The 144,179-nt window shown below is 33.7% G+C and overlaps 8 protein-coding genes across 9 annotated transcripts; 4 read left to right on the top strand and 4 right to left on the bottom strand.

Moving 5' to 3' along the window:
* The first annotated feature begins 24,841 nt into the window (after positions 1-24,841).
* LOC128190609 (forkhead box protein C1-like) lies at positions 24,842-28,381 on the top strand. Its single transcript, XM_052862726.1, has one exon. The coding sequence runs from the start codon at positions 25,079-25,081 to the stop codon at positions 26,234-26,236; it is 1,158 nt and encodes a 385-aa protein (XP_052718686.1). The 5' UTR covers positions 24,842-25,078; the 3' UTR covers positions 26,237-28,381.
* Positions 28,382-43,315: 14,934 nt separating this feature from the next.
* On the bottom strand, positions 43,316-68,938 carry LOC128190922 (GDP-mannose 4,6 dehydratase-like). Its single transcript, XM_052863169.1, has 12 exons — positions 68,830-68,938; positions 67,763-67,807; positions 65,354-65,441; positions 56,877-56,986; positions 52,691-52,883; positions 52,239-52,343; positions 49,823-49,950; positions 48,569-48,687; positions 46,246-46,342; positions 44,239-44,307; positions 43,732-43,804; positions 43,316-43,519 (listed from the first exon to the last, which is right to left on the bottom strand). The coding sequence occupies exons 1-11, from the start codon at positions 68,881-68,883 to the stop codon at positions 43,742-43,744; spliced, it is 1,071 nt and encodes a 356-aa protein (XP_052719129.1). The 5' UTR covers positions 68,884-68,938; the 3' UTR covers positions 43,316-43,519; positions 43,732-43,741.
* A 144-nt stretch (positions 68,939-69,082) lies between these two features.
* Positions 69,083-73,675, top strand: LOC128190921 (uncharacterized). 2 transcript variants are annotated; one of them, XM_052863168.1, is made up of 6 exons: positions 69,274-69,412; positions 69,529-69,604; positions 70,240-70,437; positions 72,451-72,615; positions 72,742-72,911; positions 73,041-73,675. In XM_052863168.1, exons 2-6 carry the CDS (start codon positions 69,529-69,531, stop codon positions 73,416-73,418), a joined length of 987 nt encoding a protein of 328 aa, XP_052719128.1. In that variant the 5' UTR covers positions 69,274-69,412; the 3' UTR covers positions 73,419-73,675. The 2 variants fall into 2 exon arrangements, with proteins under 2 accessions (XP_052719127.1, XP_052719128.1); XM_052863167.1 differs by lacking the exon at positions 69,529-69,604 and having other exon boundaries at positions 69,083-69,412.
* Positions 73,676-76,005: 2,330 nt separating this feature from the next.
* On the bottom strand, positions 76,006-82,504 carry LOC128190920 (probable aminopeptidase NPEPL1). The gene is made up of 13 exons (XM_052863165.1): positions 82,412-82,504; positions 81,336-81,524; positions 80,899-81,081; positions 80,402-80,656; positions 79,988-80,069; positions 79,489-79,631; positions 79,323-79,400; positions 79,060-79,160; positions 78,819-78,873; positions 78,374-78,455; positions 78,064-78,227; positions 76,695-76,805; positions 76,006-76,561 (listed from the first exon to the last, which is right to left on the bottom strand). The coding sequence occupies exons 2-13, from the start codon at positions 81,480-81,482 to the stop codon at positions 76,403-76,405; spliced, it is 1,560 nt and encodes a 519-aa protein (XP_052719125.1). The 5' UTR covers positions 81,483-81,524; positions 82,412-82,504; the 3' UTR covers positions 76,006-76,402.
* Positions 82,505-82,525: 21 nt separating this feature from the next.
* LOC128190919 (gigaxonin-like) lies at positions 82,526-87,596 on the top strand. The gene is made up of 5 exons (XM_052863164.1): positions 82,526-82,828; positions 84,123-84,476; positions 84,737-85,099; positions 85,587-85,726; positions 86,009-87,596. The coding sequence occupies exons 1-5, from the start codon at positions 82,626-82,628 to the stop codon at positions 86,818-86,820; spliced, it is 1,872 nt and encodes a 623-aa protein (XP_052719124.1). The 5' UTR covers positions 82,526-82,625; the 3' UTR covers positions 86,821-87,596.
* A 312-nt stretch (positions 87,597-87,908) lies between these two features.
* On the bottom strand, positions 87,909-89,955 carry LOC128189271 (transcription factor AP-2-alpha-like). Its single transcript, XM_052860823.1, has one exon. It carries the CDS (start codon positions 89,634-89,636, stop codon positions 88,344-88,346), a length of 1,293 nt encoding a protein of 430 aa, XP_052716783.1. The 5' UTR covers positions 89,637-89,955; the 3' UTR covers positions 87,909-88,343.
* Positions 89,956-90,126: 171 nt separating this feature from the next.
* Positions 90,127-96,613, bottom strand: LOC128189270 (MTOR-associated protein MEAK7-like). Its single transcript, XM_052860822.1, has 8 exons — positions 96,158-96,613; positions 95,403-95,624; positions 94,970-95,102; positions 94,437-94,552; positions 94,042-94,348; positions 93,400-93,518; positions 92,997-93,203; positions 90,127-92,573 (listed from the first exon to the last, which is right to left on the bottom strand). The coding sequence occupies exons 1-8, from the start codon at positions 96,269-96,271 to the stop codon at positions 92,415-92,417; spliced, it is 1,377 nt and encodes a 458-aa protein (XP_052716782.1). The 5' UTR covers positions 96,272-96,613; the 3' UTR covers positions 90,127-92,414.
* Positions 96,614-107,237: 10,624 nt separating this feature from the next.
* Positions 107,238-141,487, top strand: LOC128186748 (uncharacterized). The gene is made up of 7 exons (XM_052856626.1): positions 107,238-108,748; positions 116,602-116,892; positions 123,323-123,467; positions 124,120-124,239; positions 129,161-129,334; positions 133,273-133,331; positions 140,807-141,487. Exons 1-7 carry the CDS (start codon positions 108,167-108,169, stop codon positions 140,984-140,986), a joined length of 1,551 nt encoding a protein of 516 aa, XP_052712586.1. The 5' UTR covers positions 107,238-108,166; the 3' UTR covers positions 140,987-141,487.
* The last annotated feature ends 2,692 nt before the right edge of the window (positions 141,488-144,179 follow it).

Here is a 144,179-nt window from a genome sequence, read left to right as displayed (position 1 = left end):
GCTTGTTTTAGGATAGAATTTACTCCATAGTATTACACGATAGGGAGAATGTAAGCGCCTGTGAAGTGTAGGACTCTGACACCTTCTAGTTTGGTGTAGGCGACGGAATCAGCCGAGGTTTGCCGAATGGTTTGGACTGTCTCTGAAATAGCCTCGGTTTCGTGTCTGACACTTGACATGTTACCAATGACATCCATGCGATGTTGGTTCAGACAAAATAAGCCATTCTTAGGCATCTATTCATAGAAAGGATTTTGCGAACCAGTGATGATATTCTGGCTACATACACAGATTGCAGACAGGAAGCGACGAGTTTGCAGCTAATTTGTCGATTTAACGTGCTCAATTTGACAAAATGTCAGGTTTCTTCCTCACTGATAAAGCCCATCTGATTTTTCTCCAAACTATCAACTGTCATAAATATATCTATACATTTTTATTGAAAAATCATAACCATAACTCAAATTAGCTTCAAACGAGAGAGCGCTTGGCTTCCGGGGCGCTTTCGGAGGCTGGAAACAGACAGGGGTCCCTTATTAGCGGATTAAGTAACCCCCCTTATCAGTTTTTCAATCTTAAAATACATGTGAACGATTGTGGTTTTCTTCTGATCAAGACCTGCTACCGCTTCTGAAGAGATGACGAGTAAATTGGATTCCTCAAACGATTGGTACACGCACGTGCATAAATGTAGGTTGTTGAAGACATCCTTAATTTTTTGATAAACAAGCAGTAGATGTGATAAGTATAAGAGCAGTGACACCGGGACCACGGCGCGCTACTAATCAACAGCGATAAGGACCAAAACGCGTTCGTCTATGTTCAACTGTCTCAAGCGAGATAACTTTGAATTGAAGTTGCTAAATAGTTAAATTTTTTGAAAGACAATTTATCATTTTAAAAGAAGAGGGCAATTAAAGAAAGATAAAAGATACAGAGGAGATTAAGAACAAGGTACGCGCCACCCAAACTGTGAACACCTCTGGAAGGCGTCCACGAGCTGGTGCCGAGAGAACAGTCACGGACCCCCGGCAGGTGCCCGTTCGATCTTTTTGTGTGGGCCCCCAGTGATCCGAGTTTGACTGTCTGATAGAGTTTAAATAAACATCTTCAGTATCCGTTTGCGACCGCACTGTGATAGAACTGGTCTCCAAAACAATGCAGACCTCAGAATGACTATCAACCTTCTAATATACACGTCTTATCGACCAGGCTCTCAACAGATGATTCTCTTCTACAGATGACGGCTTCTTTTCCTTCACGGTAATTCTGCAGTTTCTGATGGAGTCCCGCTGATTTTGCTTGATTCGCACGTCATCACACACAGAAATGGTCCGTCACTAAACCCCGGCCCTAACGTATCCCCCCATCTCCCCTCCCCCACTATGCCTAGCTTGTATTACACCCTCCTTCACAGAATATCATTGACATCACAACGGTTTCTCCCTCTAAGACGTGTTAATTACAGCAAAAATCTCGGGCCCCATCTCCTCAAAGCTTGGAATCTTAATAAGAACCGACGGAGAGGCGATTAGGTTTCTATTAATTTGAAGTTTTTCGGTGGTAAACACTTTCAGGATAATCCTGTATAGAATGCTGCCATCTTCGCGGCCGTTTCTGCCCTCTCTCTCTCTTTCTCTCTCTCCGCGGAGTTCGCGGTGGCTGGGTTGTTTGACATCTGTCGCGACGTCACGTCCTCTAGAGGGACTCAAACATCGCTCGACATATTTCATAACACCCTGCCAATATATGCAGTATTGATATCAGATACCCTCAAATCCGCATCTGCAATTTGAATCAGCAACAATATGAAACAGCAAAGCGACATGTTTGAATGGACGGGATTTATTTTTCATCAAAATATTCATTCTGACACAGTGTTGTTTTTTTTCTTATGTACATACTGTTTGTATACTGCATTAACCCTTACAGAAAGATTTGATGCCATTACACTTTGCTCTATATACAGAAAACAAGAAGCTTCCGGTTTGAATACAAAAGATATTTATTCAAAAATTGTCATTTTTTGACAAATGGAAATAAAATGAAAAATTAATATTTAAAATCGCTTGATTATTTTCTTTCGTTCTATATTGCAATTATAAGGGGAAAAAAGAGCAACCACTAAATAGCTAGAATTATACTATCAAAAGATGAAGAAATGAATTTTTTTTTTTAAATAAATAAGTAAATGCATGATTTAGCTTTTTTTTTTTTATTTCAGAATGAAAAAACCTTACATTTATTTCACGGTGATTTCAATTCAGATTAACTAAATTTTCGCCGAACTGAATTTACATCTTAAACTTTTCTATACCCTTTGAAAATTTGTATTTTACACCCACGCAGTTTTTCAAAATTAACAGCTCAAATTTAATCTTTCCTCACGATTATAAAGAATTGAAACTTTTAAAACCAAAATGTATCCATAAATAACAGCAGAGTATTTTTTTTTAAACTTAACATTTAACAAATGATGTTTGATTTTTTATGTATAGGTGCACGTATAAATTTTTATTTTATCAATATAATTTAAAAGATATTAATACAGTAAATAATTATTTATAACTTAATTTCTTTTTTGAAAATTAAAAATGAAATATTACACTTACTGTCTTTGACGAATTATATTATCAACTGAGAGCAAATTTAAGGTTATAAGATATGTTAATTCATTCAAAACAAATGATTCAAATCAGAGAAAGGTATGGTAAATCTTGAAATACTGTGTATATGTTTTTTAAGACAGATACTTATTTAAGAATTTAAAAATGAAAAATAGTTTTGTGGGGTCACCTGAAAATAACATTACAAGATGTTATAATTTGATTTACAAAAATACATTGTACATGGCATTCCTTTCGCTAAATGGACATCCGAGTTCTTTAACTTTTAGATATCATATTTTTAAAAAATACAGGAATGATCTTTGAGGACAAAGTGCCATTATGTAATTTCTATTTTCAGTAGCAATTCTGCTGAAAGGAAGATTTGGTAAAAAAAAAAAAAATAAACATTTAACTGCTATTGTTGGTAATTATTAATTTTTTAAAATTATTAATTTCATTATTTCTAGACTCCAACCATATGTAAATTTATTTAAACATAGAATCCAGAATCATAACGAAATAAATTGCATTTACTAAAATATATTATTTTAACACTGAAACTAAATGTAGCCTACATAATAATATGTTCTTGTTTACTTTTCTAAATATTCCGGAATTATGAAGAATTCATTTTCTTAATAAGAACAAAATATCCGAACTAAACAGATTTAAATGGAATGAAACATATTTTACTAATAATCATCAATATAGCAGTGTAGAATAATTAGGTATAGCAGATCTCAAACGATAGACAAATCAATCAGCGTCAACAGAGGATTGTAAATGGAACTAAAACCTCGATTTTGTTTTTGTAGGATTTTGTATTGTGAACTAAAATAAATAAACATAAAGCTAATAAGTAAGTAAGTAAATAATTTATTATAGTGACATGTGTTAAATAACAATTACAAAATGTTATACAAAATAGATAATGAAACGCCCGGCCCATTGGGCCTATATGTCACTGCAAATACAATTATAACATATATACACATATTACGCGTTGCGTTTTTTATACAATAATGATTGTCTGTAAAGGTAAGATTCAAGTAAATATTTAGAGGTTTGTCTCGGAAAATTTGACAGTAGAAAAATAATACAGTCTAAATTTGACATTACCAGTGTTGGATTATATCCTATATTATTAAATAATTCCCTTCTAAAATCAGAATAGATTGTACAATTCAACAGAAAACGACTCTCGTCTTCTATTTCATTTAATACACAAAAATTACATAATCTTTCATCGAGAGGTTCCCCCTTATATCGCCCCGTTTCAATTCTAATTGGGAGTATCCCACATCTGAATTGTGCCAAAATAGATCTTTGAGATTTTGAGATGTTCATTTCAAGGTAATTTTCAGTTTTAAAATTTGTTTTAATGCTTTTATACAATCGCAATTTTGGTAGTTGATTTATCTTTCCTAACCATTCATTTTCATAAGTAAGAAACAGCTTGTTTTCAAATTCATTAACATCACAGATTGATATGTAACAGGTTCATGGATTCAAATAGTGATTTAATACGTGATGTCCATCTAGATAAACCAGTTTGATTAAAGTCCTAAGCTAATAAATAAGCTCTGGTAAATTGGTGATCAGCAGCTTCATAACAATCTTCATTTATTGTCTGTGTCTCAAAACAAACCTGTCCTGCGAAAACTTAGTAGACATTTCATAACATGTGTTTACATCTCCTAAGAAAAATCTTATGATAGAAGATGAATTTCTGGCTGTGAAAAATTGATATTGTCATGTATACCAGTATACACTATTTCTCATATACTTGTACTAGATATCATATTATATCTCGTTTTTATGCAATTGCATAAATAGCGTTTTAATACAAATGTATATAATTCAACTTAAAATGCAAGCCAGTACCTACAGGAGTTACTTCTCTTTCTTCATTTCGGATGTTCTCAATGGACATTGAAAGATATTTTGTGAACAGTTTAAAACTTACATATTTAATCATACTTGTATTATCATTTGAATGCTACAATTACAAAATATCATTAGTTTTTCATGAACGCCATTTATGCCGTAAATTTTATATAAGTTAGCTGAGGTATAAATAAATACTAAGCCCTCTCATTATGCTACTTGTAGATTTCTTGGTCGAGTTGTCTTTCTTTTCGGGTCTATGCAATGAAAAAAGCTGATCTAACAAAATTTGCTTCGTTTCAATTTGTATTGCTTAATTAGTCACAGATTCAATTTCGATTAAATTCAGTTTATTTTTTCTTTAAGAAAACCCATAAAGTATAACAGTTTTGTAATATGTACACATTAAAAAAACATAATTACAATTTACATTAATGTTTCGTGTGGTTCTCATTTGATTAAACATTGATGATTAACATAATCATGTTATAAGGAAAATATCACACACTGTTTATAAAATACTATATTTCATTATCAAAGAATAAAATAAAAAATATATACCATTTATAACAACAATGTATGGTGTTAAGAGAATATATAACATGTTAAATATAAGGAGGCGGTACTTAAAAGTACTTGAAAATACAAATAAAATTTTTCTACAAGAAAAAGTCTATAATGACCATATATTTTTTTTAAGATTATGAATACAATCTGGCCAATTCTTCTAAATGCCATTCATATGAGATGAGAAGAGAGACCCGATAAAGTTATAAAATTAGATAATTCAATAGATTAATTTCCTGTCACACTACTGACAACGAATATTGAGAGTACTTTCAGTATAGTAAATGTCTGTATTAAAAATGCATTGGCGGATCCAGAGGGGGGGGGGGGGGGGTTCCGGGGGTCGGAACCCCCCTTTCTCTGGGACATATGAATTTTTTTGAAAACTTCTAATGCATATTTAAAGGCAATTTTTCCCATTTGTAATATAAATACTGCAATTATATCAAATGAATGCTTTAAGAATTGCTTATCTAAAGATTTTCTCACAATGTACCGTAATTTTCATGCATTTCTGATATGAAAAACCCTAACTATTTTTTAATCGAAAAAAGTACTCCCCTTCAGCATCCGGTGTTCACTTCCATGAGTAAACATACAGTTTGAACTGACAAGCCATCGAGTAAAACGGCGTTCAAGTACAAGTACACACATTCGTTTTACTTTTAAAAGCTGCTTTCAAATGTATTGTTTAGTTAACTTAAGTAATTATAATAAAAAAGTTTTACTTCGTTTCATACTAAAAAAAAAAAAAGAAAGAAAAATACAGAGAAAATTAAACCCGCTTATGCGTGTTATGTTATTTTTCTGGAATGCTAGATACCTTCATACCCACATGAAACACAAAAGAAAGCCTTTTTTGTTTTGTTTCCGAGAATCGGATATTATGTTCAAAAATACCGTGTAAGGGGTTTATATGTAAACCATTATGAAAATGCACAACTTTTCAAAACTTTCCTGAATTTGATCGCATCTGTACTAGTGCCGAATGATGTGGCGCACCCATTACAGAGGTCACATCAATTATGTTCCCTGGGACGACTATATTGCTTGTACAATTGTATAACACATGTTCCATCTACATGTATTCAGCAAATAAACTATTCCAATTTAAATTTTTTGTCATATCCTATCATTTAGACCTTTCTTTAAGAAGACAATCGATAGAAATCAAAATCGATAAATAGTTCAGAATGTACACATCAAAAAACATAAAAAAAATTACCCAAAAATTCCTTTTTATAATTATAGCTTGTCGTAATTAGTCTGAATTATGTTTTGTTGCTTAGTGTTTCTTTCTATTTAGCACAGATGCACGTTCTCATGGCTGTAGACTTGTTTTTTTTTAAGGCTAGAAATTATACAAATTTTCCTTACCTAAACCAAAAACGCTTAATAAATACAGTGCACTCTGATATTAAAATAGATATGAAATAGATATTGACGAAATAACTGTTTTTAAATTTAGGCATGGAGAACGTTCAAAAAGCCTTGTTTATTGACAAATAATGATTTTTGTACGCAATGATGTTCATCAATTGGAACCCCCCCCCCCCCCTTTTCCAAATTGCTGGATCCGCCTCTGAAATGTATAGAGATGCTTTATTATTACAGGCAGATGCCATTTCTGTGGTCATAATAACTTATTCTCTTTTGAGAAGTGGACAGGCATAGCCTACATCCACTTCTCTTCGCAAGCCCTCATGTTTTGATTCTGGAAAACGTGTAAATGTCGGAACCAAAGACGGTTTACACTTCGAGCCATGTTTTGACTCCAGTTTCACTGAATTTACATAACAGACCTATTATTTCTACATTTTAAACATAAATGCATCCATATATCACAAAAAAATCACCACTAACGGTCTGTCAAATCATTTTCGCAACTTCTACATCCCGGGTTTAAATTTTGTGTATCACATTGTTTATCTAGGTCAGCGCAGATTAAATGTTTATGTTTCGGATAAAATTGGAAACCTATTTAAGACAATAATGTCAAAAACGTAACTGAATCAACTTAATCTTACAACATACAAACAAATATTGAGTCAAATAATTACAAAGTGGTATATCTTCCCTTTTTAACCATCTTCTATGGTGACAAAATTTGGTCTACATCTATTATTAACAATAAAACGAACATTGATTAATATAGCATACAAGAAAGATTAAAATAAAGAGTTTTCATTGTTTTATGTGACAAAGTTACGTATTTTATCGTATGCATTTTGTTAACTTGTCTTAAATTGCAAAACCGTTCTATATGGCTCTGTAAATTTTAAGAAAAATACCTTTAATCTAAAGTGTACAATCTGAACACTATTTTCCGTTTTTTCCGACTCTAAAATTTCTACTTTTTAAACCACCTATAGCGAGTGATCTCATAATTTAAACCCGGAATGTAGAGGTTGAGAAAATGATTTGAAAGCGGGTTAGTGGTGATTTGTTTGTGATATATGGATGCATTTATGTTTAAAATATAGAAATAATAGGTGGATGTAGGCTATGCCTGTCCACTTCTCAAAAGAGAATAATAATAACTGACATCCTATTGCTTTTTCGGAGTTGATTTTAATCACCTCATCTATGGAGTTACTCTGGCAAACCAGAAGTAAAACAGTGTTTGGACATAAGCACAAATCAACACCGCTGACAACTTTTAGTTCTTGAAAATAATCCATAAATTCGATGTAATGTATTCTGAAACATTGTTTTTCAAGGAAACTTATCTTTTAATACCTTGAAAATAGTCAGGTTTTAAATGGTACGATTAATTTAATTAGATATTTTTTGTAATCGTATGTATTCCTACACTAGAGTTCAATAGATATAGTCTCGTTTAACCAGACGCTCGGCTGTCTCCGTAAATCTCCGACAAATAGAGACTCTCTCTGACTGACTCTCTCTCCCCCCCCCCCCCCCCCCCCCCTCTCTCTCTCTCTCTCTCTTTTTGCTTGTCGGAGATTAACGGACACAGCCAAGTGTCTGGTTCAACATTGCTTAGATCCTTACAATTTTTCAGAAATATTTCGATTACTGATACGAAGTTTGATGGAATTAATTATATCCTTAAGGTGGTATGCGACACCTCCATATTGTGACGTACTATTTATCGAAATAAAAAATAAATTCAAGTGTAATTTCATAAATAATTTCTTTCCCCAAATTGTTAACAGCGTAGCGCAATGGGTCAGAGCGTTCACTACGATTCTGTAAGTCAGTCTGTGAGTTGGAATCCCGCTGGGTTTTTTTTATAATTCTTACCGTTCCTAAAATTTTAACAATGTATTTTTGGCCAAATATTGTAAAAATTAAAAAATTTAAACCGGTGAAAGAATTCTAATTAAAATGTACTTTTATCCACATTAGTATCGACAGGAGTCCCATACCACCTTGAATATTACACAACGTGATTTTATCAATAATTCATATAGGGTTTTCTCAAAATTCTTGTCGGAAAAGTCCGATAATTCATATTATAAAAATTGTGCGTAATTTAAATACATATAAGAAAGCACTTGCCATGCAAAATAACATTGTTGATTTTGAAATAAATAATAATTGATAAAATCAACTCTCGTCAGTACTTCAGTACTTTGATTAAAAATCTCTGTTTCTCTCTCTCTCTCTCTCTCTCCTTCTCTCTCTCTCTCTCTCTCTCCTTCTCTCTCTCTCTCTCTCTCTCTCTCTCTCTCTCTCTCTCTCTCTCTCTCTCTCTCTCTCTCAAATGTATGACATATACAGTTTTATAAACACTGAATTATGACATTATGACAAAAAGATTCTTGTACACTTTCAGAATATGTGTGATATTAAAAGCAGAGATTACATATATATAAATAGCATTTTTCGACCGAATTCTAACGCCACAAAAGTACGTATTAATTTTAAGTGGCCTCCTTGTTACTTATTATAATAAATCGGCAGTTTATCATAGGTTTCGCATCTTTTCTGGTCCTTTGTTTAGCCTTATTTTGGATTAAAAGTCGACAACCTTAGACCTCTGGCGCGTCTAATAATATGTTGGGCTCGTATAAATCACATGTCTTATAGAAATATGAAGATACTGTGAATGATTTTGTGGGCCCCTTTTGAAATATTTGATTTTTTCTTAATAATCTGACTGAGAAAAAACCGTTTGATTTCTTATTTTTATAGACTATATATTAAATTAATGCTTTTTATTCTCTTTAATTTTGGGCTGGCAGTACTGAGTATACCTTTGGAAATGATTGAGTAATGCCATTTTAATGAACAAGTTATTCACAATAATTTTCAGCAACTTAAAAAATTGGGAAGAAAAAAGAACAAATAAGGAGTGGATGTTTGAAAAAACTGTCCCAACATTTTAGAGACGGGAAAACAGGTTTAGAATTTTTCTTACCATCCAAATGAAAGGTCTATAAAGACACACAGTTGGAATCATTTTTCTTGGAGACATGATTCCGAAGACATTAGTGAAGACGTCGGGGATATTTTGATGACACGGTGTCAGATAGTTAACAAATGGAAGCCTGGGCTGATGTATGAGATGGTTGACACAACACTTTACAGTAAAACGTTTTAGTGACCCTGTGAGGAAAACAAGTCAGAAGTCCAAAAAAATCTCAACTGACTCAACTGTAAGAGTATTTCATCCAAGACATCCCTACCGGCCTGGAAATCCTGGTATTAGGAAAAAAACGTATGGAGTTCTACATTCCGATTTATTTAGCAAACATATTGACATGCTTCACACATCGTATACATGTTCTGCAAATTAGCTGACTAGATGAGACTTGATTTCTAATACATTTACACATACATTTACTGCCCAAACAAATCAAAAGAATACTTATATTTCTTCATCTTGAACTATGCACCAAGATGAGTAAGCAAACTGTTTTAAATTCAAACCCCGCCACTGACTCTCTGATCATTGATAACGTATAAGCTATTTCACTTTTTGCTAGTAGGCTGAAATGTTTAATTTTCTCGCAATTAAGTCGATAATTGGACATTGACTATTCTATAATCCGGATTGGTCTGTCTGTCTGTATATGTCAGATATTATAGGTACTAAAACGACATGGAACAGTAAGCACCAAGTGCTCCCAAGGCTTAGTCCAAACATTGAGAAATTCTGACGGGTTTTTGGAGACAGTATTTCGAAGAACTACAATTGCACAACTCAGAAATTCTCTTGTCTCAGTGTTAAATGGCTAATTTATTAATATATGGCAGAAAACAAGAAAATCTCATGTTAATTGGTAAGGTTAGTCATAATTTTTTTCTGCAGTACTGGTCGAATTTTATGTTCAGACGCCATGCCTCTTAACCGATTTCATTCTCTCAAATAAAGCATTATACGTGATTCCTGATTTATCATCGTACATATCTCTACGGTACATGTGCCTGTAGATTAATTTATTACCTAGAGTAAATTTCATCGAAACCTCAAAATTCAAAACGGAGAGTGAATTGTTTGGTTTACTCAGTAAGGGTTTTATTTGGATTATTAATGGAGATTAGCAATAGAAGACGATGCATATCAAAATATTTGGCGGTGTTTTTGTGGGGAGGTTTAGTGGCGATGGAGCCAACTGTTTATACACTATTACAAACAGATGCAGTTTGTTTATATTTATATTGAGAGCGGTCTTTAATAATTATTTAAAATAAACAAGGAACACACAGGGAATACATAAACACATTACCGAGGAGCGAATTTAGAAATTGGAGGGGGGGGGGGGCGCAAATGAAGGAATTCATCCATTGCAATAGCAACAATTAAAGAACAACTCCGAAACTAGATTCACAGAGTAATATTAAAACTTACAAAAGAACAGTGAGCAAAACCGGTACACGTATTAACAAATTAATCTTTAACAAGCAACAAATTATTTTGTAAGTGATACATGGCGTATTACAGAATATCTTCCTTTTACAACCCCGAACTCTCTGTACTTTCCTAACCCTCACATTTGGATAATCTATGACAACTTTAAACCCATTCAGTGTTTGTAGAGGTATAGAATCGTGTTTTGTGTGTAGTGGTCAGGATTTTTTTTTACATAAAGATTATTAAAGATATTTTTTATCTGTCCGTTTGGCAATACACTTTATGCTTCTTAAAATAAACATCAGCATGATTAGTCAGAGTATGTTCATTAATAGTTGATTGGTCCGATTTTATACCAATTTAAATGTACATGTATGTTGTAGAGTAATGTTTATTTTATGTTTATAGGTATAAAAATGGACAATGCAGCAATTTTGCCAATCATTGATGCGATATTTCTAATGCAAGTTTTGTATTTTTTCTGCAATGTTACCACCTTCTCATCCCGCATTCTTTACCTTACCTGTCACGATTTTGAGTTACGATAGTGTACGAATTCAAAAATTGTACCTATTCGCGGTTTATCATAGAAATAGTCGTAGGGTCTTTCCTTCATCTCAGCAAATCGCCAAACGCGGCGATTGTTTTGATCATGTTCAAAACAATCGTGCCCCACAGTACGATTTTTTTAAGTATTCGTAGACTTTCACACGACACTCGCACTACACTCGTGCACGTAGTCGCAATAAATCTTGGACATTCGTAGGAAACTCGCGAAACTTCGTAGTACTTACGATGCTACGAATAACCTACTTTCTACCCCGAACATTCTACAATTGTTTCTCGAGTCTTCTCCAAGTGTCCTCCGAGTGAATGGGAATATAGTTCGATTTGATGCAAATACAATACGAAAACAGGCGATTAGCTATGGGCGAGTGCAAAACGAGAACCTTGCGACTGAACTACGAGTTAGTACAAAATACGAGGCTAGTTAGTGGTGTGCAATAGTATTCTTTTTTTATTACTAAATACATCGTTTAGTAATTATGTAAGTTTATTACAGAACCTTGTCTTTCGAAATTTTACATATACTTGCAATTTCCTCAGTCTAAAAAATGAGTTTTGTTCTTTATTGATATATATTCAAGGAATAAAGTAAGTATTACTGCTGCCATTTTCATGATTATTTAAACAGTTCATGAATTAAAACAAAATCACGATCTTCTTGTTCGTTTACAGATACAGTAATTAACGTCCGTCAGCAAATAATGATAATAATTTTACTCACAATTGCAAACATTGTCACAATGTGTATTTTGTTGGTAATCTCACAAATTTAACTATATCTAGGTGAAGGTGTTTTCATACATCTTTTATAATCTATATGAATATTACTCTGATTGGATTATTCATCTTATGTTTGAAATTAAAAAAAGATATTTCCAGGCAAGTATTTTATGCAAAAATGCAATCATTAATTTGTTAAATAATAACTTTATAAATTAACTCACCGGATATATAATCGTAAAAACTCGTATTTATTCGTGGTAATATCGTGTATCAATCGTACAATTTCGTACACATTCCTACGAGTATCGTATAAAGTCTTATTCCATCTTACCTGCTCGTAGAAAGATCTCAAAGCGTTCGTTAATCGACAAAATTCGTACATGAATCGCCAAAACTCGTCCTTTTATTGTACAAACATCTCACAATTTTGAGAAGACGTTGTAGTTTAGGCGTATTACATAGAGATTCGTCAGTAGAATTATCGCAACACTGACCCGGCGAATAATGACGAATAATGGCGATTTTTAACTTTTAGTAATTCTTTCGCAATCGTAGTATAAATCATGACAGTGTGACAGGGGCTTAAGAACGCACTTTATTGTTTAAATAACTCGCCATAACCTCTTGTGGCTGGTTGCTATTGTAAACTAGTTCTGGCTCCGTCGTCACCAACTTGAACTTTCCTCAAGTCAATACTCAGCCTCAAATCTGAGGTTTGGCCTCAATTTTATGCACCTTTCTTTTAAGGATTTGAGTTGAGGAATGAGTTGAGGGATTTGAAAATTTTGGTGACGGTGGAGCCTGGACTAGTAATTAATATACATGATTTTATTCAAATATACTAGTTTATTTTTGGACTATTTTTAGATTAAAAGAAGTGTTTCGAATAGGTGTGAATCAGTTCAAACAACCAAGACACCTTTTTGCAGGAAATCAGTCAGTTTACGGTGATTCTCAAGAAATAACGAAATATACCCCATTACTCTTATATAGTGAAAAATAAGTAGAGGTATAATACATGCAATACATTTTATTTTTTATGTGGGTCCAAGTTTCATACTTTTGCCAGAGTCTTATTAAATTATGGTGGAAAAAACTTAATGCATTTGAAGTTATGAATTTGAATTTTGTGTGATAATCCTCTTAGTCTATTCATTACAAAAATCATTCAATAATGCATTACATGTACATGTTTTTGAACGTTTCAGAAAAATGGTACAAGTCTATTTACAAAATGTATTTGTGGCCAAAATTGTTATGTCTCAGCTCTTAAATCCCGAAATTCTCTCCGAACACGTTCTTCCACAACGAACCAACAACGTTATCTCGTCAACATCTTGTGTGCGTTCTAAAATTAGCTTGTCACATCACGTGCTAATGAATATTTCAAAGTAGGGCGTTTACTGACAACCCAGTCAGTAAATAAACTATTTATATTTAATACTTTTAAATACGTTTGATTCAAACTGTTTAATTTGCAGGAAGTTTATATCTTTTGTAATTGAAAAACGCAAACTTTTCTTTCTTTTAAAATTTTCAGTTCAAACAGCATATATACCTTTAAATTGACTGTTGTAAATTGTGCTTATTTCAACAATTTATAAAGCAGAAAATGAAATCATTACGCTTTATGAATGTATGAGATTTTCGCGGACTATTTCATCTATCAGTGGTCGGCAGTTGCAGAGTTCGGGAACTGATACCGTGTAAAATGGCGGCTGTTTTCAGATTCACGGAAGTATTTATAACATTGTTTAGTGTATCTCGAACCGTCAGGATCCACGGTCAGGTGTATATTGATAATTTACATGAATGGGAACACATGTAAATGAAGGATATTAACACTTAACGCTTCTTCTCGACTTCTCTGGTGATCCCTACAACAACATTAGTCAAGTAGCCATAATCGGGGTCTGTTCTGTGTTTTTGCCGTGATCCAGGTCTGCTCAGTGTTTGTCGACAAAGCTCATGTGTTTGAGAGCTGAAACATCCTAAGCGGCCTCCTAAACAAATACCCGCACTGAAAGTGTTAATATCTTGTTCTCGCATTCACGAGCGATATGTTTACAGGGTTAGCATTTGGATTTACAGTACATGTAGTAAATTGTAAAATCGGGGAAGGAAGAGGGGGTCAACAGAGTATATTATGCAAGCTTTGATAAAGCAAAACAGTAATTTAACTTGTAAAGATATTGTTGGTTTCTTTTTAGTTTAACGGTATTTTAGGGAGTTGGTAAAGAGTACTTTATTTAGGAAGAGGGTCAGTTTTTTTCTATTCAACTTAACATTGATTGATTACATTTTTTACTACACATGAATATCCTTATCACACATATTTTTACTGCCAAAGTATGACGTTGAGCACCATCTGTAATGAAGAAGTGAGCATCATTTTTTCCAGTTTAGTAATGCGCTACATTACTTTCTCCATTTTCGAATATGCTAAAATAATTCATAGTTTACCATACATATTTTAAGAAAATAATTTTTTTAAATTTTCCTTAAGGGCAGACAACTCTTTGAAAAAGTTTTAAGTGCAAAAAGTTCATTTAATTGACTACAAACATACACCCAAGTTTGGTTTATGTCAGCCTCATAATAGTTTCAAAATGTGTATTTAATGTAGTATAGATCATTCAAAATCGTCCAATTCACCTTAGTTGTGGATGGACTACCTTAATTGACAATTGTACCCATGCAAAAGGTAAATAACAGTACAATTTGTTGAATTCAAATAATTACATTAAGATGGATTAGAATATCTCAAGCCGCGTGCATCATTCGCTTTGAATGCTAGTTTTAATACAACAGAAAAAGGATTATTTGACCACATAGACAACATTCTTCACAATAAAACATATCTGTCCATGTGCTGAAACCTCAGTATTGACACAAATTAATGAGGACCCGCTCTAGCAGCTAGTTAGTTTAAACATTTAATCATCCCTATAAGGCGATTCACAAGTTAAGTTTGCCCAGTGGACAAAAGTAGTAGCCGGGATTTCTTCTTTCAGAGAAATGAGATTAGGCTTCTCTGACATAGTTTCGATGACCACTAAATGATTTCCAAACAGAAATACGCATTAGACACTGTTGTAGAATTGTCCGGTACGGGACGGATTTGCTCTTGATCAAATACTAGCACCTGTGTACGGACAAAGCGATCACAAGACGCTGATGTAACATGGTTGCTGATCAAACACGCTCTCTAGTTAATCCTGTTTGTGGGACTAGAAACATATTGGATTGCATTGCTGTCATTGTGTGCAAATAAAACATTGTCATCGCCCCGTCACAGCGCGTGCGCCAGCCATTCTCCGGAAATCTGGCAGGACAAACTTTGTCGTGTCATAGTCCACGGTCTGACACTGACCACAACCTCCACCCATCCGTCTTTACATCTATAATGGCAGCTTCTTAAACACGTTCGGTATATTAGCATGCATAATATAAAGATAATCAAACTCTTCACAAGTAGAGAAACGCGCTTGCGTCGGAATGAATTTAGACAAATAGTTCAATTTGATTTTAATATAATATACAGCAACTGTTTACTCATGGTGTATACATGTACATATATAAAGTTAATTCAATTTATATGAGATCCAACATTCACTGCATCAGTCTCATTTTATATCCTTTAGGCCCAGTTTTATCTCTAAATTAATTCGAAATTACTCCGCTGATTACAATATTGCCAAAGGAATCACATACAAAATAGTAGTTTACTATTTATTAACTAACGGCAATGGAAACATATGGCCCACACATGTAGATACGCAATGTATTTATTAAAGCATGCATCAATTTTACACGATAAACAAATAAATACCTTATGAATTTATCGTGCAAAACTGAATTTCGTGGAATCATTAACAGTAAGGTTAATAAAATAATGTGCATGTCGTTAAAATCATGGACACTGGAACACCGACCCTTTCTCATGATCACATTACAGAAACAATCTAGTATTGTCAAAAACCTTATGTACTTACTAAGGTTTCAGATCCTGTAACAACTGTTATATTGTGTTTTGTTGTGTTGTGTTTGTTTGTGTTGTGTTTTGTTGTGTTGCGTTTTAAAATTTTGTTTTAAAACTGGTGTTTGACTTTCGACGTATAATTCATTACAAATTTCAGTAATAAATCCTTAAAATGTTCAGTTGCCGGGTGCCTATGGGTAACATTTGGTTACTTAACGCAGAGTATTTGAAAAGAGCTGTCTGGTAGATTTGTTTAATATAGTTTATGTACATGTTTCTTATTTTCGTATATATCACTGATAATATATTTTCATTTATCGTAAAAACAACTCTATATCATGTAATAACAGTTGTAAGTTTTGGATAATTTTTCTACTTCATGGTAAAGACCTAGTAAGTTGTCAGAACTTGTGTCCGAACCATTTGTGTATGTATCTTATATATATGTATACAATAAATATGTTCAAATCGAAAGCTGTCTTGCAACGATTCAGCAACAAAGAAGACAACACAAATGTGATCTATCAGTTCTCACAGTGGGAGCCACCACGTATAACACAACATGCGGGGTGTATGCTATGTTGTACACGGGGTGTAGGCTTCCGAAGCGAGAAAACGGTGTCGAAGGTACGATATTTGTCCAATTAATTAACTAAAGGACTTATTTTGCCAAAAAGAGTATATGCTTACGGAAGAAAGCATGAATTAAGGAATACATAGACACGTTTTATTCCACTGTACATGTTCTAGTTTTCTCAAACACCTCAACACAATTCCGACAGTCAGGGTGAGTTTGACCCTGACGTACGTTAATGATCAAATATCTGGACAAAGGTTCCGTTTATCATCACTGTTTTAATACTAACAATTACATACCATCTGTGTTTGATTATACATAAATTTTCTGTGAATAAAATCAATCGAATACAGAAATATTTGCGAAAAAGTGATGTTGTACACGGGGTGTATACAACGTGTTGTACAAGGGGTGTATACAATCGGTTTTTCTTGCAGAGACTAGTGCATAATATCAATGGAAAATGTTTAATGCTTATTTATTTTGATATTGTAGCTCTTTATATTGTCTTGGATCTTTCTAGATTATTATGTATAGAGCTTGGTTAGATCAACACACGGTAGGTACATACTTTCAACAGTGTATATTGATAAATCTTTTGATCAAATGTTTTAAATTCGTCCAAAACTGTTTTGCAGATGGAGATAGTAATTGATCATACAGAGGAAGTTCATGATAAAGAAGAATCCTTAATATGCGAATTTTGCTCAAAGTCATTTAAACACAGATCGTCCTTGTATAGACACCTGAATGCTCACAAAAATGAACTGTTTAAATGCAATCAATGCCCAAAAATATTTGCCACGCGACATTACTTGAATCTTCATATTAGAAATGTCCATACAGAGCCAAAAAACCTCCTCTGTCCCCATCGTGGTCGAGCATACCACACTTCATGTGCATTGTACCATATCAAGGTAAGCATAAGGGTGGGGGTAATGAATGTAGCATATGTGAAAGTAAATTCAAAGACAATTACGGTTTAAAACGGCATTTGTCGTCTCATGAAGAAAAGGCACAGCACCGCTCCATTTGCAATAAAAACTTTAAAAAATTAAAAGAACATTCGAAACATTGCACAAAGGAGAAATCAGTACAGAGGTATTCTTGCCATTGTTGCGACAAAAAATATGCATTGAGAAGATGCCTGAAAGTGTACAAGAAAAAAACCCATGAAACCACTCCTGCATATCCTTGCTGTTGTGGGAAATTGTTTAAATACAGGTCCTCTCTCAACAGACATAAGAAGGCGTGTTCAAAGCCTGGTATTTGAGTATTTTGACTAAATTAATCCTCATATCAGAACCTGTAATTTTTGTTGTGTTCTACAACAGAATAAGAACTCGAAATTATTAAATGGGAATTTGACAATTTTGTTAAGCAGTTAGCTTGATAATTTCGTTTACAGATATTTTCTAATATACTTGTCAAGACTCTAGAATGTCGTTAACTCGTTATAAAAACCGATTGTATACACCCCTTGTACAACACGTTGTATACACCCCGTGTACAACATCACTTTTTCGAAAATATTTCTGTATTCGATTGATTTTATTCACAGAAAATTTATGAATAATCAAACACTGATGGTATATAATTGTTAGTATTAAAACAGCGATGATAAACGGAACCTTTGTCCAGATATTTGATCATTAACGTACGTCAGGGTCAAACTCACCCTGACTGTCGGAATTGTGTTGAGGTGTTTGAGAAAACTAGAACATGTACAGTGGAATAAAACGTGTCTATGTATTCCGTAGTTCATGCTTTCTTCCGTAAGCATACTCTTTTTGGCAAAATAAGTCCTTTAGTTAATTAATTGGACAAATACCGTACCTTCGACACCGTTTTCTCGCTTCGGAAGCCTACACCCCGTGTACAACAGAGCATACACCCCGCATGTTGTGTTATACGTGGTGGGAGCTGTACACTACAGCGTCTCAAATTTCAGCCTTGAGGTGTGAAGGACAAACACGGTAGCCCGGATTTCCTCGCCTCTATGTTCAGACAGAAGCCTGTTTTGATTGCGGCTTTCCGAACACCCCTAGACGCAGGGCTGACCTTTTTAATCGCTTCTACCATCTTCCAATATTTGTTTGAGTGGCCTGTCTGTGATTGATCACTATTTTGTTTATTTATACTAATGCTGTATTATTTTTTCTAATGCTTCTTGATGTTGTTTAAACATTAGCTTTTGCTCATCATATTTGGTATCTTAAACACTCTTAATCGCACCCTGAAGTCATACGTTTCTGTACATCAGAAAGAATTCTTCTTTGACTCTACACAATTATAATGAATATTGCTTTCGATGATCAATGATTTAATTCACGAAACAATCGGTAATTTACAATTCTGGGGCTGCGTTTTACAAAAGAACTTACGACAAAGTCGTAAATATCTTTAGTCTTATGGATTGATCTTTAATGAACAAAATTTATATAACATCGTTCATTCACAAATATTTTGATTTCTATAATTATATTTCAATGGAACTAAATTGAAACACTGATTGATTTGTTATCAATTACCATCCGTTAATAAGGTCGTAAGTCGTAAGTTCCTTTGTAAAACGCAGCCCAGAATATACTAAAACGTTTGACTTGCAAAACAACCAAAAAAATCCCCAAAATCATTTTAAGTTAGAACACATACATGTATACATTATGAATATTTCAATTTTTTTTATTTTGAATTCATATTTGATTTCTAAAACGATTTGGATTCTATAGACAAATTTTGAAAAGTTATACTTCAATTGTGTTAACGTGTTAAAAGTCATTCGAAATGTGTTGAACGAGTAGGTTAAATTTTAATGGCGAAAGTTTCCTAGAATAAAATAATCAGTTTTCCCTTTTGACATTTGTAAACTTTACTGTGTAATTTTTAATGCAGATATCGGGAATAATACCATGTGCATTTAATTTTTGTTGGTCACGATTTTCAGTTTAATCAACTGTGTATGTACATTGTGAAATCTATTGATATATTTTGGCACAGAATTAAAAAAAAAAGTTCATGTTAATAAAATTGCAATAATTCTCGTCCAAAATTAATATACATAAATATGATTTTAATATACTCATTTTATTTGAAGTAGTTTACCTCACCAACCCATGTTTTAATTTTTCTCTTGAATTGTATGTAAGAAAACCGAAAGTTTTTTTTTAAGAGTGCATAGTAAATTTGACACTTTAACTCTATCACTGTTTTAATGTATTTATGTTACATGCATTAGATACGTATTTGGTGCCATGATTCACTCAGGTAAGAATTATAATACCTAAAAATGGTTGAAATTAAAGTTGAAGGAGAAGTCCTTAGCTCTTAGAGATGCATAGTTGACCTCTTTTTGTCTTGAATTTGAGTAAAAACATCTGTGTACTAGTATTACAAAATATTTTCCAAAAATAAACATTGACAATTTTGTCTGCGAGATCCATTCACAATAAATGTATTTATATATTAAATTCCAATCATCTAATCAATATTTATTCAAATTTAATCCATAATTTGATGAGTTCTATATGTATTGTTGTTATATCTCCCCTATAAATGATTTTATTATCAGGAAAAATTGAGGTAATGAAATATGAATTAGTGTATCTTAATCAGCTCAAAACTAATGAGGTTATTGGATTTTTATAATAAGATTAATTTTATCAGAAACAAATGAATGGCCCTTCCCTCAAGTTTATGATACCGGTATCCGGGATAAGAGATTCACTGTGAAGTAATGTACAGACATATAATTATTGCTTGCTAATCCGTTTTAATCCGCATACACCTTTTTCATAGTTTTGCGATGAAGAATTTCCTGGAGATATTTTCTTTGACACATCTACTCACACCCGTTTCCGGCTGGGACTTACCTGGATCAAAGTCGGCATACGGTAAAGGTGGGATGTGAAACGGGTGCGTTTGATTACAGAGCAAACAGATTTACTAAAGCTCTAACACGGAGAGCCGAGGAGTTCCGCGCTGATCCCGAGACCCTCCGGTTGACTACAATGCGGAGGTGGTGGTGAATTACGATTTGGTGTTGATAAAATACTTACCAGCAATTAGGCCACTGAGCCGGTGTGTTCCCGTTTTGCACACATTTGATAATTGGGTATAGAACAATATGTGTGATTTGTGTTGTGATAGCAATTATAGTCTGCTTTCAGTCAAAGATTTTACCTGGATTTTTACCTGTGTTTTATCAGCGCCTTTACGATGAAACAAAGGAATATAGATATTTTGTTGTGTTTCAGGTATATTTAACAAATAACTATTACCATTTTTTCATTTGAGAAAATAAAGATATTGATATGTTTAGTCTTAAATTTCTACTCACTGATCATCTTCACAAAGTCAAGACGTTGTGAAGATGATGTGGTACACCGTGTCTCTTTTTACATCTTGGTTGCAAAATATGTAAAACGCATATTTATAATTAGTTGATTGGTATCAACAAAAAAATATTATGAAAGGAAACAGATCTTTCTCACAAAATATTTCAATCTTTGAAGTAGCGGCTTTGACAGTAGTTTTTATGACATCACCACTTTAGTATATATTGCGGATCACTTTCTGATGCTGAATACATGAAGGACAAAAATTTCCGGCAAAAATAATAATTTTGATATTGATTCGATAAGTTCTTATGACGTCACCGCTTTAGTTTATATTGTGGGTCACTTTTATGGTTTTTTCCAAATCGGAGCACAAAAATTCCGACAAAAATAATAATCTTAATATTGATTCGATATTCTTCAATCTGAGGAAGGTTGAACATGCATGAATAAGGTCTACATTTGATAGGTTTTCTGAAAACATCTTTACAGTTTTTGAAGCATATAAAATTGCCTATTTATTATCATATCATTATACAGTTTGTCTATTGTCTTCGAATATTCAAGCCACAGCATAAATGAAAAATATTTAGCAGCGTTTTCACTAGACACATTTCCTCAATTTATGTCAGCAATAATTGAATATTAAAATATATTTTCTCTTCAAACTTGTAACATGTACATGTAACATGTAACATGTACATGTACTTCCTATACACAGAGTGAAATTGTTCATGACAAGATTGATGTTTGAAATTAAATTCAAGAACATGCGCTTTTTTGCAATTCATATTGTAACATAAAATAGATGTAAATATCAATTGGGAGTACATATGTTTTACTTATTTCATTGTCAATAGCCCTCACAGGAACTGTGATATAGACTATAGCAATTAAGCAATTATCTTACCTGGTCACATTCCCGTTTTGCACACATTTTTTCGATACCTATTTTTCAAATGTGTGCAAAACGGGAACAAACCACTGAGCCGCCGATAAAGTGCCCTCACACCAACCACTATCTCCCCTCAGAGACTGGGTGTGCAATACCTTTCTGATTATCAAGTCAATCACACCGTCCATCATTAGAAAACAACGCGAAAACTACCGCATGTACAGTGTTTCAATAAAACATTATACAATGAATGAATATTAACTTTTTTTCTATTCATTTGTCTTTTTTTTTTAGAAAGACACATGGTATATCAAAGATAAGATAACATTTTATACTTTTATTACTGAAGTCATACATCTTTTTAGACCAAAATTTGTGTCGGTCTAAATGAGACTTCGTCATCTCTTCAGAAGCAGCCACGCAGTATAAGTCAGCCTCCTTTATACGTGTATACAGTTAAATCAAACAACACGAGGGTCTTATCACGAAACAAGTCATTCGCACTAATTGTTTCTTTATTGCGCAGATATAATACTAAAAAATGAAATATATATATAATATTTGCCGACAGCCAAGGATTTTGTTTATCAACATCTTGTAATAATCATCTGTTATAAACGGGGGTTAGCGGTTCATCAGAAATAAAGAGGTGATGTAGAGAGACACGGAAACTCCATCTCCCCATCGGCCGCCGATGGCTGAAGATGGACCTACTGACTCTAGAGGTCTGACACAAGGTCCGCAAACAAATGGAGAGAAACAAACGACCGTTTTTGTAAGGTGAGGAGGGCATCCCAGTCGCTACTTAATGGTGGGCCGGATCCGAAGCGTGACTAGACCGTTTGTTTACACCTACAAAACTTACATGGTCTTAAGGATTAAAAATTGTATATAGAATTGATAAATAAAATTCAAAATACAGAAAAGGAACGCGTTAAAAAATTCTTTGTGGTTATATTTTCAAAAATATCTTGGATTATAGAACGAGTATTGATTTCTATTTCACTCTCGTAGAAAAATATGCTTTTGTGATTTATAAATATTATTCGCCGTGTAATTATTTCAAATGTTAATTTAATTTTCAAATTAGTCAAACAAAAATAAAACGACAGCGTTGATCATTTTGAATAGAGGGGAGTAAATGTAGATATTTTTGCTAATAGATTGGGATGTTTTAATTGACATTTTTATGATTATACAAAGAAACGTTAGAATTCGATAGCGGACTGACGCAAGAGTTAATGGAGAAGGGGATAATGGTCAATTAACCGGTGCCCGGTGTTAGGGACAATATTATGATTCCACAGAGGGTATAATGGAGTATTGCTTATTGGTGTCCCATTGAAGAGCTCGGGAGGTGTTAAAACGATTAACACGCGTTTAAAGAAAACTAATTGATGGACAAAAAAGTTTGAACAAGACCTGTCTGCCGGCCTTTGTTACCGGCTTTACCAACGACCCGTAAAACGACTGTTATTTCAGCCACAAATTGAAACAGCCAAAACCGTTTATTTAACCTTTAAAGCTTTCGATGGTGTTTTTCTTGTTAACAAAATTTTGAATATTTTGTTCGGTTTTCTCCGATGTTTTTGGAACAACTGATAATATTGTGGGTGTCCCTGGCCTCGTTTACAATACTGACCATTTCTTCTGCTCAATTTTCCTCCGAGAAATGCTTCGAAATTGGTTTACCTTTTATTTTTTTAATTCTTTAATAAATCTACCCCGAAAGTGGTTTGAAGTAAATACACGTACATAAAATTTGTTTGATAACATTAGCTTGAAATTTCTAAAGCTTATTTCAATTTACATATTGTTTATTCCATTTTTTTAAAAATCATATTTGATTTATTTATTTTCATTTTTAGCTTGATTTTCTTTTGTTCAAATCCCAAACTTTTATTTTTATATTTCTATATAATATAATGGAAAGTATTCTATAACTTATATGTTTCAAAAAGATTCTTTTTAAATTTCTTTTTAAAATATGATTTCCGGTTATGGAATATCAACTACTGACATTTTTTCTCGTCGTGTGGTGAGTATGAACGCATCAATCTATCAAGTCAACAGGGGGAAATTACATATTGCAAAAAACCAAAAACGAATCTTATTCTCCAATTTTTTTTACTATATTTCTTTTCTTTCACGCTTATTTCAAATAGACATATTTCTTAATACGCTAATTTAAAAAAAAGATAAATATAAATCAGGCGAAAAACATTTGCACGAAAGAAATTTCTTTATCATCTACAGAAAAATTTATTGAAATATATATTCTTTTTATCGAGCAAACATGACCTCCAAAAAATGTAACATTTATGTAACAGACAAATAAATAATTAAGTTATCGCTAAAATCTAATGCAGGTGACGGCAAAATTCAAAACAAATAAATGCCACAAAAGCAGATTTATACAACCTTTAATGATATCAAATACTACTAAAAATTTCGCCAAATTCCATAAAACAAAATGATATGTAATGCCAACACAAGCTTTTTGTGATTTACTGAACAAGCATGCGTATTCGGTTGCGTTTTCGCATGTTTGAACCGTTTACACCCGGCTCTGCATAAAGATAGCGATCAGAACGGCTAAAAGCAGTTAATTAAACGCGGGCTCTGTGTAACTATTTGTAAAAATATCACTTAATACCTGTTTAAGAGAGGGGTGGTCAATTTCTCGATTTGAAATTTCTAAATAAACACTTTTAGCATAAGGCCTGGGTGGGCGTAGAGATAAAGAGAGTCGGTGCTTTGGTTGCGTTTTACATTCTGATTGGTCGCCGCGCTCGACAACGCGTGAAGGTACGCCTAACTGACAGGCCAAAAGCCAACAGGGAAAAAAGCTACTCTACAAATATTTATGGGCTTTGGCATTTATTTTAGCATCGAAAGTCAACGTGCTTTATGAAAACAATTAGATAGAACAATATATGTTATCAACTGGCTGGATAAACAGGGATTTAAGAATGTTTCTCCGGCGGCTAGCCGTTCAGTGAGGATCCGACCTCGCGAGCTGGAGGATGAGGCGCTGAATTAGTGGTTCTTACACACGCAATATCTAGAAAATTACGAAGTTAAGAAAATATCTGTTTTATTTTACTACAAGTATGTCCTCTTCTAACGATCTTGTTCGTGCCCACCAGATGGCAATGGTTGGAAATCCTTCCGCCGGGATTTATCCTCAGTACGGAAATCTTGGACCCGGAATGTCTCCGATTCCTTATCCCGCGGGACTGTACTGTCCCTCCCTGGATTTTAACCGAGCCTATGCCCTAAGGATGATCGAGGAGATGCAAAGGAGAGACCAGCCTCAGAAACCTCCTTACTCCTACATCGCCTTAATCGCCATGGCCATCAAAAATGCTCCGGACCGAAAGATCACCCTAAACGGAATCTACCAATTCATCATGGAAAGGTTTCCTTATTACCACGACAATAAGCAGGGCTGGCAGAACTCTATCCGCCATAATTTGAGCCTCAATGACTGTTTTGTTAAAGTAGCTAGAGAGAAAGGAAAGCCCGGGAAAGGGAACTACTGGACGCTGGACCCAAACTGTGAGGAGATGTTTGAGAACGGAAACTACCGTCGCCGCAAGAGGAGGGTGAAGGGTTCCAGCAAGGAAGACTGCGACCAGATCGAGGGTGGATCCGAAACGGAGGCTCTGTCCGACTCGGAGGAACACCCAGATGTAGAGTTGGGTGGTTTGGACGAAAACGACAGCGGGATAAACGTCGCCTGCTCCGACGAGGAGAATTCTAAAGACGGAACCGAGAACCGATTGAGTGGGGAGGGGAATCCGTCCAGTTCGTCGGAAATTCCGGCAATCCGAAAAAGACTTTTCACCATCGATAGTTTGATTGGAGACGACTCTCCTGCACATTTCCAGTCGCAGACGACCGCCGGAAAACGTAAGCTGGACAGCTACGACAACGAGCCAAATGAGAAAAAGAAAAAATATGACATTTTTGACAAAATACCCAGCCCTCCCCCAAAAATCATCGACTTGAAAGGACAATCTCCGACTTCTTTTCAAATTTCTCTTGCGTCGGGTCTCTACGGTAACAGTTTTCTTCGAAACCCTCCCCATGGGTTGTCGCCGCCCCTTGGGGCTTACCCCGGATACCCACCTTTTGGCGGGTTTTCCTTACCCATCAGTAACCCACAGGAACTGTTGCTGAGAGCCCAAGGATTGGGACATTTCCTAAACGCCGGGACCAGCGACCGGGAATGGACATCACGGAACTCTCCCGTCGGACTCCGATGACAGTGAAGAACTTTTGGACTTTAGAACTTCGTGCCTTGTGTAATTTTGATTTATGTCTGAATGGACGTTTGTTGTACTCGGAGGCCGTGTTTTTTATTTTTTATATTCAGTGTCACAGATTCCAGTATTGTTTATATTGCTGCACTAAGCCGTCAATTCTTTCAACACTTCTGCTGATGTATTTGACAACGAGAACGGACCTTAATTGTGAAATATTGCTCTTTTTGGATGAATGATATTTTAATGACGAAACCCCACGAGTGAAACAGACAGTGTAGATAAAAACTGTACTCCAAAAATATTTGTTTTATTCGCGATTCGTGGTGTCACCAGTGACCAGATGTTAGATGGCTTATTTTTCATTGTTAAGCAATAATTGTTAATTATTTGTACATTTTATTGAATTGTAAAAATAAATATAGTACTCTATGCTCATATAAACAACTATCATTTGTTGTGTATTTTTAGACAACACATAACAAATTAATTATTTTCAGAAAAAAATTAATTTATCTTCTAAATTTGTGATTTAAAAAAACGAGCAAATGCAATATAAAATAGAGCTATATTAATAAAAATATTAAACAGACTTTTCATGTTCGTAGAAAAAACTTTACTATTTCTAAATTTAATCTCTGAAAAAGAAGCCTTGTAATTTTGCAAAGTTGCTTCAAGTATTTTATTTTTATATTATGATATGTTGATTAAGTAAAAGAGATGGGTTTCCTACAGGATATGACATCCGTAATGCGTGCTCCCAGATACGTAATCAAAGGCTCTAGATTATTTACAAAAGAAATATGAGCGTTTTCTGGGAGTTCTGACTAGCTTCGGGATTTTTTCTGCTATGCTGTGTGATCATTAGCATGGAGTAAATATTTATAATGACATTGGGAGAACCACCTAGTAGATGAAGATGATAGCCGCGATGATCTATCGCTCCAGTAGAAGTTATCAGGTCCTGTAGTATGTCGTCAATATCAGTCGGGAATAATCCTCGTATATTTCAAAATTGTTTATTGAAAAATCTGGAAAGCTCTTTGCATATTGCGCTGAGACGAGAAAGATTATATTGTATATTTCTGCGATTAGATGGTTTTTTTTTTTAAAATTGTCATGAATTAGAAAATAGATAAAGGAATTAGAGATGTACAGTAGATATAAATTTTTAGAATTGATATATGATTTTAAAATAATAGTTTAATGTCAAATGTTAGACGAGGAATTTACTTTATAAACCACCGAAAATCATCAGCCATTGTAATGTGGAAATGGGTTTTCTAAATAATTTCTTTGTTTTAAAAACATATTAATTAACAAACTCATGAAAATGAAGAACGGTTAAAATTAATGTTGTTTCTCTAGACATTTTAATTTTACAAATATAAATAAACATATATCATCCGCAATAAAGTCAAAGTTCTTCTTTTTCTCTCCTAATATTTGTAATTTAAAATTATACAATATACCTTCAGAACATTTATTTAATTTCCACAGAAATGTCTTGTCATATCGAATTTTTCAAAATTTGACGATGGGGGTAATAATACACACCGTTGGGTGTGCATATACACATTCTTTTCTCAAATATTTATAAAGTCAAATTTCAATATTTTTCTAATTAAATTTGGACACTGGACTAGTCTTTTTTATCGGTAAATAACTAATGCCAAGTAATCGCCGGTGTTTGCATTCTCCTGTAGACATAACGAAAGCCTTATGTACAACTGCGGATATACTTGCACGACTTCGATTTAAAAAAAAAAAGAGTTGGTTGCATATGAATTGCAACATCATAGCTTGAAATACTGCTGGATCTAATACATGTTTATAATAGAATCTCTTTCTTTCATAGTATAAACTTAGATAAAAATCTAGATGAAACTGTCAACTTAAATATCATTATGAAAAAAAATCAAAGACAAACTGCCAAATATCTCAATTTGATTTATTCAGTTAGACAAAATTATCTGTACAAATCAAAGTAAACTCATGCGTTCAATCTACTGTATATACTATATGTATATTCAAGATTTCAAAGTGACATATAGGTCCAATGGGCCGGGTGTAATTCGATAATGTATAATATTGTATTGTACTATACTCATGACATACACATGTCACTATAATAAAAATATTTACTTACTTACTTACTGTTAAAATTCTTCATCAAAAAGAATGATTTTTCGAATAATAACAGATATACCGGTTCATATGTAAATGTAAGAATACGAGGTTTGACTTAATGTTACTGCAGACTTTTTATTCTGCAGTTTAAAAAATATTGCAGCTTAGACACAAGGAATTGCATGTATGAAGGGCAAAAAATGTATAGTTAGCAAAATAAAGATATCAAAATTATTCTGTAAAGTGACTTTTTGTACAACAACAAAAAACATGAGATAGAGTATGCTTGCTACAGGTTGAGATGAGATAGAGTATGCTTGCTCAAGAGACTAGAGGGGACAAATTAAACATTGAAACTTTGCCAGTACCGACATCACTGTCTGAAGCTACCCTGTCATAGAGAGCTGGTCTGCTTTAAAACATTGAAAACTTACGACTTGCAACAAAATTAATGCTTTTTATTCAGCATTTACATTTGTACCAGATGTTTCAACTTTATACCAGTAATATATTCATATATACGGTCATCGAAATACATGTAGTTTTGAAATAAATTGTTTCGCCTAAATTTTGCATCATTCCAGGAATTTGCAACTTTGTTGCAAGTTCTTGTGTAAAATGCACCCCAGATACATAAGTATTCTTATAATTGTAGTTAGGTGATATAACTATGAATGTTCTTTATTTTAATATTTGTTGTTTTCTTTTTATTGCGATATTCAAAATTTTAAAAAGATGACAATTTATTTTCAATGTTCATTTTCAGCGCATAATACATGTACTAGTATATCCTGGAATACTACTTGTAGTACCGCTACCATCACCGTTACTAGGTAACCAATTGTTTAATCAAGTTAATAACATATATCAGTTCAGGTTCTCACTCTCTCTCTCTCTCTCTCTCTCTCTCTCTCTCTCTCTCTCTCTCTCTCTCTCTCTCTCTCTCTCCGAAACATACTCGTGATCCGTAAGAGTGTAAAAAAAAATTGTTTAGATGTAGTATTTGTTCATTATACTTTGTGATTTAAAATTATAATTATAATTCAAAACATAAAGTTATTTGGTTTTGTCTCTCGCTAGTTTTATTTCAACATTCCCACAATTTAAACTTGATACAGAAAAATCAATTATTAAAATTAATTTATCATACCGAGTTATAGACGCATGATATTCACAAAGTCATCTTTCTATGAATCATATACAGTTCCTGTAGTCTATAAATCAAAAATAATCATGTTCACGTTTACGTAAAGATTGACCTTCCACGGGCCGGATTAAGAAGTACAAACTAGACACGTACAGTAGAGTTCACGTCACCCGCGTCAAAAGCCGGGAATCTGTCAGTCCTAGAATGGAGGTGACATAACCAATTCCTCATCACTGAGTGACGCGCGGGTTTCAGCACCGCCATGTTTACCGCCGTACCCGAGTACAAGTTAATGAGTGTGATCAATTATGTTTAATTGGACTAGTTAAATGTGACATATTTTTGTAAACATATTGAGTAAGTTGATACGAGTGGGAAGCACTATACGACTTTGTAGATGAGTTTTCCCTCGCAAACTGTCCGTTATTAAAATATACCCGTCAACTTCCGGTTGGGTAACCAATTTACTGATCGTTACATTAAAATCTCATTTTCAACAAACCGAACACACACTCTTGTTGGCGGATATCGCGTGAGCACACTGAAGCGAGGAGGAAAGGTCAGTCGTTGTATTAACAGTGCGACCTTTTGACACGTGCGGAGCTTTAAATACAATATTCGATTTCCGTGTGGTCATGAAATAAGATGTCAGGTGGGAATGGAGCACTCATCCATGATGCAAACCTCATCTTGTTGCTATCATTCAACAAAAAATATCGCAGTAGTTTCAATATTGCTGTTTTTGGTTCACACAAATGGATTTATAAGAACGTTCTCTTTTACTTGAATTTCACTTTTTAATAGACAATAGTGAAAACAGTTCGTGTAAACCACGCCAAAGATCGCCCGCGAGATCTGACATGCGTGATGTCAAAATAAATACTGCCCAGAGAAAGCTGTGTGTAAGCTGTTTACAGTTAAACAATATCATTTCAGTTCTCTGAAAATAATATCCAATAAACAGATGTCCCAACGTGATTCTGTTTGTTTTATTTAGAAGGAATGAACATTCCACATGTACAAGCCAAAATCATACTTCTTGATGTGCCTTATAGAATAGAATATCTTCATTTTGTTTAGTATTTTCATCTGATATTGCATGCATATGCATGCACTTAAATTATGCCTTTTTTGTAGCTTAACTGATAAGATTGAAAATTGATGCATCGTATATTTTGCGTGTTTACAATTCTGACAGACTGTGCACATTTTGAGAATGTCGTTCACAAATTGATATCCTGCTATCATGCTTTCGCTACTTAAAATATAGTTTTTGTCAAACCGGACGGACGATAGAATAAACACTGCCGCTGGAAATCCGAGACGTAACAATAACTTTCAACAATTTCGGTCCTGTTTGTTTCGAAGACAGTCAGAGAATTGCAATCTTCGTGTTAAACCTCATCACCCAGGGCCCTCCACACGAGATAAATTTGCATGCGTCTTTGTGTCATGTTTTACAACCCGAATCTCCCTGACGATTCACAGTTGTCTTTAAAGATCTTGTAAAATAAACAAATAGTTATTTCCGAAAATAAATACACGAGTGCTTACTTTAAATGCCAAATGTCACAATAATTAATACGAATTTTTGAAAAAAACGAGTGATTACGTTACGTCATGAATGAAATCACGAACCAAATCACGCCCAATTGAGAATCTCGTGTTATCTGATGATCGAGTGCGCGAGAAGAAACCTGCGACACACCGGAGTGAACTCCAAATATCAACATTTATAAATTGTTTTTTAAGTGTCAAATCATGAATGAAAGCAGAAAAAATGTTCGTCGATCGTTTGGATGTACAAAAGAGGCATTCAGGAACGCTACATCAAACCTCGAGCCAGGAAGCTGCAGTGTAAACGTAATTGATTTTCTGCAGTCTGCCAAAAGATGCACTCTTTGCAAAATGTATTTGGAAACACTTGGGAATAATTAAAATGAATGTTTCTCACCTTCCAATTGATACATCTGATGGCCAGTTTGAAATTAAACAAAAAGAGAAAAGAAATTCCTTCAACAATAACAATTCCTAATTGAAATGCTCGCAGTTTGAATTGGATTCATTTTGAGATAAAAAGGAGGCTGACACATCGCCACAGATTACCTCGGATTGCGCTAACTCTGTTAATCTGGGAAACATGAACATGGCATGGTTCATATCAAGTGCTGTATTTATATCAAAGTTTTAATTCATACATATTTATACGCCAGGCGAAGGGAACTATAGTGTAAATGTTATTTAATTTTTATATCGTTAGGTTTACAAGATTATAATCAATCTTTGTTAAAAAAAAAAAAGACTTACGCGGTATGAGTTCTTTAATTTTATTTTAATGAAATTAAAAGTTTGGTTTTGTTTTTGGGGTTTTTTGGGGGGTTAAAATTCAAATCTAAACTTAAAGATATTCATTTCAACATTCCAGTTAGATCTGTTTTGGAAAAAATAGATAAGGAAGCAAAATAGATATGTAACATATTAATTAAATAAAGTTAAATACTATCAATTACAATTTAAAGCTATTGTTACTTTAGGATTTGTGAAAAGTTGGGTTTTTTTTTTAACTTTTGTTTAAAATTTATATTCAAAAGAAAAAGTTCATTGAATTTAAATTTATTAATTTTTAATTCAAGCAAAAGTTAGAATAACATAAAGCGAAGTAATGAATGATATCATACCTGATATTATACCTCCACAGTTTTTAACTATCTTCACCTTGTTTATGAAATGAAGATAAAATTAAGAAATCGTTATATTTATAATCTGAAGATATCTAGGCATTAACATTCCAATATCTGACCAACACGTGTAAGGTTTTATTTCACACCTTCCTCAAAACTTTAGAATGACACGTTTTCTTTGTGATTTTCTTATTTTACCTTTCGTTTAGAGGAATGGGGATATATTTTAAAAAAGAATTCATACTTATAGTTCACAAGTTCATGTATCTAGAATTTGATTACCAGTATATCTAAGATTGTTAACAATATATTCTTACATCAGCACATTTACTAGACTTTCTTGTCTCATTTTACATGTATATACATGAACCTTCAATTGTATATGCTGGTACAGTCAAAACTTATCGGTAAAAAACACACATACACAAGTTCTAAAACCCGTAAAAACCCTAAATGGTTAAACAATACTAAATAGCTTTAACATATCGTGTAATAAACAATATTGAATCTTTGTAATTTTCTATTTCTGAGGATAAAAACTTCATTATATTTTGTGATTGTTATTTTTTAAATAAGAAGTATTGGAATAATTTAATTTTTATACCCACTTCGAAAGGTGAAGCATTCAAGAGGGCAAGATATAGAGCACGTTCTTGATTTACTCAACCAGAAGGCAATTTTGTTGTAATTTTTATTTTTTTATTTTGTAAGCTGTTTCTCGTGGAATGTAAAAATCGGACTAGTCTATCTCCTTTTTAATTTCACGCGACAGTTTGTTGTCTTCATTGGCGGTGATGGGCGGTACACGAGGGTACAGACGTAAGACAAAGGACCAGGGTTCTCCAATTAAACCCCAGCAATACACGCAATGTGACGGGAGGCGGAACGGTCAGCGCGTGACAAAACCCGCCAATAATCACCGCACGCCGCAGTCACGAATAAACCTCGCTGTCTAATTTCAACATTCATTTATTTGACATATGTCTTACACTGCATAATCCATTATTTTTTTAAAATCTTAATTCAAGAACAAGTAAACCCTTGCTATTGTAATATTAAATAGAGTTACGTCGTTTTATTAAAAAATAAGTGCTCAAGAAGCACATTCGTTCAAGATTAAAAAAGGTTATCTTTGAAATTTTCAAACGTATTCGAAGAGATTTTCTAGATTATTCTGATTAGAGATAAAATCTCGCGAGAATTTCTACGAGATGTGTGACTATGACGTGACTCTCAAGTTCTTATGTAACTGTGATAAGGGGACTCACAAAATCAACAAGCCACTTCCTAGAAAGTAAACTCAGATGTTGGTCGTATTAGATAATCAAATAACATCTCGCTCAAATCTCGTCCCGTCCGTTATCTGAAGTGACAATCGACATATGGAATGGTATTGTTTATTGTGAAAATATCCACTGTGCAGGGGCAGAGCTGTTTTTAACAAGGTATGTAGAGGGGTGTTTATTTTTCAACAGTTCCCGATATATATCTCGCTCTGATTTTGTGGAAAAACTTATAGTGAGTGTTGATTTTTTCTTAGGTCTGTCGAACGAGGAGATATCATTCTCGGCTCGCCGATGACAGATGAAACCGAGGAATTCACGTGTGGTCCTAGCAACAGATCCCGGGCCGGAAATTGAACTACAGAATTGGTTTTAAATATTTGAATTAAAGATAATACACAGTATTTGTAGCCCTGTTCACTATATATGTTTATAAAGATTCCAAAGAGAAACACAAACGATCTCCTAGTTACGTCAGAGAAGCAAATTCAATTATTTCTTGTCTATACTCCAATCATTTTATTTCCCACCCTCGAAGTCTTTCTCAGCAGGAAGTTTGAAGGCCCCTGGAAGAAGCGATGTTACGACAGGGCAATAATAAGTGGATGGTCAATATTATCCAGATGAGGCAATTCATCACAAAGAGAGCGGGCAATATGTAAGGGTTTCCGCTATGTTCACTAGATCTTGTTTGTAAATGTTGAATATATAAGTAAGTAGGAGTTGTTCTTACATCAAAACCTTAGAATAAGATAAAAAAAGAGTACTTTACACTCTATCTGATATTTCATTTTATAATAAAGTTTTAAAAAACGGGGGTACAATGTATGTAAATCAAATTTGTATCCATCATAGATATAAAACGCACGCATCAACAAATAATAAAAATATTAAAGCTTCGTGCTTGAACACTAAAACGCATAAACTGTTTCCATCGACCACAGTTTTCAATATTCATTTCGACTCTTAGCTGCTTTTCTTCTTGCTTTTTCTTCTTTTTGGCTGCTTTTCGTAACTATTCTGCAAAAGACTGGTGTCATCATTACTTATTGTGAATGAGCTTTTGGATACCTTGGTCAATATTTCTGAGAGGTTACCTGTAAACCTATAATACCTGGAGTAGATTACGGCATTAACTCTTCAACACAGAATCAAGTCCAAATCTGGGCGCTCCGTAAGGGATTTCGCCTTGATCCATGGCAGAGAGTCGGGGATTGGATCAAAACCTTATTATAATGTTTGTATAGCTGTACAAAGTATATCTACGGCAATCATTTAAATCTCACCGCAGGTTGGATCATTTTAATTGATATCTAATAGTCTTGAATAAAGCTGAGAAATGGGCCCAAGTCGCTATAATATTTGTACTTATCAGAGAGCTCTTTAGAGTCTATTTAGCTAAAATAGTGTAGAATTTAGAACTTATTTTGATAAACAGCGGATACCATCGTGCATGTGGATTTAAAACACGAAACAAAGTGAAACATATTATTTTGTTTTTTCAAGCGATTCACGATTTCTCTTGTCCGTTTCTTTTTAATATTTTTCGTCAAAAGGTGCCGATGTAAGTAGTTAAATATATCCGTTTAGTTAAGTTTTATTTATATTTCGACAACCAACTCGAATTTAAAAACATCAAAGGAAATTTACGTAAAGTAAAAAGAAAAACAGTTGCTTTTGGCATTTTACGGTATGGATAAATCATATTTAAGGTATGACTAATAGTGTTTTGATGATTTTTTTTCATGTTTCAAAAGATCGCGGGAAAGCAAGCCTTTTGGTAAAGCACAGAAAATCACTGAAAGAAACAGTTTCCACGCAAGTTGCAAGTCTTCGATGCCAATTTTATCTGAGTTGCTTCTTTTATTTTTATTAAAAGACAATATGTTCAGATCATTTAATTCACTTTATTTTAATTTTTTGAGCAATTAATATTAACCTCTACTTGGAAAGATTTCAATCTTTGCTCAAAACGAGATTGAAAAATGCTTAAATAAAAATAAAAAAGTTTTTTACACTCATCAAGTGCAAATCATCGTAGATAATATTTTTTTTTTATTTCGTAAAACCTATCTGTAGAAAAAAAGGTCTTATTATAGAATTTACCAAAAGGATAATCAAGAACGTTTTGAAAATTCAAAACAGTTTCCAAAGGCTGACAGTTTATTATTTTTTAAATTATAAATCTTAATGAACATTGAAATTGACATTCTAATACTTTAACAATGCGTGTGCACACTCACGTGGTAAAATTGTTAAAAGTTCCCTGCTATGTTTCAATCGTTCTAAAAATCATAATTGTTGGGAATATGAACCACAGTTAAGCGTGTGAAGGTACTGGCAATAAAAATGGTTATATGTGCATCATTTTCAAAAGTGGTAAAGAAATCGATTCTTTATATTGAATAAATGAATGATGAATCATATAAATATTTTTTCTGAATATTTTTTTAAAGATAGTGATAAACGATATTAAGGAATATTACATAAATAAAATACATAGATTAACAAATACATGTAACTGAAATTTAAAATCAATAGATAAAATAAAATTATTCCACAGTGTATTTAACAAAATATTTGAATTTTATTGTATCTACACTATTTTCCATTTCAAAATTATGCAGATAAAAAAATATATAATCGTACGACACATATTTTTTATTTTACATTATTACAAAGAATCTAAAAATTATTGATAACATCTTAAATTTCCTGGGTTTTTTTTAACAAATAAATCAAATAATGTAATAATTTAAAAAAAAAATATCTACGTACATGTTTTAAAAAAAAGGACGTTGCTTTATTTGAATTCTTTGAATAATTTTTCTCTGGTCAGATGAAGATTGTGTATCTCATTTTTAAACAAGTGGATTTAGCTTGAATTTAATGCGGTCTACATTTAGATAATTTCCTGATTTTTACATGTATCTTAACATGAACGATGGAGATAGCTAATACACGTATATATATGTACAAAAAAAATATTCTCTCCATCTCTCGGGTTCAGGTGCAAGCAGCGCCATCTACAAGGCGAACCTTCTGTCACGCCCTTTATGTTCTCACATGACACGTCCTCTTTCTCCATTTATATTAAAGTTAAACACAGAAAATACCTTTCTCTGACTAAAAAAAAACATATGAACATATTTTCAAGTGTCGAAAACCAAACAAGAAGATTTCCTGGAACGCAGGTACATAAAGGGCTGATTGGCGTTGGTGAATGTGCGTCAATGTTAGACTGTTTGTCATGCATTAGCAGGCGATGGACCAGTCGGGGAACAATTATTGACTCAGGTCTGACATGTTGACAGAGAAAGAAACAATTTTAGATTTGATTTCAATAAACTTTTCTTTAAAATCGAATTTTGTGTCCAAGACACATTGTCCATCTCGGCTTAAATATTTTTCGTATTTGTTTATCCAATTTGGGAAAATGTGGCCCGCAAACATGCGCGTTTGACCAGCAAACAGTCCATTCAAACTTGGCCCAATAGAACTAACTTTCCATTGAGCAAAACAAACTTCTCAATAGTGAGAAAGTGACGAATTCCCTCCCAGGGAAATTAATAAAAGTTTATATTTCTTTGGAATATGTTGTATATAAACCACATATGTGTATATATCTTGTTTTTGTAATTACTGCCATAGCCGTGTCAACAGCCCATTGTAGGCTGGGGAGCTGCTCCGATACTCACCGAACTTCCGAACACAGCAGCCAAAGAACGCTGTTTTTTCACCTTTTCTTTAAACAAACCATTCTTTCATAGCCTGCACCTGGGCTGACAATTCCTTTCCGTTATCGATTTCTCCGTTCGGATCCTAACACGTGTTCAAATAAAGCGCTATCATCGATATTGAATATATTTATGATTTGTAACGAGAGATGGGGGAGAGGGTCAGAGCGTTTAGCGGTCAGCCTCGCCGCATTCCCATTCAGGGCGGGGTAGGGGGTTATCGATCCTCAGATCGATAAATTCTATCGATACTTAGTAATAATTAACGGGTTTTTTTGCTCAAATTTCTGATAATAATAAACTCATTAACTTCTTCATTAACATATAAATTTACAAATAGTCGATGTATTTATCAAATTGTGATTGTACAGAGTCAAATCACATCTGAACTTATCGTTACAGAGTTCATGTAGCGGCATTTTTGTCATTCCGATAAAAAGTTGGAAACATTTGCTACCTTTCTGATAGGTACACAGTACAAGGATTCAAATCCCTTTGAACTCTTATATATAATAGCGATACAATTTTGTGATTTTGTTTTCATTAATTTTGTTTTGGAGTGAAACAGGTGCAATTTGCTGCTAAATTTAAACATAGAATGAAAAGAAAAATTGGTCAGAACGCAAAGAAAAATTGGTCAGAACATCAAATTCACTCAATATCATATATTAACCTGTGGAAATTCATATAGCACACATTCATTTTTTTGTTAAATTTGATGACACAAATTTAATTCGTTATCCTTAAATAACATTATTTCTTTAATAAAGTTTTTACATCATATTCCATTCATTATTGTCTTTAATCCTAACATCTAGCATTTCAAAATATATTACCGTACATGTATATCAAAGGGAAAAAAACTCAGATATTACGATTCACTTTTATAAAAATTGTGATAAATTTCCGTCAAATTTGTACGGAAGCGTAACTAAACAGCATTGAAGTTATTTGTAGATATCCTCTCTTTTTCCAAAATTTTGGAATTTTTAATTTTAAAACTGGCTTCTCAAGCATACAGCTTCACTTTTCCGACTTTCTCAACAAATACGATAACTATTTGTTGATAAACAACAATTTAAAATGATTTGGGAGTCACTGAAAACTGAGTTGCAGTGGTTTATTTTGGTAATCCTTAATATAGAAAAAAAAACCCGAATTTGTAAATAGGTTAAATGTAGGATCACAACTTGCTTAAGGAAAATGTATCAATGTATGTTTGCCATAAATAATTAACCATATTTAATCAAGTATCTTATATTCAATGGTAAACTAAGCATAATTACTATAGTTCATTATAGTATTTCATTGGTTACTATAGTATGATATTTTTATCGGGGTTGCGTTCAAAATCGTAGCAGCTAGCCTAGCCGCTAGGTCGTGGATATCTAGGTCTATTGAACGGACTGCTAGGTTAGCCGCTAGGTTTCAGATTTGAAGTTGGAAATATTCAACTAAAGACTAATTACATTGACATAATTTGTTAATTTCAAGCAGGAATATGCATGTTAAAATTCATTATAACTTAAAGGATGAACAAAATATCACTATATAAATAGATTTCATGTTTGTTTCAAAGAGGTAACTAAGGTGGCCATCTTGAATTTGATGCCTAGCTTAAAATATTTAGGCTACGAATATCTACGTAGCGGCTAGGCAAGCCTACCGTTCAACTACGTGGCCCTACGTAGCAGCTACGTCAGTTAACTACAATTTATCATCGTTAATTCATTTTTGGGAGTTGATTTTAATCAATTCTCCTACGCAGTTACTCTGGTAAACCGAAAGTGAAACAGTGTTTGGACCTAAGCACAAATCATCACCGCTGACAAGATTTAGTTCTTGAAAATAATCGATAAATTCGATGTAATTTATCTTGAAGCATTGGTTTTTAAGAAACTTATTTATGAATACCTTGAAAATAGTCAGATGTTAAATAGTACGAACAATTTAGTTATTTTTTGCAGTCGTATGTATTCATACACCAGAGTTCCATAAAGTCTCGATTAACCATCGGCTGTTTCCGTAAATCTCCGACAAGCAGAGAGTCATTCTATATTTAGAGGTCGCGTTATCAAGCTATCACGTGACCTGGTGTACACATTCTCTTGCTTGTTGGAGATTAACGGAGACAGTCGAGCATCTGGTTGAACGAGACTAGAGTTTATTATTGCTTGGATCCATACAATTTATGAATATTTCGATTACTTATACATAGTTTGATGGAATCCATTCTATCTTTAATCATTACACAACACGATTTATAAGGGGTTTTTCTCAAAATTCTTGTCGGAAAAATCCGAGAATTCATATTATAATCAAAGTACTGAAGTACTGACGGGAGTTGATTTTATCGATTATTATTTATTTTAAAATCGACGATATGTAATTTTGCATGCATGGCAAGTAAATTCCTATAAGTATTTGAATTACGCACATTTTTTATAATATGAATTCTCCTACAGGAAATTCGTGAAAATCCAATATCAATCATGTTGTGTAATATTTAAAGAATTAGTCCATCAAATTGCGTATCAGTAATCGAAATAGTTATGAGAAATTGTATGGATCCAAGCAAAAATGAACTCTAGTCTCGTTCAACCAGACTCTCAGCTGTATCCGTTAATCTCCGACAAGCAAGAGAGACTCTCTGCTTGTCGGAGATTTACGGAGACAGCCGAGCGTCTGGTTGGACGAGACCATATTGTACTCTGGCGTAGGAATACATAAAATGTACGACTTAAAAAAATATCTAAATTGTTCGTGCCATTTAAAATCTGACTATTTTCGAGGTATCTATAAATTAGTTTCCTTGAAAAACAATACCTAAGAACTCATCAAATCGAATTTATTGATTAGAACTAAATGTTGTTAGCGGTGTTGATTTGTACTTAGGTCCAAACACTGTTTCACTTTCGGTTTGCCTGAGTAACTGCATAGGAGAGTTGATTAAAATCAACTCCCAAAAATGTGCATAATTCAAAGGCAGATTATAAACTACTAATACTTGCCAAGCAAAGTAACATGTCCTTGATTTCAAAATGAATAATAATCGATAAAATCAACTCCCGTCAGTACTTCAGTACTTTGATTTAATAAACTTATCATAGTTAATTTTACGTGTACTTTATTACAGAAACCCACCTAAGACAATGGTAATCTGTAGTGTATATATATATATATATATATATATATATATATATATATATATATATATATATATATATATATATATATATATATATATATATATATAAAGTACACATGATTACCGTATACCATAATAACACCATGATCTACACTATACTTCTTATCATGATAAACTGTTGTTTTACATACAGATAACTATAGTTCGACTTCATTATTTAGAGTCTACCACTGCAAACTATAGTCTATTTCGGTAAATTAAAGTCTACCACTGTAAACTATAGTCTATTTCGGTAAATTAAAGTCTACCACTGTAAACTACAGTCTATCTCGGTAAACTATAGTCTACCACTGTAAACTACAGTCTATCTCGGTAAACTATAGCCTACCACTGTAAACTACAGTCTATCTCGATAAACTATTGTTTGTATTGGTAACTAAAGCTTTGTAGTCTCGGTAATAAATATTTTATAGTTTACAATTGAAAATTTTTGCACATCATTCAATTTCGTAAGGGTCGGGATAACCCGAGTACAACATGTACATAGAATAGTATATACATTGTATACCCAACAATTCATGCCCTTTGACTTTTATCCTAGACACCTTTGGTCGAATGAGTTAAGGATATTGGGGGGGGGGGGGGGTATTATTTTCAATGATATATTGAACGTACTTTTCAAAAATTCAAATGTGGATACGCAAAATATTTATCAAATTATTTCATAATCCTCTTTAAATGTGGAAACCTTATGTCCCGACCCAGTTATTACATACGAAATTCTGTGATCTTGAATTCAAAATATTAATTATCTCTCTTTTCAAGTATTTTCGGCCTAATGTAGAATAAAGTTTACAACGGAAAAGATAATGAAAACTTCGATTTTTTTGGACCGATTTCATACAATAAAACTTCGCGAAATAAGGCATTGTTGCTGTAATAAAGCCCAATCTGGAGAGGGCTGACCCTCACTTATCTCGACAGTCCAGAATTCTTTACCCAACAAGGCATTGTCTCTTGGATAGAAGCAGTCCTTGCCTTTTTCACACTAGAATTACCATTTTCTGTTACTCATTGTTGAAATAAAAGCTCAAGATTTTGGTTCTGTACACAAAACAAATTCATTATCCCCCTGGTCCGAAGGTGACCGTCAGCAGTATTTAGATCGCGGGACTTTTGATCTCTAAAATGATACCAAATAGCTCAAGCTTTTAAGTTAATCGTTGTTTTATTTCTCTTTAAACAAATACAAACTTCATACTCTAGTCTTTCGAAACTGTAGTTTGTTTATCCCAAAAGAAAATTCAAAATCAAATAAATTTGCCTATTTATTTAAAGAATTCTTTGTTGAATGTAGAAAAAATTAATCTCTTTCCTCCAAGGGTCTCTTCGTGTTGTTCAAGTGTGTTTGCTACATTCTTACTGAAGGAGAAGAAAGGGCCCAATCATCTGATTGCTGAGAAAAAAAGCTTTGGTTTAATATTCTAAGTCAATACCGATTCTTGAAAAATCGTTGAAACGGTGGGAATTTATCTTTGGAGCCTGCTACAGCCGTTGCAATTTTAATTCGATTTCATTTATTGGCTGCTTTATATCTATATAAAACTTAGAGTAAATATACATTTTTCCCATGCTTGTTTTTAGTTAAAAAAACATTTTTTTTTCCAAGTTAAAAAACAAATGAAGAAGTCGAACTTTTAAACTAAAACTTTGAATGAGTGTTATTGATTCCAAGCTTTGTTTACTTTACATACAAAACAACCATGTTAAAACCCAACAAAATAAAAACAAACTAATTGTTAAAAATAAAAACAAACTAATTATTAAAGCATAATTTATTGTTATTCTTAGATAGCATTTTGGATTTCTTCCGCACATTCTCATATGATTATTTTGTATAGAAATGGTTACAACTCAAATGTGAACAATCACTAATGGGTTGAGGTAAAATATCTGATTGTACTGACGTCTCTGGCAAACCACGTGGGGGGGGGGGCTAAGGAGAGAGGGGGTGGTCAGGACTGCAGAGAGATTGGGGGGGGTGGAATGTACCATGGTAACAGACAGACTAGGTGAAGAAAAACATATGCACTTGCACATTGCACTGTGTATAGTACAACAGTCCTAACTATTGGGGCAGAAAAGCAGCCCCATTGATAGACTTATGATCAATTTACAACGTAGTAATATCGTGTAATACACATATAGTGAAAGAGAAAATACTTAGCATTTCATTTTCAATAAATAACGACTCATTTGAGATTCTATATTTTTGAGATACATATACTAGTATCACCAAGAGCAAGGCCCAACTCTAAATGCAAAAAGTATTCTTCCAACTAATATAAAAGCCCCTCATGGTTAGACATTATATACCAAGGAATCGGTTACATATCATACACAGACCCAGCCTTCCAAAACTTTGGAAGGAATTCAAATATTGTCAAAACACAACAAAACATACATAGATAAACCAACTGAAAAAAATAAACACATCCAAAAAAATAGACATAATTCTTTTAAAATTAGATATAAGACAAACAGGTTATTATAGTAAATATATTAATACAAAGTAATTACACCAGTCCCTGTAGCCAAGTACTGTCATGTATTTCACAGGTACAGAGATGGGACTTGTCATATAAAGCTGTAGGTACTGGCAGCACTAAGACTTCAGGGTCTGGGGGTTAGATCTCTACTAGTTCACACACAGTACTAGGACTACGGAGTGCTGGCCTGTAGCAGACTGGAGCACAGAGCTGCCTCCTGCCACACCCAGCTATTTAAAAACATTGGACACAAAACAGGGGCTCACTGAGTCCTTACAGATATCAGTCCAATTGATTGTAACCAATGTATGGTAATTAATTAACAAAAAAACTGGACACAAAACAGGGCTCAGTGAGTTTTTTTGGTTTCTTGTTTTTATAAATTTTGGTCTTATGAATTATAACCAATGTAATAAAATAATAAAAAAAAAATCTGGATACAAAATAAAAGCTATCTTTCTAATTGAAATTAATCCTAATGATTGAAACAAAATACTTAATTAATAAAAACACCCAATGAACTTAAATATGATAAAATGTTCACATAAGAAGGTCTAAGTTTGATCCCACAAGATTGTTCACACAACGGCTGAATGTGAATGAAAATGAACCTGAAAATAAAATAAATATCAATAAATTCAAAATTTATTATATAAATCAAGAATTAAAAAACAAAACTTTATTCATTCTGGAAAATTAAATGTGTAATTTATAGATGATAATATAACTTAATTTGTCACTAAACTTCAAAATTTGATTTTTTTCACACAAATCAAAAATATAATTATGATCAGAAGTAATTCTAGTCTATTATGAAGCCTACCTTATATGTATTATGCCAGTGGATTAGTTTTCATTAATGATACATCACTTTCAACCATTTCTTTGACCAATGCCTACAAAATCAAAAGTACATCCAACACTGTAAATATTGATAAAAACAGCATTTTAAAAGTAGGATACTGTATGATAATGAAACTGTTAAGAGGAAATAAAGAAATGTTGCAATGTCAAATCAACTTTATAATGAGACTACATCACTTTGATGACCCAGTACATTTTAATTACACTGTAATATTAAATCCCATTCACCATTTAGAGCCACATTAAATGTTTCTCTAAAACGATAAAAGCTAAAAGAATAAGATTGCACTTTGTCTTGTTTTTAATATTAACAGAAGATCATAAATGTCCGATTGTTGTGACGATTTAAACTTTATGCATTTTTGACTGTCCTTTAAAATTTTTGTTTAATATACACTTAAAATTTGGTAGGGTTACATGGGTTTTAATCTTTCTAACATTTACACGTATTTACTTATATACTTACATCAAAGGAGTAATTGGGCTGCCACTTCAGGTCTGTCTTTGCTTTCGTACAATCTCCCAGCAGAAATTCCTGTGGAGGAAAATGAATAAAGGTTTTGAGAATACTATAATGTAATAAATTCAGTAGCAATACAATATCACATATAGTGACAATGCTTTAACATATTTTGCATCTATAAATAGTGGCAAACATTACTTGCACAAATTTCATACCAACGATTAGAAGTAATACTATAGCATATACCTGTATTATGCAGGTATTAACCATCAGAAGCAAATAAAAATCTGTCATTAGCATCAAAATTTATCTTTTAAAATATGCCTGCCATTTGAAATATTTTGCACTTTAAGAAAACAAAAATTACATTCTTAAATATTCCATTATGAGTTAAAATAGAAAATAGCCTTTTCTGCCAACTGCTAGGCCAGACTTCAACCCTTATATAAAACAAGACTCCACAGACATATATTTATCTCCAAGCCATTAAACCCGTCTCATTATTTACAAGTCCAGCAAACCAGCTTTTAATGTCAAAAACGTTTTTTGTGTAAGAAGTTTTGAGACTTGGTTTGGCTATATGATGTATAGATAATGGCGGTGACAGCAGTACACAGTGTCAAACGCCAGCCATGGCACTACATCACCTGCCAGATAGTTTTGTAGAAAATATTAAATTTAATGGGGCTTTTTATGGTTAAAAGGGGTCATAAAACCATCAGTCTGTGATGAAAATAAATAAATAAATTAAGTTCTACAATAAAACAATAATGAACACTACATCCTTAGAAGCAACCCGCAGTATCAACCCTTTATCTTAGGTGGACTTCCTAATTTAAAAAGAATCATTCCATAATATTTACTTACTTTTGAACGTTAAAAAAAGAAGAGAAAAATACTGCTTTGGCATTATTGCATGGCAATCTTTTTCATCTTCTGCCTTAATTTATCATTGATATATTTTGATGTTTAATTAATATTATTGATGAATCATAAGAAGATTACAAAGCAATAACTGGTCAAGCAATTTAAAATTGACATTACAAGTACAATAACAAGAATAAGATGTAAGCAAAATGGAAATATATTTTATTAAATCTGGAACGATTAATTCGTAAGATTTTAAGGCTGTTTGGTATATGAAGTCTTATTTCCTGATCTGTTCTCCTCCATTCATCTATTTCTGGCTCCTTCAGCAGATATTTCACGTCAGGCTAAGAAAGCCCGAAGGAAAATAAAACGCTGGCTGATATAAACAAATATAAAAAACATAGAAGTTGTATTATTTTTTTTTTTCTGTTAGCTGAAGGTAATTTTTCTCCCCTGTCATTTACTGTTTTTAGTAGTTTTTTGACACTTTTGAACCGCTGCTTAATTTGTTGAGACCACTTCCCGCTGTGTACTGAAGTCCAACTACCTCAAAGCAGACCGATTCAATGATTAGTCTGTAATTTGTCAAAATGCCACAAACCAATTAAATACAACTTGTGTCATAAAACTGTGTAGTCAACAAACAGAGATGTATCCGCGTCATGGCAGTGTAAGATCACACTCTGTCATGTGCTCATACCGACACTATTTTACAGATGCAAAGGGCTATAACTCTTGTAATTATTATCGTCCATTAAACTAAAAACTTTGATAATATACTAACGGTCAGGCCAAAATAACATTATTTTTTGTATGCTATTGCCCTCTCCCCTCATTGTAATACCCCCTGCTGAAATTTTTTTTTTATTTTTGATGTAATTTTGATAAGTTAAACTTAAAGTTTGAAAAAAAAATCCCCTCCCTCTCTCCTGGGTCAAGATACATCCAGAATTAAGGATGAATTAATTTTTTTTTTTTTTCCCCTGACAATTACAGCCAAGTCAAATACCAATTAAAGTTAAAATTTTGATTTTAAATAAATAAAAATGTGCCCTTTCAATGAAGTTGAGTCAATCAGAGTCAGATAGCATTATCTTCTAAATGTGTTTGGCAGACTGAACAAAGAGAGGCAACTCTTACCACTTCTGTGGGGCGGTAGAACTTGGGGTTGACCTTGACTCGAACCTCCCCGGTATTCTTGTCCTTTCCTACCTCATTCACGCCTTCTCCTTCCCACCTAGAATAAATAGGTCAGAAAATCATACCTCAACTCATAACATTAAAAGGTCAAAACATCATAGCATATACGATAACTTGTAATATCAATAGGTCAAAATAGCATAGCTGCGACACACCTCAACTTGTAATATTAAATAGTCAAAACACATATACCTCGGCTTCTAATATTCAATGGTACATGTAATTTTGATAAAATACTTGTACATGTTTTAATTTTACAGAATTTCTCAGATATTGTAGCCTATTTTAAGAAAAAATGTTTTAAAAGTATTAAATTTATTTTTTCTACCATTCGTGTGAAAAAAAAGTTTTAGAAAACATAAATACAGTTGCTTTGATACTGTAGTGTTATTTTGAAGCAGAAAGCTAAAAAAGAAATCATAAGTCGAGTTTTGTGTGTTGGTAGATAGAGTACAACACCTGCGTCTTTAGGCATGACACATGCATCTCTATCTCCACTTTAATATCACTTAAGAAAACTCGTAATATTTAGAAAACAATGAAAACTCTGACACTCATTAATTTCAAAAGTGCGTTTCTCTGTCGAGAATTCATGTTGAAAAATGATTACCGGTGTGCGAAGTTTGGGAAGTGCAGCGTTTCATAGACAAACATGTAAATGTCTTTTTTCCCAAAATGAATACTTAATCTTACTGAGAAAGATACACCACAGATGTTTGGGGACAAACATCACACTAGATTCATTAATAATCAAAAACAATTTTAATAATTTATACAAAAAACAAATTATGAGGCATTTTTCTGAAGGCGATCACAGGGGAAAAAAAATTGCCGCACATTATACGACTCATTATATGTGATGTTTATCACATTTACTAGTTTTGTTTATTAGCTCAAAACTACATGGTTTATAAGCAACATATAAATAAATGCATATTCAGTGTACACAATTTACAAGTACACAGCCATATCTGCCATGATAGGATATTTTTACAAATAAAATAATTATATATATAATACATATCTTATCACATTATGTCAAAGATATACAACATAACTGAACAGCAATTAAAACAATTTTTCTTGTACTCAGTAGCTTTTTGGAGAAAAATACTAAGCAACTGAACTAGCTTGAAATTAGATGGCTTTGACCTGTAATACTTTTTTATATTAATACACAGTAAATGACTGTACTTTGAACATTCTAGGATGAAGTAAAATGAATCTTCAATCTTATCAAGAGCACAAAATCTACAAATGCAACGTGAACATGCGGTTCGGTTATATCGACATTGTTCCATTGCCAGTCTATGTGCAGACAATCTATATTTTGTCAGGTAATAAACAATTATTCGAGACATACATTTCCTAAGACAGTACAGACGACAAAAGAATCAGACAAATACTTGTAAAAATTCATGTATAAATTTTAACCAGTTCTATAACCATCACAATCCAGCATAGACTGGACACCTCAATTTTAATATATTTACCATGGATTTACTGAAATGCAGTAACTGTCTTTTGCAATAATTTGAATAAAAAATTCTGAATGTGACTTGAATCTGCTCTTGACCAATCATTACAATTTAATCCCTGATTTGTTAGTCAAAGATGATAAGTGTTTCCATGCAGTATTTTTTAATGATATGATTTAACAGAACATTAACAATATTAATATTATATCTATTGTGTACATGTATACACTTTTTATCCATATATCAACATGAAAGATCGATAACCACTTTCAATAAGATAAGTTCACCATATTCTCATGATATTGACGTTCACTTACCAATTCTTAGAAAAACATTATCTTCATCTTTGCAAAGAAATAAGTGCTTGCTTATTCAAAATATCTTTTCAACATTTCAACAGATTACCAGTATATTCAAATTGCTGTATTAAAATTTAAATCCACATTGCATGATTCTATCCTCATTGTTGGATTTTATCCACACTGAAATATCCTATCCATGTCCCAGTATCCTCTATCCATATCATTTTGCTAGGACATGAATAATAATTAAATGGTGTTAATGACAGATATATCCAAACACATTCCATAATGCATATCCAGATTAACATGTAATATCCACCTTAAAGTATAATCCACATGGCTATACATCAATTAACTTTATCCACATCAAAGTATCAAACATGTATAACTTCACATTACATCAGTAATGTGTAGACATTACAACACATTCTTTCCATTATATCCACATCAAAGTATTATCCACATAGCTACACATTTACTTACACAATATCCACGTTGACAACTTTGAAGGCTTTCTCCACAAATTCTCGGACACTGTGGCATTCTCCCATAGAGATCACGAAATCCTCAGGTTTTTCTTGTTGAAGCATCAGCCACATTGCCTACAGAGGAAACAGATTACACAACTCTGTAATTTTTCTAAACCTCCACTATCTCACAACTATACACTCAGGCAAACTTCAACATTCAAAAGGTAATTCCAATGATATAATTTTGATATTCTAAATCCTAAAGATTATTCCAATGATTAGATTTTTTTTATTGAAAATGCAACTATAGTAAAAAGTTTGAAGAAAATAATTTTTCGCATATGGAATCTTTGCTTTTCAAAGAATTCCCCTTTTTCAGTACTGCATAAATCATAAAATTCTTAAATAGCGTAGCTAATCGGATATAAAAGGGAAATAATTTTGAATATCTTGGATAAAAACAAAAGCAGAGTTTTATGACTTAACATCACTCCACTTCGGATTATTCAAAATTTTCAGTCACTGATAACTGACACTTTTTAAAAGTTTCAACATAGGAATCCTCCACATAGAATCCTCCTTTCTGAATGCAGTAGACCACTAGGTCAGTACCAACTCGGAGACACACCAAACATTACTGGTGGTTGTCCCGGAATCTCTGTAGAAGAGTTTGAATCATGCGGACCACTTTTATAATTTCTTGGTGTTTACACATGAAAACTGAACTGCTTTTACTGGTGTCAAATCATCAACTTGCACAGTCTCAATGACATTTAGGTTTTGTAAAGTTGAGGAAGAAAAAATATTATTGTGAGGATCTTTTCTAGACAGAAGTTTGCTTTAGGAGTTCTTCATGTTTGGTTTGTGTTTACAAGACAATCTGATGTTGTTTCTCATAACATCAGACAGAGAGATGCCAATTTCAGTGTTTTAATGTTTGTTTATTTTGATTTCATCAAAAAGTGAAATTTTACTCTTTTAAGATCAAATGAATAGAAAACAGTTTGTCGTTCAAACCAACTGCTAATCATTATTATAACCTTGTATGCAAAAAATTGAATCATACCATATTCTGATTTAATCTTTTTCTGTTTTTAATGCTCACTGATACTGGATTTGTATTGTACATGTGTGTTAACTATATGGTGTATGTTTTCTGTGAGTAAACTGTGTCCCTTTATTTCTGAACTTGATATAAGTGTATATAAGTTCCATGCCTTTTACTGGCAGATTTTAATGAAACATATTTGCCGATGTGGGACTATACCTCTACATAGTCCTTGGCGTGGCCCCAGTCTCTCTTTGCGTCCAGGTTTCCGAGCTGTACGTTCTCTTGTTGACCAAGAGTTATTTTAGCCACGGCTCGTGTGATCTTCCTCGTCACAAATGTCTCACCTACATGACAAAAAAACATTGCAATCAAACAATTTCATATTTTTTTTAATATTACAAAGTATTCTGTGAGCTTCTTGATCTGCAAAGTCTGGTTTTGTTCAATCTAATCTACTGCTCGTAAAAGTGCGGTAACCATACATAACGGAGAGCGAGATGAAAGGTCTAATTTTAATAACTGTGGTTTCATCAATATTCGTTGAATACCAATTTTCGTGGATTTCGTCGATTAGTTGATCCACGAAATTAAATGTTCGAAGTGCAATTTCTATTAACATTTTGTATTGATAGGGTCATTGGCCACAAATTTATCTATCCTTGAAACAGTGATTTTTACTTCATCCACGAAAATTGATACCCTTGAATATTAATGAAACCACAGTAGATTGGGTTTTGTTTACCGGTACTTTAGAGTGTACCGGTACATGTATATTATACTGGTATATGTATCACTGTCATACATGATATCATTTAGGATTAGTACTATAGAGTCTGCATAGTTCAAAAGTTAATCTTTGCTATATGTTGATGAAAGAACATTACACTAGATAACCAGTGTCCTTTGTCAGGACTTGTTTTTGTTCTTCATAAGCTTCACAAGCCTATGTCTCCTTTCCACTCATCAATGGAAGTCAATTTTCATTTGTCATCATCCAATCATCTCCAATCTACATTGTCCGTGAACTGAGAATCACCCAGTATCACCCCACCATTTTGTTTTGATAACGTCAAACTAAGATGGAAATTCAGCCCCTTCTTTATTTCCAATCATGCAAATTCCACTTCCTATCACTCTGTTTTTCTGTTAAGATTTGATGTGGGATAAATTGGCTTTTGTCAAAGTCAAAGCAACTCTTGTAGTGATTTAACTTGATCCTGTGTAAGAAAACATTGAAGGGAATCTGATCGGCCTGTCAATCACCAATGATACTGCCTAACTCTGTCTGTGGGCATAAACATAAGAATACCAAAGTCTTTCTGTATATATCGATCTCTTGTTGCCCAACACTAAGATATTTTTTTTTATTTATCTCTGATCAAGCATTTTAACTCCAACAGAAATTTTCTTTGTATGAAGTAATTTTACAGAAAAGCAGAACTTTTAATAAATTTATTATTGAAGAGATTTGTATTCTACATCCTATAAATTGTCTGGCTGTAGGGTAAACCATGATTTCTCCCACAGTAAGGAAGCCTTATTAAGTTACAAACCAAAACATAATTCTACACTAAGTCAACATCTTGACATTCTGTCACACTGCGACAGATGTGGGAGAATCCAGGGGGCTGATGGGAAGGTTTTCTGTCTGGGATGGGGGTCAGGCGTTTGTCGGGGTTGGGGGTTGAGTGTCATTTTGTGCACAGCCTGCAGCAAGCCTCTTGTTGATAAACATTGGCCTGTCATTTCCATTTCATCAACAGGGCATGCCCGCTTGTTTAATGCATTATATCTCAGAGGATTAAACTCCACAAAAACCCATTACATCACCATTTATTTTTTGATGAAAAAGAGGGTGTTCTCCATAAAATGAAATATAATTGATATTTCTTTGTTGGCCATGGCCCGAGGATATTCCGACAAGAATCGTACAATGAACTTCACCATCCTCTCCTCACGTCTGTAATTCACCAGTATCGCTTTCACTTTTAACCAGATAAACATGTAATTTAAGGCTCAATCTCTTGACGCATGCCATTTTATATTTAAATTTGAATCTTCTAATAGATATCTCTAAGATACAAGTCTTGAGGAGTACCAACAACTACTGAAGAGTAAAGAGTTAAGGTATTTACTCCTTGTCAGTTCATTACACAACCAATGTATAACATATTCACCAAAGCATTCAGTCTGCTCCTTACAATATTTCACAAAAATCTTAGTATATCCTCAAAAATTATAATTTATATACATGCATGACCTATTGGCACTAATTGGCAATTTTTTTATTTACTTTAACATTCAATCTTCAGTTCATCTAGCACTTGCATGTGAAATTTTATTTGCTATTATTTACCCAACTTATCCAATTAGTATTTAGTATAATTTCCCTATTTTACGCTAGTACTTTATTCAGCAATTCAACCGTTTTTAAAATCTGCATGATGTATTTCTTACGATTTTACAAGGATATCATTTCCTCACTTATTATTAGGAATCTACATTATGCATCAATTGGGGTCTTTTGCTTTTCTCAAGCTTTCCAGCTTCTGTTTATAAATTCCAAACAACATCTTAACTGGAACATGTACGTGTGCTACTATATAGTGGACTGTAACATGACTTATCTCACCTCTCCTTGGACTCTCGTGGTTAAACAGGATTCCGTTACAGGCGTACATGCCGTAGGCTTCTCGGTAGTTGATTACTATCCAGTAGGCGTACAGCTTGGCCACACCTGGAACATCAAACAGACAGACATACAGGTAACTATGTATCCTAGTACCTGGTATGTACATAACCCATACCCGGTACCCAACATTAATGCTCTTCAGATGGGCTGTAGCCAGATACAATAATAGATCTAGCGACCATAGAACAAGAAATTCTGTGAAAGGACACAACCTGAAATTTGTTTTAAGAACTTTTGATCCCTGAGAGAATGCAATTGATTTCATAATGAAAATAAAGAGTAAATTGTTGCAATCATTTACTTCTTACCAAAGTATAATTTGGGCAAAGAAAAAAACTTATTCAACATGATTGAGGAATGTATTATTAGTTTTTTTTAAAGAACTAGCTTACCATAAGGAGATCTGGGGTAGAAAGGAGTGGTTTCTTTCTGGGGGATTTCCTGAACTTTTCCGAACATTTCGCTGGTGGATGCTTGGTAAAATTTGACTTGGTCGGCAAGCTGACATGTTCTAATTGCATCTAACAAACGCAGTGTTCCAACGGCATCAACATTGGCAGTGTATTCAGCCAACTCAAAGGAGACCTGAACAAAATACATAATACAATATATCGAAGTATGGTAAATAAAAACCCACCAAATAAATAATTCTATACGTGTGTGATAGGTGTACACATAAACAAATCATTAAAGAAATTTATTGTTTTCAAATAATAAATGTTATTTCTTTAATTTGTATGTACCGGTAAATAGTTTTGGACAAAGGAAAAGGCACAACTCTTATATTAATCTATAAATTAATCAAGTATTTGCCAATGAAGTCTTGCAGGTTCAGAAAGCAATGAGTTTGATAAAAGTACTTGAAACTTGATAAGGTTTTCAATTAGATGCACAATTTGACTGGATGCTGTGGGATGAGCCTGCCAGCAGGGGGGATATCTGAGTAGATATCGGGGACAGATGAAATAACACAGCTGACAGGGAGGAGCTTCACTAAATAGGTCAATTATAACCCAAATTCACACCAACTGACACATTTCGCCTGTTACATAGTAACAATGTTTTGGTTGCCTCATTTACCATATGAAGCATCTATGTGTATCAGAAATTCTCTCAAAATCTATTCCATTTAAAACGAATCTACTGTACAACATGAAAGAAAAACCTTTTACACACAGAACCAGTTTCTACCTGAGGAGCTGCACTAGTTTTTTTATTTGTTACAGTCTACCTGCATTTTTTTTAAAACCCTGATTTATATATATATAAATAAGCCAAGTTATCTGCCCATGCACTCCTGTCAATGTCTTCCCTTCTTCTGGTCACTGTTTTTTATACTTGACACATCCTATTTAATTTACAGTAGGTTTAGCTGACTAGAACAAGAAAAGAATAAATATGTCAACTGTTTTTAAAAGCAAACTGAATGTTTCTTATAAATAATTAAGATGACATTTTCAATTTAGACGGTTGAATTAATTAGTGCATAAAACCATGTAGCCCAAGATGCACAGTTGTATACTGACCTTGGACAAAGAGAGATAACTCAGATTTGTGAGAACTTTTTGCATTTGCAATGTGAGAAAAAGAAAATTGTGGCCACTGGCCTGTGAAATTATGACATATAATTATGATAATTTAATATCTACAACAAATTATAGGGAAATTTAAAACAAAAAATTGGAAGAATAAATTCTGCCAAATGCCTTCCTGAGATTTGGTGTGATATGATCACACTCGTAAAAAAAATAATATATTGTATCAAATAAACATTGAGTCTCAACACTTGGTTCCCCATGTTCAAGTTTTTTAGTGATATGGTGCTTGCTATAATGTAGATTATGTACTGAATACATTTGCTCCTAACTTTTATGCAATACATTAAAATATATCTACTATTTACATATTTACCATATTTGGAGGGGGGAGGGGGGGGGGTCAAGGTATTTCTTTTTCAGTTATATAACTTCGTGATTTTAAAGGGATCTGGACACGATTTCAGATGAAAATTTTATTTTTTATTTCTATGTATAAAAAAGTTTACTTTTGTATTTTGAATGATTCCCCAAATTTTGAATGTTAAAAGTCATGTTAAAAGTGAGATACAGAGGAAAGAAGTCGTTGTTATGTAAACAAAGCTCGAGTCTTATATTTGTTTACAAATACTGTAAAGAAATTGCCATTTCTTTATCAAAATAACTTGTGGAAACAATTCAGCTGATTCAATGGGTTCATAAATAATTTCTTCACAACAAACAGCAATATTAAATTGAAGCTTATACCATTACAACAAATATGTAGACATTAACAGGACTCGAGCTTTGTTTACAAAACAAAGAATTTTTACCTCTGCAACTCGTTGTGACTCAATATTTGACTTTCAAATTTTGTTAAAGCATTGGGAACATGTATTTTAACAATTACAGAAAATTTTGAAAATTTTAAGCTCAAATCGTGTCTAGGTCCCTTTAATGAGTCAGATTTTTTCCAAACTTTCTAGAACATGATACTGTAAATTCCATATTTTACGCGAGTACTTAATTCCGCGATTACTTAATTCCGCGATTCAACCGTTTTCCATCAAATCGCGAGAACAATAATTCGCAAATGCCGAATTTTTATCATAGTTTCTTGTAATTAAGGTCAGAAGACACGTTCCTCGAGAATCTTTCTTGTATCTCCTCCTCATAAAGAGTTCCAATAAAAATATTAATTTTATAATTACTTTAAAACTAGAACTGTCCTAATGGGACTAATACCCCCGCTAGGCTAATTTCAAATGGGACAAATAATTGAATTGAATAATAAAGGTTTGGAACACATACAAAAAAAAATTTCTAGAATTGTAAAAAAAAAAAAAAGTTAGTTAACAAAGAAAAATTAAAATCAAAATTGTCAGAATTTCACTGTAAATACATATCTATAACAGTAATACATTTACAAATGTATGTATTTGATGAGATATTTTTTTAATTTAATTGATTTAAAGAAAAACCAACAAAATGACAATAACCCCTCCCTTTGCAGTGAATAGAAATACTGGTAGCCAAGCAATGCTCTTCTGTTGATAAAACTTTCAATACCTTTCTAAGTAGAGTCTTGACAGATGCAATTACTTGTTTCAAATTTTCCTCACTTTCTCCTATGGCACAATGGAACTCCATATCAGAAAATTGATCCCATAGGACTATGATTTTCTTTGATGATCTTGTTAAATTTAATAAAATCCCAAAGCATTACCATAATAACCATACTATGTAAAAATATGTAAAAAAGAAAATTTAATATTACAATCAATTTTAAAATTGCCAAAACACTACAATCATATCAGTAATTTTGAATTTCATTTAAATTAATGCCCAATAGGGTCACTTCATCAATTTACTTGACAAATGAATTTAAACAACCTCTAAAAATAGTTTAACTTCTTTATTAATAATTATATTATTTATTTCCTTATTATGATAGACCTTTTGGTTTACATGAAACAGTTTTAAAATAGCCCCAAAACCATCACCCATTTTACAGATTATCAATTTCCCCTAAACACATGCTCCATCTGAACCATGGCTCAGATAATGGCTCCCTTGGGACAAATGAATTCAGCCACACTTGTCTTTGATGTTCTTATTAGCTCCTAAGAATTTATCATTGACAAACAAAAACTTTGCATTGTCAGTTGATAGAATACTTATAAAAAATAATTTTTTTTTATTAATTAAGACATAAAGACAAAAAACTCCATCTGGATGTATTTATATAAATATATTTTAGAGTGTTTTCTATTAATTAATTAATAAAATCTGTAAGGATTACCTCCCTTACTTTTCAACATTAGTGTACAATATATAGAATAAGGAATATGAAAACTGTCATAAAATCATTAAATCTTGTCTGCAGATCTTAAAAAAAATTGCAGGTGCACATCTTCAGATGGTGTTCAACATATGTACAAATTTTCAAACTGTTCCATGCAGTAATAAAAAATTCTATAGGGGGGACAAAGTTGCGTCTACAGACAGACGGACAGACGGACGGACAGACAGACGGACAGACGGACAGGGTGAAACCAATATACCCCCTAAACTTCGTTTGCGGGGGTATAATGACCAAAATTCACTTAGATGGTTTTATGTCTAGATGGTTGAGTGGTTAGAACCGTGGCGGCTCACTGCCAAAAGCGTTTAGGTTCTAGAGTCTTGAGTTCAAAGCCCCGCCCTGGTGGAGATATAGTTCTAATATAGTGAATTTCGCTGTGGTGTAGATGTATTTATTTTTATATCAGCAATTCAAGTGTATTTTCAAGAAGATTATAAAGGAAATTGCATACTCTAGTATTTTGCAGAAATGCCTGGTAAGGTACCCTAATTTTTTTGCAAGAAGGTTTGTCAGAGTAGTAGTAAACCATTAGCAAATTCCTGGAAAAAGTTATCTAAAATTGAGGAACGTGTCGTCTGACCTTAACATATATTCGAAAAATTTAAGCGAGATTGTAAAATTCACGAGACGTGCTTCTCGCGATTGTACGCGGATATTAATTCCTTGCATTTAATTAGGAATCTACAGTAGTTGTCTTACTTTGACATGGCTCTGGGCTCCTAGGTTGTAGATTTCATGGGGACGAATTTGACTGATAATCTTGACCAAGCAGGTACTGTCTGTCAGGTCTCCATAGTGAAGGTGCATGGCTGAAGAAGAAAAGAGAAGCACTTCATTAATGGGTGGACCAGCTTCCCCAAACATGTAAGAAGCTTACATGTAAAACTAACTGTTTAAATATGTGGTAGAGTGTTATTTTAATTTGTTTTTATTGAAATGATTAAATATCAAATGCAACTCCTAATTTTTACAATTTGCGTATTTGAATATCTGTGATGTTTTGACTTTCAATAATAAATAAAAGCATACAATACAGTTGGTTTTTTATTTTACTTATTGAATTCTTACTCGTATAAGTCCTGAGGGTAGTTTATAGATCTGTGTTTTTCATTGGTAAAAGAGAGGGTTTCCCGCGAAGTTCTTTGTGCTGGTCAGGGATAGAGCAATAGTTTTTTGCCCAGTTGAGATATTTTGACTACCTGACTATTTTTTTTATTAATTACGAAAGACTTCAGGACATCGACTGTAAGTTGACATTTGTTTTCTTACTAATTCCTTGTTTTCCATTAATTAATCTATTTCTTACTTTTAATGTAATTTTAATGCAACATACTGACTTCAATTAATAATGATCAAATGAATCAAAGTACATGTATATGAAGGTTTTTATATCAGTCTTGTATGTTCATTAATAGGGCTATCTGTCGTTCAGTATTCGCCCATTAATCGGGTATTGTACCATTTGGAACCCTGATCCATAATCAGGTATACGTGTATAGAAATATATATATTATATATTATGCATAAGAGCTGTATAACTCATATGATTATTATTTATAAATGGGTATGTGAACTCCATAATGTTCAAGTTCGTATATCACTTTGATATAAGGAGATTAACTCTTATAGTTCTTTTACTCGGTATCTATTGTAAACTTTTAAAAGAAATTAATTTGTGTATACTTCTTTGAAAATATTATTGTATTAATGTAATATGTTTGTTGTTATAATGTATGCTAAAATTGCTATTGTTAACCTTTTTACAGGGTTCATGATGAAATAATTATAAATATAGAGAACCTGAGACGTGGCGTTTTTGTTCATATCATACAAAGAAAACGCTACTACAAGTATATTTAAACTATTTAAGACTTGTGAAAATCAAGTTGGTGTGCATTTGCTTAAAAAAAAAGTAAATACCTGTACATTAAATATCATACATATCATATCAAATATAATGTACATCTATTTGTGAATATATATACCATTTCCCAAAACCTAAATCCTACTATGATATTATTATGATGTCCACAGGCCACATTGCTCACCAATAACAATAACAAATTATAGCTGAATGAGCCTGATCAACTACATGTACAGTAAATGTACAGTACATGTACATCACTTCAGGATATTTTGTCAAACTTAATTTGAATATTGTCATTTGTACTGTTTGTCAAATTTAAAAGCAAAAGGAGAAACTAAATAAATGGATGCAGACAACAGCTCGTATTTGATCAGACATTTTAAGCTCACCTGAGCTTCTCTCTGGTAGACTATGAAGACTACATGCAAGACAAGATTGTAAATATTTTTATCTCCTAAAGGCCATATTTTTTTATTAGTTGTTTTGAAATATATATCAAGGTCATTGCACATCTTTCACCCACAAACACTCTATGAATGAAGTACATGTATAAGACAATAACTGTAGTTCAAAGGAAAAAATGTAGAAGTTTAAAGATATATTTTTACCTAAACTTTTGACATAAAACCTTGGTTTAAAGTAGTTGCACAATATTTTTCAACAAGTACTTTCTGGATAATGTATAGCTCGATTAGGCCATAGGGAGAGAATATATGCCCCAGACAAGAATTTGACACTATTTCCTATAGCCTTGACCTTTGACCTAGAAATGTGATTAAAGGACACTGATCACTTTTTTACCAATGGCACTCTGCAGATGAAGTATGATCCTGATTTTGGCATAGTAGTATGAATACCTGGTATGTGTCAGACAAAATGACGTGTGATGAACAGACACATATGACTACAATGCACCAACAGAGAGGGGCTCTTACAGATATTGGTACATGCGTATTACATCATTAATGGCTGCCCGGGCTTCCAGTTAGACAGAGTTTGCTCTCCTTGCTGGTATCAGACACTCAAATGAATTCAATTAACAAAAGTGATTAAATTGTAATTTGAAAAATAATTAACTTGCCTACATTAAGATTTAGCATTTTTTAATTTGCTTAATGTTGCAGCAATAATACAAATATTTAGGTGACTTGTATAGGCTAATTGCAATAATCAACTTTTTTTATTTTGATAAATCAATGTCATTGTCTTTAGAAGATATTTTTATTTTTAAAGAATTCAAAAATGTTCAATCAGAGTACTATTTGAATTTGGAATTCTTTTGATTCTTGGAATTTTGGGCTTTAAAGAAAATTGCCCTTAGTTAGACTATATTCATAAGCAAATTTAAGTTAGTTGCAATTGATTATGTTAGCTAAAATTAACACATCAAACAATAAAAATTCATGTTACTTGTCTAAGTTATTCTAAGGGGAATTTTCTTAAAAGCCCTAAATTCCAAGAATCAAAATAATTCCAAATTCAAATAATACTCTGTTTTCATCTGATACGAAGTTTTATGGAAATCTTTTTCTCCTAAAGTAAAAAACATTTAATGCTATCTATTTATCTAATGATAATCAATGATTCAACACCATTCAGAGGGGTGCAAATTGGCTAGAATGATAATTAAGAATTAACAAAAAGATAAATAAATACAAAGAAATATGCAAATAATGAAAAATAATCAGGTAATATCACCCTTCAGCTAAGAGACATAATTAAAGCTAAAAAAGACTGTAACAGATCATTCTACATGCTATTATTGGTAAATGAATATACATGTATTAGAAAAAGATATAAAATTGGTATGTCATGTATTATTTAGAAAATGCTTTCTGTAACATATGATTACATACAGCTTCATAACATTAAACTTATATACATACTGTGGTTTCATTACTATTCAACAGCATTATTTTCCAAAAATTTAGTTAAAGGGTACCTGCAGCCAAACCGATGTGAAACATATGTCAAAGAGTTTATTTACCAAAATTTAATGCAAAAACCCGCATCGAAATCGATGCAAAAATAACGGAGTTACGCCGCTTCAAAGTGGCTATTTTTACCTGCTTTGGGAAATCTAATCAAGAGAAAACAGAATTAGGCGATAACGAGGCTTCAGCGGAAGTGACGTCACGGGGTCAACAGGAGGGAAATTTCTTTACAAAGCTATACAAATTAAATTCGATTTTTCAGCCGAAATGATTAATATAGGTGTGATGTTTTGACGTATCTAGTTATTTTAAGTATTGTAGATGTAGAAATTTGAATCAGTAATTATTTTATTACAGTCAGATTTATTTTTAAAGGATTTTAAAATTTGCTATTCTCGTCGCCCTTTCACTGATGAATACGATATCTTATAACGCTTGCATGGGCGGATTTATGTTCATTATTCATTTTTGATTACATAATATCCTTTCACACATGAGTGATCCGAGATAATGACACAGGTAAAGAGGTAAACTACGAAGCCACTGCTCCAGACACACGTGTATCTGGGGTATGTATACACATGGTACACGAGTCTGGTGAACAAAGAGAGGGTTTCACACCTCTGGACTGGTAAATGATTTGTGTATAATTAGCTACTCAATTGTTGAACAATAAAAAGAAAAATAAATTAGACTGTGTGAAATCAAGCATTCGTAAGCTAATACATGTGTATAGTCCGTCAATCAGTGATTAAAGAATCATACACGAGACTATCAAATAGTAAAATTTATGTTCGAAGTAAATGCCTTTATTGTTACTTATCTAATCAATTAAATAATGACCAAATTTACAATTCAGCAATTTAAACCTTTTTATGTGATCAAGTAATTATTTCGGAAGTAATTACATGTACGTTGGTCTTAATTTCTTATTTAATCAAGTGCAACTTTCTTTCGAGCGCTATGGTCAGCAATTTAACGCTTTAACTCCACATTACTTAAATTTTTATACTGAGAACAAATCATTATGAAATCTGAATAAACTTGAACATTGTGACAAAGGATGTATATAAATGTAAAATGAAGTTCCATTATTGTATTTTTAGAAGAATACGAGACAGACTTAATTATGCAGCCATCTTGGACTTTCACCTTGATCCGTTTATAATCCCGTGTTTGTTTGTTAAATAATGCATGCTATTTTGAGTTTTATTGGTCCTATATCAATTTTATTGAATAATCGGGCGAAATCATTTGTAATTTTATGCCTTAAACGAGGAATAGACCCAGCGTTACCTTTTACGAAATATGTATCATCAATATTATTAATCAGTTAATAATGTCACTGAAAAATCATTCGAAAGAATGACAATATTAAAAAAATATGTTTCTTAAAACAAAAGGTAGATTGATTGCCATTTTGCTACATATGCTCTGCATTAATATGCCAAATGTGTTTCACATTTGACTAAATTCATGAAGCAAACAATTTTCCGAATTCTGCATTTTTGTTCGATAAAATACGGGTTTAAACTCAAACAACAGTATATTTAGTCATTCAGGGTTGATAAGGAAATAAAACAACAGAAAAAAATGTTCACATATCGATAAAACAATGCAAGAAAACGAACTGTTTTCATACGATATTCCTGTTTCTCATACAGCCCCGTTGACCCCGTGACATCACAGTTCATCTCGCGCCAAATCGGCTTGATTCAAAACTCGTTCAGGTGTGAAATCGGGTTTTCCCCAAATATCTCGAAAACTACTTATGCAGTCGCTGTAAAATTTTCAGGATAATGTTTTTACACATAGATCTTCATTCTATCAAAAATTGACCGGCACTGCAGGTACCCTTTAAAAGCAAAGCTTCAAAGGTACATAATTTATATTCAACAGTTCAAACAATTGAATTGTTCTTCATATTTCTAATTTGAATGAGTATTTGATTTTATACGCATTCTACAATAATTGACATAACAATTACATGATAATGAAACCACAGTCTACTGCATACTGGGAAATATTCGCCACCATTTTATTTCTGCTCCTTTAGCCCTCTTTGTTTGCATGCAAATTTAAGACTGGGCGAATTTCATTGTCTCAAATTATCTCTCTTTAATCAAAAATTTGTCTGGACGAATTCAAGACGGGGCGAAAGTGTTTGCAAGTATTTAAGGGCGAATATTACACGGGGGAAAATAACCCCGTATACAGTATATTAATTCTTAAATGCTGTCAACTGCATTATATTTTCCACACTATGATAAGTACACATATATAGCCCATGAATGCTCAATGCTACTTACAGTTATCTAGCAGATCATGATGCAAAGAAAACAAAAATAACATGTAAGCTTTCACAATCAAAGAACTGAAACTACCAATGGGGGTTGATAAGGGTAAAGTAAAAACATTATTTGAAGTCGGACATCTGCTGAAAGTTGATTGGGTAAGATTATTGTCACTGTGTCTTACTGAATACCTGAAAGTTACACGTACTGGTGATTTGGGCAAGACGAAGATGACATACTGTCTTACTCCCTGATAGTTGATGGGAAAGACTTACATGTAGTAACGTATCCATAATATAACCAGCGAAAAAAGAAATAAAGCAGTTCATAGTTATTCTGTTTTATCAATAAATGAGGCCCAATTTTTCCCAGAGCTAAAGGAATTAATTTTTCTTTGCCCAGTTTTTCATGAATATTAATTTGTACAAGGTTTGGTCCTTTTGTCTCCATCCAGTGACTCCATCTTTAAAACTAATCAATTACACTAAAAGTTGGAAATTTATATGAACAAAGGCATAAATGACAATGCTTGAAGCTGACATGAATTCTTTATGGTATTTAGTTGCCATATATTACCTTGAGGTTCTTTCTATCCTTAATTATTAATCACCATATTAACTTGTTCAGAAATTTACAAATACACATACTATCCGGTATTTGGTACATTAAATAAATTTGAAAAATAAAATGAAGAATCTACACTTTTTGGGGGGTAAAAATAAATTGCCAAATCAAATTATTTTGCACAGACAGGGTTACATTAGATCCTTTACAGTTTACATCCTTAGCACACTGAACATTTGCTTAACAAAGGACATAAATGTTTGCATCTGTCTCTGACTGTAGATTCATTCAAACACAAGACTCAATAGGCTGTACTAGATCCAAGATAGTATCTTTGAGTGGTCATTTTTATCAGGGTTTTTTCAAAACTTACAATGAAAACACCATTTTTAATGGGTAAAAGAAATACATGTGCTACATATAGGGTGATTTCACCATGCATCGGACACCTTTGAATTTTTCCCTTTGTTCACACATCAAATATCGTCCAAATATAAATAAAACTTCTTTTAAAAGTTACAGGTTTTCCGCTTGCTTAATTATTGTTGAAAAAATTGTGAAATCGTTAAGATGTAGAAAATAAAGCAAATTAATGAAGTGTTGAACTATTTCACCATGGATCGGACAATATTTACCAAGCATCGGACAGCTATAGCAGTACAGTAGGGATTAAAAATAACAATATTTTCTGGTTTTTGTGCAAAAATACAAAGGTTTGGGAAAATTAATTTACCGGGTATTCAATTGCTATTCAGATTTCTTTTAATGTAAATCCTCAAATCTACATATAGGAATTTAGACCGGTGCTTCTGTTTAAAGGAATATTTATCATAAGGGGTTCTTTATCGTGCCAGCTCCTACAGGAACTTTGGACTAAAAAGGCTGTATCCAAAAACTCAATTTTTAAGTGGTCTGGGAAAATGTTTGTACCAATCATTTTTTAAATTTTTATTTAACTTCACATTTAAAGTATATCACAAGGAATGGGCACATAATCTCCATATTATTAGAAGAAATCATGCACTGAAAACTGTCCGATGCAGGGTTAATTTGTGTCCGATCCATGGTGAAATGAACATACGGTGCAATAATGACCTTGACATTAATTGTTCAAAGAAGATGGGGGAATAAGATGGCGCAAATGCCCATTCGGTTTAGTAGTGAAATACAATTTTAAATTTATTTTTCCCCAATTAAATCTATTCAAATATATTATAATACAACTTTGCAAAAGCAAAATTTCTAACTATAGCCAGTTTTTAATATATTTAACAAAAAATAAGAAAAAAATATTGTCGGAAATTTTGGTGGTATAGAACAAATAACATAAAAACCCTATATATATAAGGTTAGCTTATGCCAGGTACTCTAACCACTGAGCCATTTCAGACCCAATAAAATGGGGTTTTTAAATATTATGTGTGACTAAGGTCACAGACTACTGGACTTGTATTGTTTTTCCACAACGTTCAATTGTTGGGATACAATGTATAGTGGGTCATCTCTCCACGTTGTTGTTGATTGAAATCGGTTTGTTTTCCAGTAGACCTTAATTAGACTATTAGAAAAATATGGAGCACAGACCCACTCTATAAAAGAAAATGCCCTGAAGTTCTAAAAAATGACGGTATTTGCAGGTTTTGATACGTACACACCTGTTTGAGTCAACATATTCATAGTATTGAACATACCTATAGGTTAAAAATCAATGATTCTTTAAATATATGTTGTTTTAAATGATTTAAAAACAAACCATCAGATTTATTGATACTTTAATTTTTCAGTGGTCTGTCCGACCGCGTATGGGCATTTTACACGCCTTATCCACCAATCTTCTTTCTTGGACTTATTTTAATCAAATTTTGTTTCAAAACTTACTTCTTTCTAATTATTTTACGCAGAGAGTGCATTTTCACTTATTCACAATCAAACGCACAACATTCAAATAATGCTTTAGTGTAAATTCTTCGTAACTAAATTTTCAATAATGGCGTATTTGATGGCATTTTACAATGCCTATATTGCTTTTTCTTTGACAATGTGACTGTCAAATTCTTAATAATGATAAAGTTTATTTGTTCTAATTCAGGAATATACGAAACAACACATGAGCACATGCACATTTATTTGTATATTTATAAACAAAGTTGTCCGATCCAAGGTATGTGTCCGATGCATGCTTAATTCACCCTACACAGTGTTTAGCAATTATCATAACATTAATACAGAAGTTATCAGCGACAAAAGGAAGATAATCCCTATTTCTGAACTGTTATCAAAGTAGTAGTACAAATTAAATAGTGATGCAACAGAAGCAAATCATATTGTTCAGGGAACAGAAAGTTTAGGCTCAAAAGAGAATCTGTCATTCAGCTAGGAACATTGACAGAAAATTACTGTTCCCATCATTTTATGGTACCAGTACTAGTGACACATATTTCAGTCAAATAAATTTTACAATAACATGCACACAATATTCAAATGAATGGTTGACTATATATTAGTCTTTGTACATACATCCTTCAGTGTGTGACTTGGGGTCAGCATACAGATGCTCTATTCTGGAGGTGTTGAAGGAACTGGACCTCCTAATGATTCCATGAACCTAAAACAGACCAAGATTATATCAGTGGGGCAATAAAAAAACATCCGTCAACAGACACATTAAGTTACAGATGCAATACACATATTATTAAGTCAATCAATACACAAACAAGTTAGATATGCAATACACATTTATATTAATCAATCAATGCACAAACAATACACAAAACATCAGGTCAGTCAATATTACACTAAATATCAAATTAATGAGGCAATACACTAAAAAATATCAAACTAGTGAGTCCATACTCAAAATATCAAATTAGAATGGCCATGCATAATATATCAAATTATTGATGCTATTCACTAAAAAAAAAATCAAAGAGTTAGTAAACAAATCATTAAGTCAATCAATTGCAAGTAAATGTTGCAATATACAAAAGATCACATCAGGGAGGTCATACACAACAAGAGGCCCCAGGCCTTGATGGTCACCTGGTTATCATGGCACGTAGATGGATCTGTCAAAGAGTCTCACGTTTGCATTTCAAGCTTCATTTTGGAGTCTAAATCCTAATCCCAGTTTCCTCTAACTGTTACCCTTGCTTTTATTATTTGATGTGTGCAAACATCAAGTGATTAAAGGGGGAGGCAAGAGTCAGGGGAATCTTGGATTATCTCTGAGAGTCAATTTGGTAAAAAGAGACCTACAGGCCTTTAATGGTCATTCCTTTATAATATTCACAGTTTCATTAATAATGCACACAACATGCATATTGTTCATTGCTACAAGCATACAATGGACAGGAATTAAAGTTTAATTGAAGTTAAAACTGTAAAATTGTTGAGTGACTAAAAATCATGTCCATGAGGCAATACACAAAGACCAAGTTGGTAATCCAACACACAAAGGATTATACATGTATTGATGGAATTTTTTTTTATCTATAATCAAACAGATTGGTCTGTATAAATTTATCAAAAAACACCATATCAAGAAAAGAAGACAGCCACTATTACAGCAGATGTGGTTTTACTTTAAAATCTTTCAGTGGACAAAAGAGATACTATCAGCAATGCAGTATTTGATGTGGTTTTGTGATTGATTATTAGATGCTTGTAAGATTCATTGATTAGTAAAGTAATCTTTGATTTGTTGTACTCAGTCCGAAATAAAAGTGATGGAGTTTGGGAGTGTCATGAGAGTTTAAGAAGATTTTGTAAGTCTGAAAGACAAGCTGGCCCTTCAGTGCATTGCTTGGTTGTTACAATGATAATGCATAGACCATGATAGGTACCCCCTGTTTTTATTTTTTTTATTTAACCTATACCATGTTCTACGTAATAATCTCTCCCCAGTAGAGCTGTTGGCGTGGTTGGTTCTGTTTTAGTACTCTAGCTGATACAGGTGTAGCAGGTAATAAAGCGCATTCCCTGACAAATTGACATTCTGTTTAGATTGAAATATACATGAAACCTATACATTTAAAAAATAAAGACTACATATGTATGTTGAGACCATTTCAAGCTGTCAACACTCTCCATTCAAATTGTTATAATTATTAATTCTTTATTTTCAATTCTTAAGAAACCTTTTCTGCTGATTATAACCTTTTTAAATTTTTTGTTTGTTTGGTTTTTTTTTTAACAATTTTTACTGGGTTTTCAGTGTACAGTATTTTTACCCCAAGTCAGGTATTTTAAGGCTCCTGTACCATGTGTACAGTACCTAGGTCTTCAACTTATCACATGTATGATTAATCAAGTATAAATCTGATGGGGGTAGGGGATTAATGTTAGTTCTGATCAGGATGTATTACTGATTTATGAGAATTAAAATTAAATAAATAAGGAAGTGAATCCTAATCCCAGATTAAAAACAGGATTCACCGAAAGATAATCGTGTCACAGGACATGTCTGCTGTCTGCTACATGTAACACTAACAGTCCAATGAAGCAGCCAATAACAACATTACATCATAGTAGCAAAACCCTTACTGACATGCAATATTTTAAACTCTTCCATGAAATTTTTTACCTTCAAATTTGAATTATTCAAGCCCCCTTTTTCTGTGGTTTGTCTTTGGTGGCGTCTTATAAAAGTAATTCTTTTTTACAACATAGAAAAACACTTCTCATGCAGCCAAACACTGAAACTCTGAACTACAACCAGTTCATGACAGACTAAGCAGCCAAGGCAATGTTTGGGGTGTACGAACTACTGGTGGTTAGTTACATGTACATGATTTCTTAAACATCACTGAAAGTTTGGTCTAATTACTTTGTTGCCTTGAGACAAAATCAGGAATGGAGCTTTTCAAGAAAGCATGAGAAATATAGGATAAATCAGCCACTAAAGAGCTGAAAAACCTTAAACCTTACCTGGTATCCTTTGGCCAGTAAAAACTCTGCCAGATACGAACCATCCTAAAATACAAGAGAACATTGACATTAGTACAAATCACACCACTGACCAACGCACTTGTCTCAGTGTATCAACCACGACCCTTCATCTACTGCCCACCCTCCATCCAAGTACGGAGGGTCACATCCTCTATCAAAATGTTATGCTGTATAGTAAAAGCATGCACTAAGAAAGAAATTGGGTTGGTAATTTAAGCAAGACAAGGATTCTTGAAAATTTAACAATGTCAAAGAAATCAAAGGTTAGCCAGAATGGACATTTGGACATACTTGTGAGGTGTCAATTTCTACATGATTTACTGTACATATCATTAGAGGTGTCACAGAAAAAAGATTGTTGTGATTTCATCTCACTTACTGGACATTGTACACAGTCAGACTTGGCTCTTACACTGGCTAGATTAGGATCAGTTTTAAGTATCACTTGCAAATTCCCAAGGACAAATAAAATTGCACCAGCTTTTAAACGATGAATACTGATTGCCATCCACAAACAAATTCTTGTATTTTTTAAGTAGCCATGTATATATATTATATTTCTTTCCAGACAAACTTCTTTTGTCATAACAAACAACATCAAACAATTTATTTCTGCCGGATGCTAAGATTAAAATCAATTTAAATAAAAGAATGTGGATTTGCTTACAGGTTTTAAATAAATTCCTACCTTTTAACATCAACTGAGTCTTTAACAGTTTAATTGATTCAGATTACGTTACACAACACTCAATATTTATTTTTAGGCCTATAAGTTCGCACATTTTCTACCAAAAGCCTATGTTCCTTTATTCAACAATGCAATTTAGTCAAACTCGGTATGCCATTCGACTGGGATTGCTTCAGCGGCATATGAAATGTACTTGACATGTCATAACGAAGAAAAAACAAAACCCGAAATCAACGGCAACACCCAAACACTACTCCTCACCCGTGACCCAGAGAGAGATTTGTAAGCGGTAAGTGAAAGAAAATATTGTGAGAAAGCCAGAAAAAACAATAAGCATATCTAGTATTGTGATATATACCTGTCCTGTGATGCCGGTAATAAGAGCTATCTTCTGACTTGGTTTGGACGCCATCTTCGTTAATGTCAACGTGGTTTAAGAAAATCCCGTAGTCACGTGATAAAAACGGGAATATACCACTAGCGTAGTTGTTCTAAAAATATATAACAAAGGAAACCCCCTTCATAACGGTACATAGATCTTTACAATCGATATTGTCATTGGATACCTTAAACGTCCCATTTCAGGCGACATCCAATCAAAACAGTCGATTTAAAGCTTGTAGGTTTCAAACCATGTGTTGACATTTTTGCTAATACACGCCGAGGAAGTTGTTACAACAAACCCCAACAGTCATAAAACATGCAATCGACCGTGCAAATATGAATTTATGGAATATAATAATACAAAGGGACGATGACCGAACGCATGCAGACCATTCCGGTGAAAGAATTCCTGGAGAACATGGGATTAATGCAGTACTTCGACATGTTTATCATCAAAGGATTCGACCATGAAAAAGACATAGTCACTCTTGATGAAGACGACTTGGATGCCATGTTGATCTCGGATCCTGATCACAGGCACCAAATATTGCAGGCCGGTGAGTATGAATTATCTCCCATGTCTAGTTTTGGAACAAAATTTACAAATTCATTACTGAAGTATAACGTATGTGTCGGACTATAACTGTCTCCCATTCAAATCTTACGATTTTAGATGGGGAAAGTTGTTTGTTTAATCGTTTTAACTGGTGGCCACTCTAGGAAAATTACAACAGAGTACACGTGTATAGGTAAATTAGTATGTTTATTATCACTGTTAAATGACTATATAGTGCATGCATAATTTAAACAAAATAACCAGTTCTATTATCTAGGTATAGTTGTGGGGACTTTGCATGACTTGTTTAACCATTTGTCTCCGCCATTCTAATTGATACCTTGACAATCTGCATTATTGATAGCAACTACAGTATGAAATTAAGTACCTGGCGCGCACCTGTCATTTTGTATTAGGTATTCATTTTGCATTCTACCACAGAGAAAGCGATAATCGAAGTGAAATGAAAATTATGTATTGATTTCACCATCTCTATCACGGTGGGAAACAGATAAATGAAAACGTTTAATGGTGTAGTAACAGACACATTTAGCCGCTGCAGCAAGTCTATTTGCAGCATTGAGTCTATTGACCCATTGACAGGTGATCAATTGGTTTCCCAGTTAGCTCTTTGAAATAAAATGTCTGGAGGCATGTCCTAATCCTTTTTACTGGCGTATTTTTTTTTTATTAATTCATTTCATTCACGTAAATGTTGGAACGAGTTTTTCATTTTGCTACACATACGCTCTTATACATTCTAATAAAATAAAAGGGAGAACTTATAGAATTTCGAATTTCTGTAAAAATATTATTCATCTGTTTCAGCGGCCCAGTATCGGAGTACAGAGAAGTACAGATTGCTAGACTGGTTACAAGGAAAGGGACTAGAATATTATTACGTTAGTTTTATACAGAGCGAAGTTACGTCACTAAATGACGTGAGAAATTTGACGGTGGATGAAAACCTATTTGATGAACTTGAAATCACTTTGCCAGGACATAAAAAGAGGCTGAGAAAAGCAGGTATCTTCAAAAAGTTGTATATACTTTTTACTTGGCCGAAACACGACACAAGAACGTCGCCTTGTAATTTCATACCCTGCGTATTACGCAAGAATTAATGTTTGAAGTCATATTCCTTGGGTAAAAGTTGGTAGAGCTTGCTGAGGGTCGATCCTAGCGTCGAAAGTTCCACCTATGACATTACGATGACAGAGATCCTTGATGTTTATCTTTTGATCTTGATCAGCTTGTAGAGATGAGGTCTTAATACGAGGAGAAATTACAAGTAATACTCGGTCCCATAATTCAATCATCGGTGAACCTAATGAAGGTGAACTTGATACTCTGACGGTGCCTTGATCTTGTATAGATTTCTGGCAGCGCTGATCAAAGTCCCGCTGACGTTTATTGAAAGTGTATTTTCCGGAGACGAATAAGACTAATTAATTAATTAATCAATTGGAAAACTACCGTACAAGACATATTGAGGAAAAGTAACGATTTATTGATTTTATTGATACTGATGACACGGTTACTTGCTTTAAAAAAAAAAGCTCCAAAACTCCCCATCCCATAAGCTTCCCCGGTCCAATATAATTCTTTGAGTATAAATTGACAGGCTTTTTGGTTGTTTGGGGGTTTTTTTCATGCATAAAATGTCACAGATCAATATCTGTACAAACAGCTCATTTCTTCTTTATCGGAAATCAAGTCCGCAATTATTACACACCACGCTCATATTCTTGTACAGAATGTGTACTTTAAGGAGCAACGACCACATTTAATTATTTGTGTAATCATTTAAGTTATTTTGTAACTTAGTTTATACCTTTTAGTCAACGCGTACATCGTTTAACCTACCTATAAAATCCATTTTTATATACTCATGTACTACCGGTATATACTCGCCATTAAATGATTTCAAAGTGTTTGTATGCCAGGCTGTAAAATATGTCTGAGACTTTCGATTTGTATGCATGTGGCTCTCGTTCAATAAGTCTTTACACGGCATCGATTTAATTTTTTCCCGGTAAAATAAATATGTCTCTTTTCTCCATAAATATGATTTTATATCCCGCGTTATTGGCAGGCTCTCGCTGTCGCCGGCCCAGGATTTATCTTTCTCTACCCGTTATCGACGTTTCCCTCCAGTCTGTCTGTAGTCGATGCTGTATCGATTTCGTCTTCCATTTTTAATCTCGGATTATCAATCCTTTGAAATCGACTCCTGTTTAGTTGGACTATTATAAATAACAGGTGTGTGACGACTATTGGTACCCGAAGGAATTTCTGTTAATTTTTTAATATCAGTAAACAAAGAAAAACCTGTTTCGGTTCTAGTGTACGTTTAGTGACACCGGCAATACATATTTTATTACCCTTAATAATTAACGAATGAGCAATGACCTCATGAAATGTTTTTATGAAAGCTTTACCATATTTTTTCTTTTTTTTTTAAACTGTCGTCGGTGCTTTAAATCAAACATGACGTCATAGTTAACTGAAAAGTGCCATGATTGTTACGTCACAGTGGTATTCTGACGTCATAATCACTGTCGTAGTAATCTGATTCCAGTCTGATTAAAAATTGTCGCTTTGTTGCAACGTATTGTTATTTAAATGATAGCAATGAGGATCTGGTTTTAATCAGAATGTTTAGTCACCATAATGATATTATGTGTATCTGTTCCTCATCCAAAATGTATACATTAAAATAAAAAGAATAATAAGGCATCTAGGTGTTTTACAGAGTTACATCCCAGCTTAGTTGGAATCGTAAAAAGATTTCGAAAGTGGAAATAATTTTTTGTTAACTTGTAGTGTCTTGAACAAATGTCTGGTAACGATATTCTCTATGTTACCACTAAACCAAAGTAATAGGTGATGTAATCAATATGAAACTTACATAGAATATGTTTTCCAACATAAAAGCCGACTGTGTTACATAAAGAATTATACCCGGTACTCTAAAATTGTGGAACATTATGAAGGACCTGACGTCGTAAATCGATCAGTGTTCTTTAATTATTTCAGTGGCCCAGTTACAGAGGGAGGAGAGAGGGGAACCCCCTACAGAGGATGTACTGGCGTGTGGCCGCTGGAAGAAGCCAGACACCTTACAGGACGCCAAGTTTGACTTTCTTGTAACAGACGCTTGTATTTACTCGACCAAAGATCCGTCCAAATACCACCGTATAGGTAGATATCCGGGTCCAAACCTTAACGGACCGTTCTCTCTTAAACTGTATATGTATTATAGTTATTTTAATAAAATCTATAAGGTTCTGCATTTCGATTTGTTTTTTTTCCCTTTTCTCTTTCTAGAGTTCATGATTGACACAGGAAGTGACGTGACCACAATCCGACAAGAAGTTCTGGATGAACTGGGGTTAGAAATCTTGGGGCGCATCCACAGTAAAGGTGTCCATGGATCCAAAACTACAAATCTGTACAAAGCAAAACTACTCATAGGAAACCAGGAAATGGAGATCGAAGTAAGTCCTGTTCTGTCTCGCATCTCAAATCTGGATCCGCGTCTAATCCCAGACTTCATTAATTAAAAATATAACATACATAAAAAGGAAGCTTTCTTTGACTTGTTCTGATGCCTCGTTTTTTGCTAGGTGATGGGAGAAAGTTATGATTCCCTGGGAAGTCGTGTCGTCCGCCACTTCCGCCATTACATTGACGGCAAGCATCACGTGTGGTTGCGCGGTAACTTCTGTGACGAAGACAGCAGACTGTGTCAGACGGCCAAGCACCAGGCACTTCATGAAGTCCCCTCAGATAAATCCGTGATCACAGACTCCATCAAGAGTGCAATAGCTTCCAAACCTTGTAGTTCGAAATTCCAAAACAATAACGTTGACGTAAATGGTCCCCCGTGTAGTTCTACCTCTAACAAACGGAAAAGACAGTGCTCGGGCTCAGAAGAGGACGGGGTACCGTCCAAAATGTCCAATACTTACCTTCACGTGTCTCCTGATGAGCTGGACACCTGAATCATTTTGTAGCTAGAATTATCCCACACTTGTGTCGACCACTCCAATCATTGACATATTATTTGTGTTTCCGTCCAACTGTTTTATACAACAGGAGAAAACCACCCACGGAGGGAATGATCAGCCATGTATCATTCAAAATCTGTGTCTTATATATATAACATTTGTGTTCAACTCCCGCAAAACCGTTTATTATTGTGATATTTAATCTTATATATATCTACCATAGAATGAAATATAATACATGTGTTCTTCCATAGCATTCTTCGATAATTTGGTGACCCCCAAAATTTTACTAAACTCTGTCCGTAGATATTTATGCAGCGCGTTTTCTAAAGTATTCGATACTCATGACTAATTCACGGTTAAAAGAATGATCATTCACTTGAATGAAAACTTTTTTTTCCAACAAAAACCTATCCCCTACATTTTGTCATGTTGAAGGGCTTAAAGAAGTCTATACTCTGTCCTGAGTTTTTGCTTCCACCACTTTTCGCTTGATATTGCGATAATAATAAATACCTTTGTGCTCAAACTACTTTCCTCCATTAATATGAAAAATGTCCAGATTATCTGTTTTGAAACGCCCCCTCTACCGCTTCAGGTTTCAATACACATCTTAAAATAGAAAGTCTACGAGGATTTTGCATTGAATCAGCCATTAATAAGCCCGGATGATAACGTTGAAAAAGTGCGCGAGGTGTCCCGAGTACTTCTGAGTGGAAAAAAGCTCCGGAAGAAATTTGTTTTCGTTCCTGCGAAATTTTATGAGTGAGAAGCCTTAGGGATAATTTGTCAATGAAAATATCTTGGATATTTTCCTTTTCATTGATTTCAATTGTACTTCATTCACAGGCATGTGTAGTTTTATTAAAAATCATCAATAAGTGATGGAAGCAATAACTGTGGACAGACTATAGAGAAATTTATTCTGCATGAAAATACCAGTATGAGAACGTTGCAAAATTGAGCAAGACGTTTCCAAGAGGCTTAAGAATGGGAAACATGTAAGATTTTTCTCATTATAAATGTAATAAAGGAATCTGTTCTGTTTTTAGCTGTGAATTTCTCCAGGTAATGTGAGCTGACGTGTCGATAGAGAAATTTTGCATCGATTTATTGAAATTGAACTTCTTTGACTTGTATGCTTATTTTCGTTAAAAACCGTCTAAAAGTAACGGAACTTGCGACAGACTACAATAGCATGTAGTTTAAGGCTCTGAGCGGTGCACACTGTTTAATCCAACAATTATTGAGTTATCATTACGTCACTTTATTTCCTGTTTAAGGCCAGCGGAGCATGGACAACTCCCAACTGTAGAAGTCAAAGACGGCACCTGTTGATATCGATAAGTTACTTTTCAAGAGATACTTATATTTCTATCAGCTTACATTAATAATTTTATTGACCTCAAAAAGACCAGAAACCTAGCAACAAAGGTAGGACAGCCCCCTCCCCAATTACGTTTTCTAAAATCAAGAACCATTTCCTTGCATTACAAAACCTTTTCTCGTCAAGGTTTTTTTTAAGGGGGTTTGCTCCCTAATCCAACTTAACTTTGAAAACGATATAATGTTACTTAAAGATTTCCGTTTAGAACATTTGATATAAACTTGAAAAATTTAAAGTACGAAGAATTTATTTAAACAATAAAATGCTTTCTTTGGTGATTCATGCGTGATATGAAGGTGGCAACATTGCAGAAGTAATAAATGTAATTTTTTATTGCAATAATCTCGGAAGCATTTTATTGTTTTTATTTACATCTTTCTATCAACAAAATTAATAAATATATTGGTCGGGAAAAGTCTGAAAAATTAACAAACTTATTTTTTTATGTACGTTAGATAAAAGAAACAGCCAAATGGCTTTCTATGAGAACTTTAGCCCGACACCTTCATGATTATTTCGTGCAGTCCGTGATTTCTCTTGGGTCGCTGAAGGTAAACGGGGCGTGTAGATTTCAGTCCCCTCAGTTTCTACAGAGTTGAATGTACAAATTATTTCCGTAAGAAATGGATGAAATCGTACTTGGTGGATGTAAATATTAAATAATAAAGAATGCCTTCAAGGAAGTCTAGGAGGTAGATTTTAATCTGAGGACCGATATACATCGAGATAGATTAATATTGAAACTCTAACTGCATGGCAACTACCACAAAAAAATAACTTGTATATTTCTTTTATAATATTTAACAAACCTTAATAACGACACAAAACTTACTAGGTCACTTTCTTCTTTAACCACTCCTACCGTAATAATACTGGTAATTTATGAAAGAATATTAGGTGTCATAAAACTTGGAATAAACTAACATGGTTGATTAACTGCCGTGTTCTGTTCACGGGGATCATCTCAAAGGTCCAGATCAGACATCAATTGTCGGCACGTGAAACGTGATATCACAAATTTTGTCCGTACCGGTATGTGTGTGTATGGGGTGGGGATGGGGGGTTACATGTACCTGTAAATTATGTAAAAAGGCAGCAAAACATGCTTTCACGTGGAATTTTTCTGGGTCAGTGAAATTTAAAATCACAGCAGACAGAATTACATACATCTGCTCTCATCTCTAGCTCAGTCCATTTATATTGATTTTCTTTCATCTTTATTTTTATTGAGAACTACATTTACAATTAAATTATAAATGTGTGGCAATTATTAATTGATACCATGAAATCACAAGATTGTTCAATTTGCATACATTAAATCTTTCCAAATACTTCACATGAACCTGAGACAACAGTTGCCTCACAGAACAGCAGCAAACAAATTTTGGATTATTCAAACGAGTTAAATTCTATTAAATGCCACCTTAGTGACTAAGGAACAGAGTTCGAGTGATACATATCTGAGTAAATTGCTTCTTCACTTCTCTACATATTACAACTTCTAAGGCAAAAGAAAATATATAAAGCAAAAATCAACAGACTCATTCTAATAAATAATGTATTTTTTGATCCTGGAATAAATACATCACAGCTAGTGGCGTCGAATCTTCTTGGACGAGTCCTCGTTCTCTACCTCCATGGCTTCCTGTATAGACACAGGGGGCGCCACATACTTCAGCAGGGAATTGTGGGACATCTGACCGAACAGAGTGGCTAGAAGGGCTACTCCATACCCTGTGGCTCGTTCTCCCTGATTAAAAATGTCATACACATTAAATGCCAATAAATACAGTTATACTGAAGGAAGACAAAAATTGGACAAGATCATTCACCATGTATAGTGATATTATGGTCATTATACTTATTCTAAAGAGGTGACTCACATTGTATACAGGGGCCGCCATATCTATGTGAAGCCACACCCCGGGATAGTCGAAGCCGAGGTTGGAGGCAATGTAGAGACCAGCGCAGGAGACTTGGGCATTGCTTCTGTCCTACAAACAGGTACAGCTTCATGCATTAACATCTACCTCTACAAGCCATCAAACTGTTATGAAGTTTGACTAGTATTGTACTGGAATTGACTCAAATAATTAGCTATAATTAATTATACCTCTTACCATTACGCGGGGGTGTTAAGGAAGCATATGGGCAATTTAGCGTCTTATTTTGACTGTTATATTCAAAATCGTGAAATTAAATAATTATTTTGAATAAGATCAAAAACTTAGTATTATCATTTAAAATAGATGTCAGTGCAATAAAATCGGGTAGTACATTACTGCCACATTGGTGCATTATCACGTGACAACTATAAATAGCCTACGTATATTCCTTAACATAAAATGAGATAGAACAACACTACCCCGCGGTTTCAAAAATAAAATAAACATACCAAGTGAAAGCAAAACATCTCAGTTTAATCAAAACCGCTGCTAGAATCCTATGTTTTCCTTATGAAAAAGTTATTTATCTTGTTCTCGTAAAACCTTCCCAACTTTTATATAGTTTGCACGGAAAACGGCAAATTGCATCAAAACAACACACAACATGGGATTCTAGCAGCACTTTTCAATTTAAGCATTGATCAAACTAACGATACGTATAAAATTTCAAGTTCAATATATACGGGGTAGTGTTGTTCTAGTCGGATTTTTATATCGTAAACAACGACAGAGGATAGCCTGGCCGAGAAATAAAAGCAAATTTACATACCTTTTAGCGAATGATTGATAAAACTAACATCTCCCCCAGTATTCTTATGTTCAATTCTCAATAAATCACACCACAATACTTTATTAGAGTTCTTAGATTAGTTATATTTTGAATATGTTTACAATGCTTTGCAATCAAATTCACACGACATTCAACTTTTAGTCATGACGTCATCAATGTGTAAATCTACGTAATACAAACTAATTTCTGGAAAAAAATTGTCTTCAGTATTTTTTATTTGTTTTTGATCTACGTTTAGTTGCTTAGATATTTGAATATGTACATAATAACTAAGATTTGTGATTTCACGGAATTACATGTATCTCAGATTCCATATGCTTCCTTAACACCCCCGCGTACTCATTTAGCAGGAAAACACTACATTAATGTATTATTTTAGACAAGTACATACATCGTTTGCAGCTTTATATTAACATTTTTTTACCACCAAGATGTTTTTTGAAGAACTTCACCTGCAGTAAAAATTAACTGCAGGATGACCCACTGATACCTTGACTATGAGATACATGTACGTACTGCTACAGAGTTTTTGGCGTCGGCTATTGCACTATTGAATTCTCTGAAGTGGAGTTCGGGAGAGTAGGGCATGGGGTGGACCAGGTCCGCTGAGTTCTGCCCCGCCTTCACGCACCATAGCTCCATGTTCTCATCATTGGTCACGATGCTGCCATGGTATTTACCTAGTTCATGGTGAAAAGTTCTAACATTAATCAAGCCAGACTGAGAATAAATGAAATCAAAAGTCAGAAACAGAATCAGGAAAGTGAAGGTCTTCAGCCAAATGATCCTACAAATTGTAGACTTTGGAAAGGTGTTCAGGACTCACCAGTTGCTATTCCTTGAGCACCGGTCAGAGTTGCCATGTCAACCACCACATCAGCTTTCAAATCTTTTCTTGCATAAGCAACCTAATAAAGTATAAGAGATACATGTAGCTCTGAAGTGTTTTCTATATAACACTGTAATAGGTAGAGTGATGTTATCACTTTCTATACTGTACATAAATCAGGATACATGTGCATAAAAGAAAAATGCTAAATTCAGGAGGTACATGTATAAGAAGTGTACAATTGATTGGTAGGATTAATTAAGCTATTTAATATACCAGGTGTATGTACATGTATTTCATAAAGTTTGCTAATGTAATAATACAGTTACTTCATATGTCAAAAAATTAATAAATAAGAATGAATGATCATATTTAAGAATTTTTTAAACCAAGTCTTATCTATTGAAACACAGACTGTTTAACATATTGTAGAGAATCTCACCCCATCAGCCAGCACAAGTCTTCCCTCTGCGTCTGTATTGTTGACCTCCACAGTTCTGACAAATTAAAACAGTTTGCTAATCTACATGTATACACCAAGAATCAGCACAGAATGCCAAAATAGATGGTCAGAAAACCATGGAATGACATTAAGACCACCATAACAAATCGCATGGGAACTTAATAACCAATACAGTGTAATAAAGAGAGCATTGATGTTGAGTATTTTGTCATTCTCTTACCTCCCTGAGTAGTGAGTGTAAACATCGTCCGTCCGTGTGGCCAGAGGGCCCACTGCATTCTCCGCCACACAAAACACTGCATGCAAATTCTCTGTAAAGCCCTAAAATAATTGAAAAGATGTACACTGAATACTAAGATCATGCAACCCATATTATAAATGATTATAAAAAGGATTGCTTGTTTTGTTACCAAACTAAGATACCTGTAAAGAAGTAACAAGGGTAACAGTGTACCTGTAGTTTAAAAAATCACAATTACATACCAGTTTAACGGCAGCGTAAAAAGCTCCCAGAATTCCTGCTGCTCCTCCACAATCACGCTTCATTCCACACATACCTTGCTGTAATGAAAAAAAAATTTGCCGAAGATTATGCAGAGAAGGACTCCGAACTATTGAATCTATTATATTTTTTATGAATAACACCTACCCTGGCCTTGATGCAGAGTCCCCCAGTGTCAAACACAATCCCCTTTCCGACCCAGGCAATGTTTTTGGTGGCACCCTGCGGTCTGTGGCTGAGGACAATCAGAGCTGGGGGGTGCTCGGCGGCCCGTCCTACATTGTAGATACCTGTACCAAAATAAAACACCCAATTAAATCCAACAATTTAAACTGGTAGATTTCATTATTATATGTGTGTACTGATTTGTAAATTGTCACAAGTCTTTAATCAAAAAAGCTCCATAAATTTTGATATTTCAATGCCCTGCATGCTTTTACACTTTTCCATGAAAATAAAGAGGAAACCAAAAATCTTTAATTTTTGCTTCAAAAATAGGCATAAATTGCCTCATTATCTCAAAGCAGCTGCCATCACAATGACATTTAAGTTTTAACAAAAGTTGTAAGTCTTAATAACTGATGAGCAAAATTTCAGGGTTTTCATCACCACATTCTTATTCATAGCATGTTTGACTGTCACTGACCTCCAAATCCTTTCTCTTTTAGTTCCTCTCCACGAACTATGAAAGGTGTAATCTGGAGTTCTCTGCCTACGACCTCGGCCTCCTACAAATGAAATATTCCAACATCATTTGGCGTATTAACAAAAAAATGCCAAGGCAGGATATCTCATAAGGAAAAGGCTCAACTATATTGAAGCTTGAAACTAAAACTGAATACAATTTTAAAATGCATTGACAAGCTTAAGTCATAAGTTGCAAATAGTCCTGTCCTAACAGAGTTTTTCTTTCATACCTGATAAACAGCATGAAATGATACTGGTATTCTGATTTTTAAAACTCACAGCAGCCATTAAATGATGAGCTATTACCGGTAATTAAATTTTGCCACAGCTTAATAGATTTTATAACCTGGTACATGTACACAAGTTACTTTACCTTGACAAAATCATCTGTATTCATGTGAGAGCAGGGCTTGTCTACGATTTCTGCAGCGAGTCGAATGCCGTGAGCAGAGGCAGACATACAGTGAAGATCGTCCTTAGACAGAGGGATCTCCTTGTCCGCCCCCACTAACAGGAACTCCACTGTCAGGGTGTAGTTGGAGGCACCCCCAGACTTGCCTGAGTACAGTGGCAGAATCCTGGCCACAGCACATCCCAACGCATAGGCATCCTTCCTCTCACACACAATCTAAACCAAAGACAAGAATAGTTAAATCCACAAACAGTTATTTTCTATAATTTTTAAAGATAACAAAGCCAGACTTTTAGGGTCATTCCACTACATACTTAATACAGTTTGTCTGTTCTCTTAATACCCCGGTAAGTGTTTCTTTGTGACTATCTTGACTCCCATGGTAATATTTTCAACTTATTCATGGTCACAATTTTTAACATATTCTTGGTCATGCCGAATGTAAGCTGAATTATTACCACAACATATTCCTCCTGGTCAGTCAAACAGCTTTTCACCAGTTTTGACAGAGAATGGGCTCGAGATGGAGTGTTGTGTCTGCTGCTTTTTAATGGTAGAGCAGCAATGGTGGCATTTCTGAGCCACAGAGGGCAAGTGTCTGTGGGTGAGGGCCTCAGGTTACCTACTGCCTGATCAAATGTCTGAAATAGAAATCATATAGAACTAAGTCTTGATTTCAAGTTTGAAAAAATTGGACTGACATCACCCATTTTAATCTATCATTTTTATTTTTTTCTAATTTTTCATCAAAAATAGAAATAATAGTAAAGCACTCAAACATATTATGTGATATGAAGCTAATCTATGAGTTGTTTTTATGGTTCTCAAAATCTAAAAGACATTTTTACTCAGTTCCTTGGTTGACTGTATCATAAAATTTACAGTATTTTAATACCTCTTTATCCACCCTTGGAGAGAGCTTGATTTTCACATCATCAAAAGAGATACTGGTCAAGTGGGGCAGCTGTCCAACAATGACCACAGGGAAATCCTTGGGGTCAGACAGGGTCAACTTCCCCCCAAACACCAACTTCACAGGCATCTTCCTTTACCGTGTTAGGCACAACTTGGCCTCAGATGCAGACTTTGCAATGAAAAGGAAGACAATATCAACTGATACTGTAATATAATATCAAAGAAAATTTTTCTTTGTTTGTTCCTTAATAAGAGTAAGACCTCTTATCACTTAAATATACAGGTAGGTTCAGATGACAGAAAGAGTTTGACTGTTTTTTATTATCTAGGCAAAGTTAATACATGTAATAAATGATTGTTATATGCAATCAATAGTATATTACAGCAAAAAAGGAATTACAAAATATTGCAATGCACAAATCTGCACTGAAAATTCAAAGCGCTAGTGTTTCTAAAAGAATCATTACCTTTCGACCTTCTGTATTTTTAATCCTTAGACAGTGAGCAAAATATCTTTTAACAATACCCTTTAAGTTGTTCCCTAATATTATCATATAATCTAGTCCGAGACAATATTAATCTCAGCAAAACTTGAAAAGCGATATATCTAAAGTCAATCCCGCTAAAAATAAGGTTTTGAGATTGACACCAATTGTTTTTCCAAAGTTTTAATGCATTCCACAATATTTTGGTAAATAATGAAAATAAAAAATTTATTTCTTTCCATTGTCACGTGAAGATCAAAGTGCAAAGTCATGTATTTAGAAAATAAAAAAAAAACCAACATAAATGTTCCTGATAAGCAGGATTTTGTATCTTCCCAATTATTTCATTATCACACAATTATAGTCAACACTTGATAATGTTGAGCAAACGAGATATTCATCTTGGCCATTATTTGTAATTACCCCCCCCCCCCCTCCCCTTTCTCAATTGGTTGAGGAAATTCTGGTTATTGATCAGATTCTTTTTCTCTTGAAACTCCACATGACAATAACAAACCATGTCAAAAACACAATTTCTTCGATTATTCATTATACAAAAGTCCAATATTACCTATAATTTCTAATTCCTGTGTTAGCCTAATATCAAGGCAGGGAAATCAAAAATCCAAAAAGTGTATTAGATACAGCGTACCTGAATCTGTTCGTACCAAGGATAATCTTTATTGTACGAGTTAACTTTAACCGGCGAACCAAAATTACAGCTGATTTAGAATGTTAGTCTAGAGAATTTTATTTTAAAGACATGTAAAATGATTTAAAAAGAAATGGCGTATTCTGCAGAGAAAACAGCTTCAGAGCTTCCCAACAGACCTCAAAAGTTTACTTGTGAGAAACACGCGAACAAAATTCTAGGTGCTCTAAACAGCATCAGAAAGAAGCGACACTTTTGTGATGGATGGGTTCTGATTGACGGAGCAGAAATTCCCGTACAGAAGGGTATACTGGCAGCGGCAAGTCACTACTTTAGGTAAATAATATATCATACCACTTATTTCTGAAACAACATACAACTGTACAAGCATACATGTCCAGAACAGGTTGGGACAAATCGCCCAAATGGGATATAATTTTGGGATATTATAGCCCAAATGGGATATAAATTTTAAGTTCAAAAAATAAACATTACATTCTCTTGATTACTATTGATTTAGCTACATAGCTTGAATTTAATTCATAAGTAAACATGCATGTGTTTGCAATGGTGGTCTGTGGCTGTTGAGATCATCAAGATCAAGAAGGCCATGTAATTTATTTGTAACATCTGCCTTCTGCAGTGCAATATACATACATGTATCCCATATATATCTACCTAGACCACAACCGTCTTCTACACAAGACAATATAGTTAAATAGATTATGCAATTGTTATTTGGGACATGCAAATGACAAACTGGAAATAGTACAACAGAGCAGGCAATCTGCATTGTGTATAATGACTGCAGGACAACCAGCTGTATCTACAAAATGAAAAGGATACAACAACCTGTAGGTGGACCTGACAACAGGAGTACAAAGCCCAGACCTAGGTTCAGACTTCTCATGATGTATTAGATTGTGTATCAGCTAACTGGCATCCTATCTTCTTTACTGATATGAACCATCTTCCAATGGAGAAACATAAATCTTCTTGTACTGTATGCCAGGACTACCAGAATTCATTCTTACCAGATAGAAACAGCTACCCAATGCTGTCAGTGCAACATCAGTGGACAGCTTGAAGAAATCTATATTTTCTTTCAAAGAACCTTGATTTTATTCAACCTTTAGATATGCCTTACAAATAGCTATTATGATCACTGAAGACATCTTTTAGACCTTGCACCAAACAAAACAAAAATGTGAACAAGAGATTAAATACCCTGTCAGAAGAAAAACCCACTGGCTAGTCTGTATTGGAAGTACAGTTTACTATCTGTTTTACTGTTGCATACTTTCAGATTTAAATTATTCTTACAATGTTAATGTATTTTAATAACTAAGATGAAAATTAAATTTCAGAAGTACAACCACCACATCTCTGGTTTCTAATGGAATGGGGTTGTCTGCTACCTTAATATTAGAATGCTTTTCCATTCTAATCTTTAAAAGAGTTATACCTATTTGGTATAAATGCCAACCATTGATGTCAATCTTTACCTTAATTGTTTAATGATTTAATTAACATATAAATCTAACAATTATGATATCTGCAAATGCTTTAAATTTGTTTATTTTCAAGATTCACATAGACCTAACCACTACAGTTTCTTTTTTCTTTTTAGGCTAGTATTTGACAAAGAAAATGATTGCAGTAATTCACCTGATTCAACATCATCAAGTGCAGATAATAGACCAGGAGTTGTGGATTTATCTCCCCTACAAATTACTGCAGAAACATTTGAAATCATTTTAGATTATTTATACACATCAGAGATTGTTGTAGACGAAGACAACATACAGAATATTCTCCAGGCAGCAGATCTTCTTTTATTAGTCGAGCTAAAACAGGCTTGTTGTGAATACCTTCTGAAATGTATCACTGCACAAAACTGTTTGGGCATCATGGATTTTGCCTCAAGATTCAACTGTTTGTGGGTTCATTTAAAAAGTACTCAGTACCTTGAAAACAATTTCAGGTAAATGTTTTACTAATAACTGAATTTTAGAAAAACATACTCAGGGTTCTGCTGTGCTTTCTGTAGGAATGCAGATTAATACATGTATTACAAGTGCTATTTCATCATTGCATGAATCTCTTTCAATTTCTCTCTCTTGCTCCCTCTCAATTTTCTATAAACATACAGATGTAGCAAGTGACATGCAGATTTACTGTCTGTAATCATTTACACAATGTGTAACTTAGTTGCTTTAGTGGTTGCTTTAATTTCTTTTTCAGAGACATCAGTTACTATGGAGAGTTCCTACAGCTTCCTGTCGAACTGCTCATTCCTCTTCTATCAATGGACACACTCCAGGTCCGGTCAGAGGAAGATATTTTGTACAGCATACTGCGGTGGGTAATGCACGACGAGGAAAAGCGAAAATCTCACCTCCCCGACTTGATCTCAAATTGTCTCAGGGTTCAACTGCTATACAAAGATTCTGTTAACAAATTGCCTGATTTGTATCCGGATATCCACAGTCTCAGGGTCATAGAAATGATTCAGGACAAATTGAAGAATGGGACGGGGGTTACAGAGAGATCCCGGGGGATAATAAATCTGTTGATGTGTGCGGGAGGGGACACACGAGTCATACAGTAAGTATTATATGCTATGCATGCAACTTGTAATTACAACACAACATCAGAAGTGTAACACAATAGTTGTACATGTAAAAACTCAACATTAAAGTGGTATGGGACACCATGAGATATTATCATGGATGAAGGAATATCAAAATCAAAATATACTCACCATTTTAAATTTAGAATGTATAAAATATGATCCTGAAATGCATTTCAAAAATTAGTAGAAAGGTAAACGCCCCATTGGAATTTGAACTCATGACTTGCTGTTGCAGATCAGTAGCATATGTTTACTTATAGCGCTACACTGTTAGCCATCAAGATTGTGAGAAGAAAATATATGATGCTTTAGTTAATTTTATTGTTTATTTCGAAATAAAGTTTGTCTTTCATTGGAGGTGCCCCATACTGCCTTAAATTACATCAGTGTGATTTGGAATGTTAATTGAGACAAAATGAATTGATGTAAGACTGATTGTACATTGGATTCCATTGACAGTAATCCCGAGGAGTGCAGTGGAGTGAGGAGGGATGCCTACTGTTTCTACATCCCATACAATTCCACCAAGCCTGGCGGTCACTGGCTAGAGCTACCCTCCATGACACAGTTTCGATGCTCTCATAGCTTGGTGGAGACTGGTAAATTAACGTTTCTTTTCCTTCTCATCTGATATAGAGGATTTACAAAATAAATGAACTATTATGCTTAGTTTCCTATCATAAGCCTGAAAAAAAAACCAATTTCTTGATGTAAATAATTACATAAGGTATCCATTCACATTTATTACAATCTAAGAAAATATCAACTGCCTTTCTGTGTCTACTTCATTGCATACCAGTTCTAACTTGTAAATTTGATTCATGCCCAAAACAACTTTGTTATATGCTAAATAAATTCATGCTTTGACATTCCATTTGAAGGAGGATGCCTTTATGCTGTTGGGGGCAAAGATATAGAGGACAGAATTCTGACAACAGGGGAGAAGTTTGACCCCAGGGCCAATCAGTGGACCACCATCAGTCAAATGCATCATGCGCGGTTTGGTTTTGGTTTGGTTGCCATTGATGATAATATTTATGCTATTGGAGGCAGTAACGATGTCAGAGAGCCTACCACTTCAATGGAAGTCTATAATATCTTCAGCAACAAATGGGCTCCCCTCCCAGACATGAACTTAAAGCGGGTGTGGTCTGCATATGCAGTAGTGGACAAGAAGATCTACGTCATTGCTGGTGGAATGGTGGGGAAGTTATACGAGTCAGTGGAATGTTTTGACACAAGCACAAACACCTGGGCGTCAGTCTGTCCAATGAGGGAGAGGCGTTGTGATGCCCGGGCCACCGCCTGTAGGGGCAACATCTATGTGTTCGGAGGGTTCCGACGGTACGAGTGTCCAAGTGCAATGCATGGTGGGAACAACATCAAATTCTGTGGAACAGAGATTTATAACACAGCCCTGGACAGCTGGCAGCAAGTTCCAAGACAGCACGAGTTTCTGTGCAGAATGACTGACGCTTCACAGATATTCTCCGTGATCAAGAATGGAGAGGAGATTTGGGTCATCGGAGATTTGGAGATGGATGGGCGATTTGAGTGTATCAGGGCTTACAATGTGTTTTCCAGGTCATGGCGAACCGTTTCTGTATCTGGTCCACCTAACTGTCGGGGATACCCCTGCTGCATGCTTCACATACCAAAACATTTGATCGATCTTATGGTTAAAGACAAGTGAGTCATGTGACTATTACCATAAGAGATGGAACCTGTATTGCCTATATATTATCATGTTGTTATACATTTTAATTTATTCTTTCAAGAAATGATCAATGATATGTTATAGGTAATTGTTGTTTTTTTTAAATTATTAATTCTCAAAGGAGAGAGGAGCTAGTATATTGCTAACTTTTACGGCATTGTGTATTATACATATGTGCATTTCATGTTAAGATTTTAAATCTTTTTTATATACTAAATATTTTTTGCAACTTCCTAAGAACAGCCATCTTTGTCATGAAGGTGATAATGGTTGTAATATCCAATGTTCATCTATATTGCCCCATGTATACAGTATATCAATACAGTCACTGTGTTACAGTGTATGCAATCATTCATACATGAACTGCCTTATTGAGGTTTCAATGATTAGAACTATTCAGGAGTATGTTATCCTGTTTCAGTGATACTCTCTGTTTCATGTTTGGGTTTGTCCCATACAGCGATGTGCCATATTAAGTGAACTTTTTCTGAATTTTATTTCAGGCATTAATGTAACCATGCAATTACAGCAGAGCAAATTCTGCACAACGCACTTGTTGTACCTCATGTTTGATCAGTAATCTATTTGTCATATTGTGTGTACCATGTCTCTGCGTATCAGTTTACGTTTTATGACGTAATGTATAAAACAAAGGAACAGAGCCTTAATTTAGTGTCTGCAGCTTAATGAGTTTAGATGTCCTTTGCAAGTTTAATTAATACTTTATAGAAATAAAACAGTGATTTCAGACATTTGTTTGTCTTGTGTCTCATAGCAATTTGATTTAATTTACCATGGTAAATGAATCAGAATTTGATTTTCTGTAATTTTGAGAAAGTAAAACTCCTGGTCATCGATATAAAGGTTAAAAAACTATTGCAATTTAACATGAATATATATGAATCAATATTCATGGCTTTTTTCCCTAAACTTCATTTTATCCCATGTTAATTTTTTAGGAAAAAGGATCTGTTAATCAAACATTACAGTCAAATTCATATTCACCCAAATTCACAAAAAAGAAAAGTGTTAGAGAAATCAATTTTATTAAAATTCATGTATAATCAAATCAAAATAAATATATCATTGTAGAAAAACACTTGTGTACATACATAACTTAATTTTACATGTAGAATACACTTTGAAATGTATTATGACAATCCTTTGTAATAACAAAATTAAACTTGAATAAATTCTGTACACATACATACAAAAACATCACAGTGTATATGTTAATGTACATCTAGTTGATGTAAAAAAGAATATACAAAACATTGGATTAAGACATGGACAAACCCATTCTAAGTTTAGAACATTAATATTATGCAAGTGTTGTATACCTATATTACTGGATTCAATTGCAAATGACATTTTCAGAATATGTTAAAAATGAAAGTACCTGTATTTAGATGTAACAGTACTTGTTATAAATACATGCTAGATTGTCAGACATTGAACACAAAATGATGCAGAAGAAGCACTCTCTCTGAGGAAGTCTCTCACTTTTCTTTCTCCAGGTGGAATCCTTTGTCCATCTGTTTCAGCATTTCTGTGAGGTAAGTCTGCACTGTTGCTAATGATGCCACGATGGCCGGTGAACCGAATCCGTGAGAGATCAGACTAAACCGGGTCAAGGGGTGTTGAACATCTTGGTCAAGGACGGGCTGTGGGCGGGAGTTACCAATAGGGGACCGGTCTTGATTCAGAATATCCATAAACTCTTTCAGGATCTGTTTGGAAGCAACAATCATGTTCTTTCTGGCCATTTGCTCTTCTGGAACATTGCTTTGGTATTTATTCACATTATGTTTGGCACATTGTCTTGAAGGAAATTCAGTTTCACACAGAAATCCAAAATCACGGGCCATTCGAATGGCCTCCCCTTCTACTAGGGATGTCATTAGTGTGACAGGGGCGGACTTCCTTCTTCCCGCTGGTAAAGCTAATCCAATCTTGTCGAGTTTCTCGCGCAGATTCTTTCCTCCATCTTTTGACTTGGCTCTTCTGAGAACCCCACCCAACAACGAGGCGTTGAGACATTCAGGTGCTCCCAATCTTCGCTGAATTTCAGCCACAGTTACTTTATATTTGGAGGTACTACTCAGAAGAGATAGGCGCCCATCCACAAGGCAGAAAACATCTGCTGGACCCGTGGAATTGGACAGAGCCATGTCACGCCTGGATTCTTTGTTGGACATGATTGCTCGCTGAAATTCCATCTGGTCAGCTATTTCCCGAGGAACATAACTTGTTGTGTGGTTCTGCGACTCGTTGCTGTTTGGAGAACCACTGTATGAAGACTCGGATCCATTGTGCAGGTTTTCAGGTGGGTGATTCTCATTAAACATGACTGGGTGATTCTCAGTCTCTTCTCTGTGGAAGGAATTTGGCTCAGTCTTATATTCCTGAACTTGGTCTATGTTGGTTGGAGGGAAATCTGTTGACTGGGCCTGATAAAAGTTCATTGGAGGATACTGGTCCCCATTATACTGAGGGGGCTGGAATCTCTCCATCCCTGGGGGTTGTGACACAAGGAATGGAGGGGGAAAGAAGGGGTACTCCACAGCCTGGGTCGTGGGAGGGTAGAAGCCATTGTGAGACTGTACTCCATTGGATGTGTACATCCCTTCCTGTGACTGTGTGGAGGATGGATAATGTCCATTAGCCAGGGACTGGCTGGCAGGGGGGTACATTCCATGCTGAGGGAGGGCGTTGTTGATTGTTGTAAGATGTACGGGGTGTGGGGTAGAATCAGAGTGTCCATTGTACATCACTGACTCCCGGGATTCCATGGTTATCACAGCAATGAGAAGTCAACACAGATACACAGAATAATCTCCACAGAATGACACCTCTACAGAGCACACATACTGGTCAGCAAACTGTTGATGTAACACAGTGGACAGGTATTACAGTTGTACTAAACTTTTCCCAGGTCTGAGTCAGATTAAGGAATTTAGAAGACAGTGTTTGACCTGTGTGTCCCCAGGATATGTATATACACCACGCCTCACATAATACTCTCACACTCAAAGAGTCCTACTCCCTTTCATCATAAGTAGTAGATACTATCTCAATTAAACAGCAGACCAATCAACTGATGACACAGTACTGATAGGAGCCTCTGATAGCCACAACTAATTACAGGTAATTGGCCGAGGTCAAAGGAGACCCAAACAGGTGTGATAATGAGCTGTCAGGACAGGACCATTGTAATTAAATTATTTAATGAACTGTAAATCTTAAAGAAAAACATTCCAAGGTACTGTTAATTTATTTCACATTAAAAGTTTGCTAAAGCTGATGCCAAAATCACAGCACATATTTTTTATCTTTATATTCATATCAAATTAACACTTTGACAATAATTTCATCAAATCTGATAAGTAAACACAAATTGAAGTAACAACAAAAAAAAAGAAGTAAAATACATGCTTGCTTCATTGTTCTTAAAATAAGTGTCTTATACTCTTAAACAGGTGGATTCCAGTAGCGATATTGATTGGATTACTGGTAATCTAGTAGACTTCACATTTAACTTGTACATGTAAAAACTGGGTACCTCATGTACTGCTGTATATATACCGTATCATACAACATCTTCACTTTATCTGAATGTGTGTGCCAGGTTTTTTCCTAACTTTTACAAAATAAATTGATATGTCTATTGTTTGTCATTTGATAGGTTACCTGTTTGTCTAAACCCATTTTTTATTGTAAAACCTTAGTCATAAATATATACTATAATCTGTATGTTATTTTATTAACCAAAGAAAAATGCTGTCATATAGGCTTCTACACCTGTTGCAACTTACCAAATCATGTGTTTTATTTATGCATTTGTAAATATTAAATAAAAAGTTACAAATTTTTTTACAAATTTTTAATATACATCAACATGATACATTCTAAGTACCATAAACGCATATTACATTGCCTATAATTGACTGATAAGTACTATAACATGTCAAAACATTGCACGAAAATTGCCTTTTTTCACTTATATTTAGTAATAAATGAAAGTATACTTGTGCAGTCTGTACACTGGTACAGTTTGTACACTGTACATCACAATGACTCTGTGCAGAACAGCTTCCTCTTACAGTAATCTGACTGAGTATCACCAACAATGTATTATTGTCATGTTTTATTATATCCATTTAATATAATTCTCTCTCTCTCTCTCTTTGTTTGCATATTACTAGTTAAAAGCCTTTGAAATAATTAAAGGGATTTAGACACGATTTGAGCTGAAAATTTTCAAATTTTACTTTTCCAATTTTAGTATCTAGAATTGTCAATATGGGTATTTTAAATGATTTGCCAAAATTTGAAAGTCAAATATTGAGTAACAAGCAAGATAAAGAGTTCGAAATTCTTTATTATGTAAACAAAGCTCGAGTCTTGTTATTGTTTACATATATGTAATATTGGTATGTGTTTCAATCTAATGTTGCTCTTTTGTTGATAATATTATTCATGCACATTGAATAAGTTAATCTTCTTTGGCACGAGCCATTATATCAAAGAAATGGTAATTTCTGTACTTTGCATTATTTGTAAACAAATATAAGACTCGAGCTTTGTTTACATAACAATGAATTATTATGTCTGAATCTCTCTTATAACTTGACTTCTAACATTAAATTTTTTGTCAATCATTCAAAATGCACAAGTACACAATTTTAAACATTAAAAATGAAAAATGAAATTTTGATCTAAAATCATGTCTAGGTCTCTTTAAAATGATATAATGATATAATAATTAATACACATAACTATTTGTAAAAGGAATTCTGCACCAAGATTATGCCTACAAGTGTTCCATATAAATAAGTTAATATACAAGTACCAGGTAATGAGGTACAGAATTTACCAATCCTTTTAACAGTACACTAACATTTACTGATAAATAACATGCACAATTCACCATTTTTTTTTAAATATTAGTAAATATACATTCAATAACAGTTGACATGATAATTCAACGCATTACAGGAAGCATCATGTGTTAACAACACTTCAAAACTGTCAACAATAAGTCAAAAATTCAGGATGGTGGCTTTTGTATAATTTCACTGAATCAGAAGCAGCAATACTTGAATATATTGTATCCTATCACATTCACACAACCTTTCACCACCTTTTTTCTTCATTGTTAAGTAAATGTACAGTATTGTATCACAGATTTTTATGATAACACATGCATGTAGCAGTATTCCACAAGCAATTTTCTCATTCACTTCTGCAGTAGATAGTGGTCCACTTTTCTGATCAAAAATGTGTCGTAAATTAATCGTCCCCATCACAGTTTTTCAAACACATTTGAAGGATGACCACAAAGTCAATAGATCTGGAAAATTAGTTTTTTCTGGTGTTGAAATGACTATTAAAAGTGTATTTTTGAAATGGTGGCTGTTTTTGGATTTCAATGACAAGGTATGACATCAGAGGTTTGGAATAGCAGCAGTTTTTTTAAAGCTTTTTGTATGACTAGTAGGACTACGGTAATTCATCTTTTTCTTCATTTCCTCGAACTGATACATTATTTTTTTGATGACTAGATAGTATTACAGTAGTTTGGGAATGGTGTTCATCTTCCTCTTCATCTCCTCCGACTGATCCTCGTCCTCGTCAAGTTCCTTGAAGCCCTCACTGACCTGGGTTCTTCCCATCAACTCCAGCATGGCTTTTGATTCAGGGTCTCGCTGAAGAATGCTTTTCTTTACCTGAATTTGTAGCAGATAAATTGCAACATTTTAGAAAATGTACTGGTAATTCATTCAAAACAACTTCACTATGCTACATACTTAATAGCTCATAATGCACACATTTTGGGAAAGGCATAAACAATTAAAAGTTCTGTATAGTGTTTAAAATAGTAACTTCCTGTTTATTCCAAAATTTGGAAAACATAAGTCTAACTGAATATCTAAAAAATAAACAGTCATTAATATTCCAAAACTTGCTAGACAGAAGTCAATAAATTTACGGTAAAAGGATTCAAGAAATCAAGAAACTAACCGGTAAAATCGTACTTAAATGTATATGTGTGACCTCGGTAAATATATATTCTACACTTACATGATTATGACCTTGATCATAGAAGAACAAATCTTTTTTTTTTTTTTCGTTTGATTTGACCTACTCACATTTTTCTCCTTTTCTTCATCACTATCCTCCTCCTCTTTCTTCTCCGGCCCGAGGCCCCACACCTCAATAATGTCCACCTCAAACTCGGGATCTGCGGAGAGCTGGGGACTGCCGTACGTCGTACACTTAGGCTTGGCTTTACTGTGTCCGTGGTTAAAGCTGCTGTCTATCCACAGCCCAAAATAGTCCATCTGTCCTCCCATACCCTGAGTAAGTGAATAAAGTACCATGTATGGCCTGATTCAACTTGTCTGTCATCCCAAGTACACAATATATAGTCATTTGAGAAATCGTGTAAAAATACAGATAATATAATGTTGAAATTTCATTAAATAAAAATTGGGACACCCATTCATGTTTTATATTTTGTGTGGTCACTGGTCACAAGTACATATTTCATACCAGACCATTCAGAAGAGTTGCCTGCCCTTGATTAAGGTACATGAAGTTCTCATTATACATGGTAGGTGTGTAAATTCCATAGTGAGGATTCAGTGTAAACAGGAAACAGGAGGAAGAGCCTGAGAATTGATAACAATGTTATAAATTATTAGATGATATCGAAAACTTTACAATGTTATAAACTATTAGATGATATCATCAAATTAAACTTTATGTATTAGAAATGCAGTTTCACAGTGTTCTACAACCAGAATATAATCATCAATGTCTTTGGTTTCGTGAAAAAAATTGTGAATACTATTTCTTTAAATGTTAGAATTTCTGCTGAGTTAACCACTTCAAGTCAGCTGTTCCAAATTTTTTCACAGGTCTCGATTTTTCCTATATCTATAATTACAATTCAACTTGGAAATAAAGCTTGAACCTTGTCAAATTCCTGAATACCATAAAAGAACTTTTTTACTTTTAATATTCTGATAAAATAAGACATCATATTAAAGAAATTAACAATAATTTAAAATAGGTGGCTAAAGGAGAGACAAACTTAGAAACTAAATGTCTGTCAACACAAACCTTTGTAAATGCATATCAAAGATTGCATCCATACAAATGTACAAATACTGTAATGTTTATATATATTACCATAGAATTTGGGCCTGCATTCCCAGTTGTCTGCAGCCATGCCTCCAAAGAGGTGCCCCTTCTTGTCCCTGACCACCAGGAGGGTGGGGCCTTTATTTGTGATGTGAGCCACCAGCTGGGAGAAGCTGTCTCCATACACTGAATTACTAAACAGGAATCGCCACTCTGTTTGGTACATGCTGGGCAGATTATAGTTCAGATACAAGACAGAGTTGTAGTCGAGGACACTCAAAACTGCCTCATCACGGTGCCCCTCAAACAACGGGATAGGAACCATGGCAGGGATGTTTTCCATAATCTCATTCATCTGAAATGATAACAAAACATCTTGAGTCTTTCTCAGATAGACAGAGCTGTAGTTGAAATATCCAAGAAGAACTGGATAAATGTCTTACAGAGTGAAACTGGAATAGACTTGAGAACACAGTATCAAAGAGGTTCATCAGGTGAGGAGTTTTAGACATCCATGTCTCTATGTCACTGACAGTAACCCTCTCATTCTCTCCACTGGCTGTAAAAAACAAAGCTACATAATAGACCACAAATCTTTTCAATACAGGTACCATCAAGACAACATAAAAATCCTTTTGCATCTGTTTTGACTGCTTCAGACCAATTTACTTTGAAATTCATTGTTGGCTAAACTGTCTACTAGTATTTAATGATACATCCAATAATGATAAAAATAGCAGAACCTCTAGTAATGCTTATTTCTTTGTAGCAGTGAGTTCTGAATATCAAAACAATCTTCTACACACTGTACAAAGATGTATTTAAAAGGACTGAATTTGCCTCTTCTCTCTATCATGATTTACTTCTACCAGTTTCTTAAAAATCATTACTGGTACATAAAAAGCAGACATCTATTGGACTGTATGTTAATTTTATTGTCACTACATAGGGTTTTGTGAGAGAGTTGATGACTTACCTGTGAGTCCCTTTGTAAGGTAGGACACAAAGCGCTGATTTCCCTCGGCCCCACTACTCATGGTATGGATTCCCCTCCAGTGGGGGAGACGAGTCACGTAATGCTTGTACACCTCCAACAGTCCTGTCGTCACCTACATTTATAGTGGAAAATAATCAACATTCACAGGTTATACGAAAATAATATAAACATTCATAGGCAAAAACCAAAAAGCACATTGTATCTCAAAATAAAAACATATTTAATTTGATAAAAGGTTTTGCTGATGAACAAACACTTTCCTCTCCCCTTCTGGCCCAAGGTGGTGTGAGGTTAATTTTACTTTATCGATAAATATTGTACAATGTAAGCTTTTCTAACATATTTATGAGTAGAATACCATCAGATTTCCACTTACTTTTCTAGTACATTTATTTTCAGAATGTTAAGGTACCTCAGAGACATCCTTCATAGTAATATCTGTGGAATTTTTCATTCCACAGAAGATGGTTGCCTTTTCCTCAAAAGTTCCTTTCAATGCATGGGCAGCAAACACATGGAATTGTTCAGGAGTTACTCCATGCTTGTGCTTTTGGTTGCTCTGGTGTGTCGGGATGTGGTTTATGTACTGGAACAGATTCTTGCTCAAATCTGTGCTCAGGGGAGCGAGTCCATCCTATCTCAACAAATTACAGTAATAATTGTTATCATACAACTCATTGTACGATCAATCTGATATATCCTTTCTTGTCATTTTCAGTTGGTCAGTTGTTTAGATACAATAACATAATACATGTATAATCATTCATATCCTTAAGAGCATTGATATTGAATTTAAAACATGATACAGTACAACTAATTTAGTACAAATATGGATATAACAGGATCCCAAATATAGCGAAGTGTTCTGGAGTTCCCAAGAAAATTCTTATCAAATCTTAGCTGAATCTTACGGATTTAATGAACCTAAATATAACAAATTAATTAAAGTTACATTGGTTCCAAGAACTTATGTCAATAGGTTATTGTTCCTCTTGCCAAATTTATTTTTTCTTGTCCCATTCAGATTATCATGATCTTGTCATACAAAATCAAACATTCATATGATTGGTTTAACATTATGAATCAGGGACCTCAGAACTATGGATCAGCTGATCTCAAAGATTCTGATCGTGAAACAGCCTTATCGAGACACCAAATTAACCTTACCTGAAATGACTGTGGAGATTTAAATAACTTGTCAAATTTAGAATGAAGATGCTGAATCTCGGTCTGAGTAAACACCTGCGGCCCGGGGGACCCCTTGCTTTCTGATCCACCCATTTTCCCCCTTTGTAACAGCAGCAGCTTCACGTTGACAATGTTTACGTTTGGAGTATTTGGATTAACGATCCCGATGTAATTAAACAAATAAAAGGAGGATTATTGCAAATTCTACATGCAGCATCTATTTATACACTTTGGTCGATATAGACACGGTATAATCTTGCATACAATTATATCGTGTGATTACGAGAAAAAGATATCGTATTACGACACTATTTAAAGAAATGTATTGATATCGTTAAGGATCCTCGACACCCCGTGTGACAGCGCGTCACAACGTGGCGATTTAACGCATTGCAAAACAGTTTGTATCGCCAATATCTGTTGTTACGGGCCGCCGGAAGGAGGTCCGTTATTTGATACACATTTAAATATTGTCACTGCGTTTCTGCGGGATAGTTCTTTTTTAATAGAATTAATACTATGCTTATTTTTATGAATTAAACGTAAATTTGCATGTAGAAATATGTTTTATGCTTTTTAGAAAATATCACATATTTTTTTGTTTTACTCGTAAATGAAAGGTAGGCCATACTTAGTAGATTGTCGTATTTGGCGCGTTTTTATCGAGACTATAATCTATTCGGAAAATTTCGGAGTTCTTCATTCTTTTCAAAACAATGCATCAGGATCGGTATGCGGGACATACTAAAGACCTAAAATACGAAAGACCTGAATGTCATTAAATTTTATATAAATGATACATTTGAATTTCTATGTGCCGTGTCAAATAAAATGACTATATAATGCGTTAAGTTTTCATTCAATACAATGCAACAAAAAAAAAACAAACAAAAAAATGGTTTGAAATACATAATCTCCAAGAGAAAAATGATAAGTTGAACTTTTTATTAGAGTAATGTAAAAATCAATGTGTTCTCCATTACTTCATACTATGGCAATGATCATACAATTTCCGTTAGAAATGCTTACAGTAACGAAATCGATTCTTTATGATAATAGTAGAATGTTAAACTTCAAAACAAGTTGCTGAAAGTATATTAAAATTTACCATACAAATTAGTACAACCAACTCTTATTTTCTTCCTTGTGGTGTGTTTTTATGTAAACAACCAATGATTTATAAAACAATTATATTTTTTGCGGCCCATTTGACGCTTGCGTCAATATGATTTCTTGTCTTTCTCTGTGACGCAATAAGTGTAGCTTTGGTCTGCTAACCCGCAGGTCCCGAGTTCTAGTACTGCAGGATCGGTAAAATTTAAAAAAGTTGATATTTCCCCCCCTAAATTGAAATATTTTTTCGTCATTTCAAATCGAACACGTACTAAAAAGTCGTATCTTTAAGTAATTGAGAAAAATCAGCTTGTATGCGGAGCTTTTCCCAGGTGTGTGGAGACCTTAAAAAGCGAAAGAAATTTTTAGTGGCTTCGCAGGCCTAACCCTAGGTAAAACAAGAGATTCAGGGGCCACATCGCTCACCTGAAAATTTTAAAGGATCCTCTTTTTTACACATGGATACAATTACCATGCTCTGATTAAAAAAAACCCCGAGTTATTTGAAGTTAAAATTTGCCAGTATATGGTTTTTTTTTTGTTTTTTTTTTTTAACTCTGACGTACATTTGTTGTGTTAAGGATGGACATCGTTACACTTGTTTGGTAGACACGTAGGATTAATCAAGCCCTCCTCCACTTGTCTGTGACTTGGAAGGAGGGTCATATCATTCACGTAATAGAGGAATGCTAAATAAAAGGAGTCCGATCATCAACAGGTTTTAAGGTGTGATGAACAAAACAAGGAAAACAAATGACACCCATAAAACTTAGAATTTATATTCGCACTGACATCAAGTCCTGAGACTGTCCTATTCCGTTCAAAATTAAGAAAACGGTGCTTTGTTTAGTCTTTTGCACATAAAAGAAAAGAGATCAACACGAAACATACAGTGCCAAGATGTATTTAGGACAGAACACTCTCTAGCTATATAACTCAAAAAAAAAAGAAACCAAAAAAAAAAAAACCCTAAAGCGGTATCAGAATAATTGACAGTGCCGTGAGAACTAACAAGCGATGAAGCAAGTATTCAGCACTGGTGGATGCCTGTCAACATCGGCTCATGAAACTTGGCTTGTACTGGTAGAGGCAGGATATCATGGATTTCCTGCATAGATTATATACATGTTCCTTATGGAAGCCCTCCCCAGAGACTCAAATTAGTGTATTAACATGACATTTTTTAGATCAACCGAGATATGCTAACAAATGAAAATTAGCAATGTTTCTTTAAGTTTTCAATTTATGAATTTCATATCGATTTTTAAAAGTTACAACTAGTCTATAACCCCAGTATGGAAAGCTTGATCGTAAAGACAATAACATACTACTACAAAAAGAACAATGGTTTGTAAAGCAGCTTTAAGTCACTAATCTTCACTTTAGACCAACTTTTAAAATGATTGATCAAAATTGTGTGTAACCTCTGGCCTTAAATGAATTTTTTTGCGTTACAATGTAAAATTGGAATATTTGAAATTGTTAATTAAATAAAAATATTATTGTACAACCCTTTTGGATATAGTACAATCGAGATGCACCCTCCAAAAAACTTTGTAAAATAACTACTAGTAATTGATAATAGAATACGTAAAATATCATTAAAACAAATCACACACCCACATCCCTTTTTTATTCACTTTAGGAATAAAAAAGAAACTGTTGTAATTCAAAAAATAAATAATACTACAGCACAACAAATAATGTCACAAACGATCGAAGTCATACATCATAGTTATTTTAATTCAGATAAATATTTAAAAATATGTAAAAATATTTTCTAAATTCATTTTACGATGTAATAGTATTCACTACAGTCCACATTTTACGAATTGGACAGAAAAGGAACTCAACCCAGGGTTTCCAAATGTACTGAACTGCTGATCAATGACTCCATGAACCTGTCAGCAAGTCTGAGTTTTAGCACCTTGTTTATTGGTTGCACTATCTAGTAACTGGCTACTAGTAACTGGCTACTGGAAGTAAGAAAAGCTAGCTTCTAGAAACTGACTGAGAGATAAAATAAAAGCTGGCTACTAGTAACTAGTTATTTGTGACTGGCAACTATTTTTTAACTATTACATCAATTCATTTCATATAGTATAAATATATGTAATAGTGTTGTTAGTATAATCATTTTTCAGGCCATCCACATTATATTACATTACAATCACTCAAATATATCACTTATTCTTGTCAGCTATAGTGCATTTAATTTTACTTTTATATACATCTAACTCAAGTAGCTGTACGTATAGATTGAAGATATATACTAATTTTATTATTATCAACATTACTTTAGTTCATCCACATGATATTACATTACAGTTACTTATTCTCGTCAGCTACTAGTGCATTTTTGTACAAATATCTCTATGCTTTGTCAATTATAGTTATATATATACTTAAAATTATACTAGATCATCCACATGATATTAAAATACAATTATTCAAATATCTCTCCTAATTACGACAGCTACTAGTACATTTCCTTACGAATATCCCTATTTTTAGACAATTTTCCACAATTAACTTAAGTAGTTGCACAATTAAATTGAAAATATGTTATTGTTTATTATTATAAACATTTTTTCATCCACATGATATTACATTATAATCACTCAGATATCTCACTTCATCCCGTCAGCTACTTGTGCATTTCTTTACAAATATCTCTATTTTTAGACAATTCTGTCTACATAAAGATTGAAGATATCTACTGTTTTTTAAAAATTATCTTTAACATAACATTCTATCAGGTAATTCACATGATCTGACAATACAGTTGCTCAGACATCTCACTTAATCGCATCAAATTGTTTTACTTTTCATTACAAATATTTGTATTTTTGATAATTCTGTAAATTCAGCTCAAGTAGCTGTACCTATAGACTTAAGATATTTACTTATTTTATTGATTGTTTTTTTTTTATTCAGGTCTTCTACATTATAATAAAATACAATTGCTCAGATACCTCAATTATTCTCGTCAGCTACTAGTGCATTTCTTTACATATATCTCTATATTTAGACAATTTTGTCGATTTAATTCAAGTAGATGGACATATTAATTGAAGATATCTAGTTTTCTATACATACATGTAACATTCTATTAGGTCATCCGCATGATCTTACAATACAGTTATTCAAATATCTCTCCTAATTACGACAGCTACTAGTACATTTCCTTACAAACATCTCTATTTTTAGACAATTTTCCCCTTATACTTAAGTACTTGTACACATAAATTAAAGATATGTTATATTTTCATTATTATCAACATTCTTCGAGGCCATCCACATGATATTGAAATGCATTTGCTTAAACTTCTCACTTTATCTTGTCAGCTAACATCGCATTTCTTTAGAAAAATTTCTATTTTTACACAATTTTATATATTTGACTCAAATATCGTAAAGAAAACAACCAATTTTATTGTTATATACATTCTTTCATGTCATCTACATTATAATAAAATACAATTGCTCAGATATCTCATTTAATCTCCTCAGCTACTAGTGCATTTCTTTAGAAATGTTTCTAGTTTTAGACAATTTGGTAAAGTCAATCAAGTAGCTGTACTTTAAGATTTGAAGATATCTACTAATTTTATTATTAAGATTTTTGCAGGTCAGACACATGATATCACATTACAATAACTTAGAGATATTTCATTTATTCTCGTCAGCGACTAGTGCATTTCTTTACAAATATATCTAATTTTCGACAATCTGTTTAATTTAATTTAAGTAGATGTACATATAGATCGAAGATATCCACTAATTTTATTATTTTGTACATTTTTACATTCGAAATCTACGCTAATATAAACATTTTTTCATGCCATCCACATATCAAAATGCATTTGCTCAAAACTCTCACTTAATCTTGTCATCTAATAGTGCATTTCATTACAAATACCTATAATTAAATGAACAAAATAGTCTAAAAATAGAGATGCACTAGTAGCTGACCAAATTACGAGAGTTATCCGAGAAATTCTACAAATAGATATCTTCAATCTTTGTGTACAGCTACTTGGGTTAAAACTGACTCTTGTAAAGTAATATCAAGTGAATGTCCGAATAGATTGTTGTTAAAATACCTAGCAGATATCTTTAAACTTAATGTACAGCTCCATGAGTTAAATCTAAAAATTGTCTAAAAAAAGATATTTGTATAAACATGCACCAGCAGCTGACGAGATTAAGTGAGAGGTCTAAGCAATTGTATTGTCAGATCATTTGGGTGACCCAAGAGAATGCAACAAATATTAAAACTGGTAGATATCTACAAATTATTTGTACAGCTACTTGAGTTAAATGGACAAAATTGAGATATTTGTACAGAAATTAAATGCACTAGTAACTGACGAGATTAAGTGAGATATCTGAGCATATTTGTATTGTCAGATCATGTGGATAACATTAAAGAATGTTAAAAATAATAAAACTAGAAGATAAATCCAACCTATATACAGCTATTTGAGTTAAATGTATAAAATTGTATATAAAAAAAGATATCTGTAAAGAAATGCACTATTAGCTGATGAGGTTACGAGATATCTGAGTAATTGCATTCAGATATCATGTGGATGACCTTAAAAAACGTTTACATTAACAATACTAGTAGATATCTTTATACTTTATTAAATAAATTAATGTAATAGTTAAAAAATAGTAGCCAGTTACAAGTCACTAGTTACTTCTACTCAGCTTTAATTTCATCGCATAGCCAGTTACTAGTAACAAGTTTTTCTTATTTCTAGTAGCCAGTTAGTAGTAGCCAGCAACTAGTAGTTAATTTGACCTAACCATTGGTACCATACAATGATAAAGAAAGATGTATTGCCAACTGTAATAGAGGACTTGTGCCAAATTGGAACATTGATAATATTTTTCTTAACATAACCAGGCTGTTTGTTGAACATGTTCATATCCTGAAGCTGTGACTGAAAAATATCTTGCCAAAAATTATTTTGTTTTTTCATCTCTCTGATAAAATCATCCTCAAACTTTGACATTTTCATAACAAAATCTTTACCGTTAATTGCCAAATTAATATCCATCCATGGTTTGTGTTTACGAGTTAATAAAGGGGCATGGTAACGATTTTGGTCAAAATTATTTTTCCGAATTTAATGTAATGCTTACAAAATGCTTCAATAAGGCGGTTTTCATAGGCAACCAAAATGTGAGTGTCATTTATTGAGTTCTAAGCGAGTTACAGAGCTTACAGTTCTTCGCTATGTAAACAACGCTTTTGTTTACATTTTGAATGTTGAAGTAAAAATTCAAGTTTTAGACCTAAAATGAATGTATTAAACGTTAGGAACTGTTTCGTTGTGCTTAAAATGAATACGATGATAGACAAATCAGTTTCAAAAAGATTTTTTACTGGTATATTGAACCTAAGAAAACAAAAACAGAACACGACCCTTGTTTACATGACAAAGCATTGTTAGCCCTGTATCTTGCTTATAACTCTACTGCTGACTCTCAAATTTTATTTGATCATTAGAAATACATTCCTAAGGCATTGTAAAAAAGAAAAACAGAAAAATAGAACTTGACCAAAATCGTGACCATGCACTTTTCAAACAATTTTTTTGAATTGAATTTTATAGATTAAAAGCAAAGGGGACAACTCTTCGATAACAGGAAAAGGTCAATTATTTGGACACATTCCACTCTTACATAATGATACTTTAACATAAAAAGTATGTCCAAGTATACCGAGTTTTAAAGGGGATGTGCGGCTATCTTTTACATTTGAGAAGAAAAATGTTAGTCTTGTCCCATGATCCCCTGCTCTTCGATTGGAGATCATTTCTTGAACTGTCTTGTTTCTGTCCAAATTTTACCAAAACTGTTGTCAAAAGATACAAAAGCAATAAATACGACGCTCAACCTGTTGTTTTGTAATACAATTACGCATTCAAAGGCAAAACAATGCATTTTTAAATCACTTTAAACTGCGCAGATTTGCACGATATTTTTGTCTGTGTCTGTGGAGGTAAATTGAAGTTATATTTTCATTGACAAATATATGTATATTTTTTGTTCAAGGCAATCAATTTTTTGGACCCCTTCCCTACTTTTAAATAGAATTTAGTTTAATTCATATTTATGGAACTAACACAAAACAACTGGAACTGGTATAGAGATGTCCGTCACATTCAGCCCAGATTGTTTTGAATTGACATTTATTTTTATCGATGAAAATATAACATCAATGTGCCTCCATAGACACTTGAGTTCTAAGTATAGTCTGGAATTTTCTTGTTCTAAAAATAGATGTTGTGCCGACTGATAGAATTAGGGTACCCTATTTTTGAGGCAAAGTTTCTACATTAAAGTGCAAAATTCAATCCTTTTCTCAACAAGTGGTTGTAGAGGACACCAATGAACCTCCTTCATATTTTTTCAGATTTTTAAATCTTCAAAATAAGTCAGCAGCTGCGTAGTTCTACAGCTCATCTAAGTGATTAAAATAGCACTATTCTGTTCCTAAATGCATAATTAGGTCACAAAGCAACACGAAAAACCTGATATTATTTTCATCTTTATACAACAGTTTTGGCCAGTTTTGTGGAGACCCAAGCCAGTTCAAGAAATGTTTACATTTTATTTCAGTTCATTCTCAAATGTAGAAGATGGCCGCACACCCCCCCCCCCCCCCTATGCCCATACATGTACATATCTGTCATGCATGCCAACTCAGTGAATATGTGCTATTATGGATCGGATACCTTAAAAACAATTTAAAGTCCTCTTTATTACCCGGCGGGTTATTCAATACTCATGTGTTTCAGCCTTTATCTCCCCGAGTCTCGCTCCGGGTTGTTGCTAAAACGCGGAAACGGAGAGCGGAACAGAACAGAAAACGAACGATCTGATATACATTGAAGCCTCATTTATCCAGACTATTTCGTTCCCAAGTCCAATCATCCGGATAGGTGAGGCTTCCGGATATCTGAAATGAGTCTTTTTTGTCTTAAATGATAATTCATATGTTTTTATGGGTTTTAATACTGTTTTCTTTGCCTTTCATACTAAATAGCAAAAAATTAAGTTTTTTCTTTGATATTCACATGTCTTAATACAAGGAAACCCTGCTTTATATTATTTTAGTCAGGAAATGATAACTAAACTATAATAATAGCAAAATGCAGCTAAATATATTGTGTCTAAGTGTGAAAAGAGCCTATTTACGTTAGGTTTTTTAACAATCTACATTATTATTGTATATCTGGACACGTCAATTTTCCACCAATGCTCTTTCGATCAATTGAAATGCTTTCCTTACTGTTTTCTTCCTATAATCTGACAAGGCATTCTTGAGACACTTCGTTTAAAATATGTTTTTCGTTCCAGATTTATTAAGTACATTTTTCCTTTGAATGCAGTGAGGCGTGACAAATCCAGTCTAACTAGCAATGTTGGTAATGTTTGAAAGTGATTTGGGAAGTCAGAGTATTGATACCAGCTACTCATGGGGGCTAGCAGGTAGAAAGGTGTGAAACTCAATTAACAGGCGTAATCTTTCTATTGTATTAATCGGAGTAACCTTACATTTTACCGTCCGGTTGAATGAAGCAAAATTTATAGTTAAACCGTGTTTTATGGTTAAAGCAGATCGCCCAGATCCGGAACGCGAAATTCCAGTTTTTCGGGACAAAATAACCTATATAAAAATCTGTTTCCAAATAAAATCGTCCGTTAACCGAAGCGTCCGGGTTTCTGGCGTCCGGATATATGAAGCCCCATTGTAATGTTATTTACTTGATAAAGTCTTAAACAAGCCATACACGATGTTTATATTCAGAAAATGTATGATTTCCTCAAAATTAACTGTGTATGCATTGACCACCAAGCCAAATTACCAAACAATCAAACCAGAAAACGTCTACTGCTTTCTGTTTGCATCATATACAAGTTCAGGCATGTTTTACAATGCAGCCACTTACACCCCTGCGAATGTGTTCGAAATGTTTTCTTTATCGTTGCTAAGTATGTAATAAATCCAGAGGTGCTCGAATGAAAGTTCACGAGACTTACCGAGATTTGTTCAGTTCCTGTGAAATTTCGAGCGGAAGTATAAGTGTTCGGATAATATTCTCAAAATACGTATAAGTACTGGTCGTTTTTCATATAATAGCCTTCTTGGATTTATGTTAAAACATGAAAACCTTTAAAGATGTATGTCTTATTTCACAATCTAGCGGTTATTTATATTAAACGATAATATTCAGAACAGAGTTATCGTTCGTGTTCAACCACGTGTAGAGTGGTTGAAAATATAAACATTGGGTTGCTTAATAAAATCATAGCCATACTTGTGGTGTGCAATACCATGTTTTTAGAAAAATAATGAGTGTCTTTTTTGCATAAAAACTTAGTATATCGAGCCATTTTCAAGGAACATTCTGCGTAAAATAGTAAAGTCTGTTTCACTAATGATGCTTTTACTAGGTCAGGCGCGGATCGAAAAATTAATCCTCAGGGGGGATCTCTGCAAGCATGTTAATTGTTGCAACAGCAGACAAAAACTATTTTTTGTATTGTCGCATTTATTTCTAGAACACATTTTATCAACCAATTAATAAATATAAAGTTAAAAATCAATAAACCTCTAGATTTTATAGACTACAAGTACCTAGATTCTATGAAATAGACTATAAACACGAGACATGATTTTTACTGCGAAACTGAAAGGGTAAAATTAAATCACGTGGTCTAAAATTTAAATGACAATAACATTCGCAGGGGTGACTTAGGCAAAAGTAACAAACGTACCTTTCGAAGCAATAGTGGACAAAAGTACTGTGTTATTAAAAAAAACTTTTAGAAAAAAAGATTTAGATAACGATTGTACAAGATAGAAAAAAGACAACATGATATTGATTTAAATTTAATGATGTTATTTTCGATTTTAAAATGATATCTAAAATAGCAGGAAATAGTATAGGTTAGCAAACAGTTAATGCAGCAAAACTTCGTAATGGACGTCGTTCGTCAGACTCGTTTTCATCACGAATATCTAATTTACAAGTACTCTTAAAAAATTCCTAAGTAAGATACTCTGAAAAACTAATTATTTAATACGGATGAAAAGATTAAATCATACTCGAAAGATTTAGAATTTAAAATATCTCCCAGTTAGTTTCGACCTTTTCAATAACACATCAAACGCCATAACCAAATGCGCTACACTGTAAATTCAGCAATATCATAGAAAAATATTGTAAAAAAAAATATATAACCATTTGTTTTACATTATATAACAATGGATGTACATTTCATTTTTTACGTTTCATACTTTAGCATAAAAAATAATGAAATATAATAGTTGACGTTGACATTAATTCTCAATCCTATTTTTATCATGTGATATAGGAATTAATTAAATCAGCAGATATATACATAACAAAACATAATAATCAATGCAACATAATCTTCTAAAAATCAATTAGGCAGAGGTTCAGATAATAATACAGTGGCCATATTAACTTTACAAAATTACCAACGTATCTGTCTTCTTTTTTTGTACCAGTTAATGAACATACATATGTATATGTAGATTGTGTTGAATTAAGCAAGGGTTTAAAAACATTAAAACAGTTTTGATCAAGCCTTACCGCTAATACAATGTTTAACTGCAGAGTCTAGAATCTTCATCGCGCTTATTTACTGCAACCCATCTCGATCGCAGGTATCCTGAAGAACTTGACATTTACACCTGGTTTCTGTCTCCTATTACATGAAAATGTAAAGCAATGGACTGGCATGTTGATCATTCATAAAATGTGTTTTGCGAAGACTGTCATGTCTATTTCCCTTCATAGTACTTTCTGCTCCGGTTTTCGTTCCGTTTTTCGTTCCGCGTTTTAACAACACCCTATCATTTCGGCCATTTTTTGATCAGCTGTGTATCGATTTTCTTCTCGCTTTTCACAGGTCGAGTACACTACCTTATATGGATAGCATTATTTAACACGTGACAGAATTTTTGTCAAACAGATTCTCCAATCCAGTGAATGAGTTGCAATGCATGACGGTCTACAACGTGTGTACGATTCAACAGACGCACGTGGTTTTTGTCTGTTTTATTCACAATATTTAATTGCTTGCCGGAATGTTTGTACATCTTGATTTTTACTTTAGAAGGTAAAAAAGGAAAGATTACGTACCATTAACTTTGTTCCATGCTCACATTGAAAAATACTGTTGTTTTATTTGATCAATTGTTGCTTCAAAAATGATCAGTATCAAACGACTGACAAACATACGCATACAAGTACATACAGGTTTTGATAAGAAAAAACTGCACAGTTGTGTATTGGTGACTTTTTCATTGTGCACTAGAAATAAATACAGGTAACCGTACATTTTTAACATACGTGAATAGCCACGGTAGTAGAAATGCACAAATATACAAACGCAGAAGCGCAAGCTGTGCAGCATATACTATTTTGTCCGTTAAGCATTCTGATGAATGTCCCTGAAGAAAATATCAACGCGCATTCTAATAATGTTGTCTTAAATATGGGATATCACGTGAAAAAACGGTACTCGCTGCTTCATATTCTAGAGGACGTACCTCTCTTTTGAACGTTGACAATGGGGTATTTAAATAGGTTGATATAAGTGCTCATATGCAATATTTTTTAAATGTGAGCATAGAAATTGAAGTTCAGACATAATTGTCCATATTAATTTCATAAATTCTGAAAAATCATTCAAAATGAGTTTCCAAAGAACAATTAAAAATGGTATATATTTTCAATACGCTTTGTATACACTGAAACTTGTAGTAGCCCACAATGCCTTGCAACTCATTCACCTGATTGGTTTGTCGATAAAAGTAAACAGATGGCTAATTTAGTATGCAGATTTATGCCGACGTCACAAAATATAGTGGTCTCGACCTGTTTCAGAACAATCGTTGAATTTCTTCAAAGTAAACAAGTATATTTCAAAGTTTCGATATTTATTGATATGTCGGACCAAATTGGCAGCGTTTACTATATTCTTCTTGCCGATAAAATAGGAAAGAAGAAAGAGAGGGGAATCGTACGGACGACATCTGAATACGTAGAAGTGTTACCTGGAACTCTATTGTTTCTAACGGAAGAACGATTTGATAAACAGACGTACATTCTGTGGTGGATATTAGGGACTTTAGACCAAGAAAATATTGAAATCGAGTGTCAACCGATGGATACTAGACAACTGAGCAAGTCGGAGTTTGCCCTTCTTCAACCTATTCCCGATTGTGAAGAACGTCTGTCCATTTTGCAAGATCAGTTATGGCTTAAAGAGGGGGCAGAACTCCAAATTTATGACCATGTGACGGTAGCCGTAAAGGGACAACCTTATTTGAAGGGGATAATTAAATACAAAGGAGAATTACCCGGAGTGAAGGGGATTCAATTCGGAATAGAACTACTGGGGGTAAATATACTTATATCTTGTAATGTTCACTTAAGGAGGCCGATTTGGGGTTTTTTGCGGAAAAACTACAATAGCATAACTCTTTATTTTTTAACCATATGTAATTGAAACCAACTCTAGTTTATATGCGAAGGTTCATGAAAATCTACCGTCAGGTTCTTTTTAGGGACCATCTCAAAATACAGGTACATTCACTATAGGAATATATAGGAAACTGTCATTTTCCGCACATCAAAGCAGTTTTAAAAAATACTACAATAGATTTTTTTCTCAAATTGCTAAATATGATAAGTAATATCATTTCCTACCTTATATGTAAAAAACACAAAATTCTACCGTCTGGTTTTTTGTGGGGTCCATCTCAAAATATTAAAATTCACCAAATTTTGCTATATATTTGGATCATCACGAATGATGATTGGTATAATGGATTCATTCCAAAAATGAGGAAAATTTCCTCGAGGATAGCATCATTCTGTATATAAAATTTCAACATCGTACAGTTTTTACTTTTTCTTTTATGTTATTTCTTATAACGTACTCCTACAAAGCTTCATTTGATCATAACGTCATAAAAGCGCAATGGCAATGCTCCCCTACCGCACAACGTAAAAATCGTGTTAAAAATAAAAATTTCCTTTAAAAATCTATATATTTTTATCTGTATTTTGTTTATTGTGTTCAATTTTATAAATGATATCGAAAAAAAATCATAAGAAGTATAAAACAACTGTATTATATTAGAATGCGCAAAAACATGCGCAATGCAAACTAAAGTCGGCCTCCTTAAACCAGCTGAATGCTTTATTCATCTTTTTAATGGGTGGCATTCTTTAGGTATTCGTTTACTCAGAATGAAAAAAACTCCACCGATGATAATGAAACACCATCTATTGCGTGTTATAGATCTTATTTTCACTTTCAAAAAAAGTATGTCAATGACCTACTTTTCATTTTATGGCCATTGAATATTTTTTGAAAATTTAACAAAAATCCTTAAAAATTTTACACTTTCATTGAGATTTTCTTAATTGTGAAAATAATACAAATTGCTAAACTCTTTTAAAATTGAAATACAATTTATGAATAGCAATGAAACTAAATAGATACATAGCATTAATTTTTCACTCACAATTTTTATAGATATTCCAGTCCGAATTTCTTCTGTCAGTTTTTAAATCCCTACCCATTTTTGATTCAATTAAACAAAAACCTGAATGATGATAATATTAAAACATTATAGTATAAAAACTTATTATATTGACCTTACTCTGCTGGCATAAAATTTATATGGGGTCAATGATCAAAATTTTGAGATATGGTGTCTTTTATTGTTTTTAAGCTGTCTTTTTGTAGTGTATGCCATACAATGATCTAAATGAAAAATTGAGATAAAACCAACAAAAAATATGTAAAATTATGTTGACTAACAAATAAAATCTTAACTTTGAATATTACAGTATAAACAAAAATATTTCAGTGTAATACAAAATCGGAAAAATTTAGTTCGAATTTCTTCTGTTTTGCTAAAAGACCAACTTTGTTTGAGCCTTATTCCATAATGTATTAAAAGTATCGAATATTATGTCAATACTAATTCATTTCATAAATACTTTTTGTGTTTAGAACAAATTTTACTCCTGCCAACTTTATAACAATCTGAATTTGAGAACTCAAACCCTGAGTAAAAAACGTTTTTAGTATCCCACTTCTCACGACAATGTTGCCTTTTTGGGACTTGATTTTAATCAACTCTCCTATGCAGTTACTCTGGCAAACCGAAAGTGAAAGAGTGTTTGGACCTAAGCACAAATCATCACCGCCGACAAGACCCAGTTCTTGAAAATAATAGAAAAAATCCGATGTAATGTATGCTGAAGCATTGTTTTTCAAGGAAACTTATCTATAAACACTTTGAAAATAGTCAAATTTTATATACTATGAACAATTTAGATATTTTTGTAGTCTCATGCATTCCTACGCCAGAGTTTATATAGTCTCGTTCAACCAGATGCTCGGCTGTCTCCGTAAATCTGCGACAAGCAGAGAGGGGGCTCTCTTGCTTGTCGGATATTAACGGAGACGGTCGAGCGTCTATTTTAACGAGACTAGAGTTCGATATCAATAGTGCTTGGATCCATACACTTTTTTGAATAGTTTTGATCACTAATACATGTACATACTATTAGTTGAAATCCATCTTTAAATATTACACAACATGATTCATATGGGGTTTCTCGAAATTATTGTCGGAAAAGTCCAAATATTCATATTATAAAAAAGTGCGTAATTCAAATACAAACTAGAAACTAATTGCCATGCAAGACAAATGGATTTTAAAATGTATGATAATCGATAAAATTAACTCCCGTCAGTACTTCAGTACTTTGATTGGTATCCCACTTATCACAACCATGTTGTGATTTTGCTGGGCATCCCGCTTATATAAATTACTAGATGATAACCCGCGCAAGCGCGTGAATTAATAACACTTTACACATTATTGTGATAAAATGCTTAATATGTTTAACCCTATTTTTCGTTCATTTTTGTATACACTTTGTCCGATATTTTCCTTATGTGATTTTTTTCAAAATTGAAATAATTTATATTACTGTCCCAAATAAGATCTCAGATAAAAACAATCTGGAGAGGGATGATGGGGGGGGGGGGGGTCCCATTAAACTCCCCCGTTTTATGCATACCACATTTATCCATATAGACGTAGAATACAATAATCTGTTCATTAAATGTTTACAAATTAATGTCCAAGGTTTACAACCAATCTGTCGTAGTATGAAAATGTATGAAATTAAAACACGGTAGGTTGTGCGTTATTGTCCACATTTGCATGCGTTTTTAAAACCTGCCCGAGGGTTACCTCGCACTACGCTTTCCACCATGATGTCAATTAGGCAACCCGTTTCTGGACACCCTGCTATAGAAAGTTCTTTCCATTAATACTAAAGTCGCAATATTTTTCCATTTTATTTATCAAATGTTTGTATAAATCGAAGTCTGATCCAAGGTATCTACCCGCGATGCATAAAAAAATCATCCTACACTTTTCGTATTAGTCAATCCGCGTTCTTAGCTACCCCGTTCTGGAAAGTTCTATCCCACTCTCTCACCAGATGTCGTGCTTTGCAAGCGACTGAGTATCAAAACTTATATCGCCAACTAAAGAAACGAATTGACTCATTTTATTTATTCAACATTTGTCAAATATTAACTTCTATGTTTACTTGAAATAGGCTCACGGTAAAAATATTCACTTTTTACGTAATCATTCAATATTACTTCATTGCAAGTGTATATTTTGATTGAGACTATCCCTTATATGGATCCGCCAAAGCGTGTCCACCACCTTACTCTCATTCTTGTTTATCGAAAATGAAAGTAGGATTTTTATCGATTTCACAATAATAACTTATTAGTTAACATTCAATTATACCTTACGGACATCAACACATGTGTTGAAATACCAAAGGTGTAAGCAAGTTCTCTGGTGCAGGCATTTTGTAGTTTATTTGCAAAATGTCTTAATGTATAAGTATTGATATTATACCAATGTTGGGTTTTATTTTATTAACCTGGGATGTTATTCGCAACTTGTGGGTCTCCCAAATCTGTGGATTGGCATCAAAGAAAACTCTAAGTCAGGATTCAAATAAAATAAGGATATTTCCAATTTATTGAATAATGCTAGCTAATCCCGAGACTCTGGAAGTGTATATATAAAATCACTAAATGAATTCCCAAACTTGATGGGATGGCAATGCAAATATTATGAATAATCATATGCATCAAAACCCGTCATATTTCATCAGCTAATCTCAATTAACAATAAATAGAATTAATCATTGCAATTCCCAGAACTGGGTGTCAAGGGCAGACCTTGCTCTGCCGTGGCAGATCTGCACAAGTGCAGTACCCAACTGACTGTGCAAACAGCTAAGCTCATTATTTATTGCCATCAGGATCGATATTTTTGATATTTATGACGTCATGATGTCAACATACGAATACCCGCCCTAGTTTGAGCAGAGCAGTTTACAACAGAGAATTAAATCACGCGAATAAAAGCGCTGTAACAAGAAATTGACATGTATCATTCGTATTACAAATCAATCATTGGATTTTGTGACTGGAAAACATAAAACCAACAATGCATTACGATATGATTATGATATGAACCTGCCTGACATCAACTGGACAGATGTATCCATCAAAGGGAACCACTTTTGTTCGGCTGTCAACCTGAAATTCATAGACACTTACGGAATTGTGGCTTGGAATGGTGACCTTCCCTACTCGTCTAGACAGTACATTGGATATATTCCTATCAAACCGACCAAGTCTCGTCAACCGATGCACCCCCATACCTGGTTTATCATATCATGATGCAGTTTCTTAACAACTATGACTTTTCATCGTCGATAGAGGAAATGTGGAACTTCATCAGTACCACACTCAACAAGATCCTCCAATCATCGGTACCATCAAAGATAACAACCAGCAGATTTAACCAACCATGGATAAACCGAGAGATAATGGTTCACAGTTTGTTATTGTCATTTTTCATAAAAGCTCTGTTACGGAGAAAGAAGAGACAATTCATCAAGGCAAAATCAACGAAAATTTCTAAGGATAAAAAAGATAACAACATCTAAAAGTCAAAACCAGAGATGCATGCAGGAAAGCATATAACGAATACATGAATGACATCATCTCACCAGACTGTACATCCAACCCAAAGCGATTCTGGGGATTCGTCAACAGCTTGAACAAGGATAGTACCGGGGTAGCGCCATTAAAAGCAGGCGAAGGAATTACATATTCAGATCCTACCACCAAAGGTACAATCCTGAACAATCAGTTCTCTTCAATATTCAACTCCTACGAGCCGGTGAACAACGTAAAATCTATGGGTCCTAAAACACATCCTGCAATGAATTGTATTAACATCTCAGAAGCTGGTGTCAACAAACTAATTCAAAGTCTACAAATCAGCAAAGCCACTGAAGCTGACAATATTCCAGCAAGACTGCTGAGGTTTCTTGGGGCTGACATTGCTCCGGTCTTCACAGTTTCTTCCAGGCATCCATAAACCAAGGAGTCATCCGAAAGGAATGGAAAAGGGCAAACGTGGTACCTGTATAAAAAAAGGAGCAAAAACAAACCAGAAAATTACAGACCAGTGTCCCTCACAACTATAACATGTAAGATGCTTGAACAAATCATCACCAGCAACATCATGCGGCATGTGGAAGGCCAGAGAATTCCAACGGATGCATAACATGGCTTCCGAAAACAACGATCCTGTGAGACCCAACTGATTGTTACTATGCAGAATCTTGCAAAGCCTGTTGACGACAAAGACCAGTCAGATGTTATACTGTTGGACTTCTCTAAGGCCTTTGATAAAGTCCCGCACATTAGGCTGATGAGCAAACTTCATCATTATGGAATTCGGGGAAACCTACACAGCTGGACTTCCTGCGGACACAAACAGTAATCCCTGAGAATGGAAAATCTGACTCAGCTCCAGTTCTATCAGGAGTCTCCTAAAGGAGTGTCTTTGTCCGACACTCTTCCTGCTATATATTAATGATCTTCCCCAGTACATAAAGAACGGTTCTTCAGTGCGACTCTTTGCTGACGACTGCATCCTTTATAGACGCATCAAAACACCGAAGGATGAAGTCTTCTCTCCAAGGGTGGGAAAAAGACTGGCTCATGGAGTTCCACCCCCAGAAATGCCTAGTACTTAAGATAAGCAAGAGGCAGCTAATATAACATCCATACACCATTCATGGGCACATCTTTGAGATATTAGAATCAGCAAAGTACCTCGGCGTCAACATTCACAATAAGTTCAACTGGAATCATCACATAAACCAGTTGACAAAGAAAGCTAACAACACAAGAGCCTTCCTCCAAAGAAACATCTACCAGTGTCCTAAGAAGACTAAGGAAGTGTGCTACAAATCCCTGGTTCAACTGGAGTCCAAATGGAGTTTGCTAGTGTAATATGGGACCCACATACGGCCACCAACATACACAACCTGGAGATGGTACAACGGAGAGCGGCCAGGGTTGTGACTGGTGATTTCCATCGCACCAGTGGCGTTACTACCATGCTACAACAACTACAATGGCCATCACCCCAAGAAAAAAGATCTGCAGATCGAGTCATTCTAATGTTCCGCATTGTGAGGGGTCTGGTGGCCATACCAACAACCTACCTTACTCCAACTTTGACTACCGTGAGAGGCCACCAAAAACGATTTTTGATCCCATATGCCAGAACTGATACATACGAACACTCGTTCCTCCCAGCGACCATCAGGTTGTGGAACAGTTTACTAACTTGTGTAATAGAGCGCAGTTCCGTAAACACCTTCAGGAACAAGCTGCACATCGTCCTACTTTGTTAACCTTCACCTGGACGATTTTATATGTACATAGTGCCACTATGGTTTTAAATCTGCACCTGTACATAAATGGTTCGCTCGCACCGCGCACTAGCGCATAGTTCGATACTTCACCAGATGGTTGAATGAACTATATAGGAAGAAGTACATGGGATGAAACAACTGACTGACAATGCCGTCGATGAAATTCGGTTTGATTTCTCGCCGATATTTTCGACAATGACTTGGTTATTGTAAACAAAAAATACATGAATAAAACATCTTAATATATGTACATAGTGAATTATCATCATACCATGTATTAAACAGAAATTTATTTCTTGATATGGTTTATTGGACTTTTGTTGCAACAGGGAATGTGTAATTTCGTGACCTAGATAGTTAGTATGTAGAGTCAACTAAATATTAGGATATAATCTCATTTTTAGCAAGCATGGCTATAGGTATATCGTTGTCAGACTTGTCAATATTAGGAGAGATAAGTTGGTTGTTTCAGTGAATCTTGATTTCAGATTGCAGAATTCTCACCTCTCAAATTCCGACAATTGGATGAGATTCAATGTAGAAAATTACAAATGTCCATGTTAGGGTTTTTTTAGCGCCCATATTCTGAAATCAGTGAGTGTTACTTTAAAGCTACAATTGATAACCAACAAAAATGACAGGTTCTTTTTTCAAGTTTTGTCTTTAATATGACGTCCTGTTTCAACTTGTTAGAACCATTTTAACAGGAGTTTGGACTTTGGGTATGTGTGTCAAACAGCAATTTGACGTAGGTAAGACCACACAATCTGTGTATATTTTTTATTGAAACCTGCGTCATTTTTAACTTGTTTTGACGCAGAAAAGATACATGTAGCTACAACATACCGAAAGCCAAGGTCTTGTTAAAATGGTTCTTATCAGGAACATAACAACATTGTAGCCAATAGATCCTTGGATCATGGCTAATGAACCATTTTGAGTTTTTAAAAGTTGTATTCAGTGAAAAGCATCTTTGTTACCCTCTTTCTAGCCATTAGATGTTTTAAGAGATTTCAGTTTTCTGAAACATCCTATAGGAAAGGTCATAGGTAAAGGCAACTTAACATCAGTATGTTATCTCATTTTGCAGCAGGTATGGCTGGAGGAATATGAATTGTCAAACAAGTTAATACTGTAGGAGTTGTTTGTTTCAGTGAACCTTGATTTTAGAATGCACTGTCATTAGCTACGTACCACAGTTGAATGAGATTTAATGTTGAAAGATACAAGTTTTTTCAACAATGGTCACATTCTGAAATTTGTTCCTTTCGAACGATATTTGATTTTAAACAAACTTACAATCCAATACACCAAATTGTAATTTGGACGTTTTAATATTTAGTTTAGTATTGTAATGGAATTGTTTTTAGTTTTCTTATTTCACTCTTATAGGAAAGTAAAGGTAAGGGAACTTGTGATGGGATGATCCGAGATAGACGATTTTTTACCTGTGAAAAAAATTGTGGAATTTTTGCAACAATTCGCGACATACGGAGAGACCAATATGCTGACCGATCAGACCGATTGTACCAAGAGGAGCAAAAGCAGATTAGGGAGTCCGGACTTAAAGAGAAGGACAGAATCGTATGGATTAGTGACAATGGTCCGGAGTTTGGGGAGGTCAAATGGATTGGGATTCTGCCGGACAGTAACAGAATGGATATCACAGTGGGGGTTGAATTTGTAAGGTTTTATCTAAACTTTAATGGCATATTTGTAGTTCATAGCTTTGAAATGAAATCACAGTATGTGTCAGTTAAACGAGATTACTAAATTAATTAGTTAAAAGACGAGTTCTCATTCCAGAGGCACACAGAAATTACAAATCACATTGTTTTAGTACAATAATTATTAAAATACTCTTGATGATTGTTCGGCTCTTCCGTGATCAAATGTGACAAAATTTATTCGTTTATGACATGTTTTAGAAAATCTTATTTCCCGCGATAAAAAATTCATTTGTCAGACAATTCTGTATGAAATTTTAAGGCATTTTGTAAGATATTTATGTCAACTGTGTGTAATCTGACAAGTTGACTCAAAGATAAAAGATTGTCATTATATGGGTTTTTAGCTCACCTGAGCTGAAAGCTCAAAAGAGCTTTTCTGATCACATTTTTGTCTGTCTGTCCGTAAACTTTTCACATTTTCAACATCTTCTCAAAAACTACTCGGCCAATTACAACCAAACTTAAAACAAAGCATTCATAGACAAAGGGGATTCAGACTTGTGAAAATTAAGACCCACGCCCTTTTCCAAGGGGAGATAATAAGAAATTTTTGAAAATTCTGGAGAAGTTTTTAAAAAATCTTCTTTTCAAAAACCATCCTCAGGTAGGGAAGATTCAAAATTGTGAAAATCATGACCCTCGGGGGTAGGGTGGGACCACAATGGGGAATCGAATTTCTACATAGGATTATATAGAATCTTTAAAAATCGCCTTCTCAGAAATTAATCAACCAAGAAAGCTGAAACTTGTGTGGAAGCATCCTCAGGTAGTGTATATCAAAAGTTGTGAAAATTATGACCCTTGGGGGAAGGGTGGGGTCACAATGGGGGATTGAATTTCTACATAGGAATATATTAAGTACATCTTTAAAACCCGTCTTTTTCAGAAACTAATAAACCAGAAAAGCTTAAACTTATGTCGAAGCATCCTCAGGTCGTGTAGATTCAAACTGTGAAAATTATTACCCCTAGGGGTTGAACGGGGCCACAATGGGAATCAAATTTCTACATAGGAATATATAGAGTACATCTTTAAAAATCTTCTTCTTAGAAATTAATCAGCCAGGTAAGCTGAAACTTGTGTGGAAGCATCCTCAGGTAGTGTATACCTAAAAGTTTGTGAAAATCATGACCCCTGGGGATACAGTCAGTTCAAGCATATCTTTTACAACATACACCATAGCATAGCATAGCATTGAAATCTCATAGCATAGCATTGGAATCTCATATCATAGCATTGAAATCTCATACCATAGCATACACTCTCATAGAATCGCATTCGTCATATCATACCATAGCATAGCATACACATTATTTTAACTCGGTTTTAAATGTTTTTATTTGAAAAAATAAATGTTTACATGATAGATTTGTGGTAAACTTTGGCTTCTTATTATATCACTTCGAAATGTGTGGAACTCTTCTGTGTGTGGAGGCGTTTTCATTCAAATCTCATAGCATACCATAGCATAGCATACCATATCATTAAGTCCTTCATTTCAATTTCTCATAGCATTGCATACAAATCTCATAGCACATCATACAAATCTCATAGCATATCATTAGAATTGCATACCATAGCAAAGTATTAAATTGTAAAAGATATGCATTAAATGACTGTAGTATGGGGCCCACAGCGGGGGATCGAATTTCTACATAGGAATATATAGAATAAATCTTTAAAAATCGTCTTCTCGGAAACTAATAAACCAGAAAAGCTGAAACTTGTGTGGAAGCATCCCCAGGTAGTGTAGATTCAAACCCGTGAAAATTATCAACCCCGAGGGTAGAGTGGGGCCACAATGGGGGATCGAATTTCTACATGTACATAGGAATAAATAGAGTAAATCTTTAAAAACCGTCTTCTAAGATAATAATAAACCAGAAAAGCTGAAACTTGTGTGAAAGCATCCTCAGGTAATGTAGATTCAAAGTTGTGAAAACCATGATCCCTGCGGGGTAAAGTGGGGCCACAATGGGGGTAGAATTTTACATTGTAATATATAGAGAACATTTTTAAAAATCTTCTCAGAAACTATTCAGCCAGGTGATTATCTAAAATTGTTAAAACTTTGGCTTATAGATAATTCCTGGACGATTGGTTCTCACGAGGAGTTCAGTGTTTGATGTAGGTTTATATCCCATATATGAACAATTGTTTAGGATCTTTCTGAGAGCTGCAAAGCTCAAGATGTGATGTTACTATACAATCATCCTGTTAGAAAAGGGACTAATGATAATAAAAATAAGAATATCCAGTGGGAAAAATGGATTTTTATTTATACAGGATCTACATGTGTTATACTACATTGTCCAGATAGTTTGTATTATGACTCCATTGTGCTGGTTTTATCATACCTATTGTGCCTCTTAGGCAACTGATGATGGTTTTTTTCTTTTCAAATCCTTATGTTGACTTTTCAGAAAATAATAATTAAACCTGTGTGGTACAAATCGCGCATGTACACGCTTTTATTTTAAATATTTAGAATAAGTACGGGAACGTATAACCACCTCATGAAGTTGTGTTGAACTCTAAATGGCGAATTAAAATTAATGCCATCTTTCCAGAAAACGCTTATATCGACAAAATTATGTAAACGTGTACAAGGAGTAAAAAGCAATTCGTTATTTTTTTAGTATTTACTGCTCATTTCAAGCTTTGTGGCCTTTGATCAAACTGTAATATTATTTTGTGTGATAAATTTGTCGCATTAATACAGTAGCATAGAATTTTTTTCACAATCTTTTAAAATGAGAATTAATTATGTTGAAATGGTACAATTTTTTAGGCTTTAGCGTCAATATTTTAATGACTTGCTTGCCTGTGGAAAAGGAATGGTAATTCAAATTTGTCACCTAAAGTTTGAGCAACATTGTAACCCATTATAAACACAATTACAGTGTACATAAAACTGTACAAATTGTATCTGCCTGAGCGTAAGAGAAGGGGGCGAAGATGCCTGTACGCAGACCAGACATGGCGTGCACTTTTTAGAAAAAACGAAAACAGGAGGCCCACGAGCCTCATCGCTCACCTGGGCAACAATAGCCATAATAAAACCAGTTTTTAGAGTCATAAAATATCTGGACAATGTAGTGGAATAGATCCTGTTGAATGCTTTTTTCCATTTTCTCAAGATATTCGTATGTAAAACATTAAGCCACTATTTTACAGGATAGTAATTTCATATATTGAGCATTGTAGATCTCAAGAAGACTTTTAACAACTGATTATATATAACCTTCCAAACACTTTGAAATTCTAATGGGGGAGGGGGGGGGGCAAAAAAAAATTTCACTCACTGCTTGGACCCCAGTCTAAACAATTAATAATCAACAATTTGTCATCATGCTTGCATATAAGTACATGCATATGTTATGCCATGTTTTTGTTAATAATTAATAAAAATTTCTGGATATGATTCATTCCTCCTATATTGTCCCATCCTATCTTCGACAATCCCATCTTTGCTAGCCAAGGGTTTCTGATCCGTACCGCTCCTCACGAACCCTCGGCATATCGTACTAACAAAGGTCGGAATTTTTTTCGTCACGTGATATCCTATCCTATTTTTAAATTAGCTAAGTATTGAAAGATGCCGTACCTGAAGCAGAAATGCCAGCCTCTGTAGACATTGATAGTGACAAGTTAAAAGAATGTTTTAATGTCCTAAATATTCAAAAATAGGAATAATATTAATTGTTACAGATCAAATTCATTCGAAAGTTGTAAGACTGGAAGCGGGTGCGGCAAATCTACGAGTGCATGTCTCTGTTGATACACAATTTGGTGTACTTGTTATTGCATCATTGAATAAAGGCTCAAACAGAAAGACTAGAAAAACAAGCATTCTGAGAGTATTGCATAAGCAATACACGTCCCCTACCGGTTTGTGGAAATTGTGAAAACAATGCACTGTTATGCAGAATATCGATCCCGAACATTAAAAAATTGGAATATAAAAAATTAATTTTCTCGAAAATATGTCAACCAGACGCTACAAAAGTGTAAACTTGATCTGTAGTTTGACATTTTGAAGCTATTCAGCAAATTTCATGTTATTCCTCAAACACATAAAGAAAAAAAGTGTGGAAAACTGAAGTGGGACGGACAGCTGGACAGACAGACAGACAGACAGACGGACGGACAGACGGACTGACGGACGCAGAGGAAAGCTATAGTCCCCTCCCGTGAAAACCGGTAGGGGACTAATAAGGGGTTTGTTCTTTTCGTGTTCAAGACACTTATGAATAAACAGTAGGAAAACATTGTTGATTAAATTAGATATGTTTTGCATTTTTTGATTGGTCGAACGTGTTCAGTAAACCCTAATCAAAATTCAGAGAAAAGATCCCGAGTTTTGAAAGCACGATATGCCAAGGATTCATAAGAAGCAGTGCGGATCAGAAACCCTTGGCTAGCGAAGATGCGACAATCCTGACATTGAGAAATCTGAATCTACACTATCTTAGGTTGCTTTTACTAAAGTTACAGCTTTTTAAACAGACTTGAATTAACCCTGCCTGAGGATTTTCCACACAAGTTTCAGCTTTTCTGGCAATATGGTTTTTGAGAAGATTTTAAAGGATACCGACAATTTTTCAATAATATCTAATTATATCCCTGTGGAGGAGAGCATGGTCCTTCATTTTAACAAAATTTAATTCCCGTCATCTAAGGATGCTCTATGCTAAGTTTAGTTGAAATCGGCCCTGTGGTTATGAAGTAGAAGTCAAAATTTCTCTCCCTAACTGATTTCTCTCTGTTCCGTTTTGTTGTAGGCATAAAAAAAAAGTTCCTAGCGTTTTTCACATTTTGAGTCTAAAACTGAGATTTTCACCTCAACATTCAAAACATTCTAAACGTAAACAAAAACATGGCGTAGCTTTATTTACATGACAAAGAATTGTGAGCTATGCTAACACGACGACTGACTCTGACACTCAAATTTGGTTGATTATCATACTTGAAAGCTTTAAAAACAGAAAATCAATTTTTGACCAAAATCGTGACCATAGGCCTTTAAAACAAATATAATAAACCAAGATTTAAACAGTTTTTGACAAATTTACTAAATTCTTTAATCATTAAATTTGTAATACAAACCGATTTAACTTTATGTGGATTATAATTAAGTTCCAATTCATACATGTATCAGTACATGATGAGTTTTATCTAAATACAATTAGTGCTGATTCTACAGTCGAATTGCTTTTGAATGTACTGAGAAATTTAAAAGTAAAAAAGGAAATATAAGCCTTTTATATCTTAGATTATTTAGTGGCAACGAAAGATTATAAAGGAAATCACAAAAATGCACTTCCTGAAATGTTAAATGAACAATACCTGAAATTAAAAAAATTGTGTTTTTATTACTAAATAAGAATTAATGAAGGTTTCTCCACCCTCGATGTTTTTATGGTTTAATCTGTGTAATTTTTGTTTAAATTTGATGATTAATATGCAAACAATCAAATTAAAGTTAAATATTGGTATGTTGCAAATATTTTGTTCATGCTGTAGGAGCTAACACAAGTACACTATCAGGACAGTTATAGCAACGACTGCTCTCTTATCAAACATCACATTCATTTTAACTAATTTCGATATAATAAAGCAATTTTTAAAAGAAATTAATCGCAATCCTTTATTTTAAGTATTTTAACATTTTAAGGCCATTTAAAATTGCCAGTATGAAAGCTATCACATTTACATTGCAATCTGATTAAAATCAGCTGTCCTGATACGCTACCGCTCTCGAGCGTATCAGAACAGCTGATTTTAATCAGATTGATTTACAGTGCATTTTGATACGATTTTTCAACCATGAATAAGTACAGTTTAGCAACATAAAACGTCTATAACTTTTGAAATAATGGTTCAAACTCACTGAAAATTGGTACATTTGTAATTCATTATATATCCTATCGAAATCTGCAAAGAAATGTTTACCTTGCCAGGTAAAAAATTATGAATTGTGGTCTCTGTCAAGTTGGCCTATATACGGTTTTATCAGTTTTTCAATGAAATCAGCGATTTCAACTCAAACTACTCTCTGTGAATTGTTAAACATTGGTGTCATTTCACTTTACATAGCTTAAAATGTGTTAAACACAAGTATAAATCAAGAAATATTGGCAAAACTATGCACCACATAACACTATTATTATAACCGATAACGGTAAAATATTCCGGATTGCTCACAATGACGTCACACGACAATCGAAAGACCTTAATTTCAGTCGGCAACGATGGTTAGAGCATCTGGGAATTTACCCCCCCCCCCCTTTCCATCCTCCACATAATAGCATTTAAAGCAAACTATAAATAAAGAATTAATAATATGTACAATGTTTGTGTATAAATTGGATATATTGCAGGACAATCCAGTTGGATCAGGTACTGGAAAGTACAAAGAGCACAGACTGTTTTTTGCAAAAACAAACCATGCATCGTTAGTTCCTATAATGGGTATAATGAAGGCTAGTGTGTACATGGAAATGAACCAATGGACAGGACCCTTAAGTAATAACTGCTTGCAAGCCAATGAAATGTTATGATGGCATAGATCTGCCACCACTTGTCAGATGATTATGTCAACTTATCAGATCTTCATGTTGACTTGTCAGAAAATAATTATACTTAGTCTAAATAAAAACTCAACGCGTGTAAGTGTCCATAACTGACATATTCTAGTCATCCTAATACCTAACAAGTCGACATTAAGGTCTGACAAGTTAACATATTTATCTAAAAAGTTAACTTTTCGAATGAAGATGATAAATATTTTGCCTTAACTGGTCTTTAAAATATCTGAAAAGTCGACATAAAGATCTGACAAGTTAACATACTTATCTGACAAGTCGATATATAGAGTAAAAATGATTATATTATTTGATTTCGACCTTTTGTTTTTTGCAAAAATGTGTATGGAGGTACATGTAGGCATAATACATCGAAACAAAGCAAATGTAGGTTTGCATAGCTTAAGCATTATTTGTTTGTAGTAAAAAAAAACATTAATCTAAGTATAATATACTGTGGATTTCAATTGAAAATTTTAAAATTATAACCTAGTAACTGACTCATTTGTAAAGATGAAAAACGGGCTTTTGAAAACAAAACCACAGATTTCAATCGGGCTAGGACTTCTTATATACTTTTGCTTGAAATACAGATGACTTTATCGTGGCAAGCAATCCGCCCTGTTCTAAAAAACCGTACCAGGTTTGGAACCATGACAAAACTGTGGGCAGAATAATAAGTGCCTCAAAGCTAGAGGAACTGCAACTGAAAGGTAATAATTGCAGTCAGCTTTGGTTCAAAATACGTGACTTATTTTTAGCTCACCTGAGCTGAAAGCTCAAATGAGCTATTCTGACAACATTTTGTCTGTCGTCCGTCTGTCCGTCCGTCTGTAAATTTTTTACATTTTGAACTTCTTCTCTAAAACAGCTTGGCCAATTTCAACCAAATTTGGCACAAGACATCCTTATGGAAAAGCAAATATAAATTGCAAAAATGAATGACTGATCTTTTTTCAAAGCGGAGAAAATCTTGAAACTGTAGAAAAATTGGAAGCATTTTTAAAAATCTTCTCAAGAACTACTGAGTTAAAATTAACGTAATTAGGATAAATAATCCTGATGGCAAGGGAAATATAATTTGCAATCAAAGTACTGAAGTACTGACGGGAGTTGATTTTATCGATTATCATTTATTTTAAAATCAATTAATCATGCATGGCAATTAGTTTCTAGTTTGCATTTGAATTACGCACTTTTTTATAATATGAATTTTCAGACTTTTCCGACAAGAATTTCGAGAAACCTCATATGAATCATGTTGTGTAATATTTAAGATAGATTTCAACTACAAGTTTATATTAGTTATCGAAACAATTCTAAAAACTGTATGGATCCAAGCACTACTAATATCGAACTCTAGTCTCGTTTAACTAGACGCTCGGCTGTCTCCGTTAATATCCGACAAGCAAGAGAGCCCCCTCTCTGCTTGTCGCAGATTTACGGAGACAGCCGAGCGTCTGGTTGAACGAAACTGTATTAACTCTGGCGTAGGAATACATGAGACTACAAAAATATCTAAATTGTTCGTAGTATATAAAATTGAATATTTTCAAAGTGTTTATAGAAAAGATTCCTTGAAAAACAATGCTTCAGCATACATGACTGAAAATTTTTTCCAATTATTTTCAAGAACGTAGTCTTGTCAGCGGTGATGATTTGTGCTTAGGTCCAAACACTGTTTCACTTTCGGTTTGCCAGAGTAACTGCAAAGGAGATGTTGCTTAAAATCAACTCCCAAAAATTATGGGCTAATTTTTTCTCAAATCTGAGATATAACGACAATAATGATAAAGAAAAGGCGTGTTTTAATCAGTTTATAACCTCCGATTCGGTATTCTATATTTCAAAAAACGAGGTTCTTTGTATAAAACAGCCATTTTTGACGAATGATAATGTAAACCAGCTTTTATTCGCGTGCGAGAAATTTTCGCGAGGTTCGCGAGGGCCTCGTCGTCGCGATTCTTTTTCGCCGCAATGTCGTCTGGTTGTTTTAACAAAACGGGTCTGGATATGGCTTGATCGCGAACATAAATCGTCGCGAACCTTTTTTGCACGAGTAAAAGTTTGTTTACATTAAACTTGTCGATCTGACAAAGATGAATTTGTTTGCTGTGCAAATCTTGAAACATGCAAGATACATTGGTACCGATTTGGTGAAGTAAATTGAGGTTAAATATGTCAATGTGTTGACAGTTTTTTCATTTGACGGTGGTGTTACAATGAAGCGCACTGAAGTGGTAAAATTTTTGGTTTGAATGGAATGTTCTAAACTTTGTATCGAATGTCAATTGATACACAAGTCACATTTCTTTTAAAACGAAGAAAATAGTATTCGTCTCAATGTATATGTACCTAATTGGACCGTTTCCATACTTTTAGACGGTTTTAACATACAGGCACTTCGAATTCCGTACGGGAAAATACTCCCCATTGTACCAGTCACACCGTTTTTGCCATTCCCTATTAGTTACTGAATTAACAAGAATCTTAGGACATTTTGGCATGTATAACTGGGTTATGTTTGATATTTGAAATGCAAATGAATGTAAAAACATTTTCACTTTGAAAGAAAAAAAGGGGGTATTAAAATCGACATACATGAAAAACTGATCTGGTGCGTGTACAATGTACATGTACATATGGAGAGAAAAAAATGTCAAATTTCCAAATTTCTTGTTTTACCCTTGGACCCTGGAAATGTTGACAAAAGCTGCATCCCGATTTTTAATTATATGTAATTTTGTCTTTCGTGCTGTTTATGATATCATCTTTATAGTATTAAACGGTGTACTTTCAAAATATTGAAGTGTACATTTCTCGTTTCAAAAGAAATGGGCGTGTCTTATGTATCAATTGACGTTCGATACAAAGTTTAGAATATTCCATTCAAACGAAAAATTTTACCACTTCAATGCGCTTCATTTATGTTAGCTTGTTTTGATTTTCGTTTCATTTTCATTAATTATGCTTTATAACATGGGGAACTATCGCCTATACTTCGTAATTTTTACGTATCAAATCAAACATAGACTTCGGTAAATCAGACAGTCGACCGTTTACCTGCACAAAATAATCTGATGTATTAACAAAGTTCTAAAATACAATTCGTTCTATTGGAAATTCAGTTTATTCTTATGCGTAGTGGTTGATTAATGCAATGTGTTTTGTTGAGATGCTCAGCATTTTCTCGAGTTTATTCAGTTAAACAGAGTTTAATATCGCTGAAGGCAATATGTAGGTTTACATTTGATTCATGTTGAAAAATAAATCGTGCTTATTATTTGTTTTAGTGCATGTTTCTTCTAATTAATTGTTTACAATTTCTATTTACTAACCATATTTAAGTGTTAAGCTTTTAATTATGAGCGAGATACAGAGCTTTGCACACAATTTTATGTTTGTACACAGATCTGAGGCCCTTATTTATTTATTTTTTGTGTCTACATTTAAAATGCTATATTTAAAATGCTGAATAGGAAATACCAAGTTAAAAATCTTTGGCTGAATGTAATAAAATAATGTGAAAAAAATATGACTCAAACCTAGCAGAAATGTGAGCGCTGTATCTTGCTTATAATTCTCCGATTGACGCTGAAATTTTGGTTGATCGTTAGAAATATCTCGCTAAACGTTAAATACTTGTACTTGTACTATAAAAATTAAAGAATGATATGCTGTAACTACCTCATGGGGCCCCCTCTTTATACGATGAATTATATGAATTCTACATCAATTTTGATAATTTTTTCAGACATGAGTAAATTAAAACGACGCCGTTAAATCAGTTTCCATAGTTCTCTTAAGAAAATATTACAGTGGATAATCACCCTGGTTTGTAGGCATTTGTTATTTTTGAATAAAGATTAAAATAATGGTGGGCCTTAGTAAATAGAGTGATATGCCTGTCAATACATTCCCCCCTGCGAATGTGTTTGGAATGTTTTCTTTATAATAAATCCAGAGGTGCACGAATGAAAGTTCACGAGATTTCACCGAGAATTATTCAGTTCCTGTAAAACTTCGAGCGGAACTATAAGTGTTCGGATAATATACTCAAAATACGAGAGTACTTGCCGTTTTTCATATCATAACCTACATCTTTTAAGATATATGTCTTAATTTATCATCTAGCGGTTATTAAACTAAACGATTATATTCAGAACAGGGTTATCGTTCGTGTTCAACCACTCTACACATGGTTGGAAATATAAACATTGGGTTACTTAATAAAATCATAGCCATGTTTCATGTTTTTAACGTTTGCAATGCCATGTTTTTTAAAAAAAAAAGAAGGACTTTTTGTTTGTATAAAGAATTAATATATTGAGCCATTTTCAAAGAACATTTTGCATAAAATAGTACAGTCTGTTTCACTATTGATGCTATTCCTAGGTCAGGCGCGGATGGAAAATTAATCCTTAGGGGGGTCGGTACTAAGCATGTTAGTTGTTGCAACAGCAGAAAAAACCCTATATTTTCTATTGTCACATTAATTTTCTAGAACTCATTTTATCCACTAATTAATGAAGTTTAACACCAAGAAACGTTTAGATTTTATATTTGACTATATATACTTAGACTCAAGGAAACAGACTCTAAACACGAGAAACGTTTTCACTGCGAAATTGAAAGGCTAAAAAAAACCACGTGCTCTAAATTTGAATGACAATAACATTCGCAGGGATGATATTGGTTATAATAGTTCTTTAACATGTCACGTGACAACAGTATTCATTAATCAAGTGAGTAAGGTTATAAAAGTCACACGAGATTACGCCAGCTAAACAACAGTCGTTATAACGGGAAAGACCAACTAGATATTTGAATGTTTTTTATTTGAGGGCATTGAGGTACTATTTTCTTCTTCTTCATATCTATCGGAATTTTTTAAATAAAATACAATAACTATTTTAAATTTTTCAAAAATACTATAAGTAGTAAGTAGTTGAAGAAAAAAATGTACCTACATGCTCTCAAATATTTTGATCGCTTTATAAAGTGGGGGAAACGGGGGGGGGGGGGGCAGAACGAACATATAGGGACTTGGAAGTTAACAGTGCACCCCTACCAAAAGTTTAGTTTTATATCTTGCATAAGATTTTCTTATTTTCGGTAAAAAATGGTATGCCGTAAAGGTACAATGTCAAAGATTAAGTGTTTGCAAAAAAAATTGTAAAATTCAATACTTTACAATATTTTTTGTTTGTTATTCTTCCGAGGGGCTATAAGACACAATATTCTTTGAACGCCCATATAAAGTCATTGTTGCTCAGGTGAGCAATGTGGCCCCATGTGCCTCTTGTATTCACATATTTTTAATATGTTTAAACGGATTTTTTATGTGAAGTGTAACTTTACATAAATTGATATGCACCTATAAAGACATCTGTATAATTTGATTTATAGAGCCTACGTCTTTTTTAATGACCATTAATATAATCAGAATGACTCTCCTTTAAAGATACAACATCATAAAGTGGAAATGTGGGGGGGGGGGGGCGTTGTCGTAGGTTACCATAAGTGCCAGGTAGCTAAGTTGTTTACGCACATGACTAGATTAATCATGTTAATATGTACATCAGGAAGAAAATAAATTTTAATTTTGCATTTTTTTTAACACTGTGTTTGCAGCAAAGGAAAAATTTGACATTAGCACCAACGTTAAGCTGGTCCTAGAAAATGGGTGTATAATTGATGATGAAGAGGCCTTCCAGTTACTTCAGGGTAGTGTTAGTGCAGTGTTTTGCCTCAAAGAAGGTGAAAGTCTGTCATTTGCAGGACCATCCACTCAGTCTTCCGCATCAGGTAAGATTTAATGGTGTAAAGGTGATGTGGATAAACTGACGTTTCCGAGTTTTTGGGAGTCTCTCCTATGCACTTACTCGAACAAACCGAAAGTGAAACATTGTATGGACCTAAGCACAAATCAATATCGCTGACAACACTTAGTTCTTCAAAATAATCGATATATTCGAAGCAATGTATTCTGAAACATTGTTTTTCAGGAAAACTTATTTAAATTAAACCTTGTGAGATTTTAAAAGGCACAAATAGTTTAGCTATTTTTTAAAGTCGTATGTATTCCTCCACTAGAGTTCAATGTAGTCTCGTTCAACCAGACGCTCGGCTGTCTCAATTAATATCCGACAAAACATAGAGTCTCTCTTGCTTGTCGGAGATAAACGGAGACAGCCGAGCGTTTGGTTGAACAAAACAAGAGTTCAATCTTGCCTTGGTCCATACCATTTCTCAGATATATTTCGATTACTGATCCTACTTGCCATGCAAAATCACATATCGTTGATTTTAAAACAAAGGATAATCGATAAAATCAACTCCCGTCAGTACTTCAGTACATTGATTAAATTTAGGTACTACCTGGCTATTAGACTTTTGTTATGTATCTGATGCATTTGTTTGTGTCATAGTGAAGGCAGTTAAGGTGGTCTGACCACAGGCACTTGTGTACTATAATGTCAGTGCCTACGGTTCAATTAGAGTATATCATGTTTTGACGCAGATTATGCACATTAGAATACAACAAAAGTAAGCATGCTATATATGGTTGTTTAGATAATTTATTGTAGAAGAAAATGGTACTTAACACTTTTGCATTGTATTTCGTATAAAAGCGAAAACAACTGCAACACACGGGAGGGGGTGGTTTACCTCATTCGGAGTTAGATACCTTGTGTTATTATTATACTATAGGTAATTTTTTTTCTTAGAAACAAGTGCCTGTGGTTTAGACACACCAAATGCATTATTTAATGAATCGATGAAGAATCATTTTTTAAGAAATGATTTTACAAAAATGGCACCTATATCAACTTCCAATTATTTTATATTAATTTTTTGTATTTTTTTATGGAAACCGGTCCGGAAACATCGTTTTAGCTAGGAACGGGATATCTTGAAGCTAAAAAATGTGGTATAACTTAATGCAATTATCCATAGATTTAAAAGGTATAACAGAATTCCGGTTTTGATTTCCAGAAATATTTTTGATTAAATATTAAAAACATGACCAAACGATCGTTCGCATGTATTTATTCATATTAATATTTTTTTTTAATTGAAAGTTTTGAAGGGGCATGGTCACGATTTTGGTAAAATTCTTTTTTCTGTGTTTCTTGTTTACAATGTTTTAAGAATGCATTTATTGTGATCAAATGAAATTTGAGAATCAGTCATAGAGTTCTATGCAGTATACAGAGTTTACAATTCTTTATCATGTAAACAAGACCTGTGTCCTATTTTTGTTTACATACATAGGTTCAACAAGACTTTGAACCGTGCGTGCACGGGTTGACATTGCATATTGGACATTTACGAAATAGGTACACCGACACACCTTATTATTGACATTTACAATAATAAAGCTATAAGCCTACACTACACTTTCCTTAGTTTGAATAATCTAACTGTGTCTCGGGAAAGGTCCTCACAAAAGTTAGAATGCCTCCCTTATAAATTGCAGAATCGCTTCGGAACGATTTTGGAGAAAGTGAATGAAGTTGCCTTGAAAATAACAGTCAAATTCAACACAACAAACCTTTTTGAGACTGCAAATACCTTTCAACTAAAAATTTTATCCATAGAATAGAAGAATCCAACACGTTTTCACGAACGTACTCGTATTTTCTTTGTGAAACTGGGTCCGTGGGACATTATTCATTTTTACAAAAAAACATTCTATCTTCACTCTCTTAACAAATATAATGCAACTTTTTTTGCAGTAATCAAATATTTTTTGGCATCATGAAGACACATTTGTTATTTTATACTTTCTCTCATAAGAAATCATTAATATATATGAACAGAATATATAGCAATAGTCCAATGAAAATTTACCCGTATTTGTATTATCATTTCTGGGTTTATTCATGCAGATGTGATATTGTGGAAACAGACTAAAGATCCCGTTAGCGTGGATGTACTGCGCAAGCGCAAGATTATAAAATCCAAAACATCCAGGTGATTTCCGGGATGGATTTTTTTAGGAATTTTCGTTGATTATCAATTAGCGAAGCTTAACTGAGAAAAAATAAAAACAAATTGGTAATCTTCAAGTACCAATGATGTTTAAAATATATAAAACCAAAAGACTGTAATCTTCCGATTTCTCGGTATCTCGGTATTAAAGACTAAAAATTATTAAAAATATTTTAATATAGTAGTATAGATATACCTATAAAAATCTTTTTTAACCTAATTTCTCTATCTTCTTATTCATTTTAAGCATAAATAAACAGATCCTAACGTTAAACACTTTCATTTTAGGTCTAACATTGGAAATTTTACTTCATCATTCAAAATGATAACAAAAGCTTTGTTAGCATAGCAATGAATTGTAAGCTCTTTAACTCGCTCATAACTCAGCGAATAAATCTAAAAATCTTGGTTGCCTATTAAAAATGCCTTACTGAAGCATTGTGAATATTAAAATCGGAAAATAGTTCTTGACCAAAATTGTGACCATGCCCTTTTAAGCTCTAAAATATCTTGTTTGTTCTTAAAACAGTTTTTTTTCATTTTTCTAAAAAGTACAAAAATATTCATATAAAATAACCGAAAGCCGATATTGATCTCTGTTTTGTGGAATTACATTTCAAAATAAAATTCTCTATCGATCCATCAAATAAAATTCTAGTGTGTCGAATTACTTTTATCTCATCTTATAGTTTTAACTCTTTTGGGCAGTGTTAAAGGTATATGTGGCGTATTATTTTATAATAAGATCGGATTATTATATATATATATATATATATATATATATATATATATATATATATATATATATATATATATATATATATATATATATATAAGGTTATAAATATGAATAACCCCACCCTAAATGGGTCAGGTGACATAAATTTCGGTCTATTAACAACAATGGCGACGACGAGAAAGAGGGGTAGACCGTTAAGTTTGGCAGATTTGGCAAGAAAAAAAAGAGACAAACAAGGAAAGGAACAAAGAGAAGATCGTAATTAGAGACCATGTAGATTGATGGAATAAGAATTAAAGCCGAATTAAATTTAAGTTTCCATCATGAAAGGGGGGGGGGGGTTGCTAGTCATGTTCGTGCTCCATGTGTCCCATGTCTTTACTTTATAAGTTATAAACCAGAAATGGATTTTCGTTTGGAGGAATTTTTGAACAAAGGGTAAAAAACACTCTCAGTACATGCATCCCTCAGGGAGAGGGATATTTATTTCGTTTACCGTATTAATGATGCTGAAATTGTATTTCATCTTTATAGCACATGCAATTAACAATTTATATCATTCTACATTATTGAATGATTGAAATATAATGCTCGACTATCATCTGATATAAGAATTATCTAATTTATGTTATATGGTATGATTTGAAAATGTTTTTCTAATTTGTAAACAAACTGTTTTTCCATCGTATTTTTAATGCTGGGTTTTTGTGTACTCATCCGCAGGGGCGTTTTAAATGGTGGATCACATTAATATTCATCAGACGTGTAGCAAAGTTTAGAGACAAATAACTAAAGACAGAGCTTGTTTTATTGGCCTAGCGTTTGTGAAACGTCTAATTATAAGACGCATGATGTATATTTTTACTCTATTTCAAATATTTTATTTCAAATACGCGACATATACCTGTAACAATTTGAATAAAGTCTGATACGTATTTTGAAGCATGATTCTTGTTGCATGAAAATCTACTTCGCTTTGCTTGACTTTCTTAAATTTACATTTCTACAGGTGGTAATTCCAGTCATCGCTTACATCTAAAGCAACACACAAGAAATAAACAAACTTCCGTAAGTATGTTGAATTAAATTTAACAATATAGTCTCAAAAAAAACAACTTCAGCGACCCAAATAAACTGCTTGCTTTCATTTTTTAAGGTCTTCCGCTGGGAGCGGAAGACTTTACTATTATTCTGAAAAAATTTCAAATTTCTTATTTTTTTTTCTTCTAGACGCCAACTTTGATCCCTAATATCTCGCTCGTTTGTTCACCGCTTGTTTTGAAATTTTCAGGACTGATAACATGCCGCGTGATGTTGTCGTTGCATATTTTAATTGAGAAAAATCCCTATCCGGTTTTGAGTTATTCCCCTTTTAGTAAAATTTAACGACTTCTTTTGTCCAGGGGGGTTTAGCTTTAACGATGACTGGCAGAGTCTCAAAGATGGGCTGGTTTGGAAGCTAATACATTGAATTTGTGCGAGACATATTTTATTTATTTTTTAAATGCAAATAAAAGGGGTGGTATAGATGTTGAAACAAAGGTAAAAAAAAAAATTTTTAAATTCGCGTATTTTTCGTGTTAGTTTTCTACCTGACATAAATTTGTTATAATATGTATTTTAAAAGTTCTTGGTCTTACCAAGACCTTTCATTTGGTATACAGAAAAAGGGGCTGGCCCCTATAATTAGGGAGTTAGAGGCGTCAAAAGTTTCTTGTCAATAACTTGTAAAGGAATAAAAATTCTAATGCATTATTGAAGCAAAGTTGTAGAAAAATTAATTTTGAATCCTTCCATAGTATTTAATTTAATGTTTTCGTAATTTATAGTCAGTATTTGCAGAAACAATTGTTGTCAGTTCGGTCCATCTATATTTAGATGCATTACGAGACTCAGGTAACCGATCGATAGGAGAGTCGACAGTGCATGTGCTTGTAGAGCTGGACGTACACGTTTAACGCCCCACTGTGTTACTGTAACAGAGACATTTTGAATTGTTTCAGTACTGGGAGATGGTTAATAAAATGGTTCCAATGCATGGTAATTAAACTCAACTTTACTACAATACGTATACACGGCCGTCTTATAAAGCACAATGTGTATTACTGACATGACAAATGCACGCTGGCAATTTAAACGAACGCGGGATTGCTCCCGATAGAACATTTCTTTTAAAGCAAAACAAAATACTGATTTGTGATGGATATAATATTATCATCGTGGAGATGATTTTAAAAAGTGAACTTAATATTCGTATACGATAATATTTGAATCCAAAGCCGCTAGTTTTAAGTTAAGGTTATTAGGGATATTAATTATGACTTGCCCTGCGTTTCACGCTTTTTACCTGCTAAACATCTACAAACGAAAATACCAAACAAACTTCAGCAGCAACTTATAAATTATTTATTCCATACACAATTCTAAAGAGGAAATTAAATAAATTTTATAAATACTTTATACTTGTACTCGCTATCTTCCATGGAAAAAAAGTGGCATAGAAAAAATGTTGTTCAATGTTCATCAAATACGCTTTAGCCTTAGCAATCGAAAACAAGCATTCCTATTAAAGGAATGACCGGCAGTTATGATATATAGATAGCTAGAACCAATCAACATGATCAGTTTGCTGTTAAATAATTAAAAAATACTGTACATGTATTTTTACAAAATATAGAATATTTTGAATCTGTACACCATCATTTCATCATTATAAACCGTCAACAAATTTAATTTTGAAATAAATTTGGGGAAAGCCGTTCGTAAACACCTTGTCTAGTTTTATATTTTCAACATAATTATTAAATGTTAATGTATCTTCTCCTTCTTCAGAATACTAGGTAGGGCTCTTCAAAGAGCATTAACACGTATACAAAGAAAGAGTTGTATTTAAATAATTTAATGCGACTGAAAAACATTGAATGCCATCATAACTTGCTATTGAGGTCGCATTATAACGTAACCTTGTTTATAAATCAAGCCGTCTTCCTAGCTACTATTATGCAACATCAATAGATCGAGGTCAGTTCATGGAGCATCTTCTTATGATCGAGGTCAGTTCATCGAGGTCAGCTGCATTACTGAATGAATCCTTACGCGTGAGACAAAATGTGCATTCTTGAATTAACAGGTCGAACTGTATTTAATGTATGTTTACATCTATTTAGGTAAATTAATTGAAATAAAAATGAGTAAAATGTTATATAAATACTAAACCAAAGCTTCAAGATTTAATAAAAACTACTTATGCAAGCGGAATGTGTGCGAACGTGGAAGCATTTGCCGGATGCTTCATATGGACACAGCAGTGATCGGCCAAAGCCGATCACAATAATTAACAAACTGTATATTGATAGATTGACATATCAACAAACATTCAGACCCGCAATGTGTTTTTTTTTTTACAAGTTCTATAAAATGTAGACTCAATGACTGAATTCTTTACCGTTTTCCGTCTGGGTTATTTTGAATCACGTGTGTACGTTATGCGTACAAATAGATTAGCAGCCATATAGATGAACACTTTAAGTGTTTAATTTTTAAAAGAAATTGTGTACAGCAATGCAATGCTAGGGCAATTAAATTCGAACAATGTATATGGTGAGGCCAGTCGGACTGATACTGGTTCTGCTTGTTCTACAAATAGCGAATGTAAGACGAAGTATTGGGGTGTTATATTTTAAATAAATATAAGTATTGCTTTCTTAAAAGCTTGCATTATTCAACAATTGAAAGTATTTTATTGGAAGCATTCTTAGTTACCTTAGCTGCATATATGTACCGCTCGGTCTGTATCCCGGAAAAATTGACTACCATCCGAAGTTTTTCATACAAGAGCTACAGACTTGCAGCTAACATTACCTTTAATTGAAATTGGTTCTCAGTCTCTCTTTATGCCTGTTTGTTAGCGGTTAATCCAATTTCATTTTGAATATCCTTTTGTAATTTAAAAAATGCGATGTGAATATTTTTTTCATGCATTATTTCGGATAAAGCAATGAAGAGTTGTTTCTTGAAATTTTATTAGACCATAAAATTGTAAAATGCTAACATTGAAAATTGTGCCCGATTTCTTTCTTTTTTTAAGGTAAAACTTTATTGATTTTAAAAATGATTATTGATTTAAAAAATGGTTCTTTGAGACAAACAAATTGACATAATCAATAAGAGTTTGACAATCTCTAACTGCAGGTCTGTAGCTTTTAGTCTTAAAAAGAATCGGATGGACGACCTAGGACCCAGATCGTCCATCCGAATTTCTTGAAAATTGCTATTTCTTTCGTACGCGGACGCAATACCCACCGAGACTAAATGGTTCGTATCTTAAGTTTTAACTGCTTTGAAAGGTAATATTGGTTTTCTGATAATTATGAACATGAATAATTAAATAACATATAATATGAATAGTTAAAATTACAGTAAAATTACCGGCATCGGTCTTCTCAATGCGCTGATCTAGAAGGGGAAGGGTTCCAGAACCCAACCCCCCCCCCCCAGCAAATTTTTTTTCAATTACGTGTACATTATAAACTTACCAAATATGCCTCGGACATCCCTTGGCAAACTCAAATAACCGTCAGACTTTTCAACACCCACCCCGGAAAAAATTTCTGATCCGCGCATGTTCCCCCTCCTCGAAATACAAAATTATTCTTCAAAACCCCCTGTAAAATTTCCAGGATCTCCGCATATATACTAAAAGATTCATTGGCACTTGCGTTCGATAAAAATGCGTGTAAAACGTTTACCAATGGTCTTTTTACCTTCATACCGGGCATAACCACAGTCCCACTATGTGAATAAAATGCTGCGAATCAAACTAGAGACAACGTGTTAAGATCTGTATTTGCTTATAAACATGTAGTATCATCGTGCAAAATTCACTGTTCAATTATAATTTTTTTTTGGACTTTACTTGTATCTGTTTCGTCATTTTTTCTCACAGTTTATTTCTTACAAAGTTACTTTTTTATTTAGAGATTGACACTTTTCAGACTCTATATTATGTGATTTCAAAGAGACAGAGTGTCATGTCTCAAGGACTGTTAATCTCTTAAAACAACTTTGTGCAATTATCAGATTTTCATTTCTTGGACATCAAAGACTCACTGAGTTTATTTAATTATTTTATATCTGTGAACCTTTCACTCAGCTTACTTATATCATTACCTGTCAATTTATACTCATTGTTAAGATTCTTATATATAGTTATGTACAATTGTCAATGCGCAGTCGGGAATACTGCGACCAGCCCCGGCCACGTCCGACTCATCCAGAGTCTTGAGTCCGGAGGCCACTACTGGCCATATCCGACTTGTTTGTAACATGTCTGTCTGTTAAATTGTTATAATGTTGCCATCGTTGAGTCTCGTCCAATAAATGTGGAATCCTGCATCAATTGCCTGTTTATTTCTCTGGAACTGTATACTGGTGGACCTTCAGGAATACGACAAACCTACCCTTCGTTTTAGCTTACGGCCCACAGCGCGCCACAACCTTATACCTTATACACTTTACGCCAACATTCCCTCACCCGGTTCGTACTGCACACGACCGATGCAGATCCAGACGAATTCTCTAGCACCGTAAAATCTACGCGGTCACAGTAGTATAATACTTTGTTTCTCAGTGTTTATACATCTAATATTGTACTATGGTCAGCTATCAATTTTTTGTATTACGTCACAAGTATGACGCAGCTACGACGGAAGACCTAATCGTTGCTTGCAACGAGCTCGTCTCTAGTTTTAATTATTACCCCCATGTTATGAAATGTTGCTCGTTATAAAGAGCCCTGAGGTCAGATTTTGACATTTGTGACGGGATGACTTAGTCGATATTGAGCTTAAATTAACGCCTGCTAATGGGTAAGTCTTAAGTCTGAACAAAAAAATAGAGATTGTTTCGATTGTAAGGCAAAGTAAATATGGAATCTTAATTTTGTGTATCTGTCACGTGTAATTTAGGGAAATATCTACATTTGTTATACATGTAAAATATTATATTTACATTCTACTGTGTTTTTCTATTAAATTCCGTGATGTTTAAATGCCTCTAAATGCAACACCTATTCACTGCGTATGAATTTACGAGTAATTTACATAAGTAGTTCTCAAACAGTGATTCCTATGTTATCTGTTAAAAATGCATTGCATGAATGTTGTCAAAACACCATGTTTTATAATTATTCAACAAAAAAGTTGACTTTATTGTTAAAAACAACATTTCAAGAGTTATTTATCATGGATTATATTTTCATGCTCGTCGATCACATCTCAACAGTCTATGTGAAAACCAGTTTGAACCGGTTTTGCAAAACAGCTGTTCTTGCTGTTACTTACTCACTCCCTCCGTGATCTGCACTTTATATCGATTTATTTAAGTAAACAATTGATTTCTTCAGTAAGGGAATGTAAATATAAGCATTAAATGATTTATTTTTGACGTCGTGGTGTCAATAACTGCCGTCAGGTGAGCAAACAAATTATCATAACGCGCTAACGCGCGTTATTCAATTTGTCTGCTCACCTGACGGCAGTTATTGACACGACGACGTCAAAAATAAATCATTCAATGCTATAATAAAAATCTTCGACCTATTGGTCAATAATTCTTGTTGTTTCTTAATATATAAAGATTAAATCAATTTAATAAATAGCGGGCTTAACTCAGTACTAATATACATCAGTGCTCGTATATGAAGATTATCGTAAGTATGAAGAATTAAAGAAAGGTACATTGTATATCCGGCAAATGATATAAACACAATAATTAAAAAGATACTATTATCTAAATTATTAAGATTGTATACCACAACAAACACCCCTAGTTTGTTCATTGTTCATCGTATAAATGCATGTACCGATAGATTATTGTTTTTAATCAATTTTAAACATAGATCTCAAATCAAATTAAGGAATAGGAATCATTCTTTGAGTATCATGAGGTGATCAAATACGGCCGGGGCTGATCATTCCAGTAAAGCCCTTAAAGCTGCATGATATATTTAATCGCACCCGACCGTATTATATATATATATATATATATATATATATATATATATATATATATATATATATATATATATATATATACATGTATATATACAGCAAAACTCGTTTATAACGAATTTCAAGGGACCATAGAAAAACTTCGTTATAGCCGTAATTCGCTATACGTTTATAACGAATTTGTAAAAAATATTATAGTGAATTCGTTATAAAATAATTTAGGGTTTTTCTGGCTAACAGTTTTCTAAACTATTGTAAGTTATTAAATTAGTATTACCATCATTTACAAAAAATATCAATATAACCATTTCATTTCAATTTTTAAAAAAATTCTGTATACTATTTGAATTTGAGTATTTTATATATGCATCTTAAAATTTCATGTTTCAATTTCATGTTTGCAATGAAATTTGAAATGGAAAAAATTCGTTATAAAAATGATAAAATAAGTTAAAATTTTGCCAGCGGGGGTCTTAAAATTACTTCGTTATAACCATAAATTCGTTATAGCCGTGTTCGTAATATGCATCAAATTTCTATAGGTTTATATACGAAATTTGCCGGGACATGAATAACAATTCGTTATAGCCGTAAATTCGCTATATTCGTGTTCGTTATATTCGAGTTTTTTATATATATATATATATATATATATATATATATATATATATATATATATATATATATATATATATATATATATATATGATTTCAGCCAAGTGTACGATTAAAAATTAAAATTAAAATAGTCATTAGTGAAAAGTATTGAACTATATATTACAAAATTGATTCGTAGTATTATCACAAAGACACTGGAAAATGTAAATATTGAACAATACGTAACAAACTTGATTCGTAGTGTTATCATCAAGACACTGGAAAATGTCAATATTGGACTATACAATACAAAACTGATTTGTATCGTTATCATCAAGACACTGGAAAATGTAAATATTTCTTTATATCATATGAAGAGGTACCAAATGTATTTTTCAGACGATTCTCAAGACCAATATAATGTTTCTAAACCAAATTTGAAGCTGTGAAACGAAATTGATCTCAAAATACATTTTCATTTGTAATTTGTACTAATATTTCTAAAGAAAAAGGTCTTCCTTAAGATTTGGATATCAAAAAAAGCAGATTGACTGTATTTATTTGAAAACACAATTGTGTAGAACCATACTCAGATTTTGTTCAAATCATGATCTTCAGGGGGAGGAAGAGGCTTATTTGGGGGTGGTGGGGTGAATTTTTACATAGGAATTAATAGATAACTTTTTTTGAAAATTTTCCTCTTATAAACTTAAACAAATAAAGGGAATTTTATGTTTCATAGAAATATGTAAAACAGAGATCAATATCGGCTAGTCTAGATTATTTGTATTTGATGCCATTAAGCTGATTTGATTAAAGTTCTGGTTATTGTTGCGTATGTGAGTGATGCAGCCCATGGGTCTCTAGTACTGACAATTAATTTGATATGGTACAATAATACTCAACAAATGTGCTAAATTTAGTTTTTACTTGTAGACTACTAGAATTCCTCAGGTGCCCGAATGCATAATTTGTGAAGAGAGATTCTCCGACACATTTTTCATCCCATGTGGACATATCGCCTGCACAGTTTGTGCAGAAGAGTTGACCAAGAGAGGAAAACAATGTCACATTTGCAGAGGAATTTTCACTTCAACCTCCAAATTGTTTTTTTGACATTTATACCCAGTCATTGTTTTTGTATTAAACACTTATTTGATTGCTAAATAGTGAACAACTTTTGTTTTAAACACTCTTGTAAATTTTAGTAGCATAAAAACTGACGTCCTGTATGTTTCAGTAGCAGAAAACTAATGAGTTGTTGACCATGGTTAGTGGAGAATTTCTTATTTGTAAACTGATCTTTTTTTAATTGGCCTGCCTGCTATTAACATTTTAATAATGTTTTAAGGTTTTGTGCAGTAGTAGAAAACTATTGTATATATAGAGTGAGGTCAAACTAATATTTACTAATTTTGATTCATTGTCAGGAAGAACATCTCGCATGTTTTAAAAGGTTTGACACTAGCCAAGATTTGCGGATCTGCATGTTAGATGGTAAAAAAATAGACATTCCTAGAGTTGATTTTAAAAAAAAATACATTGAGGAAAAATTACACGGATTATCAGGAAGAGACGAGTTTTGATAAAATTGTAAAATAAAACTAATTGTCGTTTTTATTCTGTTTACCGTTTCAATCCAGTTCGCACTATCAGACATCTGCTCATCTACAAATTGTTACATGCGCGAAAATTATGTGCGTACGGTTCGCTGTAGAATTCACGTTATTCCTATATAAAAGCAGTAAAATTTTCTTAAAAATTAAGACATTCAGTATTACAAAATAAATAGTGCCTGTTTGGGAGGATAACAGTTGAAATTGACACCCCTCGAAAACCATTGTCAACCTCCGCTTCGCGTCGGTTCACAATGGTTTTCGAGGGGTGTCAATTTTAACTGTTACCCTCCCAAACAGGCACTATTTATATACTGTTAGATTAATTTGACCAAAATACGTTGGCATTTGGAGTTCTAAATGCTAAAATGCAAGGATTTAACATTTTCTATTTCTGAATATGTAAGTATAGAACTATTTAGTAAAGAACACTCAACTCTCACCTCTTGACAGCCGACTAGGTATTGCTTAAGTACTTTTCTTATTACGGACTTGATTCGTAAGAATGTACTGAATTCCTACTTAAAGGGACATGGTCACGATTTTGTTCCCAAAAAATTTCAAGTTTTTTATGAATACAATGCTTTGGTAAGGCCTTTCTAATCGTTAACCAAAATTTGGGCGTCAGTCATCGAGTTTTAAGATCGATTCTATGTAAGAATCAAAATTCGGTGGCCACGCATAGTCACGGATTTTCTTCATACTTGACAATTTGATACACTTTGGTGAGTTAAAAAGCCTAACACCATTTGTTTGTTGCTATGTGGTCCCGTTGCCATGGTAACCGAGGGTAAAGAAAAAGAACTTTTTACGGTATATTGAACCAATATAAACAAAAACATGGCACGAGACTTGTTTATATAACGACGTATTGTGAGCTCTGTAACTTCCTTTAACTCTACAACTTATTCTGAAATTTTGGTCGATCATTAAAAACGCCTTACAAAAGCATTGTAAACAACAAAATTAGAAAAAAACAAATAAGACCAAAATCGTAAGCATGTCAGTTTAAGCACAGTTTTTAACTTTTAAAAGAACTAGATTTATGAAGGGTTCGATTAATTATTTCATTTATTTTATCTTTCTTTCTTAGATCTACATGGTACTTAAAAGATATTTTGAAAAAAAAAACCGGGTGACCACAAAGTACTTATCTCTGAAGACAAAATAGTTTCCTGACAAATGATATTCAAAATATTCTGAGTTTACAGTTTCAGCAGTTTCACGGTCTCGGAGCTTGAAGCAGACTGTTGAGGATCATTTTGACGTTGAGTTGTTATACGGATAGACCATTGAAGGGGGGGGGGTGGTCATCATTGGTCAAACAAAATTAAAAATTCATAGAAGACCATAATAATGTCAAAGCTGCTTGTGTCACAGGGTAATAATCCCATATTTCTATTTAATGATACTAAAGTAGTCAAATTTCATTCATTTATTCATTTTAATTCATGCATGGTTTGATCATACGTAATGGATCAGTGGTATTTTGGATGATTTTAGAGTTTGAGTTGTATTCCTGCGGCCAGATAGTATTGTTCCTTGGGGTGAAATTGAGTGGTAAAACCGATATGTTTGAGGTGTGATAGTAAGAACGCGTGTGTGAATGTAAGTATAAATACTTTTGAACCAATTTTTCTAAGAATTATTAAAATACTGTATACAGGACTTTTTTCCCCGTGTAAGTTTCGCCCTTTTACACTTGCAGACTGTTTCGCCCCATCTTGAATTCGCCCAGATGCAGTTGTGTTAACAGATAAAATATTTGCAACATATAACGGGGCGAAAATAAAACGGGGTGAATATTTCCCTGTATACAGTAATTAATATTCTGTGAGTGGATTCTATGATCGTTTCATTTTCATTTAAATCACCTTTCTTTGAATATACATAAATCAACCATCTTCATCAAATGACTTATCATGTGAACCTTCATCAACGGATTTGTGTACTTTATTCTTTTCCCATGATGAATTCCCCGTCACATTTGCTTGATCAAATATTAAGGCCTAATAACAAGGGTGTGGCTCACTCACGGTCTAATTACATGCATCTTGCGCAATCAGGTTTTTTAGCCGAACTAATAACATCTTTTGTTGTTGTTTTGTAAACTTTATTGTTTTTGCAAATCAAATGTCCAGCGAATTCGATATGCCCCTTACTTGGTACGGAAGCGTATTGGGGCCTACACTTGTGTTATGACTTATACACATTATCATACATTTTATCAACGTAACAAGAAGCCCATGAGCCACATCGCTCACCTGAACAACATGTATAAATTTTTTTGTCGAAATGTTTATACATGAAACTTTTTAAACGTGTTAAAAACTCTCTTATATTCCAAGATTTGACCTTATATTAAACAACTATAAAAAGAAACCTAGTTTTTTGGAAATCAAATTATCAGATATCTAAGCTATCCTAAGATCTAAGATTCATTAACTGGCCAATCTTATTATCCTAGGCCTCAACATATTAAGATAACATAATTGTAAAATGAACTATGCATAATTATTAAAGATGAAAGAAGGTCACTATGACTTTGATGTGAGGATAAGAAGATATGAGGATGCTGATACATGTATAACTTATTAATAAATACACTAACTAAACATTGCATTGTACTTCTTGAGAAGAATATTTCCAAACATATTCCCTATACTTCCCGTGGGGCCCCAGTAATGACCTGG

The sequence above is a fragment of the Crassostrea angulata genome, chromosome 6, assembly GCF_025612915.1.
Source record: "Crassostrea angulata isolate pt1a10 chromosome 6, ASM2561291v2, whole genome shotgun sequence".
In the NCBI taxonomy this organism is placed as follows: Eukaryota; Metazoa; Mollusca; class Bivalvia; order Ostreida; family Ostreidae; genus Magallana; species Magallana angulata.
This window is presented reverse-complemented; position numbering and strand designations above follow the sequence as displayed.

Bases quoted from the DNA above. Each gene is read 5' to 3' on its own strand.
- LOC128190919 (XM_052863164.1), top strand. From the start codon at position 82,626: ATGGCGTATTCTGCAGAGAAAACAGCTTCAGAGCTTCCCAACAGACCT. The intron at 84,477-84,736 runs GTAAATGTTTTA...TTTCTTTTTCAG, and splicing joins TACCTTGAAAACAATTTCAG to AGACATCAGTTACTATGGAG. The intron at 85,727-86,008 runs GTAAATTAACGT...TTCCATTTGAAG, and splicing joins TCATAGCTTGGTGGAGACTG to GAGGATGCCTTTATGCTGTT.
- LOC128189270 (XM_052860822.1), bottom strand. From the start codon at position 96,271: ATGGGTGGATCAGAAAGCAAGGGGTCCCCCGGGCCGCAGGTGTTTACT. The intron at 94,553-94,969 runs GTAAGTCATCAA...TGTTTTTTACAG, and splicing joins CCTTACAAAGGGACTCACAG to CCAGTGGAGAGAATGAGAGG. The intron at 93,204-93,399 runs GTATGAAATATG...TCACTTACTCAG, and splicing joins CAACTCTTCTGAATGGTCTG to GGTATGGGAGGACAGATGGA.
- LOC128190922 (XM_052863169.1), bottom strand. From the start codon at position 68,883: ATGGCGTCCAAACCAAGTCAGAAGATAGCTCTTATTACCGGCATCACA. The intron at 52,344-52,690 runs GTAAGCTAGTTC...TTGATGTTCCAG, and splicing joins CTACCCCAGATCTCCTTATG to GTGTGGCCAAGCTGTACGCC. The intron at 46,343-48,568 runs GTAAGTAAATGT...TATTTATTCTAG, and splicing joins GTTGTCAACGTGGATATTGT to GTGGGAAGGAGAAGGCGTGA.
- LOC128190921 (XM_052863167.1), top strand. From the start codon at position 69,226: ATGACCGAACGCATGCAGACCATTCCGGTGAAAGAATTCCTGGAGAAC. The intron at 70,438-72,450 runs GTATCTTCAAAA...TAATTATTTCAG, and splicing joins AAAGAGGCTGAGAAAAGCAG to TGGCCCAGTTACAGAGGGAG. The intron at 72,616-72,741 runs GTAGATATCCGG...TTCTCTTTCTAG, and splicing joins GTCCAAATACCACCGTATAG to AGTTCATGATTGACACAGGA.
- LOC128190609 (XM_052862726.1), top strand. From the start codon at position 25,079: ATGTCCTCTTCTAACGATCTTGTTCGTGCCCACCAGATGGCAATGGTT.
- LOC128186748 (XM_052856626.1), top strand. From the start codon at position 108,167: ATGGCTAATTTAGTATGCAGATTTATGCCGACGTCACAAAATATAGTG. The intron at 123,468-124,119 runs GTAATAACTGCT...CTTGAAATACAG, and splicing joins CCAATGGACAGGACCCTTAA to ATGACTTTATCGTGGCAAGC. The intron at 129,335-133,272 runs GTAAGATTTAAT...ACATTTCTACAG, and splicing joins CACTCAGTCTTCCGCATCAG to GTGGTAATTCCAGTCATCGC.
- LOC128190920 (XM_052863165.1), bottom strand. From the start codon at position 81,482: ATGCCTGTGAAGTTGGTGTTTGGGGGGAAGTTGACCCTGTCTGACCCC. The intron at 79,401-79,488 runs GTAGGTGTTATT...TTTTCATTACAG, and splicing joins GACTCTGCATCAAGGCCAGG to CAAGGTATGTGTGGAATGAA. The intron at 78,874-79,059 runs GTAAGAGAATGA...TTAATTTGTCAG, and splicing joins TACACTCACTACTCAGGGAG to AACTGTGGAGGTCAACAATA.
- LOC128189271 (XM_052860823.1), bottom strand. From the start codon at position 89,636: ATGGAATCCCGGGAGTCAGTGATGTACAATGGACACTCTGATTCTACC.